Source organism: Micromys minutus (assembly GCF_963924665.1).
Source record: "Micromys minutus genome assembly, chromosome: 3".
NCBI lineage: Eukaryota > Metazoa > Chordata > Mammalia > Rodentia > Muridae > Micromys > Micromys minutus.
This window is the reverse complement of record NC_137972.1, coordinates 68268147-68412325: the sequence shown is the minus strand read 5'-3', so window position 1 is coordinate 68412325 and position 144179 is coordinate 68268147. Positions and strand designations below refer to the sequence as shown.

Below are 144179 nucleotides of genomic sequence, written 5' to 3'. Positions count from 1 at the left end.
TACCTCCCCCCCTCCAGTCGGGGAAGCCAAGAGAAGCCTCATTCCTAAGAGCACCTATGGCTAAAGACACCTGCTAGGAACATGAATTCAGAAAATATGACAAAGCTTTTGGGAGGGCTGCCTTCCTAAGGATGGGGCATGAAGACACCACTTCCATTGTACCCCAAAAGACCTAGCATCGGTCAAGTTTAAATATAACACACATATAGCATGTGAGGACATGAGACTAGAAGACAGCCTTCTGGGAGCCAAGGAGAGAGCGGACCTCTTCTTCACGACCCTCAGAGGGACATTTGCAGATTAGTTAATTAATTAGTTAGTTAACAGAAGAACTTAAGGCAGGTAGGAGATGCAAGTCAGAATCAGATAAAAAAAAAAAAGCATCAGTGTCTAACAGAGTAGAGGACCAGCAGCCTGACCAGGACAGAAGACCCCAAACTAACATAGAATGCTGAACTTTCTGGTGAATTTCCCATCAATCTTTACTCTTCATCTGACCCTTGAATAAATATTAAGTGCACTTGTAAATAAAATTAGTATCATCTTTCTAAGTCTGTCATAAAGTCCCCCAGGATGGGGGATGAGTGGGCAGGAAGAGCAGTGCTAAAGCCAGAGAACTATACTTTGTTGAAGGTAGATCTATGGGTTGAAGGTATCTCTGGGGCTCAGTCCTTCTGAGGGTCATAAAGAAAAGGTTCACTCAGGTCTCTCTCCTGAGCTCACAGAAGGCTGTCTTCTATTCCTGTGTCTTCACATGCCATGTGTGTCCAAATTGATTATTTAAATCTGCCCCACTGTGTGTGTGTGTGCACACACGTGTGCGCATGCGTGCTATGCTATGCTATAGCATTATTGTGGGCAGAGCTCTTTTTCAGGTAGCCATCTTTGCCTTACTCCTCTGAAACAAGGTCTTTGTTGGCTTCTGCATATATGAGCTGCCAGGGCTCTTCCTGCTTCTGTTTCCATGCCTCCAGGAGTCGCAGCTCTTGCACATGTGCTCCCGTGTTGGCGTTTTAGGGGTTCTTGGGTTCTGAACTCAAGTCCTCCTAGCTATGCAGCAAACACCTTCCACGGAGCCATTTTCCCAGGATGAAGATATCATTCCCATGAAACCAAGGCTTACTGTCAAGTCCTCTTTTACTTCTTTCCAGAAAGATCCTAACCACCATAAAGTAGTATATCCTGAGGTACTGGGGGCTACAGTTCCAACATGTGAATATGCAGGGTTGGGGGTAGGAGGCAGGTTGGCTGGTGACCGATATCCCCTTAAGAAGCAGGGACAGAATAGGTCACCACAGTCTATGCAGCCACCCAACCAGGACACTGTGGAGAGTCTCCCATATGACAATCACCTCAGAGTCATGCACTTGGCAGTCTGAAATCCAGAACAAAACCCAACCATGTTTAGAATTATCCTGGGCCTTTTGCTACCCCCTTTGGATAAGTCCTTAGGTGAAAGATTAACTTGGGCTACTGGTGCCTGACAGCTTTATCTTCTAAGTTGATGGAAGATGTGGGGGTTGGGGTGGGGGAGGGTAGAACATTCCACTGACACACAGCTTGGGGGAAGAAATTAATTAATGTGTTCGTGTTTCAACCAGAGCAAGACAAGACAAACAAAAACCTGTAGAGCAATCTGCCCATCTCTGCACCTGGAATCCCCCATGGAGACCCTGAGCATTGTTGCTTTTAACAGAAGGCCTTTCATCTTCAACAGGGACGCCGCAAAAATCTTCAGACAGCTTAAGAATTCCTCCACCCTTGGAGGGGCCAGCTAGTAACCCAAACTCTCTAGCTTCATTGCTTCTGCCCCAAATCCAACTAAAACTAAAGACTCTGTCTTCCCCCAGCTCCCAAAGCTGGTTCACACCCTGTGAGGTCCCCCAGTTTCTCCTTAGACTGCTAAGGTTTGGAGGGCTGGACCAGTGTCTTGCCTTTCTACCCCCTACACAGATGGGTATTACATAGTAGGTGTTAATTGCTGTTTTAAAGTCAGTTTGTAGGAGAATGAACTCCACAAATAAACAAACAAAAGAAGAGTACACATCCCAAAGCTAAGTGGAGAACAACAGAGCTTTAGCCTGTGGGTCTCTTGGATGTCTGGGGCTTCTCCCAGATGAGTCAAACACCCACAATTTTTCCACAGCAGTATTCACTGAAAGCCTGTGGGGTCTCCAGGTGCCCTTTAGAATACAAGAAAACACTCAAATAACTGGCCGACTAGCACAGAGAGGGAGAAGTCTTTTTTGGGCCCAGACCAACTCATCACAATGTGATTCATTCCTAAAGAAACCTGTTTCCAAATACAAGGACCCTGGGAGTAAAGCATCTTTCTTAGACAGCCACAAACTGTGGCCCTTCTAGCCCTATGAGAACCCTGACCCACTGAGACTCCTACCCTGCAATAGATTACCAAGAAGTTACCAATAAGGCCTGCAGAGCCAGAACAGTTCTTTCCTAACACATCTAACTCCCTAGGCAAGCAGCCTTGAAGGACCCCAGAGTTAACAAACCAGACAAGCCAGTGGAGGGCAGAAACCTCTGCCAGGCAACTCACAGTCAGTTTTCTAAAGTACCCTGCAAAACCCAACTAGAGACCAAAGCCCATCCCACCAACCTTTCCTGTGATCAGGTACTTCTTCAGCCTTTCCCCAGAGGCCCTGGATGTGCTGTAGCTACATCCAGAAAGTTCTCCCCCCACCCCTGAGAGCCAATTTTACTAACTTGTATTCACAACATCAATGCTACTTTCTCAAGAGGCCTTCACCAGGGAACAAACAGCATATTGATCTTCCTAGGAGTTCTCACCATACAGGAAGACCAATGAGCAAAGGGCCCATTGCTGGACCCAGGTTCAGAGCCTTACAAGTTGCTCACTAGTTAAAACAGAAGGAGGAGATGACACCATATTGAGATTTTATAATCCCATGTTAAACACTTCTCTGCCTTCAGACCTTCTGAATCACACCTGTGAATGTTCGCCCATGTTCTTAACCTTTTTCAGTGTCTCTTCTAAGTCTCATCTTTCAAGTGAGGATTTTGATGCCTTTATGTTTAGTATAAAATTTATCATCTTTGACTTTCTGCCACACTTTAGTTCTCCTTACATTTTCTCATGTTCACTAGATTTCATTTTACCATCTCTAATAACTGGGTGGGCAATTTTACTGTGGGCTTATCTTTATTATTTGAAGGACCATGTGTTCCTCTGTTTGTTTCCGACAGTTCGTGTCAAGGAAGGATAGAACATGAACTTTCCCTTCTGTACGAAGAGGAACCCAGAACCTTGTCTTCTCTCAAATCCCCCTGTACTTTACTTCTGCTTCTAAATATCTTATAACCCTGGGCATACTTTATAATTAAAGGACAATAGTTGGCATTTCATGCCACACCCCCTTTGTTAAGACTATGTGGTCTTTTCTCCTCACTGTGTAGTCAGGTGTCCCTCCCACGTGCTGGGATTCTGTACCTATGTCATCACTTTCCCCAGCCCTTAACTTCATAACAGCTTCATTGAGATGAGATCCACACACCATACATGTAATTCACATAGGGATTTGATTCGGCGGTTCACAGGACTGTGGAACCACCAGACTCTGAACAGCGTAACTGTCTCCTAACAAACCCCACCCATTCTTCATTGTTCCCTGTTCTCCTCCACTCTGACCCTAACAAATCATTACTAGCTATTCAGTCTGCACACTTTTCCCCTCTAATTCCTCATGTTTCACATAAGACATCATGTGTTCTTTACTCACGGGACGATTGCAAACATATCCATCTGTGTATACTTTCCTTATTTTCAATGGTCAAGTAAGGTTCCATCCACAAATATACTTACTTTACCATTTACATGTAGATAGGCATTTGAGTTGTGCCTCCCCCCCTTTTTTTCTCCTGTGAACACTCAGGATTGAAGTGTAAGTTTTTATAACACACATTTTCAAGTCTCTTGGACCTAAGTTAGAAATGGGATGGCTGGGTCATATAACAATTTAAAAACTTTTTAAGAAACTTCCTCCAAACTTTCTCTAAGATGATGACTTTATTTCATATTCCTAGTAGCAGCATATGAAGGTTTTAAGTTCTCTAAAACCCCTGTCAACACTCATTAGTGCCCTTCTTTTTTTAATTATAACCTAGCTGTTCTATTCGTGGTTGAAAAGTGGTGTCTCCAGGTGATTTTGATTTAAATTTTCCTGGTGGCCATTAAGAGCTCAGCATCTTATATATTGATTGACTGTCTGTATTAAATCTTTTTAGAGTCATTTGAGTTCTCTGTGTGTGTGCCTGTGTGTGTGTGTGTGTGTGTGTGTGTGTGTATGTGTGCGCGAGCGAACATGCACACACTTTATTACAGACAAACTTGCAACTGGGATTATAGGCTTGTGCCACAATGTTCAGCTTTTTAAAAATTAATATAGGCTCTGAGGGTGAAACTTAGGTCCTTGAGCTTGCAAAGGGAACACCATACTGACTGGGTCATCTCTCCAGCCCCTTCTTTTCTGGCTTTAAAAAACAGAATTGATTGTCTTTTATTACTGAGCAATAGGATTTCTTCAGGCACCCTATGTGCACATTCATTATCAAATACATAGAGGTCTTTGGCCATCTGTGAGGTTATAATCACTTATGATAAAGATGTATTTATGTGCTGGAAACAACCCAGATGCCCCTCAACAGAGGAATGGATACAGAAAATGTGATATACTTACACAACAGAGAACTACTCAGTCATTAAAGATAATGACTTCATGAAATTTGTAGGCAAGTGAATGGAACTAGAAAATATTATCCCGAGTGAAGTAACCCTGTCACAAAAGAACACTTTATATGCACTCACAGATAAGTGGATATTAGGTGGAAAGCTCTTAATACCCATGATACAACTTACAGATTATAAAAAAGTCAAAAGAAGTAAGACCATAGTGTGGATCTTTAGTCCTACTTAGAAGGGGGAAAATAATCACAGGAGGTAAAGAGTAAGAGGGACATGGGAGGAAGAAAGGAAGGGGAGGGAAAAGGGGGGCAGGAGCAGGCATGGGAGGAGACAGGGAAGATGTACAGAGCGTCAGGAAATTGAACAGAGGTGTGTAGCAGTGGGGGATGGGGAACTGGGGTAGCCAACAGAAAGTCCCAAACACCCGAAAAGCAAGAGGCTTCCAGGACTCAAAAGGGATGACCTTAGCTGAAATACCCAATAAAGGGGAGAGAATTATGACTGGCTAAGGGTTTATCAGTCATGTTGATTTTCTCAAAGAGCCAACTCCTGGTTTTCTTGATTCTCTGTATAGTTCTTTTTCTTTCTACTTACTTGATTTCTGCTCTGAGTTTGATTATTTCCTGCCATCTAGTCCTCTTGGGTGTATCTGCTTCTTTGTTCTAAAGCTTTCAGGTGTGCTGTGTATGCTCTCTCCAGTTTCTTTTTGGAGGCACTGAGAGTTATGAGTTTTCCTCTTAGTACTGCTTTCATTACGTCCCATAATTTTGTCTTCATTTTTGGGAACAGAGAGAGTATACACATTAACAAAATCAGAAATGAAAGAGGAGATATAACAACAAAAACTGGGAAAATTCAAGAAATCATCGGATCCTACCACAAAAGCAGATACTCAATGAAACTGGAAAATCTAGAGGAAATGGACAACTTTCTGGACAAATGCCAGGTACCAAAGTTAAATGAAGATCAGCTAAGCCATCTAAACAGTCCCATAACACCTAAAGAAATAGAAACAGTCAACCAGTCAACAAAAGCCTTCCCAAAAAAAAAAAAAAGCCAGGAACAGACGGGTGGGTTCAGTGCTGAATTTTATAGATTTTCATAGAAGACCTAATACCCTCCAAACTACAAACACTTATACCTAAACAACAAAAAGACCCTACAAAGAAAGAGAACTTCAGACCAATTTATCTTATGAACATTGATGCAAAAATACTCAATAAAATTCTTGCAAACTGAATCAAAGGGATCATTCACCATGATCAAGTAGGCTTCATCTTGGGAATGCAGGGATGGTTCAGTATAGGGAAATCCACCATTGTCATTAACTATGTAAACAAACTCAAAGGCGGAAAAAAAAAAAACCCACATGATCATCTCATTAGATGCTGAGAAAGCATTTGACAAAATTCAACACCCCTTCATGTTAAAATTCTTGAAAAGATCAGGAATTCAAGGCCCATACCTAAACATAGTAAAAGCAATATACCGCAAACCAGTAGACAACATCAAACAAAATGGTAAAAAACTTGTAGCAATCCCACTAAAATCAGGGACTAGACAAGGTTGTTCACTTTCCCCCTACCTATTTAATATAGTACTGTAACTCCTGGCCGGACCAATTAGACAGCAAAAGGAAGTCAAAGGGATACAAATCAGAAAGGAAGAACTCAAAAAGTTAGACTCTAGAGAATCAAATAATCCTATTTAAAAATGGGGCACAGAGCTAAAGAAAGAATTCTCAACTGAAGAATACAAAATGGCTGAGAAGCAACTAAAGAAATGTTCAACATTCCTAGTCATCAGGGAAATGCAAATCAAAACAACCCTGAGATTCCAACTCACACCAGTCAGAATGGCTAAAATCAAAAACTCAGGTGACAGCAAATGCTGATAAGGATGTGGAGAAAAAGGAATACTCCTCCACTGTTGGTGGGATTGCAAGTTAGTACAACCACTCTGGAAATCAGTTTGGTGGTTCCTCAGAAAATTGGACATAGTACTACCTGAAGACCCAGCTATTCCACTTCTGGGCATATACCCAAAAGATACTCCAAAATATAACAAGGACACATGCTCCACCATGTTCATAGCAGCCTTATTTATAATAGACAGATGCTGGAAAGAACCCAGATGTCATTCAACAGAGAAATGGATACAGAAATTGTGGTACATTTACACAATGGAGTACTACTCAGCTATTAAAAACAAGGACTTTATGAAATTATTAGGCAAATGGATAGAACTAGAGACTATCATCCTGAGTTAGGCAACCTAGTCACAAAAAACACACATGGTATGCACTCACTGATAAGAGGATACTATCCCAAACATCTCTGAATAACCAAGAAACAATTCACAGAATTTATGAAGCTCAAAATGAAGGAAGGCCAGAATGTGGATGCCTCAGTCCTTCTTAGAAGGGAAAACAAAACACTCAAGGAAGGAAATAAAAGGTCAAGTAGAGGAGCAAGGATTGAAGAAAAGATCATTCAGAGACTGCCTCACCTGAGGATCTACCCCATATGCAACCACCAAACCCAAGCACTATTGCTGATGCCAAGAAGTGCTTACTATTAGGAACCTGATATGGATGCCTCCTCAGAGACTCTGACAGAGTCATATAGATACAGTTGAGGATGTTTTCGGCTAACCATCAAACTGAACATGGGGACCCCAATGAAAGAGCTAGAAAAAGGACTGAAGGAGCTGAAATGGTCTGCAACTTTATGGGAAGAACACTATCAACCAACCAAACCCTCCAGAACTCCCATGGACTAAAACACCAACCACTGATACACAATGGAGAGACCCATGGCTCCAGTTGCATATGTAGCAGAGGATAGCATTGTTTGGCATCAATGGAAGAAGAGGCCCTTGGTCCAGCGAAGGCTCGTTTTTCTAGTGTAGGGGAATGCCAAGGTGCTGAGGTGGAGAGGGTGGTTGGGAGAGGGAGCACCTTCATGGAAGCAAGGGGAGGGGGAGGGAGGATGGGAATAGGGGGAAAGGGAATAACATTTGAAATGTAAATACAGAGAATATCCAATAAAATAATTTTTAAAAAAGAGAAGGAGAGAGAATCTGTAGAGACCATATCCAGAGATTAGGTACATCTCCCAGTTGAGGGCTGGGGCCATCTAGCCTTTTCAAAATTTTAACTCAGAATTGTTCCTGTCTAAAAACAAATACAGGGATAAAAACTGAAGGAAGGCCATCCAGAGACTGCCCCACCTGGGGATCCATCCATACACAGTCATGAGAACTACCTAATTCCTCCTAATGCTGGTTACCATCATATCCCACCTCTTAAGTGTTTGCCACCAACACTGACACACTAAGGTCCCCTGGGGGATAGGAACCCAGAAATAAGGCCTCCTGAACTATAACAGGGCTACCTTTGCTGCCAGAAAATGAAGTCAATATGGAGGGAAACAGGCAGAGATGGCAAGTGAGGCAGACATCTATGCCACTGTAAACCGCAGGTCCAGCCATGCTCAGAGCTAGCTCTCGAACGGAGTTTTAACTTCCTATACCTCTCCTCTCAAAACACTCCTTCATGCTTACCCAGCTACAACGGGAATTGTGGTTTTACAGATGGAACCAGCCGAATACTTGAGAGAGCAGAATCAGGAAAGGGGTGTCATGTGGGTGGCCTGGTGCCAAGTGTGTGGCTGGCATCCCCGTGTCTCCATGTGGAGCAGCATGCAGTGGGAGCATCCACAGGCACACTTGTGGAAGAAAGCTGCCCGTCAGCCAGCTGTCACCGGGCCACGCACACTTGAGATAGCCACACTGGGAAAAAAAAATCTTGTTCGTACATAAAGGTGTCCCGCTCCGAGCCCCTGACTCAGAAATCTGATTTACACAGTTATAATTCTGCATTAAAAAAAAAAATTACAAGAATCTACACTGACAAGCACACACTGAACAGCTGGTTCCGATCGTGCCAAAAAGCCCCTCCCCTCCATGGGAGGGTTCCAGATTTCTTTTAAATGGTAAGTTCATCTGCTTAATTTAAAGTTTGGTTCACTTTACAAAAATCTCACTTTATAAACAACTGTTCGGCAGCCTGTATTATGGAAAGCATCACAGCCCTGTAGAAACTGCCACCCTGATCCCCCTGCCCCTCCCCCGACAGCTCACACACATGCCACACAGGAACCTTACAGTGGAGCCTCGTCAGAAGGCTATTATAAAGCATTTTATTTTATCTGGCATCCAAAAACGATGTGTAGCCGTCTGGAGCATGGGCCAGCGGCTGCTTGCCACGGCCAGTGTGAGAAAAACAGTAGAACGACAGTTGTGAATCTCAGAAGCCCCCAGAGAGAAGCAAGTGACCGGATGCCATGGGCTGTAAGCTGGCAGAACCCTCAGGTCCCCTGAAGAAAATGTCACAGACCCTCTCGCTTTAACACCGTGACTTGAACGGTTCCTGTCTCCGGTGCTTTTCCTAACTCCACTCCCTTTTTGGGCAGTAAGTGGTGTCTAAAGACTCCAAGTAACTGTAGTTTAATATGCTCCAAGCTGGATGTTCTTCAAGAAGTCTCTACTGTCCACATGGAATGAGGGGGGAAAAAGTCATGGGAAAGGAAAACAAACCCAGGCAGGGCCTCCAACTTCCTTCAACTCTGACGGCTTCTCCGGGTTACTTTCCCAACTAGTGAACTTTGACCCAACCTCTGGAGGGGCCAGTCTTGGGGACACAAGGACATGCTCACTCACTCGGACACACCTTGGATACATGCTGTCCTGCTCCTCTAAGGTAAGGAAACTGGACTAGATATGCCTCCACCAAGTCCCTGTCCTTATGGCCTCATAAGCCACAATGTCCCCTACATCGGTGATTCTCTAGCTCTGACAGTAACCAGAGACAATCTGCATGTGGTGGAAACCTGCCTTAACACTGATGTCCCAAGAAAGGCTACGATTTCAATTCCCAGTCCCAGCTTCTACTGTGGCTGGAATGTGTATGTCCACAGAACATTCCTCCTGCCATTGTTACCCTCTGACCCTCTGCCATTGTCTGTGACATCACGCAGCTCCATCTTGAAGGCTCCACAAACTCTTTTTAAAAAGCCAGGACTTAGATTGACCCCCTAGGATCCACTAATAGCCTGGAACCAGCCCCACCTCCCACGCCTTCTCGCACCAGGTTTTCAAGCTGTGACAAGGAGCCAGGCATGTAGACAAAATATAAAAGTTGATGTGACAAAGCCACCCCTTCTCTGTATTTTCATGTATTTATTCTGTCTGAGAAACTGAAATAATACACAGGATAGATAAAGAACTCAAAAGTTCAACACCAAAAGGTCAAATGGTTCAATCAGCAAATGGACCAATGAATTGAACAGCTCCATCTCAAAAGAAGAACCACCCAAACAAACATATGGAAAAAAGTGCTCGAAATCTTTTGCTCCTAGGAAGTTACAACAGCACTGTAAATCAAAACAATGTTGCTATTCTATATGACTGTATTCAGGATGACTTATTATTATTAAGACAAACAAATGTTGCCAAGGACTCCTGGGAAGAGATGTTATTATTCACTGCTGGTGACAACAGGAGTTAGAGGAGCCACTGTAGGTAAGGAGGTCCCTCAAAGTCTAAAACTAGATCTTCCATATGCTCTACCCAGATATGCAAAGTATCCAATTGCCCTACAACAGACATCCCTGAACAACCACGTTTATTGTGGCACTATTCAACACACCCAAGATGTGGTATTGAGTATGTGACCTTGGTATGGTGCCCACCAGTGCTTGATGAGATGAAGAAAATGTGGTTCTCACATGCAACGGGGCATCACTCCGTCATAAAGAACAACGTCATGCCATTTCCAAGGAAACAGATGAGACCAGAGATTATCATTCTAAGTGAGATAAGCTGGGTCAGATGGATAAACAGTGAATATTTTTCATGTATATGAAATCCTGGGGTGATGGGGAGAACATGAAAGGGTGATTATTAGAAGTGTGTGAGGGAGAGGTTGCACAGGAGGGGAAGAAAAACTGAGGGCTGATATCAACAAAATGCATTCTACACACACATGCAATGTCATTATGAACCCTTTTTCCATAGCCAGTGAGTATGTTAATAATACCCACAGATCACTCACCTCAGTCAGAGACCTTCCTGCAGTGGGCGACAGTAACTTATCAGACTGCTGAGTGCCCAGCCCTAGGGTGGGTGTAACATAGACATGGCACTCGTGAATTAACAACTGAGCTGGCGCTCACAAAAGCAGGCCCAGCATTGAAGCATGGATGAAGGACATGCTAGTGATGCCGATGCCCTGCCTCCTGTCTGATAAGCAGTTAATGAGCTGGGGGAAGGAGAGCCATTTTCTTTTCTTCAGTGGTGTAGCCACGGCTGTGCGGCTCAAAGCTCCACACTGCGCATGTGCGAACAACCTCAATTATCACAGGGGATCCTTTTCCAAAAGGTATGAAAGGAGGAGGGGATTTGCTGGGAGGCGAAGGGAGAGGAAGAGGAAGGAGAAAAGGATGAAGAAGGGGTTCGGAGGGAATAGAAGGAAATGATCAAAACATTTCATACATACGGAATTGTCCAAAAATAAAATTTAAAAATGTACATGTGTTTGTGCCTATATGCTAGTAATATATACTAGGATATGATATTTGTATATTACTAGTATAGTGTAATAGTAATAAAGAAAGGGGTGCTATAATTGTATGTTTGTCTCACACACACACACACACACACACATACACACACACACACACACACACGTGCACAAATGACAGAGGTGTTAAGATAGGAGAAAGATGGAGGGAGATGACTCCTTAGTAAGAAATGGTATAGGCCTCAAGGACAAGCAAATACAGTGGCTAGGCTGTATACAGTCAACTCACTGCTGGAACACACATCTTTATACTGAGGAAGGCAGTTTTTCAAACTCAGAGGCAGACCAACCAGGCCCTTGACAGGAATGGATACAGAGCCGGACCTTGCTGGGCCTTGAGCGCTCAACTCAGACAGGATGATTAACTGCCTCACAGAAAAGAAACCAAAGGGCCAAACATGACTCAGAAGACACTCTGGAGGACAAGGCAGGCCCAGAGCCTGTTGACTGTCATCCCCGAACAGGAAGAGCAGGGTGAAGACTCCCCAAACACAGAATCAGAAAAGCAGCTGTCAGCCTTCACTGTGGTGAGTCAACAGTTTGCCTTTTAGGAGTAAGTTGTAGGTCTGTTAACCGGTGTGAAGAACAACCGTGAAGACCCAAAAGACACACCCTAACGGGGTGCTTACAGGACCCCATTTCATAAGCCCTATCTTTAAGTGATGGCTATTTTCTTAGAGAGGAAAATCCATCCTCTAAGTACAACCAGGGTGGGGAGGTGGCCCCAAGGCGGATACAGAAGAGACCTACAACCATTTACAGTTGGGTCTGGGATCCGGCCACACTGAGGCCAAAGCCGAGCACCAATGATGCCTGGAGTTTTCTGCCCCACCGGACAGCAATACACAGCTTTATTGGGTTTCCCCAATATGTTGCATTGTCCAACTCTGTTCAGACCCAGTGACAGGGATTTGATCTATGACTTACTAATGGATGGAGAAAGGTAGGGCTCCTTCAGCCCAGAGGCAGTTTGTGCAACCCCCGCCGGGGTTCCAGCCCGTGAATTCCCTGTCTGGTTGTGCACAAGAAATTGCCCGTTGCTTAGGAAGATGTCTATGCAAAATGAACCCACTTCATCTGCAGCTGGAAATCGTCCAACAAAACTGGGCAGCAGCTGTCCCGATGAGACGTTTTTCTTTTTGCTGGGATTTTCCATGAGAAATTAGTGTACTAAAAAAGCTAGACTTCTTTGCAGAAGGGGGAGGGATATGCAACCTAAAGCCATTTTTTTTTTAAAGTCTGTTACTCTTGCCCCTGCCTCTGGTGGACTTTCTGGCCAGAGGCCTCCTGCTGGGAGGGAAGCCCTGCTACACTCCTGTGCTTACTCACTCACACATCCTCTCTCTGCTCTTGTCTGCTCTCTCCCTGGGAGGGACCATCAACGCTGCTGATTCAAAAATCAGACACTTTGAGGAAAGCTGGTAGGAGCTTTGCCCACCCCCACTGCTGTCTGGAACACCACACTAGTACGTAGGCCATACATGTACCCAGGCCTTCTGAGGGCCCACAGCCCTCCTCCAGTCTCACGGATGACCAGCTGCCAGGAGTGTCTGAGCCACCTGGACAGCTCCGGCCAGTGCTCACTTTAAATAATAAACCATGCATTTTTGATCCGTCTGCAGCGCCAAGCAGATTTTCCTATTTAAGCTGGAGGCCTCCTCTGCTTCAAGTTAGTAAAGTGGGATGGGCGTGAGTTGCAGAAGAGCCCAGAGGAGAACCGGAGAGAGATGGCACTGGTTCTTGCCCAGTTCCTCTGCTTGGCAGAATGGTGTGTGGGAAAAAAAAAGGGTTCAGGGGCAGCCATACCAAAATGGCATGGTGCTCTGTCCCATTGTCTTGGTGTTGGAATTTCAGCCTCTCTCTCTAGACGAAGTAATAGCAATGTTGGAGACGGAAGTACTTCGCGTGTCCCTGGTGGCATTGCCCTGTTCTCGTAGGGAACGCTCTGAACAGATATGAAAGGGGAAAAAGTTACTGTGTCCTGGCCGGAAGGCAATGTGAAAGAAACAAATTCCTTTCTGAGTTTCAAGAGGCTTTCTAAAGTTGCCTGTGTCTAATGTCCAAAACTCATGGGAGTGGGGACAGGGACTCTGCAGATGTCACTTAGAAGGCTGAGACGAGTGGAAGGGCATTCCGGTGCAGAAGAGAGCCAGCCGAGGGATGCACTGTGAGAAATGTCACTGGTTTTGAAGCGGGAGGAAGCAGAGACAGACTGATAGCCAAGGGTTGGGGTAACCTCAAGAGTTGGATGAGTTGAGGAAACAGATTCTGTTCCCAGAGCACCCAGCAGGAACAAAGGCCCTGCTGACATCCAGTGCAACTGACTTCAGACTTCTGACTTCCCAGACTGGAAGAGAACTGTCTGTGTTATTTTAGGTGACCGAGTCGGTGGTAATTTAGTCTAGCAGCCATAGCAAAGTAATGCCCGAGTGGCTGAAAGGTCGGGTGCCTCGAAGCCAGCAAGCCCTGGACACAGCTGAGACAGTGAACAGCAGACAAAGAAGTCCGATGCTCAGGACACAGACACATCATCCAAGTTTCCAGAGCAGCAAAGGAAGGTCATCAGGTGAACTCGCCAGACAAGCAAGCAGCACCTCACTCAGGCCGCTAAACCCAGGGGCAGTACACAGATGGACCAAAAAGTTCTTTCCCTGGCTAAGGAGTCTGCCTTCAACAAACCAAACCCTGTGACCAGCCGTCTTCAACCTCGTTTGAATCTTACTAAGCAAGAAAGTGAAAGAGAAACTTTATGCAGGTCTGTGGGAAAGGTTGGATGACACTCTAAGGGAAATCTCGCATAGCAGGAGTGTTTCTATGGCAACACAAAGGTAAGCAGGTAGGATTATAATGGAAGGAGAAAAGCACAAAAGAATCACAAACACAAAGAGCCCTCCCTACCTTGAGATGGTTCTGGGAGGAACTGGACCAAATGAACCTTTGCAGAACCAGACGGCCTGAGTGATTTATAAACTGTCCCAGAGCACTGGAGAAAAGTTCACATTTTTATAGAACCAGTGTCACGTCAATAATCCAAACTGAGACGGATGCAGAGACAAGCACATGTGCACACAGACACACAGATACATGTTCACAGATACGTAGATCCACACAATCATAAACACACACTCTCATGGACACACACACACACACACACATCTAAATTATGGATTCAAAATGTTTAGGTGAGGCTTCAGCCAGCAAAATATACCATCAATTGAAGGAAATAATAAACCAAAACCAGTGGGATCTTTTCTTCCCAGGAATTTGAGGGTGGTATTAATATTAGGAAACCATTGACATAATGTACCACATTAATACATCGAAGAAGGAAAACCATATGCATGTCTCCATAATGCTATAAAAGCCATTGGAAACTTCAATAGCCATGTCTAATTTTAACAATTACACGCTCGCTGGCCAAGTCTGAGGTAGTTTGAGCATCACAGTAAATACATATAAATGAGGATTTGTGGAATAAAAGGAGGCAACAAGTCCACACAGATGTAAATCCCCGTGTCGTAGAGAAAAGAAAGAAGTCCTCCTTACAGGAGGAAAACAGCTGAAAGGGTGGGAGAAGTGCTGGGCCTCTGAGAGTCAGCTTTCAAAGCTTCGTGGGAACACTGGGAAGAGAGAAATGGCAAGGCTAGTGAGGGAGAGCTGGTGCGGGTCTACATGATCTCCAAATTCCTCCAAGCTCCTTGCTAACCACCCACGAAACAAACAATAAAGACCTGTGTTAACTCTGAAACACAAACTTCACCTAGCACTAAATGTAGCCAGACTGCTTGTGCCTACAGTAAGACCCACCCAGGAGAGCACAGAATCTTCTCTGTAACCCTTGCCAATACAACTGTGATGGAACACCAGACAAAAGTAGTCCTACGGACATCCTTGTGTTGGCTAGTCTTATGTCAACTTGACACAAAATAGAGTTATCTGAAAGGAGGGAACATCAGTTGAGAAAAAAATGTCTCTGAAAGACTGGGCAGCAGGCAAGCCTGTTGAGCATTTTCTTAATTAGTAGATGATATGGTTGAGCCTAGTCCATTGTGGGTGGTGTCCTCCCTAGGCTGGCAGTCCTGGATTCTATAAGAAAGCAGGCTGAGCAAGCAATAGGGAGCAAGTCAGTAAGCAGCATTCCTCCAGGGCCTCTACATCAACTTCTCCCTCAGGTTCTTTCCCTGTTTGAGGTTTTGACCTGATGACTTCCTTCATATGGCTATGGAAGCATAAACCAAATAAACTCTTTCCTTCTGACTTGCTTTGGGTAATGATGCTTCATTGAAGCAATAGTAATCCTAAGTAAGACAGTCCATATTATCATTTCTGATGAGTGTGTGTGTGTGTGTGTGTGTGTGTGTGTGTGTGTGTGTGTGGTTGGAGATCTGGAAGAACAAATAAATACTAATGAGCTGACCCAGATTGGAGGAGAATAGGGAGACAAGACACTCAAGCACACTGTGAGATTCTAAGCTGACTTGTGTGACTAGCAAGATGGTTTTATGATTAAAAGCACTTGCCACTTGGGTGTGATCCAGGATTCTACTGTGGAAGGAGAGAAACAGGAACTCACATCTAAATGTTGTCCTCGGACCTCCGTGCACACACATAACATGCCAACACTCACACATGCGCGCATTTGCAATGAATGGTACTGTGGACCAAGGGAAGCTGAAAGAGACACTAGAAGAAGTGAGACACGGGTGATCTCACAAGGTTTACTGCCGTGGTGAGGATGAGCCTCCAGAGTGTAAAGAATGTGCAGATGAAGGTAGACAGGGAGTTTGCAGGTTGCCTTAAGCAGCTCAGAGAAACTGAATGAGGAAGGGTAGTACATGAGTTTGCTTTTGTTACTAGGATAAACTGTTGACCATGACAAACTTGGAGAAACATTTGGCCTATGAGGTTGCAGTCCATCCATTGAACCCAAGGCAGAAACCTGAATGCAGGAAGCTAAGCAGAGACCATGAAGGAACGCTGATCACTGGCTTGCGTCCAGGCTTATGTTCAGCTGCCTTTCCTATAGAGCTGAGGCCAACCTGCCAAGGGGAGGCACAACCCACAGCGGGCTGACCCTCCCACATCAACTAGCAAATAAGAAAATGCCTCAGGTGTATCTGATGGAGGAAATTCTTCAATTGAGGTTGCTCTCGGGTGACACTAGGTTTGTTTCAAGTTGACAGATGAACGAATACAGGCTTTAAATAGAGAGAATGGAAGGGTGGTTGGGAGGGGTAGACACATAAGCAATTGGGGAAATAACAGTTGGTAGATTGGGGCAATGGGTGTGCTAATGCTCTTTGTAACTCTACCAAAATCGGAAGCCGACATGAAGTAAAGGGGAGAGACTAGAGAGAGGGCACAGTGGGAGACAAGGACTATGAGTCCAGTGGCTTAGAAAGTATTAGGTAAGAAACTTTGGGGTGGGGCTGGTAGGAGCAGACATGCCATGGGGAACAGGCAGCATCCGTGGTCAAAACTAAGCCGGGCAGCTGGGTGCTGACTGTATGAGTGCTACTGACCCAAGAGGCGACAGCTGGAGGCTGTTCCAGGGTGGAAAAGTGACAAGCATACCAAGGCAGCAAAAGAAAGCACAGAGGGCCTAAGGCCACAGCTCAGTAAGAAGTGTTTGTCTAGCACATACCAATCTTTCCTTTCAATTCCAGCACAAGGGAGAAAAAAGGGGTATTAGAAGTCCCAGCTTTGTGAAACTTGTGTAGACATCTTGGCTTAGTGATCCTCTAGAGACAGGGGAAGAGAGGAAGAAAATACAGCAGGGCACCCAAGACAGGGCATCATAAGCCATGGACTGAGAGAAGTAAGGAAGTTTTGCTGCTAGAAAACAGAGAACAAAACCCACAGGTTCCATCTGGTGCAAGGGCAGCAGCCAACTGCAGTTTCTATTCAATCTCAGAGTCATGGAAGAACCATTAAAGGTGCTAAGGATATGGAGAGGGATTCAGGATGGGCCAAAGGGAGGATAGGCAATGGGCAACATCCAATCAAGGCTCCGGGTACCAAACCATGGAGCAACCCACCATCAATTCACAATGAACAGAAGGCAGCCCACATCTGAATACCATTGCTTCCTGGTAGAGTCTGAGTTGTCAGACTGGGGTCTACATTCCCTCTACCCTTCCCACCTGACACTTCTGGGAGTCAGAAAGTCTTTCCAACTAAATCTACCCAAGTCTTGATTGCATCTTCTTCCCTAGCATAAAGATTCATGTAGACATGGCCTCCAAAACTAGCTTAGCTGTTTCTCACGTTCCAGGAGTCAGCCCAGAAAGCCAGGCCCTCAAGAGGAAGTCAAGGCCCACACAGGTGGATACTTGAAACTGCTCTAGAGATGGGCCCACCAACCTTTTAGGTTCACAATGGCTGGAGCAGGCTTTCAGAGAGACCTGCTGGTCACTTGTGTTGAATGACTTCATCCTTAAAACAAAGAAACTGGGGAAGAACCAATTATGAGTAGCTGACTGCAGAGAAACTTTTAAATAAACTTTCTTAACATTTTAGATGCAGGCGTCTAAGGGCTGTACATTCATGGCTCCTCCTACAACGTAGCCTCTGGCATGCCTCCTCACAGCCATTCTTTTGGTTGCTATGGTAGCATCTCAGGATGCTGGAGTCCATTCCTCAAGCACAAGCTGTTGACCTTTTGCACAGCTCTCACACCTAGAAACCTTCCCAGCTCACAGAAGAGCAACCCAAAAACCTGGAAGCTGAGTCCTTGACTATAAATCCAGATACTAGCATGAAGGCTGCCATCGTTCAAATCAAGAATTCATGCCCCAAAGGCCCATGCATTAGAGTCTGGGGGACCCAGGTGACACCATTGCTATGTCATGGGACCTATGAGAAAACAGGAGACCTAGAGGTCATTAGAAGTCTGTTTTCAAGAAGAAGGGCAAGACCCTTCTTTCTTCCTATTCTTTATGAGGTGGGGGTTTTGCTCAGCCATGATGTGTCGCCACTGGCCCACAAGCAGCAGAGTCAAACAACCAAGGGCTAGAACCCACAAAGCTGTGAGCCACAGGGAATTTGTCCTCTTGTCAGTCTGTGATTTCTGATATGCAGATCTGCTATCAGAGAGATGGAGCTGGGAGAGACTTTCTGAATGTGCTGGGCTCCTCCCGTCACTTCCTGAGACCCCTTATCCTATAGGATCTCACTAATCCCTCTACCCCATCGCTATCTTAGGTTTATCGTTAATGAATCCATTCTTGCCTTCCTTCCTCATGGGGAAAAGCAACTGTTTGTTTTCATAATACTATCTACTTGACCAAAGCTCAGCATTAAGTCTTGAAACATCCAGCAACATAATCGAATAAAAATATTTAGAAAATTATCTCCCATGGCTGGGGAGATAGCTCAGTCAGTAAGGTGTTTGCTGTAAAAACATGTAGACCTCATTTTGGTCCCCAGACTCATGTTCAAAAGCTATGCATGATGGTGCAACCTCCAAGCTCACTAGACCCAATCTCAAAATAAATTCTACATAGATGGTTTCTGAGTGAGGACATTCAGGTTGACTCCATATGTACATGCATGCACACAAACATATGAACACACAGTGATTTTCCATCTTTGATAGATAGGAAAACAAAAAAAGGAACAGAAGAAATTGCTTCTACATGCTGGAAGGTAGAGTCAGAGCCAGCCAAAGCACTTAACACTGGTCCAGCTCTGCATTCATTCCTAGCCACATAGGCAGGTAACAGGCAGCATCTACTTTATAGTGTCCACCAGACTCTAAATCCAGTCATAAAGCCTGGGGATGGGGGACAGGTAGTAACAGCCAAGAATAATCATTGTATACAGGGATAAAATTACGCTTTTACTCTTACTGAAGAGTTATTAATAAGCATCCTCTATCCACCCAAATATGACAAGGGAGAGAGAGAAAAAATTGCTTGGTCATTCAAGGTCATCCAGATTAAAGAGATTAAAGATGACACAGTGACTTGTAAGATACACGCTTCATATAAAACAAGTGGCAGGATCAAACTGCCTCGAAGCTTGTGAGAATTAGACTCAGAAGACAGCAGCCCAGGCAACGCTGATGACCATGCCCCACGCCATCTGACACCCATGTGACATTCATCCAGCAATCTCATCACCCTCAACCCCCAAACAGGGGGACACTATGGGATGTGGATAGACTGCTGCATCACACTGTTAGCTGTCTGCTAACATCAGCTCCAGGTCCCTCCAGGTAGGTGTCATTCACATCAGCAACACTCCAGGAGTGGGTGTCATGGACCACACCTCCTCCCAAACATCTGGTCATCACAGGTGGCAGAGATGCACAGGAGCCATCTCATGGTGTCCTTAAAACCTGGACAGTGTGAAATGAACTATCAATGCCTCAGAGACATCTACACAGCATGGAAAAGAAGGCTTCGTTTGTGCCTAGGGGGGACTTGAGTGAGCTCATGTGACCTTTCCTATACACCCCACACCAAGTAGCTGTAGTGAGGAGCAAACTATCCATGAATTACAGCTTGACAATAACAAAAATATGAAAGTATTTGTTAAAGTTGTTTCAAAGTTTTGGTTTTTTTTTTTAAAGACAGGGTTTCTCTTGTCTAGCCCTGGCTGCCCTAGAATTTGATTTGTAGACCAGGTTGGTCTGGAACTCAGAGAGATCCTCCTGCCTCCACTTCCTGAGTGCTGGAATCGAAGGTGTAAGCTTTTAAATTTTAATTACTTTTATGACCTCAGACAGAACCAAACTTTGGTTTATAATTGGAAACTTAGAAGGCCAAGGGTAGATTAGATATTGCCTAGACACACACCCTCACTGGCAGAAAATCCTCTTGACAGTTGGCTATTTTAAAAAAGAAGTGGGGAGGAAATGAAGTTGGGGAGCAGAGTGTGTACTGGGGAGAAGTGGGGGAGAGTTAGAAGATGGAAATGGGTGTGACTGTGTTCCTGTTTTAATGTATACATGTGTCACATTCTCAAAGAATACATTTTTGAAATTGTTTAAAAAACTGAGGTCTGTGCTGCCACCCAAGATACAAATGTTGTAATCTGAGTCCAGTAAAATCGTTTCTGCTAAGACATTCTCCAGAGGAAAAGAACCCGATGTCTCCACAATACTATGTTTACAACATCCAGAGCACAATCCAAAATTACTTTACATGCCAAGAATCAAGAGCATGTGACCTACTTTCAAGAGAAAAGACAATGGATACAAAACCAAGTGTCCCAGATGTTAGCGTAGCACATAGGAACATTAAAGCAACAATTATCACCATGCTAAAGGATTTGAAGCAAAATATGCTCACGACAGATGAAAAGATTAAAAATCTCAGCAGAGATACATGAACTATAAAAAAGAACCGAGTGAAAATATTACATGAGTATACTCTGCAATCACTATACACAGAATTATAAACCATCTTTTTTAAATGGCCAAGAATCTATATGGTTTATAATCTGAGTGGGTTATAAGAATACCCTATGGCTATTTGAGCTACTATGTATGAAAGCCATTCATTCAAACCCAGTAGACACAACCCTAAATTCTTAACCACTCTACTGTACTGCTTCTCTAAAAGATAAACAAACAAACATCCAACCCTTTCGGAAAGTGGAGAGCATTTAGACCTGCATACTAAGAACAGTACGTGTCAAACGCTGTCTGTAGCCAAAAGTGAGATTAAAAATAATCTCAAATGTGCAAATTAAAATGACTAATGAGTCAGTGGCTCACACAGCAATCCTAGCATCCAGGAAAGAGGTAGAGGCAGGAGCATCACAAGTTCAAAGCCTGCCAGAGGTGCATAGAACGAACCATGTCAGCCTAGGATATATAGCAAGACCTAGCCTAGGAGAAAAAATAAAAAGATTTTGAAAGATGAAAATTTAATTCAGTAGGTATTCTACAAAAGAAATTAGGGAGATATCAACAAAACTAAATAGAATAATTTTTCAAAAGGCAGGAAGGCAGGCAGGCAGGAAAGAAGGAAGGAAGAAAAAGAGGACTCAGTGGTGAGAACATGGGGATCAGAGTAGGGGTGCTAGCACTCAGGTGACAAATCAAACATCCTGTATACTATGATAACTCTAGTTCCGGGGCGAGGCAAAGACAGGGCCTGCTGGCTTCCAGTCTAGTTGAGAAAAAGAGGGACTCTGCTTCTAAAACAATAGGTGGAGAATGACAGAGGAAGATGCTTGGCATGCTCTGCTGGTCTCTACACACACACACACAGAGACACACACACATACACACACAATCACACACAAAGACACACACACAAATACACATATACATAAAGACACTCCCATATTCACATATACACACATATACATTCACACATGTAGACACATCACACATATACATATACACATATAGACATATACATATTCAAATACATAAGACACACATACACATGTATAGACACACAAAAGACACACACATACACACACACACATGCTTGCATAGGCATACCCACATGCACATCCATACATATGCATGAATGTATATTAACACATATGTATGTATAACACATACATGCATAAATAAATCTTTAATAATCTACATAAATCAAATAAAAATAAATAGAGCCAGACATGATGGTGTGTGTCTATGGTACCAACTGCCCTAGAAGCTGAGACAGAAGAATCATTTGAGCCCAAGAATATGAGAGTCGCTAGGGCAATACACTGAGATTCCATTGGAATATAGAATACAGTGACAACAAATAGAAAAATCAGACAATATGCATAACTTATCAACGGAATAAAGAGAAAATAAAAGGCATTAGAGAGGAGGAAGATAAATCCTTGCAAAGATTACAGGCAAGCTTCCACAGTGGCTGAGTGGACTTGACTCGCATCCATAAACATCAATAAGGCTGGAAGCCATTACTGCGGATGCTAAACGTAAGCTGCTCGATAGGAAACCATTCATGTGGACTTTAAATACGGATGCGGCTTACACTCTGTAAGAGAACAAGATATGAAGCAGCCACATCAGCATCGCCTGGCGGCTTCTTCTGGAGAACATGCCAGAGGAGGGTATGAGGCCATGAACGTTCACTTCTCTCTGAAGCAACTACAGCCGGACATTAACAAGGCTTAAGACAAAGTGCAGGGAGAGAGGCTCTCTGGCTTTGGTTCGGCGTGATGACTTTGCCTGATATTCCATTACTAAAACTAAACGTCACTCCCTCTGTTTGTTTCGTTAGTCTCCCACCCCCAACCAGGCTGTAAAGGAGCAGAGGAGAGGGAAAAGCCTGAGACCTTCAAGGGAACATTTTCATCTTGAAAAACAAAACCTTGGGTTCTGTTTGTTTTGTTTTGTTTTGTTTTGTGGATTTGCTTTTGAGAAGGATGTCAGGAACAAGTATGGCCATGGAAACCTTTGGGTCCCTGCTCAGTGCTCTGTGGGAGCCCCTCCCTGTCCTGAATCTAGAACCACGACACTGGAGCAATGGTCCAGGGCACGACTGGTGTCTCGACAATGAAGAGTTAGTGTATGGATGATCTAACCATGGTAGGCGCAGAAATAGCCAATTGTTTACTAGTGTCTAAGTGCCAGCACTCTGACTCGGCACTCCCGTGAGCTCAGGAGGACACTGTTCTGTCCTAGAAGAGGGAAAGAAAGGCCAGAGAAGCTGTTGTTCCAAACTTGTCTGAGGTCTCCAAAGGAAACATGGAGGGGGTGACAAGCCAACCGTGGTATGCGCAGTCACTGTGAGAGTGCCCTTAGCCACATCTCAGCACTGGGAGTGGTGCCAATCACCCTCACTTGCACTGAGCCAACAACTGGGGGAGGAGGGCAAGACGGCCATCATCATGTCTGTGGAGAATGGTCAATGCATGTTGTGGTAATCTCCATGTTCCAGATGCAGGGTGGAGGGGGTGGGAAACAGAGGCTGGAAGGAGCCGAATTTTTCCCTGTCTTCAAATCCCCAAGTCCCAACCCCCTACTACCTCACAGTGTAGCTGTACAAATAGAAAACGGTTTTCTGCAGGTAACTAAGAAATGAAGTCACCAAGAGGGTCCCTGAGAAGGTATGCGGAGGGAGATGGGCATTTAAAATAGAAGGAGAAAGGCCTGCAACAGAGTGCCTCTCGCAGCCTCAGAAAGACTAACCCAGCCAACCCTGACCTTGAACTTCCAGCCTCCACAGCCGAGGACAGGTTTTAACCCTCCTCCAGTGGCATGTTGTTGTGGGAGGTCCCAGCGGACCGCGGCAGAGATGGAGATCTGCTAAGTCTCCCCAGTGGGAACCAGAATTGTGTCCCTAACACAAGTGTTCCTTCTGTTCCTTGTGGCATAATAATTATTAAACATTAGAGCTGCAATTAGTGTTCATTGAAAAGCATTTTGCAAATTATATGCAAATAGGTATATAAATCCTGGGTTGGGGAAATTCAGAGTAGCAGCTTAATTCCATTCTTGGCATATGTATTGTATGGAATACATGCATATTTGCATGTATGTGGATACATGTGAAAGAGTGTACATGCATGTCTATGCATGTGAGTGTGGGGGTCAGAACTGACAGAGGGTGTCTTCCCTAATTGCTCACCACCTTATACCTCAAGCAGGATCTTTCACCCAGAGCTCATCAATACAGCTAGTCTCACAGGCTACCACACACCCAGCATCAGGACAGGTGCTGAGGATCTCCACCCCTCGTTCTTGCATGACAAAGGCTTTGCTTGCTGAGCCACCTCCCCTGTCCCCATCCATTTCTTATTGCAGACAAGAAACAGAAAAGACCACTGTTCCCATCAATGAACACTGAGCAAAATCAGAAAAAAAAATCATATACATTGTCTATTATCAATTATTATTATTATTATTATTAGTAGTAGTAGTAGTAGTAGTAGTAGTAGTAGTAGTACTATTAAAACCTCACCAATGAGTTAACATCTCAAAGTCAAGACCAGTGCTTCTCAACCTTCCTAATGCTGAGACCCTTCAACACAGTTCCTCATGTTTTGATGACCCCCCCATCCAGAAAATTACTTTTTTTTTAATTTGCTACTTTATAACTATAATTTTGCTACTGCTATGAACCATAATGTAAAAATCTAATATTTCTGATGGTCTTAGGCAACCATAGACTGAGGGCCACTGATCTAGAGGAATCGATCTCAGAGGAATTAGCCCCTCCTAAATGAGCAAGGGCTCACACTGCCGCTCTTCCCCATAGTCCAGATGGGCCGAGAGGAGCTGATCAGCTTAGATTACTCACTGTAGAAACAGAAAGGCAGTGGCCATATATCAACTGTGGGGCTAGAACACTGGCTTAGCCCAAGGAGGAGTGCCATATAAACCCACACAACCATATGTTAGCCTGGAGTAAGGTGGCCTGCGGGAAGTCAGGTCAGGGAGAGCAGGCAGAGGGCTGGCCCACAGTCACCTGGGGTATTGTCACCTGCACTCTCCCTGCAGGAAGCAGATGGGATGCTGACTCCACATATTTGAATGCAGTGGCAAACTGACAGTAACGTCATCTGAGAACTCGGAGATAACATAAAGATGACGAGGTCAAGCATAACCTGAAGTCCAGCCTCCCACTTCACCCCTCAACCCTGTAAGCTCGGGCCAAGATTTCTAGAATGTAGGCCCGTTTGATCCCCTTTGTTTCTAACTAATGAATCTTAGTTGAAATAAAGCCCAAGTCCTGGCCAGCTATGCATTAGCATGGATATGGATGCTTAGACAGACACATTTTTATACCAATTAGCAATATAAAATTTTTTGAAAAGTTGTGCTATCTTTTAGACACTCATCAAAAATGGCTTTTGTTACTCTACTTGCACCAGACAATACTAGAAAGCAGCTAACAGGTTCACAAAGAAATGATGACAGAGCTTTGTAAACACACCCCAGTTCCGTGTAACCCCCACTCTGGAGCAGATCTATATCCCAGGGGGCTCACTCTTTTGATCAACACTGTGATGGAATTCCTCTTTTTAAAATACTCCCATTGTCAGCTCCCTTTTTTGTTTTTTTCTTGACTTCTGCTGTGTTCATGTGGCATTGACAACAGTAAGGAAGTCAAAGGAGCAGAGAAGGCAAAGCTTTGACTTCTAAAACTTAAAGGACATTTCCGCATATCTGAAGTACCATTTCAGCTATCAAAAATAGCCAAAGGCCTTCCTTCATGATTATATCCCCTCCCACCCTGCCAAAAAAGTTTGTAGATTCCATATTTTCTTGCCCTATTGCAAACTAGAGTTTTATTTCGTGAATGAATCAGTGTATGGCGCTCTAAAAAGAAATCCCTAGGAGGGAAAAGACTTAGTCTCTTCCTTTACCAGGATCCCCACTGGAATTTCCCAGAAATCAAAGCCCAGTAGTGTCTCTGGAAAGGAGGTTACCCTCCTCCTGGGGACCGCTGGCTGTGCTAGTCTCTCGAGTTCCTCTCCTACCCAGACACAAGCTACTAGACAGTTAATGAAGTTCATCTCTTAGGTAGGTCCAGGTTAGACTCAGGGTAGACCTGTTGGATTCCTCCTCACCTGGAGGAGTCAGTCCAGCCAGTGTGAGGTCAAGTCTGAGGACTAAGCAGTAAAGGGTCCATATTGATTCACCACGGGGAAACCTACAGCCATTTGTTTCATTTAGATAAACCATGTTACTCTGGGAAGCTTGGGTTCAACCGATCAACCCTCATAGAAAACTTCAAGAATGTACTTTGCTAGTGTGCCGGGAAGTTAATTTACTCCAAGTTCTGAAGCGCAGGGTGAAAAAGCTAATCCAAATAAGAAAAGCCTTATTAGCTAAGTCCAACAAAAGACCAACATCTTTCTCAACACAGCAGAAGCATGGACCTAGGATGGCATGCAAAACAAAAAGCAGCTAAAGCACGGTGTACCTGTGTCCCCAGTGTCACGCCCCTACCTCCTAAGGAACCTGTGTCACATATGAGCACTCCCATGCCTCAGAGGAAGCTGGTCTAAGTCTTGGGAGAAAGGAAGAAAAGACCAATTTCGAGGCAAATTCCGAGATTGCTCTGCAGCCTGTATAGCAGCAGTTAATTTAGTCTTTATCACATCTGCCCCACCCTGGCTCCTCATTTTATCTCGCCCATTCATGGCTAAACAGTCTCAGAACATGTTCCAAAATTAGCTGCGAGCACAAAAACAAAACCAAAGAAACAAAAAAAAAAAAAAAAAAAATGCAAACACCAGCACCATCTGCTATTTGCTCAGCAATTCTAGTTGTTGCTCCCTCAGAGAGGATGGAAGCAGGTCATCAGATAAACGTCCCATTAGCTCATTGGCAGACATGCCGGGTTGCAGGTCACAGGGTGGCAGCTGATGGGTGCTCACTAGAGTGAGGCAAATCAAACCCATCTGCCCGTCACTGTGTGGCCCAACAGGACGGCTCTTGGCTGAGAAAAATTCACCCTCAGTGGCCCACAGATTCAGCTTATTCCCTGGATTAGTGTCCATCCTGCAGACCACATGCACAGAAGCATAGCTACGGATCTTCTGAACATCCTTATAGACTGGCATCATATCCCAGCATCAAAGCTGCCGGGTGGCATTTCTCACCAGGCAGATGTTAGAGCTACCTGGGGGACTGTTGCGTGGTCAGATGCCCAGGTTCTGTTCCAGACCAGCTAAAGCGGGTAGATATGAGCAGTTAGTTGGTCAAGCTCTCCAGGTGATGCCAACACACCACCAGGACTGAGAAAGAGCAGAGCAGAGTCAGCCTCTGAACCCCTGTGCTCCGGTCGGTTGCAGACAGCGCACAAACACTGGCAAACAATTAATAGCTGTTCACTATAAAGCAGATAACGAGGAGGGGGAGGGATAAATGATCCAATAAAACTGACCTATAAAGTTCATACCCATGAGTCAAAACCCCCTGAATCCCACTAAAGGGCATTTTAGTGACTATTAATGTTACACTGGGGTCTTTGTTCCCAACATTTGTTAAGGGTGTGGACAGCAATTAAGAAAAACCCTGTAATTGGGGCAGCTCTCCTTAGACTCACTCATCCTGTTTGCTGCTAACCCTCCCTGCCACAGGCAGACAGCCTAAGAAGTGAAACAAACAACAAGCCTCAGGCAATGACTGAACTGGTCTGTAAAGCAATCCTGACTTGTTTCCAAGGAAACAGCCATAGTGCAACTCCGAGCAATGAAAGCAGGACCCAGCCAGGAAGAAACACTACCTGAAGATGCAGGCTGTCCAACTTAGCGAGCGAACATTTTCAGGCACACTGTCAGTAATACAGCACCGGGAGGTATGCTTAAATACCTGGTAGCCCACGGTTGCTCAATTGGAGGTACAGAATGGACCCAGATTCCATGTCATGTTTTTAAACCCTGGCACTCAAGTCACACCTCAGAGCAATTAGCTCAGGATATGAGAGAACAACTAAGTAAGTGACACTGGGGGTGGGGGTGGGGTGTATGCTTGTGTTCCACGTGTCAGTGTATGTGTGTGTGTGTGTGGGTGGGTGGGTGGGTGGGTGCATGTGCATACAAATATGAGTATGCGTGGATGCTGGGGGTCAGCCCTCTAGATGCTGCAGGACAGATGTGAGGCCAGAGGACATATGTTTCCATGTGATGCAGATGCTGCGGGTCCAGGTTCCATGGGTTGCCCAAGCAATTCTCTTTATAGCATCCAAGACTGAGGGCTAGCATATAAAAAGGTAGGAAAGCTCATAAGGGGGTCTCATCGGAGTAGGGAAAATTGTAACCCAGCTATGCTGCCAACCTGGTACTTGGTAATAGGTGTTCTGGTATCTACTTCTTCCTGATGCTTAAAACTAAGGCCCTGAAGTCAAGCATAACGGTGCACACCTTTAATCCCAGCACTCAAGAGTAAGAGGCAGACACATTTCTGAAATCGAGGCTAGTCTGCTCTACAAACCAAGTTCCAGGCCAGCTGGGGCTACAAAAAGAAACCCTGACATGCAAAAACAAAACAGAAAACTAAGGCTCCATTCCAAGGCAAGCCTGCATTCGTTGCAGAAATAAAACTTTTTCAAAGGGCAGTTAAGCATGAAATGTTAACACTAGGACAGGCCAAAAAAAAAAAAAAAAAAAAAAAAAAAAAAAGTGGCTTCAGGGACAATAGCACAGGTTCCAAAGTATTCCCAGATGACAGTCACACGGTTTCTATTAACAACAGATGATAAATACAGTGGTGATCCTATAAGATTCTACCACCTGGTGACATTGTAGTCATCTTAATCTAAGTGCATAATATTATGCTATCCATGAAGGAAGGAAATCGACTAATAAAATCCTTCTCAGAATTGTGGCGCTACCATTGTGTGACACGTGTCTGTGTAAAGAAGGCAAGTCCTCTAATATGACTTCAGCCCGTGCGACCACATGGCGGTAAACCCCTCTGCTGTCTAGACTCACCTGTCACTACTTTGCAGCGCTGCCTGGGTCCCTCGATCTCGGAAGATGGGCTGGGGGTGGAGGACCATTTGCGTCTGACCAGATGCTCTCTCCCGCTGAATGGGCCCCCTGAGTTGTTGAGAGGCTGGATGAATACCTGCTCCTGCTCAAGCTGGATGAGACCAACCTGCCCAGAAAGGAGACAAGACATTGGTTATTCTTCTTCATTCATGTTTGTGGTCCCAGCAGTATGTGGGCTGGGCTTTGATTTGCCTCATCTGGGTTTATGCTTCCATTGGCTGCCGAGCCCCCATGATGATTGATCTCCATTGGACTTAAAAATATCCCACTGAGTAGTTACGTTGGGAGGTTTGGATGAGTGGGTGTCTTAGACAAGGTTACTACTGCTGTGACAGTACACCATGATCAAAACGAACTTGGTAGAATAGGGTTTATTTTACCTTGCAGATCACAGCATCCACAAGAGAAGTCAGAATAGGAACTGCTGGGGAGACCACACAGGAGCCTGCTTACTGGCTTGGTCAGCCGGCTTTCTCATAGAACCCAGGGCCACCAGCCGAGGGGTGGCACCACCCACAATGGGCTGGGCCCTCTCCCTATCTATCATTAATTAAGAAAATGTCCTACAGGTGCCTAAAGGGTCAATCTCATGGAACATGTTCTCAGTTGAGAGTTCTTCCCAAATGACTCTAGCTTGTGTCAACGTGACATAAAACCAGCACGGTGGGGTTGACACTGCTGTGGGATGCCCACATCACCAGTATTTATTTTCCAAGCCTGCTTTCAAAAAAGATGACACACACACACACACACACACACACAGACACACACACACACACACAAAAGTGCACTGTCGCATGTATAAGAAGGTCAGGGACAACTTTAGGAAGTCAGTTCTTTCCTTCTACCATATTAGACTTGCTGGTAAGCATCTTTACCCACTAGGCTGTCTTGATAGCCCTGTATCATTTAATCTCCCACCTTCTCCTTTCTTATACTCACACATATGCACACACACACACACACACACACACACACACACACACACACACAGATATGCTGAGGCTGAACCTAGGCCTTGCATGAACTGTGACATGCTTAGTCAAGTACCCTACAACTAAGCAATATTTGAAGCCCTAAAAAGCAACCCCTAACAAGTCCATCTGAGGTGCTGGAGAGGTGGTTTGCCTCAGCCATGGGGTAATGAGCAGTTGCTCTTGCAGAGGACCTGGGTTTGAATCCCAGCACCTACATGGTGGCTCACAACTGTGACCTCCCATTCCAGGGGGTTTAGCCCCCTTTTCTGGCCCCCATGAGTACTGTGCACATGGGGTGTGCACAGAATGCAAACAAAACAGCTACACACATTAACTAAATCTCTGTGGTCTAGCTGAGCTAGGTGTGGTGGTATACACTCATCACCCCAGCTCTTGAGAGACTGAGGCAGGAGGATCAAGAGTTTGAGCTTAGTGTGGGATACATGAGAATCTGTCTCCAAAGTGCAGTCATCATGGTGATGCACTGTGGAAGCACCTTTCAAACTGCAGGCCAGAGCACTATATCCCTAATGGGAACGTGTATTGTGTCCTTCTTTGAGGCTATTGGAAAGGAGACACCAAGACAAAGGATCCATTCCTGTGTGTAACATTAATTACTAGAGGGGGAGGATGACTTACAGATTTCCACCACAAACTTGCAGCATTTAAGAGAAACCAAGAGAATGTCTGATGGGTTTAGTAATGTACTCTAATTTTAAATGGTCATTTTAAAAACATTATCAGGGTGTGTAAAGAGACCTTAGGCCTTCCTGTATTTATAAAGTGGGGCTGTCAGGCTTAGAAGAATGGTTTATATAATCTCAAACTCTAGTGAAAGGCTTGACTTCAAATAGCCAAAAGAACTTAAAAACAAAATTGAATGTGAGATTTCTAAGACAGCACTGAATATTCAAAGTGAAAAATCACATTTGTAAATGAGCCTAAAGATAAATCATCATCCTCTTAACAGTAAGTGTAAATACTTGCTACCTAATAAGATTTATGAATCAAATGAAAAACTTTAAAACTAGTACTTTTTTAATGTCTTTTTTCCCCTCTTTTTGAGACAGAGTCTCCCTGGCTGGTGTAGAAATCTCAGAAACCTCCAGAGAGCTGGGATTAAAAATGTACACCCACACACCCAGGTTAATTTGTCTTGTTACTAGTGTAAATATCAATGGAGAGGGGTGCAGGGAACTTTTCCCTGGAAGTAATGCTGCCAGCATTGAAGCAGCTGCTCCTCCCTGCCTGCTCTGAGTGTCCTTCCTTAACATGCAGGCAACAAGACGAGACAAACCTCCCCCAGAAGGTGAAATGGCCAAAGGTGAATTGTTCCACTCTGAGAGATGATTTTTGCAGCATCCTCTCTGCTGGGCCACCCGGCTCAGGCCTGCCTTGGCCAGCACAGGTTCACACTGGGCAGACCCACCATAGGGAGCCAAACATATACACATACATCCTCACCTCCCTCCATTTCTAAAGCCATGGTAGGTAAACAGCTTGCCCCAGAAGCATGAGAGCCAGGTATGATGCAAATGTTTATAATCCCAACACTGGAGAGGAGGCAGAGACAGGAAAGTCCCTGGGATTTACTAGCCAGTCAGAATAGCCTACTTGATATGTTTCAGGCCAGAGAAGGACCAGGTCTCATAAAAAAAAAAAGCAAAGTATACAGTATCTAAGGTTAGCCAAGGCTAACCTCTGACCCCAAAGCATGTGCTCATATCTCTCACAAAGAAAACACTACATCATACTGACCCAGGGGTTCAAGCAAGCCCTATGTAGCAGAATCACCTGGAAGCCTTAGGTCAGGTTCAACAACGTGCCCTTCTAGCAAGTCCCCCAACAGTGACAGACAGCGCTGGTCTGGTTGGCAGTTTGAGAATACTATCCTCAGAACAACACTGTGGCTTATCTCAAGCCGGGCACCATCTTTAAGATGTGCTTTATTCTTCAAGCCAAATAAGTCAGTCAGGTTCCACACGGGAAGAGAAGAAGACCAGCTCAGCTCCCCAGAGCATCCTTCCCAACAGCCAGTGTGAAACCATACTTCTAGCTCTAAGCAGAGTTCAAGGTTCCCATTTTGTTAGAACCCCAGCCAAGGTCAACTCACCGACTTTACTACCTAAATGAGACTGTCTCAGAGGGGCACTGTGTAACTTGCAGGAGAACCCAGTGTCAACGCCCCCACCCCTCTCTCCACTTGGAGGCAAAAACTTGAGTTTGCTCACTGGGATTTCTCAGAGTGTGAAGGGGTGGGCAGCGCAGAGGCTTGTGTGCCAAACACACCTTCCATCATAATTGGCCCTCAATTTCACTGAAGGCTGGGTTATTCTGGAAGTACTCTGACTGTGGAAGGCCAAAGTCGGCTCCAGTCCCCAGCACTTCCAAAGCCAGTTACTCTTCCCATGGTGTGTGTAGAAATCGTAGAGAAGCCAGATCCGATGCAAGGTTTCAGAGCTAGAGATGTCTGGCAGGAAACCCTTCACACACACAATCAAAATCTCTTACTTTAGTAAAAGCCTTTTTTTTTTCAGGGCATCTTTTGGTGGGGGGAGTCCTAGATACAGCTTCCCTTCCACTGGGGCAGGAAGAGAACAGTACTGGATGGAGGGAACCTTACTTTCAATCATGACCAGGACCAGTAGAAATAGCTACATAAACTTCCCAGCCTGTGGGCCACCCATAAAAACACAACCCTCCCTCTTCCCCAAGGGGGAGGCCTCAGTTTCATGATTTAGACCAGTGGGTCTCAACCTTCCTAACACTGCAACCCTTTAATACAGGGGTAACCCCCCAAATAAAATTACTTTGTTGCTACTTTGTAACTGTAAATTTGCTACAGTTGTGAATCCTAATGTAAATATCTGACATGCCACCTCTGGAAGAGTCATTTGGTGCCTCCCCACACAAGGACACTGGTCTAAAGGCTCCCCCGAGTAATTCTAACATTTACCCTACCTTCACAGGTCCCAGAATAAGATACTCTGTTGTTCCATAAATATGTACAATTTGTGTCAAAAGAATGTATGTCATTTGTGTCCCCCACTCACAATCTTACACTTAAGTGCTCTCCAGTCCTCTTTATCTCCCCCTTCCCTCCACTCTTTCCCCCAAGCCCCACTCCCAGCTGTCTAATGTTTGCCCCCATGTTATCAGACATTTTTACAACCAAATAGTTCCACTGAAGCAGGATCAGAACTATCCTTCCTGATTTTTCCCAAGCCTGCCACATCATAGTTCCTAGAGACACTGAATGGATTGGCCTAGATCTCACTAAACTAGATACCCCATTGAGCTCTTGACTAGAAGCTGTCACCCCCAGCTCCATGATACTTAGCATTACATGAAGAGCCCTGACATCCAGGCCCTGCTCTGGGAGGGGATAGATCCCTCATCAGGAAATTCAGTGGACAGCCATAAACAAAATCTACCACGATAGCTTTTAACAGGATGTGGAGACTCATGCTACCTCAGGGCTTGACTTTGATGTCTAGAAGTGCCTGGATTTGGAACCTGGACTATCCCAAGACTGTTTGGCTATTACAAAACACACGGCCCCAAACGCTATGTAGGGATTCTCTGGCCTATGCTATCTGCGGTCATGTCAGTGTGTGCAGGGTAGGGTTGAAAATACGTCATGTTCTGTGTGTACACAGAGTTTGGTTGGTATGCTGAGAGGTGTGGAACCCGCCAGATACTGAGCCAACTAGAACATGAGGCCTTCCTGACCCTGCCCAGAATCAATACACGAGAGCCTTCCCAACCTCAACCCTCAGTCTTGCGGCCACATCTGCAAATGTGAAATTCCTGAATCCAGATGCCAGGTCTTTCCAATGCTAGCTTCCTCCTCTGAATGTGAGGCCCCTTGATGGTCTGCTCACTACAGTCAGATAGCTGCAAAGGACCACAAGCTCTCTGTGGAGACTCCCTTGTGTGGCTGTCATTCTTTCCATGGTCATCTCCCCCATCAAAGGCCTAATGACTATGTCACCCCAAAGGTCCTTTCCTGTCCTCCTCACTACGTTCTCACCAGCATGCCCCAGACAACTGTTAAAAAGTCCTCTGTCACCATTTGGCACAAGTGTAAACCTGGGCCAACAACAGCAGCAGGGGCACCCACAAACGGCCCATGGGTAGGGCTCAGCAGTCAGTGTAACCAGCCCAGCAGGGTTTCTGCTCAGTTCAGAGCTGAGAACCACTGTTCTGTGGGAAGTTCCACATGCCACAGATTGGCATCTGGTGTCCCATCACATCCTAATATGTCCATTCAGTTCCTCTCCCATCATCCCCTAAATAGCCCACCCCACCCTACCCAACTACCAACTCACTTGGGAGGACCCGAACGTAGTAGCTCTTGGCCATAACTCTTCTGACCTAGAACATGAGATCCACTCCCTTCAGCTCCAAGCCTCTTTTGACTGAAGATGGCTCCATCTTCGAAAATTTTCTCTTGATCCTCAGGCTCATCTTCCCCCAAAGGCTGCAGTGAGCCTTCCTTCTACACACGGGGGGGGCGGGGGGGGGAGACCATCTTTTCAGACAGGGCTGTGTCACATTTATCTCTGAGACTCACTAGGGGCCTCCTCCAACTATTCTGCACATGCAGGTGTGGAGAGGAGATTTATTCAGAGATTTACACAGATTTATCAACAGTGCTGACTGGTTGATCTATAACTGGAAATAGCCCATAGGGCTATAGGAGAAACCTGGTTTTAATGCCTTAATAAACCAGGCTTTCTCCTGCAGATTTCACAGATAGATCTTATCCTATCCCATCAACAGCAGGGCAAGGCTGATGGCATTTATCCTTTGGATGGCTTCAAGTGAGGAGAACTTCACGAGTTAAAGGTTTGCTCAAGGTCACAGTCTCAAATGACCAGGCAGGTTTGGTTTGGTTTTGACCATGCATTTGCATTCCTGAGCAGAAAAGTGCCCTTCCCTAACCAGAAAAAGACCAGTCAGTGATGGTGATTGTTTCAGATACAAAAGTCGAAAAGACATTTCCAATCATCCCCAGCTAAGGTTAGGTCATCAATGCCATTCGGCATTCAGGGATTATGCGTCAAGACTGCAGTCAGTGGCTGGGATGCTAACTTAATAGGGAGATAGTCTAGCAAGCATGAAGATCCAAGTTTGATTCTCAGAACTGTGTAAAGGGGGGGCATGTAATCTAAGCATAATTACATACATATTACACATACACAAACATGCATGAACTGACAGACAGGTATGCACGCTTAAGAATACAGTCAGTTTAAGAAGACTCCGGGTCATCATCCCACCTTGAGCTTTTCTTTCTAGAAAAAAAAAAAAAATGATGCCACTTGGCAGAATTCCAAAGAGAAATCTGAGTCCCCTAAGACACGTTCAGAACGGAGTCATCAGAGCCTGGCATCCTAAGGGGTTCTGGAAAATTCTGAAAAGCTGCAGGTGGGTGAAGCTCCTGAGCAGGACAATTAATTGAAAGTGCAAAGAGCACGGAGGGCAAGAGAGGTCCAAAGAAGAGGTCACACGGAGGCTGTGTGAACGCTCTCCCAAGAGGAGGCCAGAGGCCTTGGAATTTTCTGGTCAGATTCTCTTTGAGTCTTCCATCTTCAGCTTCACAGCAGTCTCTCCCCTTCTTCCCATAACCTTGCCTCTTAGCATTCACTCAGCTGTTGCCTTCCACCAAGGCCCAAGAATGTGGTCTGTATTTATGCTTTACGCGACCATTCTCAGTGACATGAATTCATTGTACCTGTGTCACTGTGGTGATAACTTGCATTATGATAATCTATCTGATCCCTTCTGAGTAGTCAACAAACTCTAAGACTTTACAGTATGCCCAGACTAAGTCCTACCCAGCTGTACTGGACAAAGAAAGTTTGCATTAGAAAATGAGGCAATTTAATAATGGACCAACCAAACAGCTAGACAATACTACCTTGTAAAGTGCAAGGCCAGCATCTCAACCCTGTCTCCTGATTCCAAGGGTCATGTGACCACCAGCCTCTTGTAACCTCAGCTGCTGCAGGAGAACTCACTGGCTAGGAAGCCTCAGCCCCCATCCTTTCCTACCTACACACACTTCCTCCCCTGAAAACCAAAGTGTGTACTCTCTAAAGGCACCAAGAGAACTGCAAGAACTCTACAGGTACCTCTCCACCCCATCTCCAGCCCATGCTGGGCCACAGAAATGGTGCTCTCTTTGCTAAGAGCAAAGGTGGTCACCAAGATAAATAATTTGCACAATGGAGACACCTTGCTGTGTGGAACACAACTGTGACTTCTGGAAGAGGCATACCTAGGGGCACTCTATTCTTCTTGGTCCTTCTGGGATAGCCTTGGAAATGTGCTTGGCTACTTAATGTTCCACTGCCAGAATGGTTTAGTGACCTCTCTGTCCCCACAGCTCCTATACAGTATACCCTTGCAGGCCATATCCTCGAACGAACAGATTCAGATCTGCAGAACTTCATCAGACCCAACAACAGCCTGGAGCCTTCCTTCCCCTGTTCCTAAAACAGTCATTTCACCTACTCACTCAGACAAGCCATGTAGAGCCTTTGGTGCAATTGACACTCTTTCTCTCCCTGAAGCTTCCCTCCCCTGTCCCCACTGCCCTGTCTATCCACGGAAGTTCAATTTGGAATTCTGCTGGGTCCTCCTCATCACCCGTGCTAGTTGCAGGAAGCTTGGGTAAATTCATCAGGAGAGATACTTTCTCCACTAACCTAAAGCTCATCGCTTTCCGAGTCCATGGTTACAGGAATCCTTCCAAAGGGATGCTACATCTAAAGACTCTGTGAAATGTAAATAAAGTGAAGCAGCAGAAACAGAAAACAATTAATCCTTGGGCCTGGGGTCTTTGAAGATCCAAAAAGTGCAGCTGGTATAACTCTTCCCGATAAGACAGAAAAGGGGAAACACCACAGGCCCACGCCTCTGCCTGCTGCCAGCACAGGGGGAAAGGGGTGAGTTATACTCTGTGCCCTATAAACAGTTTAGCTGTGCTCCATCCTGGTAATGTAGCTCCCTTTAAACAGACTCCCAACATCTCTGAGCTCAGACAGCACAAATGCCAGGAAGACAGAGCACACACTACTCCTGTCCCTGTGAAGACACAGCCATTTGCAGACCTTGGCCATGGCCAAACATACTAATGGCCAAAATACTACCCAGCCTCCAGGAGAGAGTGGGTTGAGCACAGCTGCACACACACGTTTCTACACCTCCCATAGGTGCTGCCATTCAAAAAGGGCAGCATGGAGAAGACAGCCGAGACTAGATGGCTCATACGGTGTAAAAATACTCCCTTTCTGCTCCTTTCTGGGAAAAGTCTGACAATCCCTGCTCAACATGATTCTTTCAACACAAGGAGGCTTTTGCAATGCCCCCACCCAACAGCTACCAAGAGCTATCTTCCGGGCCATGCCCCCTACTATCCTGAGACTATCCTAGTAAACACACACACACACACACACACACACACAACCTCACAATTCAGAGAGCTTCTTCCCTTGTCAAGGGTCCTAGCACAACTTTACCACCCACCTGGGTGGACAACCAAGCCAAAGATGGGGTGCAGGGCAATCTCTGGTAGCTTAAGGTCACAAACTTTCTTGCCTTTGTGTTTCAGGATCACCTTGACGCTATGAGACCAGCTCCCAGCCTTGTCTCTTCCCTCCTGTTCTCCGCCTCTGCCTACGTGTACCCGAGGAGAGTGTCCAATGTGCAGCTTGCACGAACTGGATGAATAAGGCAGACTAAACAACAGCAGTGTCTCCTCAAACTGGAATTGAAAAATCTCAAGACTTACAAGTCCACCCGCAACTGGCTGGGGTGAACTCAAGAGTCTTGGCTGGGTTCCTTTCTCTAAGGCACAGCGCCCTCACATGGTGCCAAAGGGCAGTGCAGTCTTCCTGAAAAGTTGGCTCAGATGCCATCAGAGAGGAGGAGGCTCAGCAATCACTCTGGGAGGACTTTACATCAATGTTCTCCAGATTTCCAGCCTGGGCTCCTTCACAGATAGCTCCTCGCTGGAAACTTTACACCAAGAAGTATAAACTCTGACCTCTCCAGAAACTCACGAAACCGCAGCAAATGGGATTCAGATGTTTCTATGTACGGTACGGGGATGTGACCTAGACTTGAAACACTTTGGCAAAAAACGGGAGAAATGATGTGGGCCTTTGAGTCCCTCCCAGAACATGATACAGCGCTGACCCGAGTCCTACAGTGATCTGAGCCGTTCTCACTCCACTTAAGCCTCCTCGCCCACAGCCTACACCCTTTGCCCCCGTTCCACGCTAACACCTACCAGACCCCACCACAATCTGTGCCTTTGCCTTCTTTTGCTAAGACTGCCAATGTCTCTCAGTTAAACAAAAGTAAACCATCCCCTAAAATGAGACCTTTAAAAAATTCCTGAAAATTGGGCTGCTCTCAGGAAAATATCCATAGGTCCCCCAACACTAACCCAGTACTAAGAAATCGGAAGTATCAAGTAAAACCTTGGAGTCGAGGGTTTTCACACTCTGCTCCTGGATGTGTAGGTGATGATATAGAGTGAAGAGGCAGCTTCCCTGGCCCAGGGTAGGCTGCCAAAACACAGTGTCAGAAACCACTGTCCCAGAGGTCTGCTGTGAGAAGACGGAGGGGAAGCAATGCAGACATTGCACGCTCTGAGTGATGCCATGCTCTTCACGGGTAAACCATCTGCCAGCCACGCGCTCTCCTTGGGGGCACCCGTGGAGAAGCAGCGAAGAATTTGGCTGGGCACCCACGTAGCCAAGTGCTCAAGGGTGAGCGCAAAGAGAGCTAGACCACTCCAAACTTCCTGTGCCTCTCCGAGTGCACTTGTCACGCGCGTCGCAAGCAGGGACGCAAGATCTTCGAGAAGAGAAATTGCAAGGGCAGGACTTACACCTGGGACAGGTGAGCACCCCCCAGTTCTCACTGAGGGTGCATCCAGATAAATGCCTACTGTGGGGTCAGGCAATAAAGCTGCTGCTGCAGTTCCTCTCTTGATCTTACCTCTCATCTAACAAAATTGAGATTGCCCATGGCCTGCCTGGGGTCTCCTCCTAGTACAAGAAGGCTCAAGGGACAGAAGAAAGGTATATAATAAATACCCCATTCCCAGACTGAGGAAATAAACACTTTAGTCCTTCCCCATAACGTGCAGAAAACATACACATCTGTGCTGATGCTGAGAGAGTGGAAACGACAGGTTCAATTTCTTTCCTCTGGGTGAACTATAGCTAATTTCTCAGTGCAACCCCACCCGGCCAGGTTCAGTACACATCAGAATCCAGGACAATGGCAGGGCTTCCCTTGTGTCCCCTCTGCTAAGAAGGAAGGCCAAGTGAAGGAGATGGAAAGGTAAGTTTTCTCCCGCCCAGCCCTCCACGGGACCACCCCAGGAGAAGTAACAGACTGAGCAGGGCAGACCCATAGGGGGCGCGGGCAATACCAGGCCGCCGGCGGCGCCGCAGGCGCTGAGGGAGACGAGGGAGCCCGGGTGGCCCAGGACTTGTCCGGAGTAGAAGCACAGCTCAGTGGGTTGTCCGCTGCGCCCTGAGACACCCGCCTCCTCCACCTCGAAGCCCGGGGACAGGAAACGCAGGTCGCGACGCAGTTGCAGGTATAGGTCGCGCCCAAAGGCCGGCAGGTGCAACAGCAGGGCGCGCTCTCCCGGCTCTGCTGAAGGGCCACCAGAAGATGCTCGCGGTCGCCGCCACCGCCCGAACCCCGCTGCTCCGGGCAGCAGCTGCAGGTGCACGTCGTCCGGGCGCAGCCGCCTCGGGAGCACCACCTCCACGTCGGCCGCCGCGTCGCCGACAGCTGCGGGGAGAGAGGACACGCGTCAGCACCGGCCTGACCACCAGGGCTGCCCGCGGCTCCGGCGCTGGCTCCCAGGGCTCCGTGGGTATCAAGCAGCCGTGACCCCGCACTCCCTTCCCTCCCAGAGCCGGGCCTCTCCAAGTCGGCGAAGCCACTCGATCGCACCCGGGGACAGCTTGCCATCAGCGTGCCGAGAGGGGACCGGAGACCAGTTCTCCGGTCGCGGCCTTCGTTCTCCTCCTCCGGGGATGCTGTCAGCGGTCCACCCATGCACCTGGGCGCCAGGATGCTTTGGGAAGGCACCGGGAAAGTGTCCGCGATAGTTAGTAACACTACCTGTGCCCGGGTCCAGCCCCCACACCAGCAGCAGCAAGGACAGGACGAGAGGGGGCAGCAGGGTGCCGTCACACATGGTACTCGGGACCAGCAGCCCCCAAGACCTTAGCGGCAGAGCAGGGGCGCGCGAGGCAGCGACGCCAGCCAGAGTGAAGCCCTGCAGCCTTTGGAAAAAGTAATTAGCGCTGCGGACAAACCCAACATGGTAAATACTAAGCCCCACCTTCTCCTCGGAAAGTGGGTGGTGATTGGGCTTTTGCTTTCCTCTGCTCCGCCTTCCCTGTCCGTATTGGTTAGGGCCGGTCGAAACCAAAGTGCGTAGTTAGGTTGTAAGCACTTTCTTACACGTGGTTTCTAGGCAGTAGGTAGAATGTGACACCAGGTGGCAGGCGCGAGCCGACTTGCTTGAGGGATCCTGGAGCAGCCAGGAGGGCACCAACCTGGTCTTCAGTTTGTCCTCAGTTGGGAGATCACCTCTGAGGCTGCTATAGCTTCCCAGGAAGATAGGCCAGACCAACTAGTTCAGTACAAGGAGGAAAAATATGTATTGAAGTGACTCCTATTTTTGATTGGCTTGGGGTGAAAGACCCAGACCAGTGTTTCTAGCACACCTGAATTCATACCTGACTTCTGTATCTACAGTGTTTCTCCATATCCCGCAGGCTTCTTGCAGTCTTTACATTTGCAAAGACCAGGAAGGCATGATCACACTCCCCTGGAGACTGGGGAACCGGGAGAAAGAAAACGTAAGGAAACTTTACTTAAATTGCACAGCTAGTTTCTGTCAGAGCCATGCCTTGAATTTGTGATCCTGACTTTAGGTCAGGTGTGTTGAGGTATATTAGCTGAGCTTTGCATAGTAGGACATTGAAGAACTGATTGGCAGAACCCGAACTTGAACCCCGTCTTTCAGGAACAGAATGAGTGTTCATTTATTTTCCCAACAGAATCTAACCAAATCATATCCCTAACTGATCCCTACAGGTAATTCCATCGGCCTCTTACAGAAGGCAGGACTGACTGACTGGTCACAGAGGCTACCTGTCTCACCCCCTTTTTGTTTGTCTTGCTCGCTTATTTTCCAAAAGCAAATATGTGACAGCCTCTTACCCACTCCTCCATCACAGGATCTAGACTCCATCACAGGGTTATAGTACCAGAAAGCATCCAGGAGACCAGGTAGACGCTGGTTGAGTTTTGATGCCTCTGCTCTGGTAAGGTGTCTTGCAGAATGTGCTGCCGCCCTGGTCTCTCTGATCCAGGGACTGTCACTCACCGGTTGGCACCTGCATGTGACTAGGTGGGATGGGTCAGATTCTGTCGGAGGCTATGAGCAGGAGTTTTTCTCACTGAACTTTGAGAACTTGACCATGACCTCAACCACTATGGGAAAAACAAGAAGAACGTGGAGAAGCTTGGCCCCTTCTGTGTGTGTCACAAGCAGCTAGTTGTAGGGACAGTCTGGGGATGTTTTTCTCCTGAGAGCTGTTCAGTTTCTTCTCTGTAAATCAAGGAGCTAAGCTATGCTGCCTCCCCTTGGAAGGTGAACTTCTAATCATTTGGACCATCCTTGAGAAGAAGAGCCACGGGATACCTGACATACCATAAGCACTTTGTTAGATTTACTGAATTTCTGAATAAAAGGAGAAAAGTAATTGATCAAATAGGATGCTTCAAAGACTCTTCCTGTAACAAGGCCCCAGACAATAGCACAACTAACTCCTTGGTAGAAATACCATGCAGGCTGTAAATCTCAGCGTGTAGACAGCATCACCTTCCAATACTAAACCAAAGGCCTGTAACAACCTTGGTTTCTGTAGTTCTACTTGTGGCTGGCTGTTCTTGTTAACAGCATGTCAATCCGGGACATGGTTTTGTGCTTAAAAGCTCATGCTGAGGAAGGCTCAGGACTACACTGAGTTCCTGAACACCCTATGTAATCGCTGGCTTCCTTATAGTCTTTCTATTGCCTTAAAGCCATGTATGAGCATCTGCTGACTACCCGACATCACTCCAGCTGTCAAATGTGCAAAGCAAGCATCGAACCCATGCCCCTCTCAGTTCATTGTTTGTCATTCCTTCTTTCAGTTTGGCAAATTCATCTAGGTTGGATTATGAACAGCAACAATGACTAGGGGCCAGATGTTAAATAGTTCTGTTAGTGAGAAAGCAAGGGGACATGGAAGGCCCCCATTGTTTAATTAGCCCCACCTTGCTAATGTGTAAGTCTGCAACTAGCACCTCAGGCATTACTGATGCATAGGAAAACTAATAAACATTTGCCACATGATTAGCAGCTCTTTAGCACCCCCCTCTCCTCTCTCTTATGCATGCCGTTCTTAGTGCTCTTCCACTATGAAGGATACTTTGAAAGACACAACTGAGCTGAGAAACCATGACCAGCTCCCTGTAGCTAGACTGGGTTTATGGAATACCCTTGGTTGCTAATATCAGAGCTCTACTGAGCTCAAGTAAGCAGTGAGAGGCTGTTTATTGCATGCTGTTTGTTTTACATCCTAAAGCCAACCATGGCAAGAAACAATAATACCATCAGCGAGGAAATGAAGAGATTGGAATCTGTCCATTCGTAGTGGGAATATAACACTCTGCAATCTCTTTGGAGGTGTCGAGAAATGTCTCAAAAAATTAAATGTAAAATTACCATATGGTTCAATATATAGGGTAGGGATTGCCAGAAGCTGTGGGGGGGAGGTGTTACTTAAAAGGCAAAAAGCGTTAATGTAGGATGATTATGTTTGGAAATGATAATGGCTCTGGCTGTACAAAATCACTAATGCATTTGATGATATGAGTCGTACACTTAAGATGCTAAAATGGTGACTTGTTGGTTACAAAATTTTCATCACATTAACATACACTATGCAAGAAAATACAACCCTGTTCTTTAAAGGTGAGCAAGACTCAAATAGACATCCTACCAAAGAAGACAACTGAATAGAAAATAAGACTTAGAAAGACAGTCAAAGTTGTTTGTCTTTGGTCATATGCCAGTGAGCCACAATGAAATGACTATTGTATACCTGTTAGGGTTAAAAACAAACAACATGGGAGCTAGAGAGACTGCTCGGGTGGTTGAGAGCACTGAGTCCTGAGTTCAATTCCCAGATGCCCTCTTCTGATGTGTCTGAAGTCAGCTACAGTGTGTGTGTGTGTGTGTGTGTGTGTGTGTGTGTGTGTGTGTGTGTGGTGGGAGCCAAATCCACAGGCACAACTAGTAAAACTGTGAACTAACACATCTGCCTTAGAAGGCATTTTGACTATTTTTACTTTCTTATTCTTTTTTGAGACGGGGTCTTATTTATATTAGTCTGGTCTCAACACTTTGCCTGCTGTGTGGCTGAAGATGACCTTGAACTTCTGACACTCCTGCCTTCACTTCCTTGCGTGCTGGCTTGACAGGCAAGCTCATGGTTTTCGATGTGTCCTGGACCAAACCCAAGACTTATAGCATGATAGGCAAATGTCCTACCAACTAAACTATAGCCACAGCCCTGGACAGTTTCTTTAAAAATTAAATGAACACCTACACTGTTATTTCCCACTTCTATACAAACCTGTATACCCACTCAAAGAATTTGTGAAGGGTGGATGACATTCATGTTATTGTAAGAGTCCCAAATTGGAGACATCCCAGGTGTCAATCAACATGTGAACAGATGAACAAAGTGTAGGGAGACCATAGCCAAGGAGATGAACTGTTAATGCCTGCCGCGATATAAATTAATCTCAAAATGACGATTAAGTGGAGAAAGCCACACTTAAAAAAAAAAAAAAAAAAAGGCACATTGCGTGCCCATGACAAGTTGTGAACTGGAAATATGCAGTTTTATATTCCTATAAAGGAGTTTTGAGACCAGCATTGAACTTGAAAATCCAAACAATGAGATATTGAGATATAAATTGATAAGTGGATCCAATACTTTTATGCCATTAAAGTTCAAAGCAACAGTATGAAGGTGGCTGGTTGATGAAGCGGTAGATGCTAAGTGTGTAGCGGATTAGCTTCCTCTCTTACGGAGCCGGGCAGAGCGGAAGGCAAGAGATTAAGAGAAAAGGGAAAGAACAAAGGAAAGCTTTGGTATGGGTCAGTGGCTGGAACTGGTACAGTGGGATGAAACCAGATCTGTCCAGCTAAGATCCTGGGGGACAGGGTGCCAGAGGTGGAAGCATAGACGTGGGTAAGCAAGGGGGGGGCACAAGAAGAGAAGACAAATGGATTTTGAAGATATGGCTGGCAGTCTCCCTCCCAGAGGGCTTGGCTGTGAGCCCGACTTCTCTGGGGCTATCTGAGGGTGAAGTTACATGGCTATCAAATTCTCCTTCTCTGAAGCCTCCAGAAGGAAGCTTGCCAATAACAAATGTGGGGAAGCCCATCCCTTGGACTCTTTGTTTCTTTGGGTTTGATTCCATGGTCCCCTTCTCCTCTGTGTTTCTCCCAGGGACCCCCGAAGACAGAAGACCTGGGTGAGAATTGGGCCAAATGTGGGCCCAGGACAAGCCCCAGGTGCTGTATGGGGCTTTTACCAGACTACAGATACATCCCAAAGTAGGGCCGGAAGCTAGGCTCCGCCTTCGAAGCCACTCCCGTTGAGACCTGGACCAGGTGTGCAGAATCTCAGATGTACAGTGTCCGTGTTCCTTATGTCCTTCCCTGCGGCTGACTTATGCAGTACGTGCCCCAAACATTCTGCGGGGGTCCATCCACAGGGACCAACTGAGGTGGCTGAGACCCTTCTATAAAAGCATCCACACAGCCCACAGCACAAGTGCTCCCATCTAAGCCTCACCACAAGGCTTTTCCTTTATGGGGCTTGTAGCGGGACTACTGGGGTCTCCTAATGGAAGTGAGGAGTTGCGAGGAGGCTGAACAGGACTTGAACGTGGCTCGTTCTGGGGTCATTCATGAGGCATCTAAAAGTCTCACCCCTTTACGTATGGAAATAATGATTGGCGAAAACAGTTCCCAAAGCGAGGCTCCGAGCACGTGGGCAAACAGGCACTTCCCAGAGGTTTTCGTGTGGACGAAGCCACAGGCATATTGCAGTTGTGGAAGAGAAAAGGCTATTACAATAAAGGACACAGACGGTACTGAGGAGCTAGGACGTGTTAGGTTGTGGTGTAGGGCTCCTAAGGAGCTGTCACTTCTCCTGTGCTCACTGACTGAACTCCTTCTTCCTCTTGTCCACGCCCTCTTGAATTCGATATTCTGTGCACACACACACACACACACACACACACACACACACACACACACACACACACACTTTGGTCCCAGGCCTGGACTGTTCTGCACACAACAAGTGGTGAGTTGCCCATTATAGAATAGAAATAGTGCCTGCAGTGGCTGCCTCTCCCTCTGAGGGGGATCCCAGGGCCAGACATTTTCCTGTGTCCTCTAAGCAGAGTGACCCCCATTTAATTGCTCTGTTTGGGGGTGCCCCAATGTTTGACTTAGCTCACTGGATTGCTCTAGAAGATTTACTTTTTAGCGACTAACCAAATGAGATGCACATCATGGCTCAGTAGAAGCAGGGGCTCACCAGGACTGTCCTCCAGCCACGGCCACACGCCTCTTTCATCCTGAACTGTACACGGAGCTCACCTTTCCTGCCACTGCTTCCCATTCGCCAGAGCCCCAGAGCCCAAGCAGATTCTGTCTAGCCATGCTATTTGTGGGACCTTTACTAATGCCTGATTTGTCAGGCCAAAGAAGAGTTCCCGTGTGAAGCTGCTCAGGCCCCAGATACTAGGCTCCCTCAGGCTTGTCTACTTTAACCTTTACAATTCGAAAGAGCACATAAAGCATTAAGAGCACAAAAAGGACATAAGTACTTAAAAACAATAAAATTAGAAGGTATGATTGACATAGAGTAAGTTTATGTATCATGGAAAAAATAGAAAAGTGAGAGGTTGGGGTGAGGATTTAGTCTGAAAAGTGCTCAACAAGGGAGGTGGAGGCAGAGGCAGGAGCAGGGGCGGGGCAGAGCGGAGGGGAGGGAGGGAGGAAGGGTGGGCAGAGGAAGGGGCAGAGCGGAGGCAGGGGGGGCTGGAGGGAGGCGGGGGAGCAATGAGGAGGCAGGGGCAGGGGCAGGGGCAGGGGCAGGGGGCAGGGGCAGGGGCAGGGGCAGGGGGCAGGGGCAGGGGCAGGGGCAGGGGGCAGGGGCAGGGGCAGAGGCAGGGGCAGGGGCAGGGGCAGGGGCAGGGGGCAGGGGCAGGGGCAGGGGCAGGGGGCAGGGGCAGGGGCGGGGGCAGGGGGCAGGGGCGGGGGCAGGGGCAGGGGCAGGGGGCAGGGGCAGGGGCAGGGGCAGGGGCAGGGGGCAGGGGCAGGGGCAGGGGGCAGGGGCAGGGGCAGGGGCAGGGGCAGGGGCAGGGGCTCCCTGGCCTTGCCTGCCCACCAGTCCACCTGAGACAGTGGGACTGTGATGGATCTTGTTTTTAAAAATAAAGCGAGGAACGACTGGGGAAGAAGATACCTCCACACACATGTGTACATTCAAAATCACATGTATATTAGTATTTTTTGTCAGTACTAATATAGTGTTATGCCAAAATGCCTTTAAAAATCTGTATATGTATTTCTCTTTTTTAAAATAAAGTTGTAAGAGAGAAAAGAAAAACACCCAGGAACCTTTCTAGGCTAAGTTATGACACAGGGCCTGCTCTGTTAGACGCAGCACTCCATACTCCCTCGAGTCTACCTACCTGGACTTGGTCAGCAATGTGCCCGTATTTTCCTTCTTCTTGTTTATTCTCGTCAATATATTGTTGAATTCTAAAAGGGTTTTTGAACTTTTTTCTTGCATTTCAGTAGATTTTATTTCCTAAGCAGTTCAAATTAGAACAAAACTGAGAAAAAAAAAGATTCTCAAGTATCTTTTCACACACACACACACACACACACACACACACACACATCCCCCCACCATCAACATCCTACAAAACTACACAAAAGCAAGTATGTTTGTTACAGCACGCAAGCACACACTGGCAAGCCATTGTCATTTGCATCCTTTGAGTAGGACATTCTCCTTACCTATAGTTGGGGCAGATACACAGCCATGCGTGTCACCACTGTTACAGTGTCAGGGTGGAGTCTCGCTCCCCTCAAGACTTTTGTTCCTGCCGTACAGCCTTCACTTCTCACATCCTGGCAGCCACTGACCTTCTCACTCCCTCTACAGCTTTCTCTTTCCAGAATGTTCTATGGTAACACAGAATCACATAGCATATAACCTTTGGAGATTGGCTTCTTACACTTACCAACACATGTTTAAAGTCCCTCTAGGCCACCGGGCCTGAGAGTTTTCCTTCATGGTGCAGAAAGATACCTATTATTGCGGAGTGCCACTGTTTATGTATTCATCCACATATTGAGGGATGTCTGGGTTGCTTCCAAGGTTTGGCAGTTAGGAAGAAGGCTGCTACAAACAGCCACGTGCTCCCTTTTATGTGGATATGCGCTTCGACTTCTGTGAATGCACTGAGGAGTTCGATTGCTGCACTATATGATAAGAACATGTTTTATTTCACGAGAAGCTGCCAAACTGTCTTCCAAAGTAGCCATAATATTTTGTGGTCCCACCAGCAGTGCACAAGTTCAAGCATATTTCCTATGTTTTATTGGAGCTTTACTATGTTGGCCTTTACATGTTGGTCTATAATCCGTTTCTAATTAATTTTTGTCTGGCATAAGTCATAGTTGAGGGCTTTCTGCCCATAGAGTTCCAGTTTATGAAACCTTAAAAAAATAAGAAAGACCAAGACAAAAGAAAGAAAAAAAAGGAGAGAAACAGAGAGAGAGAGAGAGAGAGATGGAGAGAGAGAGATATGGAGAGAGAGAGATATATGGAGAGAGCAAAAGAAAAAAGAGAAAGAGAGAGGCAAGGGGATGGAAAAACTTTCCCTCTCCATTAGATTGACTTGTAATCTTCAAATTTGTTACTTATATTTCCTGGATCTGTCTTTTGATTCCCTGTTCTGACATACATCTTTCTGTTGCTGAGAGCTCCCAAATTTTAAGCTTGGTTCTCCCCTTTTATAGTTGTAGGAGTTGAACTTGGGTCTTCAGGCTTTCACATAAAGTACTTTTGCATGGTGAAGTATCTTCCCAGCCCATCTAATGAGCTTTTAAAGCCACCGTTTTCTAGCTTAGCTTACCTGCTAAGCAGGGTGGAGCTGATGGTCTTGGAGACACTTCACAACTTAACCAGAAGTCAAGGCCTATGGGTTCTCTTTCCTTCCTGCTGCTCTCTGTTTTCTGCTTGCATGTATTCTTGCATGTGTGTGTGCACAAGTGCCTGTGTGTGATTTCATGTACATGAACGCAGACAGCAGAGACTCTCTTACTCTTTGCTTCTACCTTGTCTGAGACAGGATCTCTGTTCTTTTTCTGCTGTGTTCTCCAGGCTGGCTGGCCCTTGAGCTTCCAGATTCACTTGATTCCCAGTCTTCAGGCCCCGTCTCCTCATAAGAGCACCACGATTACGGCCTCTTAGACTGTGCAGCTTTCACATGAGTTCTAGGGATTCGAACTCTGGTCTTGATGCTTGCATGGTAACTGCTTTTACCCACTAAGCCATCCCCCCTAGTTGCCTACTGTATGCATTGCTCTAGGCTCTAGGCTGTGTTGCCCATTGGTTCCCAGAGAGGTCTCCTGTTGAGCCAGGGTTACAGATGTGTGCCATTGTGACCAGCCTTTCTGATTGAGAATCATTAGGATCTAATTGAGATCATTAGGCTTTGTACAGCAATCGCTCTAACCTGCTGAGGCAGCTTGAAAGCACTGATATTGAAATTCTTACATCAGGCATTTTTTTTTTTTTTTAATTGCCTTTTTGAGGCATGGCTCCTACTTTAGCCCAGGTTTGGTCTACAACTCCAAGGTGCTGGGAAAAGAGTCATGAACCACCAGGCCTAGTACACATTTTAAAACTGTTCTATCCAGTTTTCAATCTCCGTCTTCTTGGTCTACTTTTCAAAAACATTCCTTATCTTTGTCTTACAATCTTTGAAGTTTTCCATTCAACATCAGATTTTTGCCTTGCTCAGCCCTGTTTTCATCCTCTAAATATTTCTTTTTCCTGTTATCCTGTGCTTGTTTAACAACTGTGCTAACATATTTTGGGGTTTTGGTTGGCTTGTCTGTTTTTGGCTGTAGGCTGCGTGTATGCAGGACTATATGATAAGAACATATATGTGTGTGCGTGCATACATGTGGAGGTCAGAGAAGAGCACTGGATGTCTTACTCTTATCATTCTCCACCTGATTTTTTGAGACAGGGTTTCTCTGTGTGGCCCTGGCCATCCTGGAGTTCACTGTGTAGACCAGGCTGGCCTCGAACTCAGAGATCCATGTGCCAAGTGCTGGGACTAAAGGCATGTGCCACTAACACCTGCCTCCACCTTACTTTTTGAGACAGGGTCTCTCACTGAGCATGAAGGTTACTATGTATACATTGCTGGCAAGCCAGCCACCTCCCAGGATCCACCTGTCTCTTCCTAGAAGTGCTGGGCCACAGCGGCATGCTGATGATGTACCTGGCTGTTGTGTGAGATGCACCTGGCTGCTGTGTGAGACACACCTGGCTGCTGTGTGAGACACACCTGGCTGTTGTGTGAGATGCACCTCCCTGTTGTGTGAGATGCACCTCCCTGTTGTGTGAGATGTACCTGGCTGTTGTGTGAGATGCACTTGGCTGCTGTGTGAGACACACCTGGCTGCTGTGTGAGACACACCTGGCTGTTGTGTGAGATGCACCTGGCTGTTGTGTGAGATGCACCTGGCTGCTGTGTGAGATGCACCTGGCTGTTGTGTGAGATGCACCTGGCTGCTGTGTGAGATGCACCTGGCTGCTGTGTGAGATGCACCTGGCTGTTGTGTGAGACACACCTGGCTGCTGTGTGAGATGTACCTGGCTGTTGTGTGAGCACTCAAGATTTGCAACAGTGACTGTTGGAGCAAATGTTCTTCTCTACTGAGCACCTCCCTGCTCTCTTCTCTAGTGTCCCCAAGATTAACCCTATACTTCCTGAAGCTTTCTTGTCACTGATGGCTCTTTTTCTGACGAAACTAAGACTCTCCTGACGTAGTAAGCCACAATAACTGGAATTCCACAATAGAATATCTCTTTGAGTTGCAAATGAGGGTAATAGCCACTCAGTCATATACAGTAAATACATACAGCATTTTGTGTGTTAATCATACCTTGATAAAGAGGGGTTTGGCAAATGTTGTGGATACTGGCCAAGTTCCTGCTCTAAGATGGAATTTGGCTGTTTGCCAGCTCCCAGATAGACTTGTTGCAGTGCCTTCTTTCTAAAAAAATTTTTCCCAAGTCTTTTTGGGTGGTGAGAAAAGTCCAGGGCCTCCAGACAAGAGTGGATTTTCTGTTGTATCTGGCCCTAAGATGCACAGACAGGAAGGGAAGCTGTGTGGTACAGACAGTGCAGGTGACAGTCCCCTCCCAGGAGCCGATCAACTGTCTTAAAAATGTGGCTTTCAATGAGGACATCATTCCAGCCGGAAATACAGAGGCCAGAGGGCAGGGACACTTTCTTACTGTGGCTGCCCTCTCGCCATATTCCCATCAAATTCCCAGGGGGAGGAAGGAGCAATCAGCTGTCTACCAGAAGAATGAGAATGAGGGTAGGACCACTCCACGGTATGGTTGAGGAGGGGGTTTTATTGTAGATACGAGGGAGAGAACAGGCAGAGGCATCGTTGGAGTCCAGACTGAACATGGCCAGCAGACTAGCCCAGCCCGTGGGGGTGGTGTGGGAGACAAAAAGGAAGAGAGAGGGGAAGAGAGGGGACTAGGAACCAAGAGCTTTGTTCAAGAGGGCAAAGAAGACCAAAGGAGGAACCAGGGGAGCTCATGGATGGAATGGCTGGGCTTTTATAGGAATCAGAAGCTGGGAAGGGAAACTCAGGGGAGGGGGAGGGGCAGTGCTGGGGGGAGCCAGGACTCTAACAGGTACTTCAGAGGTTAAGAAAGCCCAGCTTTTGTGATGAAGGCTGTACTGTCTACTTTTCTTGGTTCATGTCTGAGAGAGACTTCCAATTCCTGGCTCCTAGTTTGAGGGCCCATTGCAGAGCCTACTTGGGCGCTAATGCCATAGGGCCTATTACCCAAATCGCTTATGTTTCTGAGTACTGGGGATCGAAACCAGTGCCCCATGCGTGCTAGGCAAGCATTCTACCACCGAGCTACAGCCCAGCTCTCCTGTTGCTTAGATTCTGTAAAACGTGTAAACGTCTGCTTCGTGTAGTTCACACACTTGGGTAAATTATACTAGTTTTCTTCTTAGTCTTCTGACCCTCTCATGAGCAATCCCCTGCATTAAACCTCCCGCATCTGAAATATCCAGCGACATTTCCATCTCCCTGGCTCACTCTAACAAACTGACAAGTCAGGTATATTTCTAATGGCCGTCATCAACTGCATGGAAGGTGTGTGCCCTGTTTTCTATTTAATCCCATGGGCTGATACACAGTGAACCTACCTCGGTTAATTATTTTTAACCCATCAATGCAAAGAGCATGTGTTTGAAGATCATCCCTCAGTGTGGTCCTCAATCTAAGCTTTGCCATTTTCAAGTTAAGTGACATAACCTTTGACCTACATTTTTTTGGAAGTGAAGGCAGTATTTTCTGGTCACATTTTTTTATTTTGGTGGTGTTGGGGGGTGTGCCGAGGTTGAAACAGGGTCTCTCTTCCTTTAGCTCAGTGTATAACCTCTACTGTGTAGCTTAGGCTAGCCTCAAACTCATAACCTTTGTCCCCCAGTGTCATGGTGCAGGGATTATGTGTGTATGCTTCCATGCCCACCTTTCTGAACCCTTTTATGTCGTAGGTGCCTCAAATCATGTCAGCTTATGCACCCTGGCAACCTATGCCGAAAGGAACCAGTGTTACAAATAGAGAACGGGCTCAAAGAGATGAGCTGGTTGATCCAGGTCCTGTATCCAGTTTGTAGCCCAACTCCAGAAACTCCATTCTGGGTGTTTCCTGTAGAGCCCATCTCCTCAGTCACACAATGACAGCCATGATTTATCATTTGGGTGAAATCCGATGGATCGTATTATATGTATAGTTGTGAATGTATTTAAGAAGTAAATGCACTGTGGCTTTTGCACATTAACTGATGAAACTAGTTCCCAGCACCGCACACGTACACGGGGCTGGCGTTGCGGTTTGCCTTACTGGCCACCTTCCTCAGCACGCCTGCTTGCTCTTCCAGGCTGGCCAGTCTGTGCTGTGCCCTGACCTGACTCTAGCTGTCGACCTCCTTCTGTTTCTGGAGGTTGGCTCAGCTGGATTCAGGCTAAAGACACTGCTCGTGAACACATAGCTCACAACCCCCAGTGGTGCTTGGCCCTTATCAGTATCAGCATCCTTGGGTGAGGAACACCAAGCAGGGGCTTCTGTGATCCGGTTTATCTCCCAGGACAGTGCTGTGAACCCTTTAGATGCTTTCCCTTGTCCCTGCAACAGCAGACGTAGAGAAAGCTTAAACACAGACAACGATGCATGCCTGTTCCATGTCAGTACCACACAGCCCTGGCTCCGTAGCTCTTGGCTTCATGTCTGTTCCAGTCTGAAGGTGCTGATGCAGAACCTGCCCAGGGAGTCACATCTATCACAAGATCTTCTTAGTAAAGTGTCACCTTTTTATAGCGACAAAGTCCTTGGAGAGACCAGAAGCCCGTACCTACCAAGGATCCCAAGTGAACAGGGAAGATAAGGAAGACCCGTTGCAGTGGGAATAGGACTTAAGAGCCCAGCCTGAAGCTATGTTGGTGCATGACCTCATGGCCTTTGTCTCAAGCCCTCAGCAGTCTCTGTGCAGTGAAGGCAGGAACCAAGAAACAAGTGAATCCCTGAGCAGCCCCAGCGGAGGCTGTCAGTGCATCTCTTGATCTGTCCATCCGGTAGCTTCACGTTCTTTTGTCAAAATCAATGGGATTTTATCCTGTGCCCACCCCTCCCTTCCTCTCTCTTCCTTAACAGGAGTTCAAGAGAGGAAGGTTGTATTGGCAAGAAGAACATGGTTTGAGCAACTTGGCTGAAGGCTTTTAGCAACAGCTTCTTTCTGATTGGATCCGAACGAATCCATCCCTGGCATTCGAAAACCCGTTAAAACCACCAATGGTGGGTGTGGCCATGGAGCCCAGTGCTTAACTTACTACTATTACTTAGTTAAACCTGTGACGTGCTGGCAAACTGACCTGCAAACATTTATGTTTATGCTCAAGGGCAGAGACCATTCAGTTTACTCAGACCACTCAGTTAATGCAGAGACTCATGGCTGCTCAGCGTGCTGAGAACAAGGGACAGCTGAGTGTTCTACTCTAACCAGGACACTCTACAGCTCACTCTAAGGCTCAGGGAATGTGGAGGAAGAGGTGTCACAAAGGAAAGAGCTTGAAGACAAGGGGGGTAGCTATAGAAGACCATGCCCTGGTCTTGACTCAGAAACAAAGGGAAGTTGTTGTCTTGAGTTGTATAGCTACTGGTGAGCCCCCACAGGCTCCACTGGGCAGTTTGGAACCCATAGGCATAAGACATTCCCAGGGAAAACTCAGTGAGCCATAAAAACAAAACAAAGAGTCTCGAATAACGGAAAGGGAGGAGTGGAATCGGGATGTGGGTGGAGCTTCAGTGGGGCTAGCAAGAGATGAGGGTGGGTTGGGGTGAGGGTAATTAGGATGCTTTATATACATGCCTGAAAATGCCAAAGAACAAATTTAGTCAATAAAAAAACTGTACAAGATAAAAGCGACAGGTTGTAGGGCACAGCTGAGACAGTCTACACTGCCTCATCAGGACTCAGGATGTGTTCAGTAGTAACTCTGAGAGACAGGCTGGATTACCTGTCTCAAACTTCAGTCCCTTAGCATAGACCATCAGTTCTGGAGTCTGGCTAAGGCGGTGAGGGACTTTGGTTACATTGTTTTGTCACAGCAATATTAACCCCAGGACAGGCATATCTGCAGAAACAATATTTTAGTGAAGTCCAGCAAACCCCCCCCCCCAAAAAAAAAAAAAACAAAAAACGTTTATAGTCATGCTGAACATAGTGGCAGCATACCTTGTCATCTGGATCATCCGGGAAGCTGCGATAAGGAAGATGAATTCAAGGCTAGCCTGGGCTACATTAATGAAACACTTTGTCCAAAAGTCAAAGGCTGGGCTGCAGCTTAGTGAGAGAGCACTTGCCTAAGGATGGGGAACAGCCCAATCTCTAGTACCGGAAAAAGTTTAAGGTCCTGAATTTTACCAGACCATTATCAGCTAAGCAACAGAGTAGCTCTGTATTTTAAATCTAAGCCTGTCCAATTTAAATTGCATTTTTTATGGCATGCTCTTTGAGTCAGGGCTCATTTCTTTATGCTGCTGCCCTGCCGCATACCGTTGAAATTATTCATGGGCCACTGGATTATTTTTGCACTTTGTAAAAACTCAGTTGGGCAAACAGATGTGCAAAACAGTCAGGCATACTTGTGTGGATGTTTTGGGGAGTTCGCTCTCTCTCCCTCAGCTAGGGGATGGATCCTGGAGCTTCAAACAGGCTAAGCAAGCCTTCTTCCACTAAGCTTTACCTCCCAGTTGAGATTTCTGTGTTCTGGTCCACTGACCAATATGTCTCCCAACCTGTAAGACCAGAGTCTGAACTAAGCCTGAAGTTTGGATGCGAGGATTTCTTCAAGTTGAATGTTTTCAAATTTGCTTTAGCTTTGCCGAGGGCCATACGTTTCCAAACTAGTTTTAGAGCAAGCTTGTCGATACCTACAAACAAAAGTGCATCTCTGTTCTAGTCATTCTTCAGATATGTTACTTAGGTTAATTATATGTGGAGATTTTGCAGTTTGTCCTTTGGTTATAGGTTTCATGTTTAATTTCACAGTGATCACTGACTATAGTCCATGACTTTAGACATTGAAAGATGTGGAGGCTTTGTTTATGGCCCACCACATGGCCAGTTTTTGTAAAACGTTCAAGGTGCACTTGGAAATAATTCTGCAATTGTGGAGTGGGATATTTTATATGTGGCAGGTACATTTTGTTAATTTCATTGTCCAAAACTTTCACTCTTACTAATTTTTGTCTTGTTTATTGAATTGAATACTAAGAGAGGTGCTTAGGAGTCAACTGTGCTTATGACTTTCTTACTCCTTTCAATTCTGTGAAATGTTCTTTGCACCTTTTAGGCTCTACTGGCACATGGGTTTTAAGTAGGATCCCATCTTCTTTAAAGTGCACTCTCCCTTTCTACTGTTTCCCCTGGTATAATACTCTCTGGTATTAGGGTAGCTGCAGCTGCTTTTAGGGCAGTTGTTTTCACTCTGCCTTTCAATCCTCCTCCCCATCTCCCCCCCCCCTCTCTCTCTGTGTGTGTGAGAGACTCACAGAACCTAGGGATTTGTGCATGTAAATGCCTAACACACTGAGCTGTGTTCCCAGCCTCATTTTCCTTTCAGACAGGATCCTCCCACTTTGGCCAGGCTGGCCCTGCACTCAGTCTGTCCCAGTGCAGCCTTGAGCCTGCACTTCTCCTGTCTTGGCACCCAAGGACCTGAGACTCCAGGCCTGCGTAAGCCTTAAGGAAGACTGGCATTAAACACTTCTCCCCCACCCCCGTATTTACACTGCATGTCTGCTCAGCAATATGATGTTTTCGAAAACCTCTAATCTGGACCTTCCTTTTTGCACTTGGTTGCTTGCTGGTAAACTGCTGTTAAAATCCACCATCACAGCTGCTGCTGCTGCAGGATGAGCTGTTGGCATCATATGTTGGCTTCCTTTTTTCCCTTCCCTCTCAGAGGAGCCAGGGTTATGCTGACGTATAGATTTGTTTCTCATCACAGGAGTGTCAAGAAAAATGCCGCAGGTGATGCTGCAAAGAGCCATGTTTTTTTTTTTTTTTTTTTTTTTTTTTTTTTTTTTTTTTTTTAAAGCTCAATGGATAATTGAACAGCAACTTGTCTTCCTGCAGCTTTTGATGGCAGAGATGAAAAACATTACCATAAAAATTCCCAGTTTTCTTTCTTCTTTACTTCATGTGTGTATATGTGTTATGTGCATGTGTAAGTATGAAAGGCACCAGGAGTACTGTTTGACCCAGCTTCACCCTATTCTCTTGAGACAGAGTCCCTTACTAAACCTGAAGCTACACAGGTGTCCAGCAATCTCCATCAATCCTGTTGCTTCTGTTCCCATCCCCGCACTGGAGGTACAGGCATACAGCCATGCCCAGGTACAGCCATGCCCAGACTTTCTTTACATGCTTTCTAGGGATTTGAACTTTGATCCTGATGCTTCTAGAGCAAATGTTCTCGCCTGCTGAGCTATCTCCCTGCCTAGGCCTCTTAACACCTGTGCTGTCTCTGCACAGGGCTCAGGTTTTGTCTTCAGCCAGGAAGCTCAATCTTACAATCACAATGGTGAATATGCCTCTTCATGTGTCTGAGATGCTTATACTCGGACATGCGAAAGCCCCAGAAGCCTCCCATCCACAGTCAGGGCAGGGTTTACCAGCTGGGACTCTAAGATCTTCAGTATTAATCTTTGCACCGGCTCCCTTCTCTGCAGCCTTCCTCCTATTTCCAGCAAGATCTTTCTAGAAGACGTGTGTTTCTGTTTGCATGATGCATATAGATCTGTAATTCTCCCTTTGGGGGCCATAGGATTTGTGCCAAAATGACTCAGTCACTGTACACTGTAGGATTCCTTTTTGTTTTATTGTAAGTCAAAGTGGCTTAGAATTTTACAATGTCATCTCACATTGTACTGAACCCTCGTTTGCTAGAGGAAAGGGGGTCACCTTCCCGAGCCACAACAGCCCCCAACACTGCTGAAAAGCAAAGCTCTTCCTCTTCTGCAGCATGGTGCTTTGGCTGTTTGAGGGCTTGAATTTTGAGAGCATATCAGTTTTACCTTCCACCGTCAAAGGCAGAAAAAGAAGTTGGAGGCTGTAGCAATAAACAATGTTTCACTGTAAGCAAGAACCGGTTCTGTAGTCAAAGAAAACCAAAATAAATCAAGGGGAAATGCTTCATTAACTGGACACATAAAAGTATTTTAGTGAGACCTTTCACCAAAGTAAGAACGATAAACCAACAACTAGGCCCTAAAGTGAGTAGAGGCGTTTTAAATACGAGGTCACGTTACAGATATAATGTATATGGCTCTGTGCTCTTAAAAACAAATATTAATTTAAGACTTGCTTTTTTTTGCCTGTTTTTCCTACAATTCTTTAACAAGTTATTTTGTTGAGACCAGAATTCTGAAGAGTTTTCTGTTTGCTTGCTTGTATTTGCTTAGCCTGAAGGATTTAAAAACACACTATTTTAAAAATTAAAAACTGAAACCCTCAGACTATGTAGTGTGCACAGGACCTTTGCTACTTAGGGCGCCTGGTGGCCTGCTGGGTTCTTTGCGGTTCAGTGTCAGAATGAGTTGGACCTTGAGACCACAGTGTGGCTTCTCTTCCCATTTCCAAGAGTTCCTTCAGCATATGAAGCCCTCGTGCATGCCACCTTGGGGCTGGCTTCCTGGGTAATATGGCTCAGTGAGCAACCTCTCTTGGATCCCATTCTCCTCAGAGGCACCCAAGAGACCCCCACAGCCCATGGCATCACTGTAAGCCTGAGGCGAGGGCTCAGAGATAATAGCACAGGGCAGCTTGACACCAAAACCCCCTTCCTTCTATCCCAGGACCCTGTCAAGAAGGCTCTGGAGTCATCTGAGAATTATCCCTGGAAATAACATAGTTAAAAATAGAAACAGACTTCTGGGTCTTTGTACCTCCAGGTACCTTACACATTTAGAGCCATTTTTAAGATGGGGTTTTCTCACACCAAGTTCTGCCAGGATTGTCTGTTTTGTCGAAGCTGGAATTCAGTGCAGTGAGGGTCACTGACACCTGCAGGAGACACAGGCATTCCCCGTCATCTCGCCTGGTCCTTACTCTAACTCTGTGAGGTAGTAGAGCAGATGCCCTCAGAGGCACCGTGCAGGGAAACACCTCGGCTGCCCAGGGTGGCTCAGGAGCCCTGGCAGCCTGGCCTCTCTTTTGGCTCTGACTGCTCTTTTGCCACTGCAAGCACACTTTTGGAAGATGAGGTGCTATTGTGGCCAAACACCCGGAGAAAGCAGGTCTCCTGGACATTTTGTCAAACCACATGGAACATGTACAAGGTGGTTAAGTTAAAAAAAAAGTTCAGAGAAAACGAGTTCCTGAGAAAGTCAAGTGCTTCAAATTCTGGAAGGGGGAAAACACAAGCAGTGACCCTGCCTGGAGAGATCTCTGAACCCCCCGAGCAGCCTGAGCTTAACTGCTGAATGGTTCACTGCTATTCCACTAACGTTTATCACAGGCAGGGTGACTGAGGTGGGAGCCACCTGAGCAACATAGGAGACTCCACCTCAATAAAATAAAATAAAATAAAATAAAAAGCAAAATGGGGTCTCTGTGGGTGCACAGCAGTGGATAGGGAAGCAATTCAGGCCTCCCGATGCCCCGGCAGCACACTTGCTTCAGGCTAACGGCCATGCTGACCATTGGGAATGGAATGCCTGTTGGTCCCAAGGCCATTCTTCAGATACACTGTCTCTTTGCCTTTGGTGCTCTCCTCCTCTTCCTCTTCCTCTTCCTCCTCCTCATCTTCCTCCTCTTCCTCTTCTTCCTCTTCGTTGTCACTCCTCACATCCTTCGTGCTCTAGGCAAAGGACAGAATGGGCCATGAGAGACAGCATTTGAGGGGGACCTCATGGGTGAGCACACAAGGGGCCAGGCCAGAGAACTGGCTCCTATTAACCCCAGTGCCCACATACCAGCCGTCCCAGGGGTATACCACTGTACAAGTCAGAATCAGACTTTAAAGATGGGAAAATTGAGAGCTGGAGTATGGACTCCTTAGTTTAGAATACTCGTGGCTCTTGCAGAGGACCAGGGTTCAATTCCTAGCACCCACACAGTGGCTCAGAGCCATCTTGTGATGCTAGTTCCTGTGTGTGTGTGTGTGTGTGTGTGTGTGTGTGTGTGTGTGTACATCCAAACATCTCAAAATAGTACCTCAGGTCATGTGCTTGGCCAATCCACAGTGTCTTTCCCACACTCAACTTAGACAAAGAAAAAAATGCATTCAAGGAAAGCTCTCTCCCTCCCACATTTCTAAAGATCTGCAGTCATGGACGAACAGGTAACTGTATTCTAAATTCCCCAGAAATGCAACTGTGCATGAAGTCGTAAGATTGCATTCCATTTTGTTCAGGACTTCACAATTCCTGAAGACAGGTTACTAATAACAAAATAACAGTGGCATCTGACCAGTGTCACACCCGTGTCAGCTTTGCTTCCACCTTCCCATCCATGAAAGTGTGTGCATAGGACAAGCATCTGTCAGGGCTATGCTTTTGGGGATAGTCACACACACACACACACACACACACACACACACACACACACACACACTTCACCCATAAATGTACAAAGTTGTTGGAAATTTTATTGTTTCATTGTCATGCTTTTGTAACAACTGGGGCATTGTAGTATTTTTTAAAATTATGTTTAGAGGTGCACTATATTACCTAGGACTTGAACTTCAGGCTAGCAAAGGAAGCATAGAACTGAGAATTGCTGGTTCTGATAATAAGTCAAAGCCCAGAAAGGAGTCTGTGGATTTCCTGCCAATAAAACTGTGCTAGGTTGATATGCAGGTGTTTGTCTGCTATGCAAGACCTAATAATATAGATCCAAAAGGGTGTTACTGAAACACTAATAAGATACCACTTTATGTCCAACTTTGTTTTACAAGTGACATCTTTAACGTAACTAATGGTATTGACACTGAAAGGGGCCGGTTGGACTGAGCAGTATGAACAGTAATATTTATGCCATGATCACTGAACATATGAAATATCCTCTACTTAATAAAGAGAAATCCAACAATGGTGAGCATAGAAGGTTTGAGGCAGATAAGTGACTTTGACAAAGCCACCACACAGCAAGGAGCTAGCCAGAGGGCAAACACGGAGCTCTGCCGTCCCCTGCTGGACAGAGCTGGGTGGTGTGAGCATTGGAAGAGGCTGTGGACCCCTGAGACCTGTGACCCACTTCTAAGGGAGCCACCTCTTCTTCCCTGGCTACTCGAGTGCTGGCTATCTCCCCACCCCCCTCAAACTCATCCTGACCTTGACCTTGATACCATCAGGGCTGGCCTTTAGGGATACATTTTAAAAGAATAAAAATCATCTCTGATAAATAATTGTATTAGGTTAGGCAAACGCTGACATGCTCATTATATTTCAATTAAAATGTGTGTTCATCTGGATGTGGTGGAGCAGGTCTTTAATTCTATCACTCAGGAGGCAGAGGCAGAGGCAGGTGGACCTCTATGAATTCAAGGCCAGCTTAATCTATAGAGCAAGTTCTAGGTCAGCTAAGGCTATGTAACACGACCCTGTCTCAAAACCCAAACAACAAACACCAAAAAGAAAAAAAAAAAGATGTTCAAGGGCAGAGGAGATGGCTCAATGGTTAAAGCTGCACTAACCTCTCATCTGAGTTGGGATCCTCAGGACCTCCTCAAAGCCAGGGACAGACTAGTCTGTTATCTTTATGCTTCTAAGGCAAGATGGGAGATGGAGACAGGAGAGGCCCCAGAAGTCCAGCCAGACTGGCTTAGGCAGTGGGGGGTAATTATGAAGAGACCTTGTCTCAAACAAAATAGAACGTGAGTATGGGCACCTGAAATTGTTCTCCAACCTTCACATATATGCTGTGGTTCTCTCTCTCTCTCTCTCTCTCTCTCTCTCTCTCTCTCTCTCTCTCTCTCACACACACACACACACACACACACACAGATACACTTAAATAAGGAACACAATACACACTGGGACACACACACACAAATGTTCAAGATTTAGGAGTAGATTTGTCAACTTATTAATAATTTACAATGTACTGTTTGAACAGACACTAGCTAAGGGACGTTAGAAGAGAGAAATTCTCTAATGTGCTGGAGTTAGAAAAGCTTAAGCTAAGGACCACAATCTATATTCTAGGAAAGAAAGCACCACAGCAAATCTTTCCAGCAGTTAAAGTACCTAACAGAAATAAGAACCCAGATGCTTTCTGTCTAGGGGCTCTCAGAGTGTACACTCACTTTTGTGTAGCACAGCCTGCGTGCTCTGAGTGTCAGCATGTGACCATCAGCATCCCTGGAAGCAGCCAACTCTGTCAGTCTCGCCATGCTTCTCATTTTTTTGCATCCCAACCCAAATGTGTCTGGGCCAACAGAACTTGTGTCATGCAGATAGTTGGCCCCAGCCCTTCTACAAATCACTAAATGCCCAAGAAAATGCAGTGTACACAGAAGTACCTAAACCTTTGGAGAGTAGATGAATATATCTGTGGTTCAGCAGCCACAGGGCTGGTTGGACTCTGCATGGACCTTATGCTCACCAAGAGCTCCCACCCCAAGTCTTGGCAGTCCCCGCCGCAACCTTTCTATTACTACTCTGTTAGTATCCTGACCAACTGAGATCACTTGCTCCTAGAACTAGCAAAAAGGCATTCTAGCATTTAGATAACCTTTCTCTAGAGGACCTGGTTCCTCTAGCACAGTGGCTCTCAGCCTTCCCAATGCTGTGACTCTTTAATACAGTTGCTCATGTGGTGACCCCCAATCTATAAAATTATTTCTATTGCTACTTCACAACTGTAATTTTGCTATTTAGGCATCATAATGTAATATCCAGTATGTAGGATTTCTGATATGCTACCTCCCCCAAATGAATTGTGACCCAAAAGTCGAGAAATGCTGCTCTGGGGTGAACTATTACATTCATCCCACAACAAAAGATGGGAGAATATCAATTTTCCATGTCTTTTATGACGTTCCTCATCAATAAGTCCCTTTGCTCTCACAAAAGGCTCAGGAAAAGTATGTGGTAAAGAACAGATTGCTGTCTCTGTCAACTGAGCTCTTTGGTCCTCACATCACTGGAGGACCAGTCGTGACAAATGCAATAATGGGCTGGATCATGTGAGCAGAGAAAGCTTGCCTTCTGAGGACTGACTTGAATGTATAGCCACTAAAAAGGAAAACCAAGGTCAGGGTCAGAGCATCCCAGACACCATCAGAAAGAGGAAAGCCTAAATTTGACCTTCTGCTTTGGGGCCTATCAAAAGCAAAACTGTTCCTTACAGAATGTGATATAGAAGCAGGGCATAAAGATGAATTTGTTCAAAGATTCACTCATTCTGAGACGTGAGGGTCAAGTTTCACTCTTTGACAAGGGAATGTCCAGTTTCCCATGAGTTCTTGTTGAGGAGACTTCCCTTTCCCTGTTGAGTGGTCTCTGTAGCTTATAGCAGAATCATATGCCCAGCATGAGTGACTTCCGAGCTCTCTGAGGCCACTGATGTGTGTGCCCCCCCCCCCCCAATACAGGTTCATGCCTGCCTTCTTAGGTGTATATCTGTGGTAAGTCTTGCGCTTTCGAGGGTACTTAGCTGCAGCCTCTGGATGGATGTGATCTCATGAACTACCTGGTTACAGTTTTCTTATTTGCAGAAGAAAAAAACAGGCAGTTTTTGTGCTTGTCCACATACACAAAATGCTTTCACTTTGGGTTCAGTGGTAGATACAAAAGTTGTTTTGTTTTGTTTTTTTATACTGTTCCAACTCACTGATATAAAGTAGGAGACTTTTATTTTCTTAAATTATGAACAAAATCTAATGAAGTTATAATAAAAATTTCATTTAGATACAATTTAATTATTGAACTATTAAATTATAATCTGTTATTTGATTTATTTCTAATTCCTGGAGAAGTTTTTCGTTTTACTAACTTTGCCAATGAGCTTCAAAAAAAAAAAAAAGGCTAGTTTTTGGGTCAGATAGATTCTGAATGGTGTCTTCATTTTTCAATGTTGAAAAAAACTGGAGAGTTCAGACCCTTCCTGTTGTCACGGCCCAGTGACAGCCTGGCCCAGAATACACTGAGGAGCTTTTGATTTTCCTTCCTTCCTCCCTCCCTTTCTTCTTTTCTCCTTCCTTTTCTTCGTTCCTTCCTTCCTTTTTCAAAACTGGATGAACAAAAGGCTTCTGTCAAATCCATCAGATTATCTACCGTACATGAAAATACACTAGAGTCTGGTGGCCACCAGCTGCTGACAAAATGACTTCACTAAATAAATATGATTTGCTTTGGAGATTAGCGCCTAGAACCGCAGTACTCTCTAAATAGCCACACGGTGCCTCCTGTTCAGCATGTACTGAAAGTTCCTCATCCTTACCGAGTAGAGACATGCAGGAGCATTTTGAACAACAAGAGAAGAATCAAATCCTGGGACTTTGGGCAGGAGAATACCTTGGCTCAACAGGATGAAGCCCAGAACATTTGTTTTAAACCTGTGACCTGAGAATGAAGTGGGGGTGGCAGTGATGGGACAAGAAGCATTTGGGGATGAAGGAACAGCAGGCATGCTGAGACAACCAAGTCATGGCTTCACATGCACTGCAACAGTCAGTAGGAAGTCACTAAGAAGCACCGTTCAAGGTGTCAGGGATTTCTCAGTGACAGGACAGAGAAGATGCCCGTGTCTAGTACCACATGTCCCGTCGAGGATGAAAAACTCAGTCCTCACAGGAAAGCAGGCAGGCTTCAGAAGGCAGAGCACCACAGACTGATAAACCACACAAGGCACTCTTCCAGGAAGTGAAACCAACACAGCGAGATGAAACCTCACGTTGTCAAACTGGCAACCATGAAGAAGTGTGATAAAAACCAAGTTGAAGAGTGTGAAGGAAGGGGAGGCTCTCACACATCACTCTTGGAACCTCCTTTGACAGCATCCGGTAAATTTGCCTGGCAATCCCAGCTGAGTTGCTCTCAGCCATGCCTGTGAGGAAGCCCATCAATATGAACACCGACAAGACACGCAGAGGGCAGGGTCTATACATCAGATAACAACACGTGTGAACATCAATATGAACACCGACAAGACACGCAGAGGGCAGGGTCTATACATCAGATAACAACACGTGTGAAAAGTTTGAAAATACAATGGCTGTGCCTACATACAAGGGTAGGCCCAATACAAAAACAGGGGGCCAGGGGAACACACTGGCTTCAAGGGTGCACACATCTTCAGGTGGAGACAGGAGAGCAGGAACAGGACTGGAACACACTGAATGACCTGTCCCCCTTTGCCATTTCCTCCTGAATCATTCATTCCATCACACCCATAGCCAGCATTCAAACACTTGTTCAGCAAGTGGGTAAGTGAAGAAATGATTCTACATCCCAACAATTCCTAAGCACCATTCAAGTGCAGGTAGCTTATAAATTCATATTCGTAACAGGGACCTGTCCCCCTGGGCTTCAAACTTACATTTTTAAGCTAGCTAATCACTCAGCTGCCGAACAATCTCACCCAGTTCTCATGTTCTCCTCTAACCTTCCATATTTCAGCAAATGGCAGCAGCGCTCACTCAGCTGCCCACAGCAAATCCCCCCAGGTCCTCCTCTTACAGGAGACTTCATTCGTACTTAGCCAGCCACACCGATACAGGCCCTGCAGTCATCGGCTTTCTAGAAATTCTTAGCTACTTCCAACCGTATCAAATCTCTGTGGCCAGGTTCCAGCTTCAGAGCCGGCCTGAGGCCTCGGAGTGAGTGGTGCAGCCGCCAGCTGAGCTGAGGTGTAGCTGCTGGTGTTTTGGTCCCTCGACACCTACTGACCTACAGACCTTGGCACTGGACTGTGGCAGACAGACACTTGACACCGTTCCTGCTGGACAGTGCTGAATCCGCAGTTAAGAGGAGCAGGGCTGCTGATGTTGGCAAGGTTTCTGAATGAGGAAAATTCAGAAGTATCATGTCTGCTCTCCACGAAGGCCAGGCAAACTATATTCTTTGACAATCCTGCTCTGACAGTCTGCTTTCAAAGGGGGATGAGAAACACATCACTCCCTGCTGGCTTTCAGCAGAATGGTCATTGTTTGAAGCTGTTCTAAGAAATGCCCAACCCAGGGGCCATGAAAAGGGTAGCTACATGCTGAGCCATTTTGTCTCCTCATCTCTTCTCTAGTGCCTCAGAAGTAGCACTGCCCTAGAGTTGATGCAGCCAGCACTGGGGCACATAGAACTGCTGTGTTCCTTTCTGCTTCATCCCACCTTAGTTTACCCCGAGTGCTAGACACACATAGTTTTCAGGTATCAAGGGCAATGGGTGGGAGATACTGTCCTAGGCTCTGACTATGAGGCTGAGAGAAGCTGTTTCAACAAGAGGAAATCTTGGCACAGTTTCTTCTAGGAAGAAATCTCCCTCATTAATGTAATGACCAAACCAAGAGACTAGACGCCGTGTGGCTCACAGTTCTCCCTGCAGACAGCAAGAAGCATGCGTGGTGGCGCAGGTGCGAGTGGCTAGCACCAGTGTAGTTAGTTGGCTCTGAGGGAGACCCAGCAAGCTGTGACCTGAAATTGAAGTTGGGGTGGCAGTGATGGTGGGACAAGAAGCATTTGGGGACGAAGGAACAGCAGGCATGCTGAGACGACCAAGTCATGGCTTTCCATATACTGCCACATTCAGTAGAAAGTCACTAAGAAGCAAGGTATCAGGGACTTCTCAGTGACAGGACAGATAAAGTACCTGTCTCTAGTGAACAGCTCCAACAAGGGGACTGGTGTATTTAGAATACTCATGTGGCTATTCTTGGCTCTGGGTTGGCTAAACTCAGGGAGGCAGGGACAAAGGTCCTGGAAACACAGTGGCTCTGAAGTCACTGAGACCAGTGCCTTCTGGGCTTTACATTTTATTTTCAAGAGGAATAAGAAAATGCGAATAGGGAAAACTAGAATGAATATAGATGTATTAAGGAAAAATAAGAAAGAACTCCCAAGAGTGTTTTATGATAGGAATAGGGTGAAAAATGAAGTATCTCTGTTGGAAGTCAGCCATCTCAGTGGATACATTGTGGCCAAGCCAGTAAGACTGCCTGTGGATGCATGTTCCCTTAGCTCAACCAGAGTCTTTTGTCCATTCAGAGATGAGTTGAGCATGATACATGGCTAGCACATGATCTACCATGAGCCCTGCTCGCCACCTAAGGAAGCTGGTTCCTGTGGCTTGCTGCTGTGTAGAAATGGTTGGAGAGGTTCAGAGCGGCCACAGTGCAGTGGTGTTACTTGAGATGTAGGAGGGGTGTAGCATCTGAAAAACATCCTTCAAAGGCCTCTAGGACTGAAAGGGACCTTGAGGGCATCTAGCATAGTCTCACTCTGAAGTTTCTGTGATCTTTGTGACAACCTGAGCAAAAGATGTTCCCACGCCTACCTGCAGGTGTACCTGCCACCTCTCTCTCTCTCTCTCTCTCTCTCTCTCTCTCTCTCTCTCTCTCTCTCTCTCTCTCTCTCTCTCCTCTCTCCCTCCTCCCTCCCTCTCTCTCTAACACTGTGCTGAATTCTGTCTTTTTTCAGTTTTTACTAATTTTTTTTCAAGTTCTATTCCTTTGGGCTTGTGGCAGGGGGGAGTCCTCGTCTATGTGTCCTTCAAACATTGTTATTTTTTTCTAAGTAGCTAAGGATATTTAATTCCTGTTCCAGATTCCCACTCATTATGGTTTAGCTGTGCTGAATCCTCAAGAGCTCATTTGGTGGAAGCTGCTTCTTAGTAACCTGCTGGTGAGAGGTACTGGAACCTTTGCCAGGCATGGCCTATGGAAGGGGGCAGTCCTCTGAGTGAGCTCCAGAACCATAAGCTACATAAAGCTCTTGCCTTTATTAGGAGCCCAGTACTTGTTATAGCACTGCAGAACAGACACATCCTTTCCTTCCTCTGCTGATCCTAGGACACCTTACCTGACCCCGCCCTGCACAGTGCACGGGCATCACCGCATCTCTCGGTAACTCCTGGATGTCTACGCTTCTTCATCGCTACCTACTGGGTTAAATCTGAGCAGCCATACTTCTGGCTTCATTCTTGCTGAGATTTTTAGTACATTTTGGTTCAAGAATGTCTATGTTTTCATTAATAAATTGTACATGGTCTGTCTATTAGTTAAGGGCTGATTTGTATTTCTCAAAAGAAAAAAAAATGTCTGCAAGAAAAACAAAGCAAACAAACTTGCCGACAACGAGGAACAGAGAAACCCTGTACATCAGTGCTACAGATACAATGCTCACGTCTAACAGATGAGTCATCTCTGCCCGCAGGGCTTCCTCAGTCTCTGGGAATGACATCTGCAGCCACAGTTTCAATAAAACCATGGCTGCGTGTGCAAAGCACTGTAACTAAACTCGGTGCCTGGGAATCTTCGGCTTTGCAGGAATGTCAGGAGCCCAGGAGGCTGTGTGTGACTCATAGTGTCCCGCTGCTTTGTGAATGACTCCACGTCTCAAGCCCCACTTGGCAGTGAAACAAAGAAAACTATAATAAGCATTTTGTGCTATTTTAAAAGCAAACTTTTAGCTTTCACTGTATTAAAAAAATGCACATCCAGACAAAGAGTTCAATTTTCTAAGCTACTAGCAACATGCCTCCCTTTTTGTTGTAATAATTTTCATCGTCCAAGTTGATGAGGCCACAGGAAAGAGAAATTATTGCATTCTTGCTTTTCATATTTGTTCTCGCCAGCACTGCACCACATTTAACTGGGTTCTTCCAACCCTGGCCACAAATGGACATTTTCCTTTTGGCAATGTGAAATTTTTCTAGACTGATGCTTCTCACGTTCAAATGTGCATACAAATCGCCCGTGTCTGTGGAAGTTCTGTAGATGCTGAACCACAAGGGTACTGGTGAGCCCTGGGGCGCTGTGTTTCTAACCGTCCTTGGGCAGTAAGGAGGTTGGTGGTCGCAGATGCTACTTTGGTTAGCAAGGCTGTTTGCTAAGCCACAAGCCTTCTCTAGGTTGTTTTTCTCCGTGGAAAGAAAATATTGAAGCCAGAGTTACCTGGGCCCTTTTGTGTTTCTCTGATTTCAAATGATCTTTTTTTTTCTTAGTAGTGATTTATTCCCTACATTTCTTTATCTGTCTAGTCCACAGAGGCAATGTAAACTCACAACTATGCTTTGCTTTATATAATAAGAGGTTCTAAAAGAATTAATAAACTAATCATGGTGATTCCCATCTCTAATCTCAGGTCTTAGTGAGCAGAGACAGGAGGATCATCACAGTCTGGGACATATAGGGAGTTTAAGGCTATTCTTGGCTACAGAGTCAGTTCAGGGCTAGCTTGGACAACAGGGTAAGACTGTCTCAATAAGAAACAAGAACTAGCTGTCTTTTATATTGAATGACTCTTCATGTTGTCAAGAACTCGCTCTTTTACACTCTTCTTTCCTGCTGTCTACTCAGTCTGTATTCTGAAAGCCTTATTAGTGTTAACATGAAAGCACTGCTTTCCCCCCAAACTTCCAGGCTGGGGGAGCCACTGAAGTTCAGGGGCCTATGTGACAGAGGCCTGGTGTGGAAATGGCTCTGATTTTCAAGAGACCTAGCAATGGAAATTTATCCATGAGACCTCTCCACACTGGAGGAGGACTGGGACTCTCTCCATTCAGTCTGGAATATTTCACCTGGGATGTAAATCAGAGTCACTTCCTGGGAGGAGGAGACTGTCAGGCTTCCAGTGTCTGGCTCCAACCTATCTCATTTGTCTTATTGCCTGGCTATAAGCATCTTTCCTTCTTTCCTTCCTTCCTTCCTTCCTTCCTTCCTTCTTTCTTTCTTTCTTTCTTTCTGCCCCCTCTCCCTCCCTCCCTCCCTCTTTCTTTTTTTCTCCCCATCTTCCTTCCTTCCTTCCTTCCTTCCTTCCTTCCTTTCTTTCTTTCTTTCTTTCTTTCTTTCTTTCTTTCTTTCTTTCTTTCTTTCTTTCTTCCTTTCATCATCCTAATGCATTGTAGTCCACATAGCCAGTTGATCTGTGATTCTAGCATCCCCATAGTATGAGCATGGTAGAGAAAAAACCATGACTGGACTACTTCAGGGGTTTGGTGCTGCAACTCAGTGGTAGAGTACCTACCTATCTAGCATGCATAAAGCCCCGAGTTCAAATTTCATCTCTGCAAGAAAAAATGCAAGTAGGCAGGTTGATTGATCAATGGGTGAGAAGAACTGGGGAAATAGTGACTTTCTCATAAACTTCCTTGAGTTCCCAGAAAGATCCTCACAAGTGGCTGCTGGCATTTGTTAGGTATTTGTCATGAATGTTATGCCTTCCTACTTCTGAACAAAAGGCTCAAATGACAACCTGATCAAGCCAAGCAGAGTTTATGAGAAAAAAGTACATTTAACCTTCAAGTGGCCAACCCCACACAGCCAGCAAGGCAGTGTGGCTGGACTGTGAAACACAGAGGGCCTCATTCCCAGCTCCAGCCCAGGGTGCACTGATGGTACAAATCCATAGAGAAGAGGGCAGGGTTGGCAGAAACGTCATCAGAAAATTAGCCATCAGACCCTCCTGACCTTATGCCACCAACATAGTTTTTGATGCCAAATGTCTGATTGGACATAGTTTGATGATGCTGTGGTTCAGTCTGATATGAAGCACTTCATGGTGGTGAATGATGCGGGCAGGCCCAGGGTCCAAGTTGAATACAAAGGGGAGAAAAAGGTTTCTACCCAGAGGAAGTGTCCTCAGTGGTTCTGACAAAGATGAAGGAAACTGGAGAAGCGTACCTCTGAAAGACTGTTACCAATGCCGTGGTCACAGTGCCAGCTTACTTCAGTGACTCTCAGGAGCAGGCAACAAAAGATGCTGGAACTATTGCTGGCCTCAATGTACTTTGAATTATCAATGAACCAACTGCTGCTGCTACAGCTTATGGCTTAGATACGAAGCTAAAAGGAGCTGAAAATGTGCTGATTTTTGACTTGGGAGGTGGAACTTTTAAGGTGTCAATTATTGAGGATGGAATTTTTGAAATCAACAGCTGGAGACACCCACTTAGGTGAAGACTTTGACAACTAAATGGTCAACCATTTCATCGCTGAATTTAAGCAAAACCACAAGAACATCAGTGAGAACAAGAGAGTTGTCCAGCATCTCTGCCCTGCCGGTGAGCAGGCCAAGCACGCCCTCTCCTCTAGCACACCGGCCAGTATTGAGATTGAGGAGTTGAATGCTGACCTGTTCTATGGTACACTGGACCCTGTAGAGAAGGTCCTTCTAGATGCCAAACTGGACAAGTCACATGATACTGTCTTGGTGGGTGGTCCTACCAGAATCCCCAAGATTCAGAAACTTCTGCAAGACTTCTTCAATGGAAAAGAACTAAATAAGAGCATTAACCTGGATGAAGCTGTTGCCTATGGTGCAGCTGTCCAGGCAGCCATTTTATCTGAAGACAAGGCTGAGAATGTTCAGTATCTGCTGCTCTTGAATGTCACTCCTCTGCCCCTTGGTACTGAGACTGCTGGTGGAGTCATGACTGTCCTCATCAAACACTATTCCCACCAAGCAGACACAGACTTTCACCACCTACTCTGATAACCAGCCCGGTGTACTCATCCAGGTGTATGAAGGTGAAAGAGCCATGACCAAGGACAACACCTGCTTGGAAAGTTTGAGCTCACAGGCATACCTCCTGCACCCCATGGGGTGCCTCAGATTAAGGTTACTTTTGACATTGATGCCAATGGCATCCTCAGTGTTTCTGCTGTAGATAAGAACACAGGAAAGGAGAACAAGATCACCATCACCAATGACAAGGGCCGCCTGAGTAAGGAGGATATTGAGCACATGGTCCAAGAAGCTGAGAAGTACAAGGCTGAGGATGAGAAGCAGAGAGATAAGGTTTCCTCCAAGAATTCACTGGAGTCTTACGCCTTCAACATGAAAGCAAAGCAACAGTTGAAGATGAGAAACTTGAAGGCAAGATCAACGATGAGGACAAACAGAAGATTCTTGACAAGTGCAATGAAATCATCTGCTGGCTGGATAAGAACCAGACTGCAGACAAGGAAGAATTTGAGCATCAGCAGAAAGAACTGTAGAAAGTCTAAAACTCTATCATTCCCAAGCTGCACCAGAGTGCTGGTGGCATGCCTGGAGGAATGCCTGGTGACTTCCCTGGTGGAGGAGCTCCTCCATCTGGTGGCGCTTCTTCAGGCCCCACCATTGAAGAGGTGGATTAAGTCAGTCCAAGTAGAGGGTTTAGCATTGTTCCACAGGGACCCAAAACAAGTAACATGGAATAATAAAACTATTTAAATTGGCACCAAAAAAAAAAAAAAAAAAAAAAAAAGAAGAAGAAGAAGAAAAGAAAAAAAAAAAAAAAAGAAAGAAACAGCTCCAACACAGAGATGGATTGAATTGAGGACATCTGAAACAACGGTGAGACCCTTATTTCAACTATCTCCCCCACTCTCCCAAAACAACTGCAGAATCACCATAGCCATTGTTATAACCAGAAAACGTGGCTAAGAAGAGGAAAATTACTTCACCAATCCCCCAACACTGTATCCACGGTACTTGGTTCTGGAAGAAAGCTAGAACAGCCTGGACACCAGCGGAACAGAAGAACAGGTCAGGGGAAGCAAAAAGAGAGTCCCCTATGAGAAAGGGAGGCTGTGAGTACCAAGCTATGGCTGTCTTTCCCTATGCTATACCTCAAACAAGATGTGCAGCCATAGATGCATGGAGCTTAAGGGGAATTGGGTACACCTTAGATCTTATCAGAATTAAACTTGCCTTACTATTTTCTTACATTTTAAAAGTTTTTGCATGTACATATGGATGTAGTGTGCATGTCCATACGCATATGTGTATTCATGTGAGTATAGACACATATATGTATGCCAGGCACAAATATGCATTGTGTATGAGAATGTGGAGACCTTTAAACTGTGCCCAGAGCTTGTGGGTTGTCTAGCAAGGCTTGCCAGCTTATCATGGAAGTCCTGCTTCTGCCTCCCGAGAGCTGGGATTACAAGAAGTCTCCATGGCTGCTTTGCTTCTATATGGGTTCCAGGAATCCAAAATACAGTCTTCACTTACTAGACAAAGGCTTTATGTACCCAACTACTTCCTCCTTCATAGTACTTTTAAGGATCATTAAAATGAAATATACTTGTAGCTTATAATCTGTTTACCGGACAGCTTTGCCCTTAGAGGGAAAAGTCAGAAACAAAGAGGAGCCACCCTGCCATTACACCTCACTGGAAACAGCAGAGGCAGTACGCAGCCATTGTGACTTGGGAAGGCACAGCAATGTGGCTTCTGCTTCTGGCCGTAGCAGGACAGTGGAGAACTGCCTCACCAGTTTAAACACTAGAAAAGCTACACAAACAGCATCAAACAATTGGTTTAGGCTTGGTCTAGAAAGCAGCTCAGGCTGAGTCTTGAGAAAAGGAAAATAAAGGAGATAGAGTCCACAGCTTCTTGTAGGTCCAGATTCTAAGGAGAAGTACAACAAAGAGCCCACAGCCAACGGTGTGCCGACGAGACTGTCTCTCACACAGAGGTGTGCCGATGAGACTGTCTCTCACATTCAAAGAGACTGGAGCTTGTGCTGGACCTCGAAGCTGAGTTACTACTACATCTTGAGAGCACGTAAGACTTAAGACTGTCATCCCACTGGGTCTACAGTGTATTTGCTTAAACTTCTTTTAAACGAACAATGTGAAAAACCAACCTTATGTGCCTTGGATTTCCCAAGGACAACTTTCACAACCTAAGCTGATATTCAGGTGTATATTAAGTACTCTTCCAAGTCCCTGGTTCGATGCATATGAGTGTTTTGCCTGTGCACCATGTCCATGTTCCTGGTGGTCAGAGGACATCAGATTCTCTGGGACTGGAGTTCTGTACAGTTGTGGACTGCCACATGGGTGACAAGAATTGTAAGCGCATGCACATCTGTACGTGCGCTATGATAAACATTTGCTGGAAGGGCAGGTAGACTGAAAGCAGCCTTATAAAATGAGCATCTGCCCTGAATGCCAGAAGCAGCATTTGAATATTGATCGATAGTGTCTGTCTGTTACCTGGACCAGTTGGAGTTAGTAACTTAATCCCTAGTAACAGTCTGTTCAATTTTTCTGTAAAGTGGCAAGGCATAGTGGCACGTGCCTTTAATCCCAGCACACAGGAGGCAAAGGCATATCTCTTTGAGTTCAAGGCCAGCCTTGTCTACAGAGTCAATTCAAGGACAGCTAGGGCTCTGTTACACAGAGAAACCCTGCCTCAAAAACATAAACAAACAAACACTGTAAGGCAGCCTTCATTTCTTCCTGATGTGATGCTGTTCAAAGAAGAGGAAGCACACTTTGTTAGGGACAAACACACAGATACACACAGACACAGACACACACACACACACACACACACACACCACATGGGCATAGTAGTCACAGATTCAGACTCATACAACAGAAGACACAGGAAAAGCAAACCAGAGAATCTGAATCAGGCCACTCTTAGTTAAATGCCACTCCCCCAAGGGTTCTAATACAACACTGACACATTCTTGGTGACTGTGTTTATTATGAATGTACCCAAACCCAGCACACAGACGGCCACTGAACTGAGGTTCCCCGAAGGCCAGGAGGTAGGACTTTGTAAAGAGAATAATGGAGAGGGAAAAGAAGCAAGCAGGGAGTGGGGAGCGTGCTGTCCAGAGAGTGCAGGTGCTGAGGAAAACTACCCATGGCCAGGCACAGCCTGGGCAGATAGGACTGTGCAGAACAGGCCCTGCCTGGAGCTGTGACGGGCCAGCGATTTGTTGTCTTCTTAGGAGCTACATGGAGAGCTCCTGGTACAAGCACATCTAGAGGACATTAAGGACTCTATTAACAGGCACAGACTGAAGGCTGCTCTGGACTCACCTTAGCAGCAGTAAAATCTTGAAAAGCCCACAGCTATCATTACAATCAAAAACAAAATTCAACTCCATTTAAAAGAATACCAAAAAAAAAAAAAAAACAAAAAAACAAAAAAACAAAACCCTAGCATTCAACCATTTTAAATGGCTTGTTTTGAGTTAAAAAAAAATCAAAAAACTTGCTAACTTGGAAATATGGCACATACTCAGGGAGAAATTCACTTAACAAAAACAGGTCTAGAAGTAAAGCGTTTGAATGAAGTGGAGTCAAACAATTACTTGTAAGAGCTGGAGAGATGGCTCAGCAGTTAACAGTAGTTGTTAACTACTAGTTCTTCTTGCAGAGGACACCTGTGACAACTCACAACTGCATAGGGATCTAACTCAACTCAAGGGATCTAACGCCCTCTGACCTCCTCCTGCACCAGGCACATGAACATGATGCACAGACATATATGTAGGAAATATTCAAACACATAAAATAAACAAATCTGAAGTATATATATTCAAGGATGCAGAGGAAAACCATACCATGAAAAGAAATATAGAAGATATTTTAAAAACCCAAATGAAATTTATAGGGATAAAAATTAATATCTGAAATCAAACATTATGTGAAAGGGACCAATGTGCTGAAAAGCACCACAAAAATTATTGACAATAAAACACAGAGAGAAAAACTCAAAAATGAACCAAGCACCAATAACCTGTGGCCAAAGTAAACTGTACATGAAGTTACAGGAGGAGTGGGAGGAGGAAAAGATGATAGAAAAACGTGAGGGGGACGGATGCATCTTGCTTGTGAAGCATCTGCCCAGAATCACAGAGCTCCAGGCTGGTCCTCAACACTGCAGGGAAAATACATTTGAAACTGGAATTTGATTAAAAAAACTATAACCCACAGATATAAGAAGCTTTTTTTTTTTTTTTTTTTTTTTTTTTTTTTTTGTAAATCCCAAAGCTTCAAGGAAAGCATACATCATTTAAAATAGCTGTGATAAGAAGCCAGAGGATTTCTAACAGACAACATACTAGCTGGAATACTGTGGAGAACCATGGGCCAGAGCCAGGCCAGAGTGCAGGCGGAGGTCAGCAGTGGAGAGGAGGAACTGGACTCACACCATGTACGGCTCCCCAGCCCACAACCCAGAAGTAATAAAGAGTCCGCTGACTTTCTCAAAAACCAAATTAAGGACTAAGGTGGACGGCACCTGGAGAATAACACTAGAGGTTGACTGCTGGCTTCCACATGGTTTCCTGCCTCCCCCACACAAGAGCACCTCTGCATGGATGACGTGTGAGCACACACGGGACACAGGCACAAGCTAAGAGAAATGGGGGCACAGGAGAATAACTGGCAAGCTGGGCTGCATGGCCCCATGCCTACACCACCACCATGTGCTCCAGGCCACGGAGTCTGCAACAGACAGTTCATACGGAGCACTTTGTCCTCACCTAAACTGTCAGGAAAGGACAGTGATTCACAACAAGATTTTAAAAGGTAAAGATTTCACCTAGCCTCACATCAGAGGTAGTGCTTGGGAATGCAAGCCCTCTGATTCTTCAGGCACCTGGCATAGAGAATTTGAGATTGGTATCAGGTTTCAGCAGGGAAGACCGAGATCATATAGTGATGCTGCCTGGAAGGCCTTTGGGAGCAAGGTTCCATTGTATCTCCATGGTGGGAGGCACATGGCTGTGTTTTCATGGGCGACAAAAAGCCATCTTGTTCAAAGTCATACCCGGCTGCAGAAGGCAGCACATGCCCAGTGACATTCTAATGCTGGGTTGGCCTCAAAGGAGACATCTTTGAGGGGCTAGAGCTATGGCACTTTCTGTAGGTTTGGCTGAGGTTTTTGTTGCAACTTCTTCCCTGCCCAGCCCAGTACCCTCACTGTGTCACAGATGTGGGAGAACAGAGGATCCCAAATGCTCACATATGTGTGTGTGCCCATGCGCGTACACTCGCGCGCGCGCGTGCGCGCGCACACACACACACAACTAATATAAGGAAGAAAACTGCCTCAGACCTCCTGAACAGTTTAAATTTATCCCTTTCTTATCCTTCTCTTCCCCTGAACAGGCAGGTCCTGGGGCCTTTTTGAAAGCCTGGTGCTTCTTCACATCCTTCATCATACCTCATACTCAAAAAAGTGGGCAAGTCGTATTTGTGTTTTCCAGGTGTATTGGAGGTGAGCATGCAAGCATCATCTAGGTAGTTACATGATAGCATCAGTTTTGACAATAGTCAATGGCTCTAATGAAGCTGGACCCCAGTGACAGAAGAGCCAGACACAGCTAAATGGACCGGGGATAGCCAGTCCCATGTCCCTGAACAGCAGAACCATGTTCCCATGCTCACATCAGAGTTATTTGAAACAATTGTGAGTCTGTGGAGTCTGTGGGCTGTGGAGTCACGGGAAGAGTATGTACCCAGAGCTGCCCTCCTTAGCATCTCCTGATCTATTGCGTAGTAGAAAACACCACTGTAAGAACACAGCTCCTTAGAGAGCACAGAGTGCTGTGGATGGCATACTCGCTGCTCGCAAAACAGAAGGCGGGATCAAGCCTCTGCCTCATAAATCACTCGGGCACTAGGGCCCACACAATAAAGCAAAGCATTCTTTTAGCTTCTCTAAGTTCCCATGAATGTTTTCTTTGTGTTATTTGAGGCTCTCTCTGAGATTTACTCAGTGGGGCTGAGAAGGTGCCACAGGATGTAGCCACAGAAAATAGTTGGAGATTAACAAGGACAGTGCTGACCAGCATGGAGTCTCCCTCACACCTGCACTTACCAATCTCTTTGGCCCAAGAGCCCTTTAATAAAACATTCACATCCTGGAGTGGGTGTGTAGATTTATTAACAAGCCATGAATTTACATCTGGCCCTTTGTCTAAAGTCAGATTCTATAGAAGACATCTGTGTGGAGCCTCTCTCTCTCTCTCTCTCTCTCTCTCTCTGTGTGTGTGTGTGTGTCTCTCTCTCTCTCTCTGTCTGTGTGTGTCTGTGTGTCTGTGTGTGTGTGTATGTGTGTGTGTGTGTGTGTGTGTGTGTGTGTTCCAATATTTTAAAATGGTGACAATCTGCACTTTTCAGAATTACAGGGAAGCTCACTGAGTTTTGTCAAATGATTTTTAAATCATGGGTACAACAATGGCACAAATCCCCTGAGTGCTTGTGCCTGGGGCCTCCCCAGCCTTCTTGTCCTTTCCAGCTGAAGCAAGGTATGGTCTATAATCTAGGGCCATAAAAGACCCTATTTGGGAGACAAGAGTAGAAGTCTGGATGTGAACAAGTATGTTTTCTTTGATAGCTTTTCTTTCTGGACACTGCCTAGTTGGCTTCTTATTGAGTAGACGATTTCACTGGTCTAGTGCCTCTGAAGAACAGAGAACACTAGACTGATCAGATGGCTCAGCAGATAAAGCACCTGCTGCCAAACCCAAGGACCATGAACCATGTGGTGGCTAGAACAGACTTCTGGAATTTGTCCTCTGAGCTCCTCAAGTGCAAATCCACACATGAAATAAAGAGATGTAATATTTTTTTCTTAAAAAGTGAACTCACAACACTGGATGTTCTGAAACCATCATCACAAATCACAATAGGCAGGAGTATGCAAAAGAAGCAAAAACACAATAAAGCAGTCAAAACAAGTCATCCACATGATTTGTTAATCTGCAGGCAACTTGGGGGATGGGGGACTTGTAGATCCTACATGGACACCCAGAAGCTAGCTGAAGGCTCCTTGGAGAGCCAGCTGTGGCCTCCAGCTGCTTTTTGTAATGCCTTCCCAGGAATCAGAATGGGCTGAGGAGGCGAAGGGTTGTTCTTGTACCCCTGTCCCCAAGGTCCCTGGTTAAAAAAATAATAATGTGAATATAATCTTTTCTCCACCAGAGGTTGGTTGCCTGGAATTAAGAGCTGTGGGGACACATGGTGTTGTCAGCCACAGAAACATGCTGCTGTACCTGCATGTGGACTTCACACGGTTGTGGATTCTGCTTAACACTTGCATTATGTTATCTGGGTTCCCAGAATTGCACAAGAATCTGTATGTAAGACAGTGAGGGTTCCTGCCCCCAGTTGGTTCTGTTGCCAGTTGCCAATGGCTGGGCAAAGAGACAGAGGTAGGACCGGAGATTTTGCAGGCAAAGGGACTGAGGAAGAAGGCTTAAGAATTGCCATAAGATCCAGGCCTGAGAGCTATAAGAACAGGGGAAATGCAGCCCCAGCACACCCCAACACTGGGTCTAGGGTAGCAAAGATGGAATATAGATTTTGGTAAGTAATAACTCAAGAATACTGGAGGGGAGACATTAGCAATGTGCAAGTTTGAGAGTGGCCCAACCGTTGAGCTGTTTAAGGCATATTAAAATAGAAGACTCTGTGTGTGTGTGTGTGTGTATGTGTGTGTGTATGTGTGTGTATGTGTGTGTGTGTGTGTGTTTGTGTGTATGTGTGTATGTGTGTGTTTGATTTGGGAACTCAGAACAGTGGGGCAGGTATCGAGGAACACACATGTGCTACCTCCCTGCTACTGCCACTGGGGAGATTAGGGCAGAAAGTAAAATCTTAGAAACAAGCAAAGGGGGCATTTCCAGACAGCTAATTTCCATACTACGTTGCAGGAGTATATGAGAAAGTCAGAGCAATAGAGTACTGAGGGAGTGTTGTCTGAGTAGACAAAAGGTACCCAGCAAGTCACTGTGTTCATTAGCTCTAGTCCTCATGTGCATGACCATAGTTCCTCTGTTCCTTTGTTAGGAGGTAAGCCCTTCCCATTAGTTCTGCTTCCATCTCAAATAGGGATGTGTGGTGGGCTCTTTCCCTGAAACTTACCTTAGTATGTGTGGTTCTACTATAGACCAAGGGGATTCTATTTTGCTGTAGAAATATATAATTTAGAAGTATATCTAAATTTAAAATTCTTTAAGCCAAGCAATTTATCGCAGCAGCTAATTATGAATTCATTGTTGTTTCTTGAGTAGACGGTTGGAACAGCTGACCTGTACCTATATTCAGGAAGGTGGACATATACATTGAGAGTGTTTCTGACTATTTTACTTCAATCATTAGTCTTTGTGCTATTTTTATGAAGTTGTGTTCAATAAAGGGCATTTTAATATCTGTTAGTACCTACTAAAACCTTGGTGAATTGGAGGCAGGCCTCTTGGATGAACATATTTTATATTTCTTCTGTAACATGGTGACATTGCAAGGTTATGTCAGCAGGGACCATGGAATGGGAGCTGTGCCAGTCACCTGGCAGAAGACAGCTTAGGAAGTTGTCACTGGAGCCTTGGTTGGAGGCCAAGGGTCCTGACATCCAACAGCAGCTGCTGCACAGACTGTAGGAGGCAAAGGAGCAGACTGACTGGGGTCTACTGCCTGGCGGCTGGCCTTGCAGTCATTGGTGAACCTGCAGGAAGGACATCACTGAAGAAGCTGTGCCAGTGTTGAAGGCAACAAGGCCACCCATGCCTTGGTGTGTCCCACATGGTGTCACCGGTTCCAATGTACAAATAAGAAAACCTAGGCAGTGGATATGGGTCACAGACCCATAACTACTCAGCTATGGAAGAGCTGGAGACAAATTCTCCGGAACCTGTGTTCTTAGCTACTTGATTGCTGTAAACAGAAGTGACTTGGAATAAAGGCAATGAAGAAAGCATTCCTTAGGCCTTTAATAAGTTCAAAAGTAAATTAAAAGATATGTTCGGAGTTATATTCTACTTTTATTATTTTGTGTTAGAGGGGCTGTATATCTGTGCATCTTCAGAGAGGGGTGTGTGTGGGTAGGGGTGTCAGGAGGTAAGGCTGTGTTGGTGTGTATATGTGAATGTGCTCGAATGTGTGCATGTGAATGCATGTGCTTTCCAGAAAACAGTCTTCAATATTGTTTCACAGGAATCATCTGCCTGTTTTCAGAGCCAGGGTCGAATTCAGTGGCCAGTGAGTCCCAAGGGTCTCCCCATGCACACTTCCTTTAGTCCTGGGCTAATGGGTGTGTGGTGACATCTGCTATGGACTTGGGGGTTTGAACTCTGATCCTCACTCTTGCACAGAAAGAACTTTGTCAACTAAGTCACCTCCTCAGCCCTGTGTTGCCTTTTAATCTCGTATTTTGAGTACTTAGTTATGTTGACATATTTGCTATTTTTGACTTTAGACAAGCATTTTTACTTACTTTCCTGGTTATTCATTTTCTACACTTAATTCAAATGAAGCCTAAAACAAAGGGTGACATTTTACACAGTGGGGGACCTCAGTTCCAACACTGATTTTGTCATGAGATCTCTGTGTAAATTCTGGCTAGACTGGAATCAGTTTCCTCATGGTTTCTAACCATTCCATTCTTCATCAACTCAGTGTAGGGCCTGCAAAGTGTCACAGTGAGCATATTAGACACTGATTGCTAGTTTCAGGTGGCCGGGCCAGGTTGCCAAGATTGCCATAGGCTGGTCTCCAACTGGGCTACGGTGATGGCTGTGTTCTCTGGCTGTGTTGTTTTGGCTGTTCACCAGTACAAGATGTCACAGAGACATGCTTGCGTTGGCCAGGACCCACGGTCACACTCAGAGAAGAAATGAGAGCTTAAGAATGATCAAATTCTCTTACATTCATGTTAATAAGTGTGCTATCTTGCTTCCAGTTTCTGCTAAAAGCCCTTCTCATGTTTGCATGGAGTATGTCAGCTTGTCATGTCTCCTCATGTGAGGTGTGTGGGTCGGTAGCTCATCAGAAAACTGCCCATTTTATAAGGATCAAGCTTCAGTGTCAAGTCTATTTCCAAGCCACAGGATGTCTGCTAAGCATGACCTATGTGTGTAACTTTTATTTGTAGCTATATTCTTTTTTCTTCATACATGTGTAAATATTCATGGGTATATGGGTACACATGTATGGAGGTGTGTGAGTGCCTGTGTTTATGTGTGGATGTAGGTAGCAATCTTGGGCATCATCCTTAGGAATACCATCTACCTTTGGGTCCATGTTTCTGACTGGCTTAAAGCTCATCAATTAGGATGGACTAGCTGGTCGCAGACCTAACGGACTCTTCTTTCTGTCTCTGCCTCTCAAGTACTGAGATCATAAGACATGTCATCATGCCTGACCTCTCATGAGATCTAGGATTAAATCCAGGCCCTCCTGTTGGTAAGGCAAGCACTTTACAGACTGATTCTATGTCCCCAGCCGTCCTATAGTGGCATTCTTACTTTAAGTTAATAAAGAACAAAAACAAGTAGTGGACATCTCTCATTTGGTATATACATGCAAGGACTCTGATTTGAAAGAAAAAAGTGACTATTACACACTCATTTTAGCCTTCCTTTCAGCCTGCTGAAACCTACAAAGACATGTGGCTGAAACATTATTAAATCATTATTTTGTAACTTTCTCGTTGCTGTGTATTATTTTCCTCTGGGATTTAAACATTTCATCCTTCAGGGAAGCCCCTTAAATAGGAAGGTAAACAACTCAAAGTACCTTCAGGAAGTCCTTGAGATGGCCCAGATTCACTAGACTCCTCCCTGTCACAGTAAGCAGTAAAAGCTTAAAGTCCTTTTCAGACCCAGCTGAGCCAAACTGCAAATACGAATGTGAGACCAGAGCAGCCTGTATGCCTAGAAGCCTGGATGGGATTTAGGCCAACTGAGGCACCTGAAAAGGACACTCATCAAACTGCTGAGCTACCTGCAGGCTATGCAGTGTGCTCCAAGTTTATCTTTGGTGAGCTGCCACCCAGCTGGTGTGGGATTTGGGGACACAGGTGTCTGTGAACCATTTCTTCTCCCTTCACCCATGTTCCTGTTAAGTAACCCCAATAAAACTCATTGGCTCATCAAACTGGACTTTAGTGGTATCCATACTTTGTCTGCTGTGGGTTCCCTGTTTAGGGTAAGTACACATGTGTGTTGTATCTCCACAGGAAAAGTTTTGTCACACAACAGCACCTTAAAAAGCATGGCTTGTTTCCCAAAAATTACCTCTACATATTCTCATATTTTCTGTGAGCCTGCTGCATGTAAAGGAATTGAAGAGACAAGTTCTTAATCTCCACTGTAAGACTTAAAAGACATTTTTAGAGGTCTATAAACCTCTGTAATTCCATTTTCGAAAGTATCCAGGAATTAGTCAGCTTCATAGCAGCTTAAGTTGCGTGAAATGCTAAAAGCCTTCGAAGCCCAGTTGGCAGTGGGTTCTCATGGTTCTCTAAGACTTTCAGCTCCCTTCTTTCCCTTTGCAAGGCAGCTCTGCCATCAAAGGCCATTCTTTAGAGGGGGCTTAACGGCTTTGGAGCAGTTGGCTGCATTCACAGCCAGCTTTGCCACTGCAGCAGAAAGGAGACCACATGTGCAAGCCAGCTGAAGTCATGCACAAGGCAAGAACTAGGGCTGCGGGGCCGTGAGCCTGTCAGATTGCAATTGAAAACAGCTTTTCTCAAGGATTCTTACTCAGTGTCTGCCAGACTGCTGCATTTCTAATCGGGCCTGGCATGATCTGTTAGATCTCAGAAACGTGAAAGTCACAGAGAAACCACACAAGGGTGTCCATTGGCCTCCAAGTGTGGTCAGTGGCTTCCCACCAGACCAGAATTATGTCACTCACCAGTTAATATGAGTACAGTTTTGGTACAAGGCCAGGAGGTTCAGGAGGACCTGACCAGAAGGGGCCATGGGTTTATCTGAAGGCCGAGTCTTTCTGCTAACTACTGCAAGCATCAGCCGTTTAACTGTCCATCTTGGAACCTCATCTCTGTTTCTTCAACTTTTTCATGCAGAGGTAATGTATTTTTTAGGAAAATATTTAGAATTCCCATGAGGTATAATGTTGATCTAGAACATTTAGTGGAAGTTAATTTCTTGGTACTCCCAAATTTAAGGAAAAGTCAATTTTCAAAAAAAAAAAACAAACAAAACCAGGCAGCCTGGGTGGGTGGTTCATGCCTTTAATCCCAGTGCTGGGGAGGGCGAGGCAGGAGAATCTCTGTAAGTCAGTGTAGTCTACAAAGTAAGTTTTAGGCCATATAAGGCCCGGTCTCCAGAGAGAAAAAAGATCCCAAACAAAACCCATGTCAGAAATTTAAGGGAAACAAAAGTATCTCAGGGTTTGGTTTTAAAAAAATATTAATCCAGATAAGATAAAGATTAATCCCTATGCTCAGATCTCTAGATCTAGAGGCTCAGAGATGGCTGGAAGCCCAGAGGCTAGTGACAGCAATGCCCATTTCATTTTTCCCCTGCAACAGTCTTTCAGATAAACTTACTGCAGCAGAGAATGATTTGATAAAGCAGCTACTTGTTCTGCTCAGCTCCTTACTGATGAGGCAAGGCTGTTACGGGTGGTGGCGTCCCAGACTGGACCGGCTCTAACTGCCATCCCAGAAGATGCTTTACAAAGTTCATTAGGCACACAAGACTAATCTGACTTCCTTTATTTGCTTCCAGGTCAAATCCCATCAGCAAGAGACTCCATGCTGGTCCTCAGAGCCAACGACTTCTGCCTCCCTAACAAGGTCCTGGGACCCTGTTCAACATACTCCACTTGATACACTGTGTGCTAGTGAGTAAATCACTTCCCTAAGGCAGTGGCTGCATCTTGTGCATTTCTCATGTCCTTCCTTTACTATTTCTGAAATTAAAAGTCCAGAGCAACTACAGAGTGAGCAAACATAATCTGTCAAAAAGGTATTAGGAATCTGCATTAGAGTCACGTCTTACATAACCATCTTCTGGTCTTGAAATCGCATGTGTACCGCCAGTCCTGTAAGAGCACAGTGACGGTGACAAGAGCCCATTGTCCAGAGGGACAGCAGCCGTCCTGACACTGAAGCATATGTTGTTTGCATAAGTGCGGTGATGATGTAAGCAAACCTGCTGTACTGCTGGGTGCACAAAATTACAGCAGGGCTAATAATGCATAATATATAGAACCTGATGATTAATGATTATTACTTGCTTATGCATTTACTATATAGCCCTCATAATTATCATACAGTAAAACCTGTTACATATTTATATAGGCATGTTGTAAAGATGTTGCTGTGTTGCTCTAGCCCAGTTTTATACATCTCAATATTTAGAGTCTCTCATCATTTTATCTTGTGTTTCAATTATCCTCATGATGTTATGTTCACCTTGACCCCAGGAGCAGTATCCTATACCATATAGCCTAAGTATGGAGTAGTCAGTACCAACTAGGTCTGTGTGAGTTCACATAATGACTTAATCTTTCAGCAATGCATCTGTGAACGTGACCTGTAGTTAAACAATGTGTGGCTGTATTTAGCAAAGTTTTTTTTTTTTCTTTTTTAGAAACAAACTACAGCCAAATGATGGGCAATATTCCAAAAGCAGAAGCAAGCTCATGGGAAAAGTGTTGCATACAAACTGGAAGTTCAGGAAAGAAACAAAAAGCCCTGAAATATCATTCACCCATCATCTAAAAGCTTATCTGGGGCTGGAAGGCTGGCTCAGCAGTAAAGTACTTGACTGAGAACTGGAGGTCAGATCCCTAGCACCCACATGAAAGTGCACACAGCAGTGGAACATTTCTGCAACCTCAGCATCAAAAAGACAGAGCCCAGAGCTTGTTGGCCACATAGAATAGCCAGACCAGTAAGGTCAGGGTCAGAGAGAGACTCTGTCTCAAAGAACGAAAGGTGGAGAAGGATTGCAGAAGACACCTGACATCAACCTCTGACTTCTACACATGCATGTGCAGCTGCATATGCACACACACACACACACACACACACACACACGTAATACACATACACACAAATTCTCAAAGCTCAAATAAATTCTAACTTAAGGGATTATCAAAGTAGTAGTCATGTTTTGAGATTAAAATATTCCCCAACTGCCATGCCCTCTACTACAGTTCTGTTTTCTTCCTCTTCAGTGCTACAGATGCCTGAAACCCACTCTACCATGAGCTATTCCTTGAGCCTCTGAGACAAAGAGCCACTCATGAGAAACCTATACTGCAGAAAATGTCTTTATCATAGAAATCAGACAACAGTTCACTGGTGGAACACTATCCTAGTATGTGAAAGGCCCTGAGTTTGATCCCCAGCACCTCAAACAAAACCAATCAAACCAAGAAAATTAATGATGCTTGTTTAAACTATTCAGTTTTATACTCACTGGCCTTCATCTCTAATACGCCAATAGCCTAGGTATAGACCATAGCAAGCAAGGGCCTAGTTTCTGTTCCCTATCAGTTAATAAAGCAAAAGGGGGGGGGGCTTGTAAGAAAATGCAAGTGATACATTGCTCTGCTGTCTGGACCTCACTTTTATTCAGACAATTGAGACTACAACGCAGAAACACCTCCGACTTGCGGACCCTTACCTGCATGAATATGCATCTGTTGAGCATCTTCAGGATTAAGTAACCCCAGTAAATGTGAAGGCCCTGGAGGATCATGAGCTGGAGGTTGAGGAAGATGTAGGAGAAGAAGGGTTCCAGATAGTACAAAGGCATGATCAGGGTGCAGTACAGAATCCTGTGGGAAACAGGTGGGGAAAAAAAAAAAAAAACTCTGGTCAAAGCACTGGTGAATTACAACGAGAAAACACATTTTTCCCTCCCCAAAGTAACTTGTGCTTAATATCAAAAAATGTCCAGAAAATTCTATATAGGAAAGAAAAGGTGATATTAGCATTTATAATGTATTTTGCAGACAATCAAGTAGTATAGCCTGTTTCCTGAGACAAAACAAGACAAAAAAACACCAACAACAAATGATAGTCCATGCCATTGCTTGCTTGGCAGCCGCTGCTCCCAGGCGTTCTCTTTGCAAAGAGAACGCTTCCATGATCCTGATTCCTCGTTAGCTTCTGGGAAGAGACAAGCCATAGAAGCAAGTGAGAGAACACATGTTTGTGTGTGGTTTCACTTACTCAGCCATGGCTTGAGAGGACTGGAATGTAGTTCCCTGACAGCAGGTACTAAGCATACACAAGGCCAGGATTCAGCATCCTCAGCATCCCTCCCCAAACACACATTTCAAGATTGCTTCCACTGCCTAAAGTGAACTGCCCTCCTTGTTCGCTGCATGCAGACTCCTCAACACAATTTTACCTGCCTCCTGTGTGTCAAGATACACAGCATCTTTAGCTCTTACTCCAGGATAAATGGCTAAGTGTCCACTCAGAAAACCTCATAGGACTGTGATGTTAGAGTACCTAGAAAGGTTGGCTTATAAGCATCTATTTACTTGTAAAAAATAATTTGTTCATTTAAATTGAGAAAACAAGGAAAAAAATTGTGCACAGTATCAGCCTCTTAAATGACACTGTACTTTTAGTGCTTCATCTTCCTTTCTCAGTGCATTATTTAATTTAATTATTAAACGAACAGACAGCCAAATTTGCTGGGGCTTGGCACAGAGTTCGTTGAGCTGTAGGGTACAGAACAGACCACTGTGCTAGGAACGCCATCCTCACTCCACCCTCAGCCGTAAAACCACTTCTCTGCTCCCTACCTCTCACTGTTATCTTTTCCCAGAGTGTTCTTGAGACCCTTTGTCTTTTACTTTCCCACTGCTTTTATGAGTCGACCAAGGACCCGTGAATCGGTAGCATTTCCTTGTCACTCAGTGGTGTCCAGCTACATGGACTGGTCAAGCTTTATCTGTTCACCTACTGAGGAACACTGGAGTTGCTTTCTGTGTTTGACCACTATGAATAGAATAACTACATATGGTCACACACATGCTTGTGTGTGAACAGAAGTTGTCACTATGGAAGGAGAGGTAGGCAAGTAGAACTGTGTGGCTTATGGTAAGTTCAGGTTAAGTTTGCATAAGAGTAAAGTAAGTTCTCCGGTGTGGCTGCTATGGATCTACCCTCCTCCCATGTCTGTTGTTCACATCCTCCTCAACATTGCCTATTGTCTTGCAGAGATAGCTCTCTCCATGTTAAATACAGTTCTTGGCAGGTTCTATGTTTGTGTTGGTTGGAATAGAAATGGACCCCATAGGCTCATATGTTTGAATGCTTAATCAAGTGGGAGTGGCACTATTTGAGAAGGATTAAAAGGTGTGGCCTGCTGGAGTAAGTATGGCTTTGTTGGAGAAAGTGTATCACAGGGGTAGACTTTGACTTTTTTGAAGAGCCCATGGCAGGCCCAGTGTTTCTCTCTTTGCCTATAGATTAGGATATAAAACTCTCAGCTTTCCTAGCACCATGTCTACCTGTGTGCCACTGTGCTCCCCACCATGATGATAAATGACTAACTTCTGGAACTGTAAGCAAGTCCCAATTTAATGGGTTTTTTTTTGTTTGTTTTTTGTTTTTTGTTTTTTGTTTTTTTTTTTTTTTTATAAGAGTTGCCTTGGTCATGGTGTCTCTTCTCAGCAATACAACAGTGACCAAGACAACAGTCAAATCCATTTATGCCAAAATCATTTTATACTGTTCAAAACCAGTCCTATGTCAAGGATAACACTATACATATGACTTGGGACCCTGATTTTTCCTATCCCTCATCATACATTTCATCTCAATTAATGTAGCTATATCAGAGAAGCAAGTAAACTTCTGTTCTACTCAGGCCTAGTGATATCACACATCCCAAAAAAGATCCTGCGGCCATCACCTCACTAAACCAGTATCATCCCTAACTACAGTCTAAAATTTGACTTTATACCCACACATAAGACTATCAACATTTATCAAAAAAAAAAAAAAAAAACTGCATTCGGCAACAGATGGGAACCCTTATAGACATACACAACCAATCAAAATGCAGAGTCATGGAGCACGGTCTCAGTGGGCACATTTACAGTTATTCATCAAGGGTTACTGAGAAGAGAGTGGAAAAATTACAACAACCAGAGGATGAAGGAATTTGCTGTGAGACTGTGTCTTCTAGTACTGTCTGAAGCCACTCCCACAAAGTCTCCCCAGCATGACTCCCTAACGTGGGCTAGACAAAGACAACAACAACAAACACGCTCACATAGACGGAGAAAGACCACAGACCTCTATGAACTACAGACCACTGAAGAATGCTGCCTCACAGTCTTCCCCCGAGAGGAGCACAGAGATTCAGTATCCACTGCTGAGCAAGCAGTGCAGGAGACACGCATACATACAGCATTCTACTGACTGAGCAGCTTGTATTTATATATTGAGTCCTTGGAATGTATATAACAATAATTAATGAAAAAAAGAGAGCATGAACTTGAAAGAAGCCATGGGAGAGTTTTGAGGAAAAGGAAGGGGAAATGATGTGATTATTTTATAATCTCAAAAAATAAGAGAAGTAATAAAAATTTTAAAAAAGAAAAGATAATAAATACTCCAGGCCACTGGTCATCTGGTCCCTATTGCAACTACTTAGCCCTGCCATTGTGAGAAAAGAACAGCTATATGGCACCCTGCATGTACATTGAGTGTCTGGGTGACTGCCAATAAAGCTTTAGTAATAAACCAGAGTGTGAGCTAGAGTTGAATCTTAGCCATAGTGTGCCATTGTAACAGCTGCACAACATCCATTCCATGTACACACTGCAACTGGACTTTTCCCTGATAAGACAGCTAAGTTCTTTCTCAAAGTTTCGTTATATTGTAAAGGACATAGCGGGAATTACTTGGGATACATATTAAGACTGTTCAGTTCTCCCCTTAGAGAAGCTGAACTCCTCCTGGACCCGAGTCAGACACTACATTCATCTCGAGCGACAATATACTGCTCAGCTGCTTTCCTGCCAGACAGGCAACTTACACTACAGTCCTGTGCCCCGAGTGATAGCATCACTTTCTCGGATCCAGAGCAATGTCATGGGCTGTTGGTCCCCATGGAAAAGAGCACTGACATTTTACTTTTTATGAAGCCACTGTGTTTGCAGGTTACTCTTTCATTTGCTCTTTTGTGGGCTCTTTGTATATGATATCTGACTAGTTTCCATTAAGAAATGTATTAGCCTATATTCATTGTACAGAATGACTATCACTACAGAGATGCCCGCTCCCCATGGGTGTGATGTTACTGACTGACTGTGGGTAACTGACATGTTGCTGCTAGCTCTTTTGTCCTTTTTAAGTCTATGGTAGTGAGGATTGAACCCAGGGTCCTGTGTGTGCTAGGCAAGACTCTGTACAGAGGAATGCCCAGCCCACACCGTGACATTTGTGTTTCTGTGCTTGCCCACCTCCCCAGAATAAAGGTCCCTGGCTATTCTGACTACCCTTGAATTTATAACCTGGCTCCCTGGGTTTAACATCTGGGCTGACTCTAGCCTGCTCTGCAGTGGCAGTTGTCCCATGGGTGGGCCTCACCAGCAGGCAGTCTCCCAAAGTCATAGCCACATCCTGTGGTCATCTTAATTCTTCTCAAGTCCTTGCCCCTTACCCAGTCCCCTACCCAAAACTGTCAGTGACAAACCGAAAAAAATACTTAAGAAACATTCTCTTCACGGTTTACCAGATAATGTGAACTATCAAACATATAGATCGCTCACTTTAATTCACATAAGTGGGGTGTAGGGCATGGGAGAGGATTCTCACTGAAATGACAATGGCTGTGGAAAGAGAAGGCAGAAGACGGGACTCTGGCGGAGCAGGAATCTTTCCTTGCATTACAGAAGCCCCAGGGAGGCACGTGGGGCATTTGAAGGAATCTCTGTGGCACTTTCCTCCATGATGAGAGCTCTGCAGCTTTGTTTAGGGGAGAAAGGTGGCAGGAAGGGTGGCCTGAGAGGAGGTGCCGGAGGTGCATGGAGATATTCATAAAGACTTTCACAGGGGTGTGGCCTTCCATATAAGAGCAACAGGGAAAGCCGATTTTCAGAAAGGAATTGAAACCTCAGCACAGCTCTTCCCTGTTGGATCTGGCAACATGCCATTTGCCCTGGTTCCTTAATCATGGGGTGGAACTCACCACACCCCTGTGACCAGGAATTTCAGGGGAGACCCACAGCCAACCTGGCAAACCTGCCAGGCTCCTGGAAAGGCAGAAGCATCCATTAAAATGCAAATGGCTCTGGGGGAGCAGAGCCTTGAAGAGAGGTTGGGGCCAAAGGCAGGACTCTGGAGTATAGGAGGTGTAGCTCAGAGGTCACAGATTTCAAGGCCTACCTTCAGACCTCTGGGCCCCAGTTCAGCAGTGAAATGAGACCTCCCTGCCTACCTCATCTGGAAGTTACAGGCACTGATCTTGGTGCCTCAGGAAGGGCTCAGCACATAGTAGGCTCCCAGAACAAGTTAAGCTATCACCCTCACTCCCAGACTGGTTCCAACTGCTTTCTGTACCCTCCCTCCTCTCCTAAACTGGAGACATAACAACAACTCAGGGAGAACAGCCCCACCCCTAGTTGCAGGACTGGCTAGACTCTGCTCCACCAGAAGAAGTAGCTTTGGACTGGATGGATGCACCTTTTAAACATTCTCTGCCAGGACAAGGTGTGAAGGGGAGGGACCACTGTGGCACCGGCCAGGGTCTATTCTTTTTCAGGCCCTCACAAAAGTATGGCCCAATATCATTCTATGCTGCTTCTCTTTTGGTCAAAGAATAATAAGAAACCCCATCATGGCTGGTCTTCTTGACGGTCTCCCGGCATGAACTCAGACATGTGTGATTACCCATTCTCCACTCTACCACCTTATAGTGCCTGGATGGGACTTTCCTTTAAACGGGGGATACCAAAAGATGGCCAGGTTCCTAAGTTCCAAGAACCACGGAACTTTTTCTTTCCAAACTGAAAACCTGCTGCTGTGCATCAGCCTTTGCTCTGGATTTGCTTCTGTTTTCTTTCCTCATCTTTTTAACCAATAGCCCTTTCATAGTTTGACTAAGTCATAATTTTGGCATAAGTGGTAGGTAGCTGATTTTGCCAACAGCCACCCCAGAGCTCTATGTTCCACTTGAAAATTTCAGATTGTTGGTATTGGGTGTTTTTGTTGTGTTTTTCTTGCTAATTGCAGGTGAGAACTTTTGTGGTCTTTTGACAACAGTAGCTGGTGATAAGATGAAGCCATGCTTGACATGTCTTGGCTTCCCAGGTGATGGTGGAGCTGCAGACAACACAACAGACATTCAGTGAAGACAAACATTTTGGTAAATGCAATGGGAAGGTTTGCACTGGGCCTTGTGTTCCAGCTCAGTGGGAGAGAGCCTGCCTAGCACCCAGCCAGCTCCACATTCAACCACCAGCTCTGCCTGGAAAGAGCAAACATGCCCACTTGTATACAAAGGCCCAACATTCACTGTTTATGGATGTGCTTCTTTCCTTTCAAATGTGTATGTGTGTACATATATGGTGCACATACACATGTGTGTGCAAGTTTGCATGTGTGTGGAGCCCAGAGGCTGATGTTGAATGTGCTTCTGAGTCATTCTTCTCTTTCTTTATGGCCCAGGATCTCACTCAATCTAAGTGGTTTGCTTGTTTATTAGCTAGCAGGAAAGGTCTGAGGTAAATCTTCTCTCCTGAATCTTACTAGACCTTCTTCTTGGAAGTCCCTGAACTGAGGGCTTCCATGGGGTATGCCCTTAACATACCTGCCCAGCCTTTAGACCCAGTCTTACCCAGAAGCAGTATAATTTCCTTTCTTTGACTATTGCTCTGACCATGGGGGTGTCTCTCCAATGTACATCACATGGCAGAAAGTCACATGACATGACTTCTGAGGCTGGATACAGAAGGAAATAATGTATGCCTAGCTCTCTCTCAGCATGTTGACTCTTAGCATGAGGAGGCCAGAGCCAGGTGAGGAGCCATCTGTAGGTGTTCTGGACAGGAGCCCAGCTCACGACTTGGCCAATCAAATGATGGTCACCATCTAGTGTCACCAAGTACTTAGTCCTACATAGCTTTCTTCAAGGATGTGGCTGAAGAAGGCCTCTAGAAAATTTTAACCATGGTCACTGTCAAGTGCCTGGCCCCCTTCTGATCGTAACTGCACGAGAGACTCTAAGGAGAAACTACCTGGCTAAGGCCAATCACACCTGAGAACCAGCAGAGGTAACAATGATTAACAAACGATATAAAGGAGACATGGCAAACTGACCCGTCCATAAAATCTGGTCCAAGGCATGGATTTTGTTAGTTACCTTGTTTGTTTTACATCCCTATGATCCAAGCTTGATATATTTTTTTAAAGAGTTTTAAAACAAAACAAAGAAAAAGATGCAACAAAGGCCTTACTGTTCTCTCAAAGACTAAATAAAATACATGTTCTCTCCCCATTACCAGACTCAGATTGCCTAGCACTGACTTGAACCATTCAGTGCACTGTCTCCTGCGCAGAAACGGCCAAGTGTAGCCAGAGGGACCTCTGGGACATGAGAAGCACCAAGGGAAGACTACGGATCTTACTGCACTGTGGAAGTCACTTTGAAAAGCTATGTCAACAGTTAGCTGCAAGTCCCAATTTATCCTCCCAATAATGCTGCTCTGGGGCTGGAGTGGCTCAGTGGTACAGCTAGCTAATCCTAGTTTGCCTGAGGGAGGCCCTGAATATGGGAATCATAAAAACAATAGAGAAGCCAAAAGCTGACTTTTACAAACACACACACTAATACATTTACTAACAGGAAGCATTTATATCTGGGTCTGAGCTACCTGACTCAGTATCGTTTCCTGTGCCATCCATGTTGCTAATCATTTCAAAACTTCATTTTTCTTCATAGCTACATAAAATTCAATTATGTATGCCAAAAGCTACACAGAGACAAAGTAACTGAAGCATGACACAGTCAAAGGTATGAAATAAAAGTATAAAGTCCTTAGAAGCAGCTGGATTGTGGGGAAACCATATCACATAAGGCTAGTAGGGCTGTGTAATTACTATTTTTGATCAAAACAACTGGGACCAGATCTATGGGTAATTGACATCTGCTGGGATAGATAGATAGACAAATAGACAGACAGACAGATAAGTAGAGTTAGGTGTGGCCTCTGGGAAGTCAAACACACTGCAGTTGATGGCCACATACACAAGGGTGTATAGTCAGCATGAACTAAGTTAAAAAAATAATGAGAACATAAGGTTACGTTGAATGATATGGGCATGAAATGTATGAAAATCTCAATAATTAATGAAAATATGAATTAAAAATAAAAGTTTCAATTATGCATGTGCCCTACATTTTCATTATCCATTGGTCAGTTGATGGACATCTGGGATGATTCCATTTGCTAGCTATTGTGAACAGAGCTGCAGTGAACAAGGGTGGACCAAGTGTTTCTGCAGTGGGATAGAACAGGGTGTGCTCTGAGTAGATGTTAGGTCATATAGTAGACCAAGTCTAGTTTTATTGAGGCACCGTCAAACGTGTCTCCAAAGTGGCTTCAATGTGAGTTTTAGACCAAGTTAACTACACTGCTTCAATGTGAGTTTTAGACCAAGTTAACATTAGCTGTAAATTCCCTCTTGGAGAACAAGCTCCAAATGGAATTACAGAGTGGTTGGTTATCCACATAGAGTCATGCTACCATTACACCTTACATTACCATTACATCTTACCTAGAAGATTGGTTTTATAGTTCATGGAGTTCAGAGCTGGGCTAGACAATCAATGCCTTTACTCTGGAGCAACTTCCACAGTAACTCCATGAGATCCATCCAGCAGGGAGGAAACCTTCAGCACAGTCCCAGCTTCACATCTCTACATCTAGCGGCTAAGATGTGTGGTTACATAGAAGTAAGGTCTTTACTAATTAATTCTGATAAGTGACAAAGAGCAATGACTAGAACTGGTAATGTTTTGGGGGCTCTGACAGAGTCTGTGATCAGAGGGAAGATATCAACTGTGTACCTACTGGTGAGTCCACCAAGATCTGGTAGCTGGTTCTAAACCTGGGTCCATAGAGACAGCCTGATCAAATGCTGTGATCTAAATAAGATCTAAACTAATGAAGAGGCAAAGAGGGACAGGGGCTGCCAGATGTGAAAGCTTAGCAACAGGGATGGAGGGAGAACACTGTACACTGAGATGCATAGCATAAAAGTGTGAACAATCAAAATTTACTAACAACAAAAACATAAACAAAATTTACCATATAAGGAATGTATGAGGCATTTATCTTGGATTTGATTCTAGATTAGACTCTCAATTTTGAAATTCCTGTTAATAATGTTAATGAAATTAAACCATTCAGCACTATTTTACTGAGCCTCTACTAAGTGGCAGACCTTTTACTAAAACTCTCTTATATGTACTATCAGAGATAAGCCTCATGTAAATTCCTATTTCTGTCTTATAAGATGAGAAACTGAAGGCACAGAGAGATGACCTAAGCTGCCCCAAACCATGCAGGCAGTTGAGTGTGGCACAAGGTTTGATTCTAGTCTGGTTTCCATCTTTGAAACAAACCACTGTGCTGTATCTCTCCTTTCCAGAAAATATTAAGTTCAGACCATAGTCTCACAGAATGTGGCTGGCTCTTTTGGCAAAGACAGCTCCCACTGATCCCTCTGGCCAGACCCCCCCCCCCCCCCGCATGTCAGTCAGGATGCTGTCCATCTACCGAAGAGAGGCGTGGAACAAGAATCTCCATTTGCTTCTGCATTCTTCTATTGAGAGGAGCTGAGGTTCCCAGGCTAGACCTAAACTGAGGTTATTTCTAGGCCTTTCCTTCCAGGCTATTTGATACTTCTCCATGTTTGTACTGGTTTCTGTCAGTTAACATGTAGGGAATTACGATTGCTGAGGATGGACTGCCACGGGCAATATCATACAGGTAACCTCCCCCATAGTCTCCTATGGCTAAATAAAATCAACAGATAGACCAAGAGCCAAGCGATATCATAGGATCCCTAGACTTTGGGCCCCATGGCCATTAAGAGGGTCCTCATCTGTGAAGCAGAGTGACAACAGTAACTTCTGTGAGCTGCAGTGTAGGTGTGGACAGGATTGGGCCAGTGTCTGGCACCAAAGATGCATCTGTGAGTACTACAACACAGAACATGGTTTTCTTGTAGAGGCCCAGGCGCCAGTCATTGGCTTTTCACTACGTGACCAGAAAAGCTGCTGATTTCAAGGAAAGAGCCACATTCAGGTGGCCGGATAGAGAGTAATAGTTACTGCCACCCACCTCAGCTCCCTCTGTGGTGTTTCCATGTTGAGAGTTAGTTTCATTACTTATTAAAAATATAAAGCTACAATGTTTTGTCTTTTAGTAAAGTTGTAAAAAATGGCTCCAAGGATGAAGAGATGGGGTTGTGACTGTCACAAGTCAGGATATAATGCCTTGTCTACTCACCAGAACGGAAAAATAATGAATCGGCTAATGAAGAACACGATGGCGAAGACGAAGAACAGGGCATTACAGGTTTGCTTCCATCCAGCATAGGAAAACATTTTAGCAGACTGAAAGCAAAGAGAAAAACTACATTTGGTTAAAATGCTTGTGGCAAAAATTGCAAATACAGCTGGATGAGGTCTTTCATGAAAGTCACTTGGGGAAGGTCCGAGCCATAGATGGGAACATAGATGAGATGAGATTGGCCATAATAGCAATGGCAGAGCAAAGGTAAAGCAAAGCTCTGTGACTCAATACATGTTTGAAACTTACCATGTTATATAATGATACGTTAAAGAGCAGTAACAAGTCCCCTTTGTTTCTAAAACACTAGAAGTGAGCATGATGAATCCTAGCATGCTTTTTTAAAATGAACATCTATTTCCTATCTCCCTTTCTTTGAGAGGGGAGCTGGACCATGCGGACAAAGCCTGGAACAGGGGTGAGATGTGGGTGTGCCTGGAACACTACAGTCAACACTTGCATTAAGGATGCTCCATTGCACTGTCCCAGAGCCCAAAGTTGAAGCTGACGTGGAAGGTGAGGCATAAGTAGGAGTGCCTGAATACAAACCACCCCTCTAGGAAATGCAGTAGTTTGAATGGGAGAAGTCCCCCATTGGCTATGTATTTGAATGCTTGGTCATCCACTGCTGACATTACTTGAGGTGGTTACAGAGCTTTTTAGGCGATCCATCCTTACTGGAGGAAGGACAGCACTGCATATTGGCTTTGAGGGTTAATAGCCTTGATCCATTTAAGCTCCTTCTCTGTTTCCTGTGCACACTTGAGATACGGAATCTCAGCTTCCTAGTCCTGCTGAGTGTCTTCTCTACTATTGTGGATATTTTACCTGAACTGTACACCAAAATAAACTCCTTTTTAAATTGCTTTTGGTCATGGTATTTTGTTATACCAACAGAGAAGTCATTAATACAAGGGAGCATGGCTTAGACTTGAAAAGGTTCAGAAATTACATCTTGGAGTTTCAAGATCTTCCTTGAGCAAGAAAGGCAACCTTAAGAAGTGTCTGAACTGAATTTACCATGCTTTCCAAAACTTACCAAGGATGGTGACATCCTGTGAGGGTAGCAGAAGCTGCAAATGGGAACAGCTTCAGCAGTTAATATAGAAAGCCAATAAACCCAGTAATGAGGGCTGGGTAAGAGGCAAGTACCAGAGTCTCAGAATGACTAGAATGGAGTGCATAGCTACCTTCAAGGTCAGAAGCTGTGCCAAGGTAGGAAGCTGGATCTATGCCCGGGTATCAGAATCTCTGGGTGCCCAATCATGAGGTTAAAATGCCACGGTTGGGCGAAATACCTTCAATACTTTCTCGACTGGGTAATGATAAAATACCAAATGGGAGACCTTAATAAAAGCTAAGTATCTATCAGGGTACATAAAAATGTTGGGTACTGGATCCAAATTGGGACATGGAGAGTATTAGAGAAGATCATAAAGAGGCCCAGAAAACATGATAAATAAAGCATGTATAAGAAAGAGCTGTAGGTGTTGAGGGAGGTTCTGTTGTTGCAAAGAAAGAGCTAAGGGACACAGTACCTGTCTTGAGACTTACAAAGATTAGGGGCTCCAACTCAGGGAGAGTCTACAAGAGCAAAGGCAGTGCCAGGTCTGGGTTTAATTAGAACTTGATTGAGAAACACTTGACAACTATTCAAAGAAACCATGGGTCATACGTCCTTGAGAGAACACCGAAAGGCAGCCCCACCTCCCAGCACCACACAGTGCTGTCTCTACCCCCAGCTGTTGATGGAAGGCACTAGCCCTGGGTATAAACCTTGAGTTAGATCATGACTGTGGACCAAGAATGACTCATTATTTAGTAACAACATGAAGCTATGCTTATATTTTAACCAGGAAGGGACCTTGAAGTCTGACATGCCATTTCCCTCTGTTTTTTACCCAAAAACTTGGAAAATTTTCAAACAGTAATGAGCTAAACATTATAATATACCATAAGGGATTGATATGACTTCTCATGTTACAGCTGGGGCTAGAAAACAAAACAATAAGTAATTTGCCCAAGTCTCTTAGGGAGTTATGTCTATGACAAGGTAGCAGGAAAGCTGAGAAAACAAGCATTCAGACCTCGAGCTTTCACATCTCCCTTTCCCTTAAAAATACAATGAAAGTATTTTAATGCTGCACACACCAAAGCTGAGCAAATGAGGATTCAGAAGCAAGACATGGGTATGCAATCCTTCACTCGGGCCCAAGGTAGCCTTGCTTTTAAGACAAGGTCACTAAGATGGGACCAGGGAAAGGGGTGGCTTGTAGCAGAGGTGGCTATGTTCAGAACCCAACAGGACACAACCCTGGCACAGCCCTGCTCCGTTGAGCTTGCTGCCCTGAAGCATGTATGCTAGCCTTACCCAACATTCTATGAAGAGAATGGTTTACATAGAGGCCAGTTGTGTCAATGGTCAATGTGATTTCAAATGACATAGAAGAATATACAATGGAAGTCCCATGAAGCCCACAAAACTAGATTTGCTCCCAATACATTATCAAAAAGCTCAAATCCCAAGGAATGAATGAAATTCTATTAAATTTAATTTCATCCATGTCGACCTATGTTCAATTATTAGCACTCCAAGGAGAAAACTCAAGTATGAAGTAGTCCAGTGTTGCTTTCCCTGGGTAAGAAGGTAGTGCTTTCCCTGCGTTTGTTATGAGTCTATACACTAACTGGTTTTGGGAAATGCTGTTGTAACTACAGCAGGAGACTGGACAGAGAGGACCACTCAATCACGGCCCACACCAGCAGGAACTGAAGCTAACAGAGAGGCCAAGGATAGCCCTAGAGTAGAAATAGGAAGGCATTAGTCTTAACAGTCTCTGCTTCAGGACACACTCTAAGCCCTCTTTCTCCCTTAGAAAATGAATGCCCTTTGACAAACACCAGTGGGCATTCCCTCCAGCAGGAGATGGAGTTGGAGGAAGTATAGGCTGAGTATTCACAGCCAGTCTCTGGCCTAAGCTGGTAGCTGAGGATGCTGTCCATCCTTGAGAATCCAGTTCCACCCTTTGCCTCTAAAAAACTTGCATTTGCTTTTTATTCAGTTGTCTCATATCACCTCCTGAATGGGCAGCAGCATGTAGCTCCCGTGAGTATAGTCACACACTGTAGAGATTGAGGAGTGTAGAGACTGTAAAAACACACCCCGAGAGGCTTCATCTCTAAGGGTCTGGGAGACTGCACCTTCTTAGATACTGGGTGTTTTCAGGACAGAGGAACTTAACAAATCCCTCAGAGATAATCCTCTCTATGAGCACTTAGAGAAAACCAGGACACAGCACTGTCATTATCTTTAAATGGCAAACATTTACCTCTAGCCAAATGTCAGATATATCATGAACAAACATCACGAGGGTCCCACTGCGAAGGTAATTAGCACACCAGGAGAAGCTCATCAGACTAATAGCAGCCAGGTGGTGGATGACATTAGCGAGGAAATCCTACATAATGAGAGAGAAATGGAAGCCATTAAACAAAAGCAGTTATTTCCCAGTGACTGGAAGAGAGAATATTAATGATACCAGTAACTTACATCTGCATGTTTTGACATTAAGAATTTAATGTATATTATAATATATATTTAAATACATATGTCTATATACATTTTTGTATGTGTGTTTTTCTTAACAGGGTCCTTGTGAGAGAGCCAGGGCAAGTGTCACCCTTAATGATGAAATAACTGAACTTTGAGACAGCTCTTAACACTTCTCATCTAACTGTAACTTCTGCTTCTCTTCCCATGACTCCAGACACTGTAGTCTCAGATTCTGTGAATTTTCATGAAAGACACCCGTGGACTGCAGTGTACCTACTAGTGATGGGTGTACCAACCTTCGACTCAAAGAATATTTAATTCAGCCAGCACTCTTTAGTCTAATATTTAGCTGGTTTTAACTGTATTTATTAAACAGACATTTCTGTGTGCTAGAATTCTACACTGAAGGCACCAACACTGCTTCTCATTTGATTTAACTTGCTGAGGAAAATCTGGTGGCTGCACTTAGGGTCTAAAGTGACAGAGTAAATCAGACAGCCCTGAAATGTATCCTGCTGTCACCTTGGGGGCACACTACTAACATCTGAGACTCAGTTTTTCTGTAAATAAAGCAAAGCCACAGAAGTGTCAGACAAGATGTCTCAGAGGGGTAACTATGGAGTTAAGGGGTGGGAGGTGGTAGCCACGCCGAAGTCCCTGGAAACATTAGAAAGGATTGTATAAAGTAGTCCGCCATCAATAAAAGTGGTGTCATAGAGTTAAAGTCATTACACTAACAACCTTTTCCCCCAAAGCCAGAGGAAACAGAAAGGAGATCAGTATTTGCAGATCAGGAAAAGAGCTTCCAACATAACATTTTTGGTTTTCTACAGAAATTTATCAAACCATCAAAACATGAGAATAACTTGAATTCATCTGTGTATTATCATAAGCAAAAGTAGCCAATGAGATAGAGCTGAATCTGTATATCATATAACCAGCAGGTCCAACTGAGGGTAAAGGAAAACATGGGCGGAATGGATAAAGGTTTAGTGAATACAGAACATACCTTCCTCTTGACATCAGAGCTCAGGCTAAACACCAGTGACCAATAAAAACTCATCTCCGAAATGTAATACCAGTACTGGGATGGCAGCAACGGCTGAGGAAGAGGAGAGTGCTCATAACTCCAAATGCAACCTCACATGCAATGTATTTTAATTCACTGAAACACATTTGTATTCCATATAATTGCAAGAAAATGCAGTGACTTAAATCCCCCCAAAGGAATCACAGATGAACTGTCAAGGTTTTACTTTTTGAAACAGTAGAGAAGTAAAAGTATTCTAAACCAAAAGAAATGTTTTGACTAAGACACTTAATAAATGCTAGAGATGTGAGTGCCTAATTTTAGCATAAGGTAAGTTTTGTTAGATATGCAATTAGTTAAGGTCTCTAAAATTATCTTTTAAATAAAAGTGATTCAATTTTAACTGCTAGAATATTTCTTAGTACTGTTCTACTAGGGAATTGCTTGAGACATCAAGGCAAATTGAAACATGCTCTTTAGTGTATGGACTTACTGAAACACACCCTTTTAATATCTACGGCCTTATTTGGTTTCCTCCTGCAATGCCTATGGATTTAATCTTGGTATTTAGCCAAAAAGAATAATAGTCAATGTACTTGAAGCATAGACTTCATCAGCACTGTTTAAAGCTGAGCTATCATGCCAAAGAGACCACAACATAAATAAACAACTACTAATTAAGTAATTAATTAAGGGGAAAGCCTACTAAGTGCCAGCTGATGAATAGGAATAAGGGCAGCAACTGACATGAGAGGCATGAATGATCTCACATAACCCACATCAGAAGACCCCGATGGTCAGCATTTTATGGCAGTAGGCTTGAGGATTGTTTGTTATGCACCAAGAGACAATGGGTGCTCTTGAGAAGAGTAGTATTAACAGGACTAGGTTATGACCTGTGTAGAGAGTAGGACTTTTGTTTTAATGCTTTCTTGTTCCTTTGTCCTCTTGTCTATTTTTTTTCATTATTGCTATTTATTTTATCTGTATGGATGTTTTGCCGGTGCATATCTGTGAACCACATGTCCACCTGGTTACTGCAGAGGGTAGAAGAGGACACTAGGCCACTGGAACTGGAGCTAAGGTTAGCCATGTGTCAGTATGTGGGTAACAAAACCCCTGTCTTCCTGGAAGAGCAGCCAGTGCTCTGGACCACCGAGCACATCCCAGCAGCTTCCTGATGTTGTTGTTGTTATTGTTGTTGTTTATGCTGCGGCTCACAGGACACAAATATTTATTTTAGCCTGCTGCTTTGGTTGGAAATAAGGGTCAAAGTGTTGCTAGGCCAGGGCTAGCCTAGGTATGTTCTGAGTTTAAGGCCAGCCTAAGCTACTCTAATACGAGTGGGTCATAAAAATAAAACAAAACAACCAACCCCCAAAGAAACAAAACGAAACAGAAAACCCACTAAGATCTGGGAAGTTCAGTTAGGGAGAGGCTCCTTCAGGGAGGACTTACCTGTCTGGGATAGTCATACCAAACTTCCCAGAGGTCATATGCCCATGGTTTCTGAAAAACAGAAGAAGGTGAGAAAAGGTACAACTCTATCAGTCAAAAACTGGTTTCAGTAGGAAGTACAGCTATTTGTGATATTCACAGTCACACTGACCCACGTGTGTGTTCACTGTCCCACTGACCCACAGGATTGTTCACTGTCCCACTGACCCATATGTGCATTCACTTGTGTCTCTCCTACTGTACTGGTTCTCCTGCGCAGATCCTGTTTCTTCTGTTCAAAGCATTTCTCCCTTTGTGGGCACTGACTCACATTCCAATATCATACTGTAGAATTCACTACTTATAATGAATCTAGCGTCAACTCTAGGAATGACTTGTTGAACAAACTGCTTGAATAAATAAATATGCTAATAATTTCTGGATCAGTTATTTTCTCTGTTCCTTGGACTGAATTGGTAGCAAATACCTATAACCTCAGCACTTGGGATGCAGAGAGGGGAAGGTTACAAGTTTTAGGCTGGCATGGGCTGTATAGTGAGTTCCAGCCCAGCCTCAGATACATATGTCAAGAGACAGAGAGTGAGAAAGGGGGGCACATAAATAAATAAATGAAAAGGCAAAAATACTTTAAGACAATTACAGCAATAAAATGTCAGGAAGCTTATTTTGGGCCCTACTAATGCTAGATAAGAGCTCTTTAGCTGGTTAGCTTATGGAGTGGTAGGTCCTGAAAGATCTGCGAAAGAAGCTTTGTGGGAAGCAGGCAATGATGTGTGTAGCTGACTGACTAGATTGTGGAAAGCTTAGAATCTTGTGGGTCAGAGTCTAATTTCCATTTATCTTGAGGAGTAATGAGCTACTTCTAATGGCCACTTGTTAGCCACCTCTGGACATGACCCAGCATCTTGATGGCTATTAGGGAAGTCCTTTGGAATATACAAACAGACCCCTAGCTTCGGTCAACCAAAGGTTAAAAATGTTGCCATACGGCACCTAGGTTTGCAGTTGAAAATCCCCCTGCTTTGCTGTGACCTGCCTGTCTGGCATTTCCACTGATACATTTGAAAAGTATCCATTTATGATTTGCTTTGTTCTGTTACTATGAAACTTCAGAAAAGCATCACCACATGGAAACATGGAATTTGAAGTGACCTCTATCTGAGCTCTTGAGTCATAGTCAGTTTATTTGGTTCCAGAATATACAGACTCTTATCCTCTTGAGGATTTGCATTGATTGAATTCGTAGGTAAAAATATTTAAAATTCAAGATAAATTCTAAAGATGTGAAAAATGGCAACTTACATCATAAAGAAATATAGCTCCAGCCACAGTGATCATAAAGTAAAATGTAAATCGCCAGCTGCCAAAAGAAAGGAAAAGCATTAGTCCTCTGGAACAGTAATTGCCATGTGATGGAAAAGGGAATCTGGCACAACAGACTTTGAAGAACAGGTATCCTAGAGTCAAACAAGTAATAAGCTCATCTTAGCCTAAAATCCACATGGGAGTGCAAAAACCCAAACAGTGGAAAGAGCAATGCTGGACACACCTTAATACCTGATCTCAAATACTACTCCAGAGCCACAAAAGCAAGCACACTGTGGTACTTGCTCAAGAAGCAGACATATAACAGATGGAATATGATAGTGTCACAGATACAGCCAACAAAGATACCAAAAATACATTGAAAAAATATAGCCCCATCATAAATGGTACTGGGGAATCAGGAAATCCACATTTGGGGCTTATATATTTCTCACACCATATAAAAATCAACTAAAAAAGTATCAAAAATATTAATGTGAGACCCAAGAAGACATTGAGAGGAAAAATTATGTAAAGAAGTTCAAGACATAAACATAGGCAAGGGCTTTCTCAAGTGGACTGTCTAGCTCAAGCCATTAGTGAAAGTGAGAACCAATAGGAGGATGATTCAAAATTAAAGGGTTTCTGCACAGCAAAACCCCTGCAGTTAGCATAGAGAAGAGACAGCTCAGTGCCAAGTGCACACCAGATACAGGGAGACTATTCAGAAGACTTAAAGAACTATAAAAATAAGACAAAATGCCCATCAAGTAATGAGCTATAAGCAAACAGAGAGTTCCTTAAAGATAGATAGATAGAGAGAGAGAGAGAGAGAGAGAGAGAGAGAGAGAGAAGAGAAGAGAAGAGAAGAGAAGAGAAGAGAAGAGAAGAGAAGAGAGAAAGAAAGTAAGAAGAAGAGAAAGCGCTCCCTCACAAATCAGGCCTCAGGTGGCTTGTGGGAGAAGAATTCACTCCTGGTCCTATAAATCTAATCAAACTCCTCTGGTGGAGGGGCATAGGCCCTGGGGAGAAATCTTCTGTTGGTTTGCTCTATGAACATGCTATGAAATGCCTTCCAAATATTTATGGTCAGACGATAGTCTAATGCTGCTCTCAAGATTGAAAGAAAAACTTTCCTTGTATATCAGCCAGCAGTTAATACTTGTAAGTGATTACTGGGTGTTCTGAGTCCTAAATGGGGCACCTGTATCCATCCCTGCCACAAAGCCCAGTGACTATGGTGGGAGAGGGCCAGTGGACAATGGGAGCGCTGGAAATACTGTCCTCTTCTATGGCACAGCCACAGTTACTCATTAACTCACAGCCCAGCATAAGGCCTGTGCAAAATCAAGCTGGTCCACATTCCAGTTCAGGTGGGGGAGGGGCCCATGAGGCCCCACTGTAGCATAAGAATTATTTGCAGATGACAGCTTCTGGAGAGGAGCCACTTGTCTTCAGAGGTATGGCCACTGGTATGGTGCCTAAGCTCCAGGGCCTCCAAGCACATGCAGGCAGAGTTTGCTGTGCACAGTGGCTCCTTCAATAAAGAAGAGGGCAGAGATGACAATCTGATGAATGTACACTAGGTGCATTCTCACATCTTCTGCTCTAACAACCACGACAGAAGACATGGGACAAAGTCTTGAGACTTCCTAAGCTCAGCCCTAGAAAGGAGAAGCAGCAGATAAGATGTGCTTAAGGTTTGTCTGGGTTCAGGCTGAGCACAGAAAGTCTGCATAGGCACTGGGTTCACCTTAGAGCCTCGTGTCTTCTAGAAGAGGAGAAGGAAGCAAGGAAAGTTAAGAGTAACATCTTTTCCTCATTAAAAAAAACCTTTCTGAATTATAAACATTTTCCTTACGTTGTTTAGCAATGTACACTGTTTACACCCGAATTCAAACCTTGGGTCTCTCAGTAGCTGCTAATTGGACATTTTGCACTAAGTCCCTTGTTGAGCTGCTGTAAGATTGTGCTCTGTGCTTTCGCTTGTTACCTTTGCAGGTGTATTTAATGAAACCATTCCAATAAACCAAACTTGCCTTTGGTGAGGTAGGGGACAGATCCTATGAAAAATGGAGAATGCATTTGGAGCCTTCTCCTCCAGTGTCAGGGTGTGCTCTGCATGGCCACACTGTTGGCTAAAACTACAGTGCTACCTAAGCCTCCTATCCTTCTTACCAAGATTCCTGGAATTTCTGCAACCTGCAAGGCTTGTTTTGCTTCTGCCGAATTCTAAACCATCTTTCAACCTGGCGCTCGGTCAGATTACACTTCTTTGCCAATCCATAGACATCAGTCTGAAAAAGAGAAGAAATAAATGAGAAAACAGCAGCCAACATGGCATCTCAGCAGGTAAAAGCAGGACATGGGGAAGAAGGAGTGTCTCCACAGGCCACACCATGGTCTCCACACACACATGCACAAGCACATACACACTCTGCATATCTGTAAAAGCTAAGGTAAAGAACAGAGTCAAATGTCACACAGTTAGGGGATGGTGAGATGAACATGCACAAGACTGTGAGCCAGGGAATTCACTTTTTATTGTTAGTGAGATCACGTTCGCACACATAGACCCCAAGCCAAAGCCAAACTAGCTTGTGGATTACTGAGAAGAAACGACTATCTATATACTAGCAACCCTCACGTTGCTGTTGAGTGTGCCAACTCACAAAGATTTATTTAGGGCCTGCTAGGTGCTAGATAGAGTAGTAGAGTTTCCAGTGCCAATCAAACATGATTTCCTCACATTTCCTAGGGAGACACAAAAGTTTGCCTGAGAATTGCTAGGGCTTATGGGAAATGTGGAAATGGTCGCAGGTTGACAAGACGTGGGCTTTCTGTTACTTCATGCACTCTTTCTGATAGCCACAGATGATAATCTAAGGAAACCCCCAGCAGATGCTGCTTAGCCACCTTCACAATCAAACAGGTACACAGTCTATTTCAAAAGAATCCAAACTATTTCTGACCATTAAAATAATGATTATAAAGTATAATAATGATGATGGTTTCTCCTCTGGGAAGCAGATGGTTCACAGGCTATGATTAAAAGTAGGAAACAACACGGATGATGGATCACTGCCCAAAGATTACAAAATGCAAAGCCCACTAGAGCCAGAAAAGAAACACTACAGAACGAGAGGACCAGACGGTTTCACAGTGGTGTTCACAGGTGTGTTCTGTACAGTAGACCTGTGGTCACCAATGCTTTCTCCTTCCACAAGGAACATGTTCTTTATCTGATTTTTTTTTAAGTTGCATTGATCTCTTGGTCTTTCATCTTTTAATATAAGAAAATGCCCTCCTAATTCTGTTATAAAAACAAAACCAAAACCAAATTGCCTAAAGCTAATTCTCAGCTTCCTGCTCAAGACACAAGCTGTGGCACAGTGGGTCCCATCCCCAAGGCCCAGCTGAGACCAAGCCCTAACATTTCCAGAGAGAAAAAATACAGTCCTGGGTCTTTAATGTGAAGCCACCTCTAAAATCAGAGCTTCACAGTAAATGTGGGCCAACTGCAAATGAGCACTCTGGGTGAGGAGAGGGGTGGTAAATTTGACAAAGTTGGCTGCTGGTCATCTAGCAGGTTATAATCAGGAACCAGGACAACAGCAGTCACCAGAAGCTACACACTGAGCACAGGCAGAAGAGTGACTGTGGTTCTGTGTCTTTACTGAGTGGCTGATCTGTATTTCACTAACCTGATGAGAAGGCAAGAAACAACAGAGACCAGAACATGTTGAAATCATCATCTCACTACAAAGCAACTCATTCAATGCTCTATTTCTAGGTCAGGGATTCTGGAACCATCACTGGTTGTTGATGTTGTTTCTTTGAGAAGACTGAACAGGTCGCTGCTTACTAGTGTGTTCTTCCAGCATGTACAACAAGCTCAAGATCTAGATTGGCCAGTCTTATGTGGCTGTCCTAAAATCCAGCAAGGAATTATGACAAAGAGGCCTGGTGAGATGTGGAAAGACAGGATAAGTCTGGCCATGCCTCATGCATGCAGCTTTTGCAAGTCACACTGTAGCTGAGCCCTGAAGCGTGCTGGAGAAGATGGGGAGGTCCCCCATTATGGTTGTCTAGAGGTGACAGTGGAATAGTGGGGAAGGCTTAAGGATCAGAAAGTATCCCCGAGGAAAGACACAGCTACGGAGAACATGTCAGGCTGGGTCACTCCAGGGAGGATCTGGTCTGGAATGCACATGGTGGGTTACAGTCTGCTTGAGTTTTAAGACCTTACTCTTGTAAAGGTTACAGTGAGGCCAGAGACTAGAGGTAGAGATCATGTCCACATTGCCATGTTGCCTTTCTGAGCTAGGCTTCTGTTTTTCACAGCAAAAGCCTCTCCCCAGGTCAAACAAGACAGCAGGATGACACTCCAACACAAAGGTGGTGGGCAGGATAGGAAGTTGAAAACCAAAGGCTCAACCCTGCTGCCAATTAGTCAGGGAGCCTTGAGCACTGAACTCCCTGAAGAGAGTGGTATAAAAGCACCTGCTACTTGCCTTACAGGGGTGGGTGAGGGCCACAAGGTGAACGTGTGCTATACACAGAATCCAATGTTGCCAATGCTCGGAAGCTTATCTTCACAACAGAAAAAATGACTGTGGGCTGAAAATCATGTACTAAATAGAAACCTATATACATCTTTACTTCTAAAATAACCAGCCTATTGATTCCCTAAAACAAGATGTAATTCAAATTCTGATTGTAGTGCCTCTGTCACCGGCCTAATCTGAGTAGCTGGTGCACTGTATTCTGTGTCCTTACAGTGAAAACACCTTAGAGCACAGATTACCATCTAAATATCTTATTCACCCAGTACTGGGAGATAGGCAAAGAGTCTCTCCTTATTAGCAGACCGGGTGCAATGCTAGGTGTTAGAGATTCAGCAGTGAGCAAAGCAAACAAGGCCTTGCATTCTTTCTGGAATTTTCCCAGATCTTAGACCAATCCAGTTTTGTTACTATTGTATCATTTCTACAAGCACCTGATTAGTACATTCATCCAGAACATAGTAAACGTATATTGTAGGTGTTTTCTTTCTTGTTTTGGGATATAGGTACCTAGCCCAAAGCCCATCTGGGCAATACTGGCACCATAAACATATTTTTTTTTCAAGAGAGAGGAGCCTTACACATAAAACCATCAAGACCCATTCTCTTAGCACACAAAACAAGCACTTGCTGGACACCTAAAACATGCAGAAAAGAGTTCAAGTTGCTATGGGAATTGGAACAAAGACAATTAAGAAGCAAGTGTTACTCTCTGGGATAGTCTACATTAAAAAGTCATCTTTTTCAACAGACACAAAATTCATGGTATCGACCTCAAATATTAGTCATTGGCATTTACTTTTTTGTGCCAAGGATGCTAAAAGAAGGGCAAATCAAGGAGCCCAGGGTTGATACAGTATACACTGCACATAATCCAACTTGTTTTGTTTGGCTCTGGGTTGCATATGAATCAAGAGAGCTATATGTGTGGCCATAAATATTTATAGATGACAATGTCATATTACAGCCAGACACTTCTGGTCACTCTAAAATGTCTAGGAGCCAACTGTTTGAATGACTGTAGGTGTCACCTACAGGTTTAACTATTCTATACAATTCTAGGTTAGCATATGACTGTAGTGGTTACACTCAGGACTTGATTTCATAGGAAACAGTTTTAGTCTACTGAGTAACTTGCTTTAAACTTAAGCTATAAGTGGAGAACATGTTTTAGCATGGTGCTGACCAATGCTCTTGAAGGTCTTGTGAGATTAGTTTGTTTCTGCATCTGAGTCCTGACTGGTGCCACGACTATGCCTTCCTGAGTTATAGTCTATCTTCCTACATTCTCGAACCTTTCAGAATATGTGCTTTTCTGGCTGTCTGGATCTGCTACCCAAATGTGTATCCTTTTGTGATCCAGGAACGCTGGGAATCACAGTCTTTCCCATCACCTTCTTGGTTTGGTAGAGAAAGCCAATACTATGGGTGAGTTACGATGTCTTTTCTCTCACTTGATTGACATGTCTGAGTTATACCTATGTCAAGTTGGACTTCACTGTTTGTGGAGTTGAAACCAGAACAACCCCAACTTTGTGAGTGTTTGCTTTTAAAATAAGTTTTCCCATGCTGTGGATAAATAACCAAGTCCTTGGGGTGGAGTTTAAGGAGCCCTGCAGGATCGTGGGCTGGTATGGGCTGAGCTCCTGCTCCTGGTCCAGCTGTATATTGTGTGGCAGCTGGCTTCCCCTTCTTCAGCTCAGTTACAAATATCACCTAGTCTAATTCTTTCCCGGTTTTGTTTTGACTGTCACTTGGCCATTTTCTTTCCTCAGGAAGCAAGTTTTCTCAATCATTACAAATATCTTAGTCTTCAGAGGTGTTGAGATGACTCCGTGGGTAAATGTGCTTATCAGGTTCAGTCTGATGGCCTGAATTCAACCTCTGCAGCCTAGGGTGAGAAGGAGAGAACTGACTCCCAAAGGTTGTCCTCTGATCTTCTCATGCACACCAAAGAATGTGTGTACCTACACACACACACACACACACACACACACACACACACACACACACACACACACGCACACGTGCGCACGCGCACACGCACACATACACACATATACCCACATGCACACACACATACACACACATACACATTCGGGTGACCATGATCACTTAAAGTACCTGGAAACAGAAAACAGGTGATGTCAGACTGTCCTTGTTTAATAAAGTCAGAAGCCAAGAGCAGAAGGAGCTATCGACAGCTCTTCAGCCACGAGCTACACTACACTGTAACCCTCATGTTGTGTTAAACCTCAGCATACCTTGCTGTGCAATGACAATCCCCCAGCCTATAAGCACAGCCCAATTCAACAAATGCAGTTTAAATGGCCCAAAACTTTGCCCCTAAAATGTTGGTAGTACACAGTCTTGATTATTAAGAAAAGGCACGTGGCAGCTTCCTCTATTCAGGCTGGAGGAGAGCCACGTTGGGAGAAGGTATATTTTACCTATTTTAACTGTGCAAAATAATAAGGCAGAGGGGCCTGGACACACCTCACAACTATGGGGTAAAGAGTTTGTGATAGAAACCACCAGTGCACGGCACCACCCAGGGATACTTAGTATTGTGAAAGAATTGGGACGCTCTTGAAAATTCAATTTTGGGGGAGAAATCAGGGCTTCTACATGTTTCTGTGTATGTTGAGGCTTTGGATAAAACAAGGGCAAGTGTGAACAATGACTTCCTGGGACACCCTGATGTATTTGCATAGGAGAACAATGGCTTCCTGGGACACCCTGATGTATTTGCATAGGGGAACAATGGCTTCCTGGGACACCCTGATGTATTTGCATAGGGGAACAATGGCTTCCTGGGACACATGATGTATTTGCATAGGGGCACAATCATCAAATTATCAGGTGACACCTTCCTCACAAGTTTAAAAACTTAAAGATGAATTTATGATATTATTTATTTGCATTTTAAGTCCGGGCCTAGTATGTATCTCAAGGTTTTCCCCAGAGTCACCACATAGTCCAAGCCAGGGGCAAATTCATGGTAATCCTTCTGCCTCAGGCATAAGCCACAACACCAATAGAATTGTTAATGCATGATACTACAGCTGTAAGTAGCTTTAATTCTTAATGCCAGTGACTTTCTGACACATATCTATAGTTTGTCACATTTGTGATGCTTCAGCAAATGGCAACAGAGCAAAGCAATGTCAATGTATTCAATGAATGAAACCCTTTGGTGATCAAGTGGAGACTTCTTTGTACAGCCAAAGTCCGGATATCTAAACCATTAAGAAAGGGGGTCTTCCAAGTAAAGAATTGAATTGTTACTTACATGTGATGGTTGACTTGTGGAATACTTGAAAAAATTCTCTAAGATGGCATTGGGTTTAATTTTATGCCGTGCCTTTTGAATGCCAAGTGCATTTGCTAGAGGTGTGGCAACAAACCTACAAAATATGAGAAGAAGGTTTGAGAAGTAAGAAGTCCGTGCCCATACCAGAAAACCCAGGCTGTACCAGGGAAAACTCAGGCATTTGCTTGTATTGTTCTAGTCAGGATGCTGAGTGTGTCCAATGGGACACATTGAAAAGCTTAGTCCATAGGGTCTGTGATGTTGGAGCTGTGGAAAACCATCAAGAGGTAGTCCAAGTGGGAAGTCCTGAAGTTACTGCAAGATTGTCTTTCTTCCAAGGGGATCTTAGGACCTCGGAGTCTTTGCTCCTTTTCCTTTCTGTACTGCCACAAGCTCCTGCTACACTGTGACCTCTCACCAGAGCTAAAGCACTCAGCCTTGAACTGGAACCTATGTCTGCTTTATTAAATTAAAATCTTTGGGGCATTTTGTTACAACAATGGAAATCTGACTAATACACGTTGTCAACAGAGCTACCTGCAGCCATTCTCTGCCCACCAAAAGTTCTGAGGAGACAGCTGGATGTAGAGGCTAACAACTAGCCTAACACTTGGGAGTGTGAAGGAGAAAGAGTGCAGTGAATTTGGAGCCAGCCTGGGAAGCACAGTGAGTTCCAGTGTGGCTTCAGTATCTCAAAAGACAGACAAACAAAATAATAATAACACCCCAAATCTAAGTCTAAGGAGAGAAAAATTTTAGACCTACAAACAAGCAATAATTTAAGAATACAGAGCTCACTAAGTAATTTAGAATTTATGTCACCATGAGTCTAAATACATTTATGTGCAAGATTTGGGAATTAGGATGAAATATTATATTTAGAATTTAACTTTAAGACGACCAGGGTTAAATTAATTGTTCACTGCTTTATAAGAAAGGGGAAAAATTGCTTTCCAAAATAGCTGAACCAGTCTGCATTCCTGTCAGTATATGTGTCAGGTTCCTGGTTACTCCAGATCCCACAGGGGTGTGGCTTTGCTGGCAGCAGAAATCACACTAGCTGTGTAGTCGTTTCTACCCATTTCCTACCAGAACTGTTAGTATCTCTAACTTCCGTTCTCCCTTATTTTTCTAGTTTCTTAAGGTGGAAATGTATTACTATCTGATCTTTCTTACTAAAGCAAGAAAGAAGCGACCTGGCTTTATTTACACTGTCTACCCCTGCTTTGGGCCTTGGGCCTACACTTTTCTTTCCATGAAACTGTCCAGTTCTCAAGTGTTGAACTTTGAGTCGATCTTTTTCAAACCATATTTCAAAGACATTAAAGAATTTATAGAAGGTAAACTAATGAGAAACTACTAGTTTTAACCTAAATGAATGAATGAATGAATGAATGAATGAATGGTCTGCCAGTATCAAATGGATAAGGTATATGAAGGCAACCCAGAAGGTTGACATTTACAGTAAACCTTCTAATCTAGTCCTTGATTCCCAGGAGATATTGGCTTACTCTCATCCACTATCAGAAACATTGTACTGTGAGATTGTAAAAGTCTATATAACCAGAACAAACAAACAAACAGCTAGACAGACAGACATCAGACAAACAGACCCTCACTCAAATCAACATTCTTGAACCTGTTGTCATGACGTTTGTTTGAGCACCATCGAGCATTCAGGATTAACCTCCTGTTTTCTCACCTGCAGATTACTTATTGGTTTTGCACCATCTAAACTGTGCTCACAAATATTTTGTAAGAAATAGAAAATACGTTATTTAGGGTCTAAGTGGTTTAATTTATACCAAATAATGTAGAATCCCAAGGAAAGTACAAAGTTTCTTAATTTGTGAGGTGTGATCTCTCTGTCGTGTCGAATATTCTTTCTGTCTCACTGAAAGAAACATGCTTCTGTAGCATCACAGAATAGAAAGAACTGAGCTGGAGAGATGGCTCAGTGTGTAAGAGCACTGGCTGTTCTTGCAGAGGACCCAGGTTCAAATCCCAGCACCTACATGGTGGCCCTCAACCATCTGTAACTTCAATATCAGGGGATCCAACACCCTCTTCTGACTTTTTCAGGCACTGCATACATATGGCGCACAAATATATCTGCAGGCAAAACACTCAGACACATAAAAATAAACTGAAGGAGAGAACAGAATGAACTCAGGATGTCTTGTTGGGAATTAACTTGATAAGAAGTCAGAAGATAATGGCTACACATAATACCTTGAAGAAGCAAGAATGACCCTAAGATTAAAGATGGGATTGCTTCCTCCACTATTGTTAGCCAGTGAGACACAGACATAGAGACTTGGTCCCCCACAGCTGTGATGCTCTGGCAACCAAAAGGACGCTTTGTCTCACTGTCTCACAGAGACTGGAAACATCTGCCCACTGAAAAAACAGGACATCTGTAGTGGAGATAAATAAAGGCCCCAGTTGACAATTTCAATGGTAATTAGTAAAGTTCAAAAATAGAGACTAGTTCAACCAGTAAAATGTCATTTGTGAATTTGAATGTGCAGGGGTAAATTTTATTTTCTTTGTATATTATTTAGAAAATCAAACTCCATATGTAAATAGTATAGCTGTTTAGGAAGAACAGGAGCTAGATAGATGGCTCAGTGGTCAAGAGTGCTGTGGCTCTGCCATGGAACCTCAATCCATTTCCCACATTTCTCCAGCTGCAGAGGGTCCAATGCCTTCTTCTAGCTTCTACAGACACCAAGGTACATGTTTCAGACACATAAAGAAAAAGAAATACTTCTAAGGGAAGAGAAAATGTATCAATAATAGGTACACGTGAATAAAAATAAATGGTTTTAGAGAGAAGGACTTTTCAAGTACATTGAGCCACAATTTAAGGGTAGACTAGGGTTCTCTTCTTCCTGAGAGCAACAGTAGTCCACTTTTGACCCCAGGGAAGCTGCTGTTTGTACAAAACCTTTTGGTGAGTCCATGGACTAGAACTGGTCAAACAGACTCTTCAGGCGAGGTTATAAACACATGGTCTGAGCTGCATTTGATCTTGGACTACTTGATCTTTATCAGGCCTGTTGTTAGTCTCTTCAGTTCTTGCCACTCAAATATGCCTTTTCTGCTTCAAACGAGCTCATGTGTGCGCTCAGAGCAGAGGCCACTACGGAAGCTGCACATGAGCATCTGCTTTGTTTTGTCAAAACACTAATACAGTGTTAATATGTGGTTGAATAAAAATACAGTATATAGAAATATCTATACAAATTAAATAAAAAAAAAGTTTAGTATCTTTGAGAAAGCAATTTAACATTGTTTTCTGATTTCCTTATGCTTGGGAAGAAAGGACAACTATATAACTTAAAAATGAGCTATCCTAAACAGGGGTAGTTGGTTTGCTCCTTAATGAGACATTTCTGGTGTTTTCCAGACATCTTCAGTAAATATTTTTCTAGTACTGTCACAATTTACTATTATTAGTGTTAATCATACAAATCAATGCAATTCACTGTGATATTTCCACATATGCCCACATCACACATTCATCATGGCTGTCTCCCGTCATTAACCCTGTCTGGATCTTGTTTGATTTTTACTCTAAGGGTAAGGAATGCATGCAATGATATCCACACCTCTAATTCTTCCTCTCCAGCCTGCAGACAATGTTTCATGTGCACTCTGAACAAGAGACTCATCAAGGACAAGGTCTTGCACTTTACTTGACCATGGTAGAGTCAGCAAAGTTGGGTGGGGTGGGAAGAAGTACCACTTACTTTTCAAAGAAGTATCTGACGACCATTAAGAGAAGGGCATATGGAATTGTGATATACAAGTGGGAAGCTTTCACGAAAATGAGCCCCTCATGATCTTCCAGGTCTGACCACTTGATTGTCGGAGGAAGCCAGAGTCTCTCTGACCAGAACCATCTTTTAAACTTCTGAAACATTCTAGACAAACAAAGACAAGGTTACATTAGACTCATAAACTGAGCACTTGGAATTGTGATATTGTCGAATACTGTCCTTACAAATGCCTAAAGCAGGATCTGAAAATAAGGAGGGTAAGGACACTGGCTCTCACTGTCTTCCACTGCGTTTAGCAAGAAAGCAGTATCTAGTGCCCGCAGGGTGCTTAGACTATGGGATGGAGAATCAAAGCTTCACATGCTCCTCTTCATATTTTGGGTATCAGACTCTACAACTTCCAAGTTTCAAAAATCAAGACCCTGAAAGTTTCAATATGCAGATGAAACTTCACAAGCACAAGACATTTCCTGGGAGATAAACAACAAGGTTTATTATGCATGCCATCATATCAGGAATCTTTCTATTTTTATTATTTTGTGGTAGTAGGGATTGAACTTAGAACTTCACTCCCATTAGTCAAGGACTCACCAGTGACATACATGCCTGATCCCCTTTTATTTTGAAGTCAGTTGTTACTAAATTGCATAGACTAACCTTGCACCCATTTTACAGCCCAGGCAGACTTCTAACCTGTGATCCTCCTGCTTTGGCTTCCTAGTAGCTAGGATTACAAATCTCTGCCATTGGGCATGGCTCCTGTTAATAATTATATTTATGGAGACTCTCTTGTCTGTTAAGCACTGTGCTAGGTGTGGGGTACACAGTAGTTAATAAATGAGGCTCCAATCTTGAGAACCAAATAGACTTGTAGGTGAGGCAAGCCTGTTTAAAATGAGTAATTTTAATACATATTTTTTAGGCTCCATAGAAATTGTGAAAATCTAGTGGGTTAGTTTTGTTTACTATTATCATTAGTATTACTATGTTATTATCCCTTAGAAGTTTGTTGTTCTCTAATGAGAGACAGAAACGGGGTGGATCAGGGTGGGAGGGGAGACGGGAAGGAACTGGGCGTAGAGGGAGTAGAAACCAGAAGCAGAATATGTGTGTGGGAAAAGATCTCTTTTCAATAAAAGGGGGAAAAGAGAATCCTAACTAGGAAAGAGAAATAAAATAGAGACTAGGACTGCATGGTGCTGTGAGGTAAGGCTGGGCATTGTCCCAGCAAGGATATGCTCACTAAAGATGGCCAGCTGCAAGTGGAGGTGGACCGGGGAAGAGAGAAGGGCAGGAGCGGAAGCTGATCGGCAGCAAGCAGGGCTGAAGTGTGACTTGGCTCCTTTGTGTCCCTTTGCTGCCCCAACAACCAACCCAGAAGCATCTGTGAGCAAAGAGTGCAAGAATTCCTCTCCATCACCAAGCAGCCCTGGGCACCTGCTGGCCGACCTCTTGTCCAACTCAAGTCTGAAATTGCTGTAGGCTCAACCCCAAATCCTCCCAGATCAGACAGCAACCTCAAGCTTCAAGCTATTTAACTTGTGCTTTTGACAACTGGCTACATGTCTGGGTGCTCAAAAAGCCTCCTTTGAGTATGATTACTTTATTAGAGTGGCTTGCCAGACTCAGGAAACATGGGCTTACACTGGTTTATTACCAATGATACAGGACAAGAGACATAGGAGGGGCATTGATTGTCTGTGTTTTTTTCAGGTACAGGTGCACACATTAAACTACCTGAAGCTCTTACAAAGCTGCCCTGTTCCTACTGAAACTTCATTGTATAGGCATGATTAAGCCACTGGCCACTGGCAAAGAACTGAACTCTTAGCAGCCCCAGAAGCCTCTCCCCAGAAGCTGAGGAGTATGGTTGGTGGCAGAAAGCCTGGAGTCCTGCCTTGGTCCTTCCTGGGCCCAGCCTAGTGCACCATCGACCAGTCAGCTCATTATCATACAGGAGCACACTGGCCCGTCAGAGATTTCAACAGTTCCAGAGGTTGTTTACCAGGAGGTGTGCACTCCGTCACATCACCAGCGTGTTTTATCCTCACCACGGAGGCTATGGACATTTCTGTCCCAGCATTTTGAGACTGAGACTGATATGTCTCTGTAACTATTTAGCCAGAAACATGGGTCAAACTGTCCTTCGAGTCACAACCTTGTGCCTAGTGCTGAGAGCAGTACCAATTCAGAAGGAGCCATATCTGCACAGCTGTGCCCTTGGAGACAGGTGAGCTCATGCGTGGATTATCATTTCATTGTACTCCCTAAGCTGAGCTGCCAAGTCATGCACATATGGTCAAATAAAGATGCCCACCAATACACATGAATCTTCTCTTGGCCTTTCAGCCTGCAGAGAAGAAAGGGAGGGAGGTTCCAGCTAGGCCAGAGATGCTGTGGTCGGAGCCAGAGAAGGCCAGGGACAATAGATAAATTGGGGCGGGATGGAGACATGGGATTAACAAACGCCAGCAATTTATTTGCTGAAGTAACTGAGGAGCTCAGTGTGGTCTCCGGCATTTGACATTAGTTTCCTACAGAGGAAACTAAGAGACATGGTGTGGGCTGAGGACGTAGCTCAGTGGTAGAGCATTTATCTCGCACACACAAGGCTCTGGCCTGAGTCTGACCTTAGCATACCTCCTTTCCACCCAAGACTAACCTGTGCAGCTTTTCACACCCGGTACAGCTCAGAGCAAGGATAAGCATAGGCCTTTGAGTCGTTCTCTAATTCTTACAGATTTTAGAAATCAGTGCAAGATAAATCCTCTTACCCAGCCTGGGCTCATCCATATCAGAAATACATATGAATGTAAAGACAAACATATCTCTCCAGGAGTTTGCCTCTACAGATTTGTGGCATTATTGGCTCTGATTATAATTAAAATACCAGGGCTAGGAGCAAATAGCAATGCAATGAGTTAGGGATTTCCCCCCCTAGTATTGTTTAATAGTTACAACACAAAATAAGTTGCTCACTCCTAAAACACAACTCACAGTAACATGGATTTTTTCTGCCTTGGGAGAAATACAATTTTTTTCAAGCAGCTTATAAGTTATGCAGGAGTTAAGTCCTTAACAGTGGATGCAAGCAGGGCTTCAAGTCTGCTGGAAACAATAGTCAATTTAATGCCCAGCCACACCAAGTAAAGGCAGCCAGCCAAAGAAACAGCTTAATAGAAGACAGAGAGGGCAGAAAAAAAAGACAGCCTCCAGAAATATAGCTCACACTTAAAAACAAAACGCAGACAATGCGTACGCCCCAGCCTTTCCTTGGGTGTTGCTATCAAACGCCCAGGACTGAGGGTTCAGGGCTCTTAGGACCCTTTGTTCATACCAAAGACAAGAAGAACTCAAAATGAAGCACAGATCTAAATGTAGGAGCCAACGTTATACAACTCCCACAGTATGATAGTGGAGTGAATCTTGGTGATCTTGTCTCACACCAGGTCTTCTGAGATGACAGACAGAGCAGAAGTGGATCAAGAGAGATCAGAGGGAAAGATTCCTGGGCATCAGTGGACATAAGCCAGGGACAGCACCAGGGACATGAGCCAAGAACCCACAGAACAGGGAAAAGGGCCTGAAAGTGTGTCTCATAGGAAAATGGTTCAAATATGCAAAAATCCTTATGATCCACTAATAGCAAGACAAATAGTCAGCCTAGAAAGTATCTGAGTAAACATTTCACCTGAGACACACACATGGTCAGTAAGTTCAGGAAGGGATGCTCAGCATTATCGACCATGAAAGAAACATGTCCCAGCATGGAGCGTGAGAACAGAGCCTAACAAACACTGAAGGCCCAGAGAAGTCAGAGCCCCAGGCACAGTAACTCTTATAAAGGAAAACATTTAATTGGGGCTGGATTACAATTCAGTGGATCAGTTCATTATCATCATGGCAGGAAGCATGGCAGCATGTAGGCAGGCATGGTGCTGGAGAAGAAGCTGAGAGTTCTACATCTTGATCAACAGGCAGCAGGAAACTGAGTACCACACTGGACACAGCTTGAGTATATATGAGACCTCAAAGCCTCCACAGCTATCCTCATCCTCCAACAAGGCCACACCTCTTCAGGTGCCACTCCCTATGGACCAAGCATCCAAACACAGGAGACTATGAGGGCCAAACCTATTCAAACCATCAATGTACCTTGGAGCTGTAGTGGTGGAGGGGACATTACTGGCTTGAGAGAAAGGGAGGTGACTTCTGAAGGAAGAGCGTGGCATTTCTCTGTGAGTAATAATGTATTCAAAATCTGTGTTACTACACAACAGACAATATACTGAAAAACATCTAAGTGTGCACTTTAAATGAACAATGTAATATGTAAATTATATGTTAAGAAAAAAAAAAGAGTACGATACTTCAGAGAGGAAGATTTCAAGTTCAAGGCCAATCTAAACTGTATAGTTGGAACCTGCCACAAAACAAAAAAACAAAAAACAAAACCTTCTCTGAAGAAGTGTCTCAATCAGATGACAGCCCCTCAAGTATAAAGCTATCCACTAGATCTCCACACGTGAACCTGTGGCTTCATGAACAGGCTTTAATAATCCAGTTTCTTTTTAGCTAGCCTTCCCACCTTCCTTTGTATTCTCTCAAGATACATATAGTATGTGAGTGCATGCATTTGTGTATCATGTAAGAGGGAGGAGGGCCGGGGGAGAGAAATAAGAGACATAGGAGTCGTCTTCTGGCTTTTAGCCAGTCACAATTCCCACTCAACTGGCCCCTTGGTAAGGCCCATAAGGTTACACCCTGCATTATCTGTTAACACAATTCTGGCAGCTTTCCTAGTAACAACACCTTTCTCTGACCCTAGTGTACTGCACAGGTCATTTGGGAGGTCAGTCAGTACTCAGTCCCCACAGAAAACATGAAAAGTCACATCCACATGTGGCAATAATATTATCAGACTGGGAGCTGGTGGGGACACCTCTATTCATTAGCATCTCAGAAGGCCCAGTCAGAGACAAGGTCACTGAGATTCACTTCACAATCATATTCTATGTGCAGGTGTTCTTTGTCCGATGCTTTCCTTGGGACATCCAAGGCTGCAGCAGCCAGTGCTATCCTGAAGGGTCGGACAGCCTCCTGCACAAGTGGCTGCAGTGCAGAAAACATGGTTATTTCTCAGTTCCATGGCCTGCCTTCTAGTCCCAAGGTCATCCAAATCTGACTCACCAGCCTTCCCTCAGGAAAGACTAATAATCTCCAGTAATGTTTTTGTTTGTTTATTTGTTATTTGTTTTTTTTGTTTTGTTTTTTGTTTAAGACACCAAGAAATGGGAAGAGAGGGAAGGAGAAGGAGATCCTACAAAATTCACAATAGTGATTCTGTCACTAGGTGCGTGGGACTGTGATCCATTAACTTTTTAGTTAATTTAGTTTAGTGGTTCTGAGACCCTCGCTGTCTCCAATGCTATGATCTTATACTCCTTCAGCTGAACTCTAGACTTAGTGTAAGTCTGAAAAAAACAAAAAACAAAAAACAAACAAACAAACCAAAAAAACCTGTTAAAGCAGGTCCTGTTTATTCCCAGATTGTCAGACTCTGAGGCAAGACTATGATTTGAGCTCATGAGTTCAAGGTCGGCTTGTGAAACACAGACAGAACTTGTCTCAGTATGCAAAGACAAATGAAGAAACCCAAAGGACCACTCCTTAACACGTCTGCCTGGAATTCTCCTGGCAGCAGGTACATAGTTTTACTACTTGGTCATGCTGAGTTCCTCTTTGCCTGGGCAGCCAGCGAGGTTACAGCTGGAGAGGGTCTCTAGGAAGAGAACACCAGCTGACCAGCCAGGACATGTCTACAGTCCACGCAGAACTGCCCTCGTGGCAGACCCTCAGGAATATAATACAGCCAAAGGATGTTTAAGTTAATTATTTCCAAGCAACTTCAGTTTTACTAGTTTAAGACAACCCTCAGAATTTGGGTCTAGGGTCAGGTAAACATGTTCGTCTACATTACTGATGTGTGTTTTCTTTGGAGCTAACTCTGCACACCCAGCCCCAAGAAACTGCTTATGCCTTTAAGACAAAGCACAAAGGAAATCACTAGCAGCTCTTTGTTTCCTGTGAGCAGTCTTAAGACTAAGCCACTGTGGATTCTCTCAAAGGTAACCAAGCAAGACCATGTATCTGACACAAACACCTAACCCTAAAAAAATTCACTGTGATTATGAATATTAATGAGCATGTGTGGACACACACACACGCTCACAGACACACATACATATACATACCATATACACACACTCACATACATACACACAAATACACACACAGACACACATCACACATAGAAACACACACACCACACACATATCACATATACACCATACAAACAATACACATACATTATATATACACATACAACACTCACACACTACACACACACACCATGCACATACACATACCACCCTTCACATACTCACACTACACCCACCCCACTCACAGCCAACAAAAAAACCACACTGCAGCTGCTTGAGCTGCTATTGGAAAACTAAGGAGGAAATATAAACCAGGAAGAGGGAACCTCCTATACTCCCTATTGAGAAGCAAGTGACTTGCATAAGGAGAAGAAAAAACAAAAAAGCAATTTAAAGCAAATTTCTCAGAACACGTTTGCAATTCTACTCATTTAAAGCCTCAAGGAATTTCAGTATCCTCAGAGATTTTAAATCTAAAATAACATACTATATATGATAAAAATGTACCACCTAATGATGTCCTTGATGGGTATCAGAATGACCCCAAGAACTTTTTTGTTTCACCTTTTATCCCAGAACTCTCATTCCTAGCCCATGTTGCCTGGGCTGAGTGCTACCCTGTAGGTGGGGTGTCACTTCCTAGCCTCCCTTGTGCTTGGAGCAGCTGTGCACAGCTAATGACACAGGGATGGGACTAATTTGTGTTGTCTCCCATGGATGGGGCTTCATGTCCTTCTTTTAGTGGAAGATGGACAGTACTGGGCCAGAGGGACACTTCAGGTCACCTGACTTCCATCCTACTCCAACCATAGCTAGGCTGTCCTACACAACAAACGGGAACACCTATCTTACCCAAGGCATGGAGCTGAGGCTTTGCGTTACATTCTCAGCTAAAACTCTAGTTATTATGTGGAGAAGACTATGGAGGAGTCATAAGCCTGAGCTATTCTTTGTGTTGCTTCTAAGTAGATTATAAAAGTGGAGAGACCTACTCATCAAAACTTTGAGAGAATGAAATGCAAGCCACACACTGAGATAAAATATTTAAAATATTTTCTATACAAGAATGTATATCTAAAATGTATAGCTCAATAAAAATGAGCTGGAGGGCTTCCTTCCTAACAAGTCAATTGGGGACCTAGGTCTCCATTGCCCTTCTGCCTGGGGAGGGATGTCTAAGGACCTGATCTGCTTGTGGGGCTTCTTGTATGAAGCTTTTGCCAGTTCTGATTTTAACACCTCTCCACTTCCAACATCATCTTGGCTGCTTTGGAAACGTAAATCTCATCCCAAGATAGAGTTCTCCACTGCCAATGGCCCCCAGGCAGTGGAGAAAGATCAAGAGAGAAAGGGGTTTTGCTTCTAAGTTCTAGAGAGCTCACAGTGAAGTTGTCAGGTTCTCTAGCAGACAGTATTCCAGTCCCTCCCCCAGCATGGAGCCTCCAGTGAGCTAGGTCTCTCCAAGGAGCAGCTCTACCATGTGGCCTAGTGGCTGTGCCATGGTAAGTTGGTTCCTCAGAGTTTTCAGCACATTCTTCTGGACTCTCAGGAATCACCTCTGCATCCAGTGCTCTAAACCCTCAGTGGGTCTTATTATCCTAGGGTAGCAACTGTTTCTTCAACCTGCCATTCCCATGCATTACACTGTAGAGTTCTCCCCACAGGCCAGGCCCTCATGAGCACAACAGCCCTCACTGGGCCCAGCCTACCCTGATGGGGGAAGGTATCCATCTTTCTACCCTTACTCTTATAGTAGAAAACTGAACACTATGGTTCTCCTAGACAAGTCAAAATACTGGCGTTTTCTTCACTATGTTTGGAGATCAGATGATTATATGAAGTTATCCCCATATATCCCAAAACTTAATGTCCCATGACATTCAGCCATGAGCCAGCTATCACTTTCTGCAAGGGACATTTTATGAGTCACTACAAATCATATGATAATTTTCTAGCAACGCTCATATCCCACTGGCATGCCCATTAGATCCTGGAATCCATATGCGATCTTTTTCTTTTCCAGGAGAGAGTGAGGCTCTAGTGTTTTTCTCTGTTGTGTCAACTGACCTCATGAAATGCCTGACAATTACACAGACCTCTTAGAAAGGCTCAGTCAGAATTCACATATGCTGTCATGTGCAGGAAAACTACCTGGACATAGCCTGGACAAATCTCCATGAGAGTGCTCCACAATGGCTCTCTCCTATCTGGAGCCCCACTTCTCCCTGCAGAGTCTGCTAGACCCAAGATGCTTGTAGGGTTTCCCTGGATGCTGAGAGCGTTGCTTAATTCTGCAGTGACCTCGTGCCTACCCTGACCTCATTCTGTGACCCTGTGACAGTAAGTCGTCTGCTTTTCTTGCCTTCCTATATTCCAAGACCCACAAGAGCAAAGATTGCTTTCTAGTGACCCACAGTAGCACCTAGGATTTTGCAGAGTAAGCAAATGGCCAACATTTATCAGAGGAGGTAGAATAATAGAGTGGCCACTCTTGGGGACGTAAGAGCCAGTAGGACCACAGCCTGGCCACAATAGTGACCACAGTATGCTAGCCATGGGTTAGCATTTTGTCTAAGCCCTGCCCCACAGTTACCTGGCAACAGCCAGCTATACCTGACTCACTCTAAAAGGTACTGCTTGAGCCCCTCTGCTCTCTCTTGAGCTTGCACTTGCTCTTGCCTTCTTGCTCCCACTCTCTTCCCATTCTCTTCTCTCTCTCCATGTACTCCTTGTTGGCCTCTATTTCTCTTCTCTTTTCCTTTCTTCTTTTTCTTCTCCTCTCTATCTCTCTCTGTCTCTCTCTGTCTGTCTTTCTCTGCCTCTATTACCCTCTTAATTCCCCTCCCCATGCCTTGAATAAACTCTATTTTATACTATACCATCATGTGGCTGGTCCCTCAGGGGAAAGGGATACCTCAGCATGGGCCTCCTGAGGCAGCCCCTTCTCCCATACCTCACTACACATCCATAAAACACATTTCCCCCTTTCTCTTTTCATAAATATATCAATGAGCATCAGGATGACTAGCTGATCTGTCTCCTCACCTATGAAATGGTTCTGGCTGATTTAAATGTTTAGATTTTATTACTGTTGACCTAACATTATGATTATTTAGAATTGGTTTATTTAAGTGTTCTTTTATTCCTTCATCTGAGAAAACTCTGGCAGCTAGTATTTTCCTACACATCCAGTTCCCTACTTAACTAATGGGGGCTACTAAGAGGGTCCACATTAAATTAATATTTTCATAAAGACACTAACCTTTAAAACCTTTATTCATGTACAAAAACTAATGGTTGACTTGAATAAGCCATGCCAATTACCTACGTAAAAGTTCATTGTACCTCTTTACACACAAAGAATTAATAACCATCGCAGTCTTGTGTCCTAACAATTTTAGAGAAAATCTAAAGTATGTTTCCTCACCAACCTAGATGACACTTTCTGGGATGGACCTACAAACCAACAATTCAAGTCAGAACAAGACAGGAGCTGAAGTTCCTGGGGGCACTTTCCCCAAACATTCCTCCTGAGAGCTCTCCTCCTGCCTGCTGGGATACTCTGGCTCATCCCTGCCCCATCATTAACTGACAAGACACTGCCTCAGCCTGCTCAGGTCCAAGAGAGATAGATGAGCCTTAGATTGGTAGCAGGAATAGACATCTGCAGAAAACCAGCCCTGATGCTACCAGATGTGCACAAAACCAAGGTCCAGAGAGCAGTCTTGGGATGTAAATATTACAGCTCAAAGAAAAGACAGGCAGGGCAATCCTGAGAAAGTTTCACAGGGCTGGCCACTCTACCTTTGAAGGCAGAACTTCACTAACCGCCTTTTCTTGTCTTTTCTCTTGTTAATTCCTATAAACTAAGATGTAAATTAGTACTTGACAACTAGACAATGGTGTCAGGATATTAAGACATCTCAGTCTGAATAGTGTCAACATGTCAGCATTTTCTTTCCCACACTTTGTCCCTCTCCAGCAGGTCCTTCTTTTCTTGCAGGTCTTCCCTTGCAAGCTCTCCTCCCTCACCTAGTGAGTCACACCCACTCCACAGATCCCTGTGTTATTAGTCTGCAGTACAGGAGAGTGGGCCCGAACCGGATAAAGGCCAGTAGGCAAGGAACCTGCTGCTGTGACTCATAAAGGAGCAAAGGTGACTCACCTTCAGTTTTCTAACCTGAACTATTTCCAATCTACTTAGGGTTTTGTCCTCAAAAATCCCTGTGTGTGCCACTCAAGAATATTTCCCTTCTCCACTGGGGACAAGGGACCCAGGCAGTAAGGCCATAGAAGAGGCAAGTTGGTAGTTGTTGCCAAGAAGAATGACACATCACCTCAAAGAATTCAGTATTTCTTTCATGGAACCTACAAATGAAAGAGATTTACATTTTAAGTGTGGACTCTCCCTGTTCCAGGAGAAATGCAGATTGATGGCCAGGCCTGTCTCGAAATAGCTGAGTCAACTTGGTTAACCCCATCTCTCTGAACTCCCATCTGCTCACCTGCTAATGGGCTAATCCTTTTGCAAAGACCTTTTGTGGCACTGAGGGTGATTACCTATACAGACCGACCTGGACTCACTGAGGTGCTGGATAAATGTCCTCACAATGTTAACTGACTGTGCTAACCTACTGGATATGGGGAAGAACCAGCTGTACGTTTAGGTAAACATGAGGATTAAACACTATTCTCTCAGACTGGGAATGGATAACTGACTTATAACTGACTACAGAATGGATACCAACTAGGTTAAACCAAAAGTCTGGGATCAAGTCCTGGAGAGACTACATGTCACAATGTAATCCATTTTCAAACACTCCTGTCAGTAGACTTATGGGGAGGCTGCACAGACTTCTCTGCCCCAGCACACTGGAGTAGACTATGAGGTCAGGGCACGGTACAGGAATGAAGGCTGTGGAAACTTGACTGCTATCTTTATTTCATCCTAGCTATGCAACCCAGCATAAGTGACATGCCCTAAGTTTTAGTTGGTGCATCTGTAAGATGTATGCAGTAGTATCTATTTTGTAAGATGTGGGTTGGGATAAATAAGGCCACCTGTCTACATCACTTAGGGTGATGTCTGCCTCGTACGCATCCTTGAGGAGCTAGCTCAGTAGTAGCATCTGATTGCATGTCATAAGTGCCCAATAAATTGTAGGTAGCAATACTGTGGTCTCTCTCACCTCTCCTCGACAGTGGCACCATGCCCTTCCAATAAACAAGGGCCAGCCCTCATCTGTGGTCTTCAGAGTAACTGAACCTGTGTATAGGTCAACCATAGCAGGTGCCACTACGTGACAACTTTTTGAATGACTTGACAGCCACATGCTGTCAGTGCAAGAAGATTTTTATATCAAGGAATTTGTCTTGGGAAATCTCACCAAATGCATCCTTTTCTAGACCAGAAAGAGATCCAGGGTGAGAATATGGAGACACACCTTGATCAGGCAGGAAGTGGAAACATCTGCTGTCAGACCCACATACACCGGAAGTTGAGTGAGTCATGTTCAGGGCCTGGATTACTAAGACTAGATTGCTCTGATGAAGTAAGTCTCCAGTTTGGATAAAATATGGGCTTATGCAATTCAGGGTTTCCTGCTGTGCAGCCTGTTGTCCCTGCAGAGTGGAAAGGACCAAGATGGCAGATGCTAATTATCTCTGGTGATGTGTTGGGTGTGAACTCCAGGGGGAGGGCAAGAAAAAAAGAGTGGTGCAAATCCACAGCCTCAACCGAAGCCTCTTAGTCGCTAAATGATCAGAAAAGTTCAAGGATGAAAAGCTCTGTTTCTTCTCTGACCTTGATCTCCAGCACTGGGCTCAGCTTCCTCTGGGACGCTAAGCTGACATTTGCCTGCTTGTCTCCTCTGGTCAGCCGGATACTGCCTCAGTCAGTGGCCCCAGCCATTGGGCATTCTTTGTCAAGTGGAAATAAGGAGACATTGTTGGAAAGAGCTCCTCTTCCTGGTCTAGTTTTAATTCAAAAATCTACTTATGGAAGAGAGAAGTATAATGCTCTGATTTCCAGAAGGTCTGGGCAGGAGGGACAGAATAGAAATGTTACATTGATCTAAAAAGCCTGGAATCTGGATAGATTATGTGTTCCCCTGCTCAGTATACTTGGGCAAGGTCAAATCTATTGCTTTAAATTTAGAGAGACTTTGCTTACAAAGGTGCATGGGGTCAGGGGAACAAAAACCTGGTATTCTGTTTAAGAACAATCTATTACTTAGAAATAAACATTTCTCCAGGTTGCTAGAATTTCCACATATCCATGTATTTTAAAGAGAGAATTCTTTAACTTTATCAACATGCACTGATATAATTACTGTCTTATCTTTCTGGGGCCTGCCTTACTAATGAAAGTCAGCTGGTAAAAGTGAGAGCCAATGCTGAGCTGACAAAGAGGATTCCCAGCTCAGCACGTCTTGCACTTTACCCAGGCCCCTTTCCCAGTGGGATGCTCTCATTACCACAGCCCCCAATACTGTCTAGATGGCCCTATATTTTCTTGTCACCAGTTAGTTTTTTGGACTAAGGATACATAGCTCATAGAGAACACATATGTTTAGACTTTGGTTTTATCCCCAGCATTCAAAAGAATTAAACTAACAGTGCTTCTTTAAACAATCTCTTGAGGCTGGAGATGTGGCTAGTGTTTGAAAATACTCACTCTCATAGAGAAACTCAATTCTATTCCCAGCACCCACACCAGATAGCACAACTAGCAATAGATCCAATCCCCTTTTCTGGCCTTGATGGATGGACACACACACACACACACACACACACACACACACACACACACACAAGTGTGAGCACAAATAAAAATAAATAAACTGAGTATTCTTAAATTATTTTTTTCTGCCAGATTATAATGCTGTTAGAAGCAAAGCTACACATTACTGGTGAAAGCTACAGAGAAGGGGCCTGTGTGAGATCTTTCTAGGTCTGGCCTCCCTCCCCCAAATGACACCATCTCATGCTCTCAGGGAAGGGAAGTAGACCGAGTACACACATACTGGGTACCAAGCAGGAAGCAGAAGTTGAGAAGCATAGGGATGGGCTGAACGCTTTAAACTGCATCAGCACTCTGGCCTTGGGCTGTCTGTAATATCTGTGATGGGCCTGCTTAAGTGTCGGCAACACCAGAAGTCTCAGAAACCCTGGACATCAAAGATTTATCTGTTCAGGCTGTGCTCCAAATCCTCAGACTGTCTGATAATCCAGCTAAACCACTTCCCAGAGAAAGCTCTTTGTAGGTCATCAGGAAGTCCATACCCACTGTGTGGCTCACCTGTGTGTGCCTCCTAGACTGTCCACCATTTACCTCCTGACCATCTACCCTCTATTCCACCAGAAAGCAGGCAGTGGGGCTAGGTGCAAGCCCCTTCTGTCTGCATTCTTTACCGCCCTCTCAGGGGTTGGTTATCCGTGGACTCTAGGAAGTGGATCAAGCCCGTGCTCTGGGGATAGAAGGCAGAGGAGAAAGTACGCAGTATGACTCAGCTGTCTACTGCCATCCAAACCAGTTTTACAGCTGAGAATCTGGAACAAGTAACAAACTGTCTCCTACAGACCAGAGAAGACCATTCAATGGTAACGTGTATGACATGTGTCAGGTACCAGTTCTCCCAGCGCCCATGCACTGCAGCCTCCAGTAACCATGATGCCTACCACGAAGGAGAAACCGAAGCTCAGAGAGCAGAAGGGACTTGTATAGATCCTTAGAATTCAGAGTCAAAAGTCAATGGCAGGCACTAAGCGTCAAGCTAGGACCTCATTTTAATTTTCATTAAACTGATCTGCATTGCTTTACACTGAACGAAGAAGTTTTTCTTTTGTTTGTTTTTTCTTTGTTTTGTTTTTTTGTTTTATTTTGCTTCTGTGAGAGTGTCTCACTATATAACCCACACTGGCCAGAAACTCACAATCCTCCTGCTTGAAGCACACACGTGTGCTGGGATTACAGGCATGCATCACCATAGCCAGTGCAAAAGATCGATTTTTATTATCACTTTTTATGATTTTTTTGAAGTAAGTGGTTTTGAACAATCTTGATGGGTTAAAAACTGAAAGTCAGAAAAAGCCTTCTAAACACACAAAGCCCTTCCTGTCCTGAGTCCATGAAGTTATAATGGAATACTGACATTAGTTGTTGGGTGGGGCTCAAAGCAGTCAAACATCCATTAACATTGTCGCTTTGGACAAGACCTACAGAACCTCACAAACCATGTAGCTGCCTGACCCAAATACACCCCCCCCCCCGCAGGCTGTGAAAAGCAATGCTAATATAATCAACTTTTGAGCCACAGAGTTAACTTCCCAAGATTACATCAAATAGATGCAATTTTTGCATCCAAAAATGCAAATGACTATAATTACCTTGAGGGTATGTAATAATGTTCTATCAGGGTACTTGTGTGTGTGTGTGTGTGTGTGTGTGTGTGTGTGTATGTGATACATATGCATGTGTGCATATTTTAGTGCATATTTAGATGCCCTATTTAAGTTCACACCCCATAGAAGCAGGAAAGGAGAAATGTAATATGTTATGTTATACAAAGATAAACATAAGTTACCTTCCAGCGTTAAAGTTTTAAGTCAGAGTTCCAAACTGATTTGATGCGAGCCAACATTTACAACTTGAGAATTTTCACAGGAACCCAGAATTGTAAGTTTATTTGAAAAGTTAGATCTGGCAATAGTCATCTGGAGTGACAGGCCTTAAATAGGGCACACTTTCCTAAGCCAGTGTGCTGCTGATTTGAAACCTGCACACTTTTCCAAGGCATTTAAGACTGGGGAGCCTTACACTGTAAGGATAGGGTCCTGCACACCCAGGTACAACAGTGAGTGTTGGTCATAGGCTTTCAAGGACTGGTTCTCAGCCTGGGATTTACATGTCAATCACAGGCAGACATTTTAGAATGACACTTTTCTCTAATCTAGGCCTATTAGACCAGGTTTTCTGGCTTCCTAGTCCCAGGATCAGCTGGGTAAGCTCTGTGAAGCACTCAGAGATTAAGTGTTGTCAACATCTTATGTTCTCTTTGTGCCTCTGTCCCACTCCACCGTTGTCCTCATCTGTCCCCTCCCAACTCCCAGTCTCACAGCTTAATGCTGCCTGTTCTCAACTGATTAGCAGTAGAACCACCCGAATCTATATCTTGGCATTTGGATTCTTCACTTGACTGTGAGGACTGAGCTGTCCCCAAGGTCATCAGGTGCAACAGTTGGCCCATTTTCACTGGTGTTCCTTACTTCATTGTGTGACTTTATTGAAAACTGTCTTCCCACACTATCATCAGTACAAATTTGGGCTGTTCTGAGTTGGATGTTTCTTTAAATAATAAAGATTAATTCTTGGATATTTCTTTAGCTATGTATATGCAGACATGTCCATAGGACATATATATTTTGTAGCAGCAATGCTAGGGCACAAATTGTTTGCATATTGAGGTCCAATAGATTTGTAAAACAAAAAAGGTATCCAAAGGTGTCAACTTCTGCCCCTGGAGCATCTCAGAGCTCTGGCCACATTCCATGGGACATTTAGATGAAAGACTTTCTGCTGGGTGTACAGGACTATGGTGTTGTGGTTTTCATTCTCAGTACCCAAGAGCTGACAATACTGGGAGCATCCCAAGTTCTCGGCCATGTGGCTGTCCTTCTGTCCTTTGTTTCTCTGTCCTTCTAAGGACCTGGTTAGATCTCTTGCTCATTTTTCTGTTGTGTTGGGCCTTCAGCACTGATTTGTTTAAGGGGGAGGTCAGCATGAGTGAACCTGTCGCAATGCAGTCTAGTAGTCTGTATGCTGACTGAAAATGACCTAAGGTATTCTTACGTGTTTGCGTGTCTTGGACATGGGTCTGCTAGCTGTACAGAAGGTACATGGCCTCCTTTCCCTCTGCACCTTGGCTTCTCCTCTTGGTGGTATTCTTCACGAGCCTCAGCTTCTTCATTCTAATAGACCCCACTCTATACATCTTTTTATTATGTAATTTTGTATTTCATTTAAAAACAACTTGCCAAGGTCATAAACATATTCTACTTTTGTCATAGAGAACAATGCTATCCAGTAAAAGATAAAAATTGAAGTCACATGTGGTTTTACCTATCTTTAAGAAGTAAAATAAACTGAAATTTATTTGAACATTTGATATAACCCAATACATCAAAAACAAAAATATTATCATTTCATGTGCAACCAATATAAAATTATTAATAGGTGCTTTATATATCATCCATTCATTGTTATTTGTCTTTACTGGTAGTAAGAGTATGTACTGTGTGTGTGTGATTGATGTGGCATGTTTGTGGATGTCAGCGGAAACACTCAGGAACTGGATTTCTCCTTGTGCTGTTGATGGCAGGTGACAACCTTAGGTCAACAGGCCTGTTCAGAAAGTGTTTCAATCACTCAGCCATCTTGCCAGCTCCATGTTTTCTCTACAGCGAGTTTATAAAATTGGCTTTCTGTTTTTTTTTTTTTTTTTTTTTTTTTTTTAACATTTAAGAGACATCTTTATTGGGCCAGCCTCTTTGTTAGACTGATGTAGGTCTAGAAGTTATTGACATATCTGAATACATCTTAAGGCAATGATCTCTTTTTCCACACGGATAGTCAATCAGCTCCCAGTTTGCTGTGGTACTGAGATCATAGATCACAGGTTCCAGTATCTGCAGATTTCCCTGTAATCTCCATGTGACACCCTTCCTTTAAAGGTCCCTAGTTGATTGCTTGTTCACATCCAATATTAAAACCTATTTCCATGGTGAACAACTTTATAAAGTAGAAAGTAAATGACAGTTAAAACAAGTATATCAAAAGTGTCTTTTCGATATTAATTCAGAAACTGTGTGTGTGTGTGTGTGTGTGTGTGTGTGTGTGTGTGTGTCAGTAAAGGTTAAAATCATTTGGAAATGAATTTGATTGTGTATCCCATGAAATAAACATCTGCCTGCTAGTTTTCAGTCCTCATTTGGGGAGCTACAATGTTTTGTTCTCAAACAGCCCAGAGACCAGAATTCCTCGGAAAGCAGACTGTTCCTGGAAAGCATCCAGGTAAAGCCAGTTGTAGCTAATGGAGCAGGAGGAGCTCATTAGGAGAGTCTATAACTGTGACCCGAAGTAGAACATGGCAGAGACCCTGTAACATGCACAACATTACAGATGAGTATAATTTGTGTTTTCATTGCATCAGCATATTTTATGTTTTTATAGCTTTAGTCCCAGGTCAAACAAGAAAACAAACTTTGAAGAGAAGAAATTGAAGCCAACTTAGATATCAAGCTTGAATAATCTTCATTATTGAAATAATAATAAAAAAACTGTTCTAGAATTTTTTTTGCTTGAATCTTGAAATGATTAGTTTACTGCTAGCCTGTGTCAGGCTCAATCTAATCAACAAGCTTTTATTGACTGTCCAATAAAATAAGCTTGACAAGGGCATCAAAGTAAAACAAGCGAGCTTTGCTCCTGAAGAGAAATGCATGTTTTATCATAGTAGTGCTCCTCATAAAGCGCTCCATTTTAGAAGTGCGCATATAGTAAGTCATTATCTCACTCCCGAGCACAATAGTTCATCTCTTCATATAACCTACGTGGCCTGGCTTGTGAATTTTATACTGTTCCCATCAATGAGGAAAAGAACATGTCTTTAGGAGTCATTTTTTAACTGTACACATTCACACAACTTATGTTTGTACATACTGGTATCATGCACAGAAATTTGAGGATTTGGATTTTAAAATCTTGACTGGTGGCAGAGATGTGTTTGTCTGTTTATTTCAATTTCTACATGTCAGCAGGCCGAGGCAGCATTTACGATAAATACCAGGCCTGAACTACAGAGTAAGGTCAAGGTCAACCTTAGAGACATGGTGAGTCCATCTCAGAAAGTATGTGTGTGTGTGTGTGTGTGTGTGTGTCTGTGTGTGTATCTCTGTGTGTATCTGTGTGTGTGTGTGTCTGTGTGTGTCTGTGTGTATCTGTGTGTCTGTCTGTGTGTATAATTCAGAAGTATAGGTGCATAACTCAGAGGCAAAGCATGTGCACCAACCAGGCCTTGAGTTTGAGCTTCATCGTTGAAAAAAAATGGGGGAAAGGAAAAAAAAAGAGCAAATGAAGTTAGGGAACAGTAACAGGAAAGCCTCCCATTAAGTCGGAACTATTACTCATGCAGCAGCAGAGTCCTCCCCATAGATCCTCCCACAGTAACGCTGGTGAGAAGATGAAAAGGAAGGGCTGTCAGAGCAAACCCAAACCCTCGGCTTCATACCTGACAGCATACAGGCCCAGACAAAACCATTTTAATTCTCATGCTTAGGAAAGGAAAAGTTTGACGGTCACCCAAGCCACATTCTCATCTTCCCACAGCGGTATCATAGTCAGCACTGAACTTTCTCTGGCTTCCAGATGTGATAAAAAACCCTGGCCAGTGAGTCTGCCATCAGCAGAAAGCACCATGGGGGAACTTAGGCTGTTACAGTTCTGTATGATGTCAGGGAGTCATAAGTCGTAATTTCTCCATTCTCTTGCTAGTTGAGAGTTTTCTTTATAAGCATCCTTTACTTGATCTAATTAGGTTTTTTGCTTCACTTAAGATGACACAGTTTAAAATGTCAGCCATGAGAGCAAGTCTTACAGTGACATGTATAGTAGGGCAGGAAAATGGTAACTGATGTTTGTGCTGGGTTTAGAGAAAGAAGCCCCATCTTATGCAAGCCTTGGCTCACATGGTCTATCGGCTATTCAGTGAGAGCTGCATGACGTCCAGGCTTATCTAGATTCGTGAAATGAATAAACCACACACTTGGGTTGTGCTACACTCTGTGTGGAGGTTTGTCCAGGAGAAGGGAGAATAGCAAAGTGTCAGGCTGCAAGGACATTTCCCCCTGATCCTCCCTGCCTTTTTGACATGATACCTGATGCAACTCCTCAGGATTCAGAGTTAGGAACAGACTGACAAAAGTCCCATTCTTTAAAACATATTACATTTAGTCACTTGTGTGTGTGTGTGTGTGTGTGTGTGTGTGTGTGTGTGTGTGTGTTTTACACTCTCTCACACACACCCCTGTACATCTGTGGGGGATCACAGGACAAATTGCATGACTCTCCTCTCTCCTCCCATGTGGGTCTCTAGGGCAAACGCAGACGGTCACATATGGCAGCAGGTCCCTTTACTGGACATCTTGCTGGACCCAAATTCCTGTTCTTTATGTGTAATGATCCACCCAAATACATTTAAATCCAGCCTTCTTGCTTGTGGATGTCTCAATCACTCTTGCCACAGTCCATCTTTTCTCATATGTGTATATGTATGTGTAAGTATGTATGTATATATTATATGGGTTGATCTTTTCACATTGCCTTTCTCGGCTACATTGGGGAATTTTGAGGGAGTCTAAGGCTGGTGTGTGGGGAGCTGCAGGCACCCTCTTGCCATGAGTCTGCCTGTTTCTAATTGTACCTCTGCAATGGCTTCAGGAAAACTTGCATCAGAAGTCTGTATGTGTGTTAGGTGTGTGTATAACAACATATTGTCCCGGTCTGTCACTTTGCAATGATGAACGCTTAGAAAAGAAAGACCTATTTCTGCTTCTCTGAGTTTTACTGTGCGCTGGGGAAATAAGTATGATTTATCAAAGCCACCACTGCCGTGCCGTGTGGCAGGCACTTACTGTCCCGCCTCTCTATTCAACACCCAGTGTAACATGACAGGAATTGGAATAGTATGCTTACAGATGAGGAAATCACAGCCTGGAGAATTTCTTTGGCCTATCTAGGCCACAGTGAGCAAGAAACAGTGACTCACATTCAAATCTTTCTTTTCTATGTTCTGTCCAGCACACCACATCTTCACCTTGATCTGTAACAAACTATAGCTTGATGTTTGAGCTGGATTTTTTTTAATAAGGCACCAAGTTGAAATGTTTGGCTCTAAGACCCCAGTATCCCCAATAATTGAAAAATAAAATTACACAAAATCGGAAGGGTTTTTTTTACAGTAAAGAAAACCACTGACCTAATGAGCAGGCATTTTAAAGGAACAGAGCAAATCTTTGCAAGTTACATTTATGACGTTGCTAATGTCTAGAATATATAAAGAACTACAAAAATTAAATAGCACAAAAATTGGCCAACTGATAATTGCATTATGAAGTTGAACATATAGTTCTTAAGAGAAGAAATACAAATGGCCAATAAATATTTCTTGAAAGTAATCTTAATCCTAATCCATCAAGGTAGTGAAAATTAAAACCACTTTGAGATTCCATCTTACCAAGGCCAGCATAGTTACCTCTGGGAAGACAATGACAACACATATAGAACACTGGGAAAAAGAAACACTTATGGTTGCTACAGCTGTGACCTGGCCCAGCAGTATGGAAACCAGAGTGGAGCTTTCTCAAAAAGCTAAAATGTGAACTGCCATATGAGCAAGCTAACCCACAACAGCCAGGAAGTGCAAGCAGCTGAGATCCCACATGGGAAGGAATAACATGTGGATATATGTAAATATGATACATATAGACAATGGATTTAGCTGTAAATAAAGAATGAAGGTCAGAAATTCTCAGAGGGTTAGAAAGATGGCCCCATGGTTAAGAGCACATCCTGCTCTTACACAGGACCCATGTTCAGTTCCTTTTCAGCACCTCTGTCAGGTGGATCACAGACACCTATAACTTCACCTTGAGGCAGTTTGACACCCTCTTCTGGACTCCCTGGGTACCTACAGCTGCATGCATATACCTCCACATAGACAGGCACACACACACACAATTAGAAAACAAACACATATTTTTTTAAAAAATGAATGTATAGACAATGGATTAAAAACAGATATTACATTAAGTGAGGCGACCTAGACTCGGAAAGACAAATGCTGCATGTTCCCTCAGATGTCCAGTCCGGGTTCAGTTATCGTTCACAGGGAGTATTTATAGGGGTGCGGACAGGAGAGGAAAAGGCTAAAGGTAGAGGAAAGACAATAGGACATACATGACATAAAAGGGGACAGCAGAATTCCTGAGGGCAGGAAAGGACAGTGGGGAGGGTGGGACAGGAAGAGACAGTGGGGAGGGCAAGACAGGAAAGAACAGTGAAGAGGGTGGGACAGGAAGAGACAGTGGGGAGGGTGGGGAAAGGAAGGGACAGTGGGGAGAGTGGGGACAGAAAGGGACAGTGGGGAGGGTGGGACAGGAAGGGACAGTGGGGAGGGTGGGACAGGAAGGGACAGTGGGGAGTGTGGGTCAGGAAGGGACAGTGGGGAGTGTGGGTCAGGAAGGGACAGTGGGGAGGGTGGGACAGGAAGGGACAGTGGGGAGGGTGGGACAGGAAGGGACAGTGGGGACGGTAAGACAGGAAAGAACAGTGAAGAGGGTGGGACAGGAAGAGACAGTGGGGAGGGGGGACAGGAAGGGACAGTGGGGAGGGTGGGACAGGAAGGGACAGTGGGGACGGTAAGACAGGAAAGAACAGTGAAGAGGGTGGGACAGGAAGAGACAGTGGGGAGGGGGGACAGGAAGGGACAGTGGGGAGAGTAGGGACAGGAAGGGACAATGGGTAGAGAGGGAGGCAGGAAAAAGGGCAGAGAGGATCCAACCCAAATGAAGTAAACATAAAAATACTATAAGGAAAACCTTCACTTTTATGCTTTTTTTTTTAAAAACAATTCCAAGTTAGGGTGCTTGAATGTCACCATGGGCTTTGGAGACCCTCCCTATGCTAAGGACCCTGGAAGACTAATATAATAGGGAGTGGATGAGGTCAGACCCTGCAGCTTGGTGTAGAAAGGGGCAAGAAAGCATTCTCCCTCTCACTGACTTATACCAGTCTAGATCTCTCACTGGAGCTAAGCTTTTAAAAAAGATTTATGTTTGTTGGTTTGTCTATTTTATGTACATTGGTGTTTTGCCTGCGTGTGTGTCTGTGTAAGGGTGTTAGATCCCCTAGACCTGGAGTTACAGATGGCTGTGAGCTGCCATGTGGGTGCTGGGAATTGAACATAAAAGCAGCCAGTGCTCTTAACCATTGAGCCATCCAGCTCTCCAGCCCCCAAACTAAACTCTCTCGTGTAGGAGGCGTATACTATTATTAGTCCCACCTCACTGAGTTCAATGAGAAAATAGTCATATACAGCAAGGACTGAACAATGAATAGAAATTGTAGCCAACACAACTAACCAATGTTTAAAACTATTAACTATCAATGATACTTTTAGACATTACTAAGAATTCTCTCCAAAGCTATGTTAATCGATTTGACTGGTAGTTCCCAAATCTTCTATACAGTGATTACCCGTAGATGTGTCCACTGTCTCCTTAAAGTACCTGTCTTTTGGCCAGCAAGCCTATGGGTAAAATTAGAACTAAAGTTTCCCCTTGAGGTAATAAACAGAACAGGCTTCTAGGAGGGTTAGAAGGAGAGAGTTAGAAGTTCAGACTCTCAGCCCTGACAGAGAGAGCACATGAAGAACAGTGAATGGAGCTCATCGGAAGACCATTTGCTTGGCTTCCAGAAGGGCCTGGGTTCCTTCCCCAGCAAGAGAGATAGACAGAAAGAGACACAGAGAGGCAGAGGAGGAGACAGAGACAGAGAAGGACACTGCACATCGGTGGTTAAATTAATATTCATCACCTAGAGAGTCCCAAAAGTTCCCTTCCCTAGAGCTATGTGATTTTCCAAAAATTGATTTTTTAAAAATATTTTTTATAAGAACTTCTTTTCTAAGACTTTCTTCATTTTTGGAAAAATAAGGCTCTGTTTTGTTGCATGAGGTTAGTTGCTTTAATCAATCAGCTACTTTCTCTGGGGCATGACAGGAGTATTACATCCCTAATGTCAGTACTAACTTAGTGAAGTTTGTCGCTGAGATGAGCAAGTCCTGCCTGCTCTAAGCTGAAGGGTCTGGGACACGGTTTGAAATGGATTTGACAGGCCACACAGCCAGCACAGGAACCACACTGCTCATGCCGTCTTGAGTCAGGTTTTCCTAATAACCAAAACCCAGCTGTGTGAGTTCAGTGCCTAAACCACTCCCGCCATCCCTTCAATGGATCAGCGGCAACCAGCGAGGTGAGCAAGGCAGGGGCAGACGTCCAGACTCGACATTTCCTCTCTACTACTAGGCACTGCTCAAGTCAAACCCTCAGGCAGGAGGCTCCAAACCCCCTTGCTGGATCTTCCCCCACAGCATCAACACACACACACACACACACACACACACACACACACACACACACACACAGGGAGGGGGAAGCGTTGTCTGGAGTTCCCTAATATCACAGAGCTGACTGACACCTACCTTCTTCCCAAAGCGCCAGTCTGCACAAGATACTCCTCGCCTGTGAGGAGCAACTGCGGAGGCTTCCCGTTCCAGCAAGCTTTGTTCTCAGCAGAGAGCAACACACCTCATCTATACGTAAGCCCTGAAATTCTTGCAGAGACCCACCCTCGAAAGTTGCAAGTCAAGATTTCTGACTGAGGGCAGGTAGTCACGTGAGGCAAAGCTACTGGATGGCACCTTCAGGTTCTTCCAGATGGGATGTAGCTTCCTGTTTCACCACTGGGAGAAGTAAAAACTAGAGTCTGGTAAGACACTGACTTACCTCACCAGCACCGCCTAGGGTACACAGGCATTAGTCAGCCTCAGAATGAGATGGCTCTGCTGTTTACACTAAAGGAAAGGGAGTTAGATGGCCGGCAATAGAGCAACATGAAGCACTGTGGACAGGTAATCTGCTGCGAGCTGCCTTGGCAACTACAGAATATCTAGTAACTGCAAATCCTGGCAGGGCATTCGGCTAACTAAACCACCGCCACTGCTACCACCACAGCGTAAGACTCATTCACGGAGCCTCAGAGGCGGTTTCTCTGTTTACCAGTGACGGGGGCAAAATCTATTGAAAGAAAAAATGTAACAACCTAAATAAATGAATAAATTAGTCTGGCATTTTTTTTTTTTTAAAGAACAGTCAGATGTAAATCACCTTGTTCTTGTTTCAGTCTCAGAGCAAACACCACAAAAGAGAGACGAGCCTATTTAAAGGCATCGGGACTGGGACACTCTCTGCTTGAACTGTTTCATTTCTAAAGGGACTGTGTGCTCAAGATTGGGTTTGTCTGAGGTGGTGTACTCTGTGTGTGTGTGTGTGTGTGTGTGTGTGTGTGTGTGTGTGTGTGTATGTGTGTGTGTGTGTGCATGTGTAGGGCAGCCCCACTTTCTCTCGTGGAAGATAAACCTGCTCTGGGCTTGGCTTATTTAAAGGCGCTTTGATTGGATGAAAGCTCCAACAAGTTGATTCACGTACGCTGGTAAACCAAACGGCATCCTTGGCGTTTCTGTTACACATCCTCCTCCACCCTGGAGCCGGATCCCAGGAGCCACAACTGCCTCCAACTGATGAAAGCCTTTCATTTTTTTTCTCTGTCATCTGATAAGTGACAGGAAAACTTAAAAAGACCAGAAGTAGAGAAAGGGAGATAGCAGTTTCAAACCAACAGCAACTCTTGAGCTTCCTGGGTTTTCCTACGGGATTTAGTTCACAGAAAGTTCAGCCTTCATTCAACACTTGCTCACTTAGTCTTCCTAGATTTTTCTTTTTGTAGATTATTTTTTATTAACAAGTTAATAGACTTAGCGCATTATTAGGAATGGGTGTGGTTTATGCTGGTAACCCTAGCATATAAAGAGCAAGGAGATCAACAAAGTTTTAGGCTAAACTGAGCTATATTCCAGGCCAGCCTGGGCTACAGAGTGAGATTGTCTCACAAAACCAATGCAAACACACATCCTTAGGAAGGCTGAATGCCAGCAGGTCACTGGAAGGGGAGATGGCCGCTCAGGTCTTCCTTGTTTGCTCTATGGATGCGCCTGGCTCTCTGGCCAGATCTGGTCTTCCAGATCTAGTCTAACCACAGCTCCTTTGTTCACTTTTCCAACATTTTGTTTCCATTCTCATTCCTGTCTCTTGCTGATAAGTCTTGACCTCCCCCCATAGGATCAAGAGCAGCCTGCTCCAGGACGGCCTCTGTCATCTGCTCTCAGGGAACAGAAGTGACAGGGAGGTTGGCTGCTGCTCTTCCTGAATGCGCTTCGCTCTTGCTGCTCTCTCAGGCGCCACTAACCAGCAGTCCTGTTAGGCTTAGGCCTGTGATGCCGCACCAGCTGCTCAGCTTAACTGCTTCTGTTTTGGCAGAGGGTTCCTTCAGACACCAGCTGAGTAGCCAACCATCTCACACTCATTTCCATCTAGAGGTATCTGGGGCACACGGTTCTCCTAAGTACTATTCTGGATCCCTTTCCCTCAGTTAGATAATCCAGAAGACTATTACAGAATCCCAATTTTGTCCCTTTGTATACTAAAATTCACATTATCTCCTGATGAAATATAATGTTCACATCAAGGAAGAATTAGTTCACATACCTCAACACATCCTCTATAACAAAAGGAGTTTTATTAGTAACTAGTGTCTTTTTGGGTGTTGCATGGGATTGAACCCAGGGACTAGTATATGCCAAGGATGTAGTCTACCACTGAGTGCCAGCCCCAGCACCATCTCTTGGGGACACTGTCAAGGAGCAGTCCCAGTCTTCGTCAGGGACACACTGCACAATCTACACTGGAGGGAGGGGGGACAAGAAGCCTGGGAGTGCTTGTCAGTTGTGACTTCTCTGGAGCTGAGCTCTGCACTGTGTCTTCTGTTGTGTGGTGTCTCTGGGAAGATGACCCCAGGGGTCATGGGGGTGGGTAACACATGGACAGGAGTACAGGGCAGGAGAAGGCTGGCTAGGAGGACTGTGATGCTGTGGGCGATGCTTTAAACCCAGAAAGCAATATGCAAGGTAGAAGAGACCAATGTTTCCCTGCAAGAAGCTGGGCGGGGGGCAGCTTTTGTCATGTTCTTAATCTAACTGGGTATGTGTTCTGGGCCAGCACTGTCAACAAACTTGGTTTCTATATCATGTTTAATTTCATTATCTTTTCACACTTTTTAAATGTTAAGGTTTATACCTAGACAAGATTTTTAAACCAAAGGACAGGAGCCTCTGCATCCTGCAGTGCACATGTATGTGTGGCTCCTGCAAGATCCAATGAGATGAACATTCTTACCCTGCTTCAGCTACATTCTGATTTTAAAAATACTTTTACATGTATTTGTATGTACTTGTGAGTATTCCAGCATAAATACTTCTGTAACACTTGATCAGAAGGCATGTATACGTGTATATGTGTGTGTGTGTGTACACATACACACACATACATATGCATATATGCATGAAACATATGCACGAGTGTGCATGCATGCCTGTGTGTATGTATGTATGTATGTGTTTGTACCATAGTGTATGTGTGGAAGTCAAAAGACAACTACACAAGTCAGCTCTTTCTCTTATGTAGGCACTAGGGATAAAATTCAGGTCATCAAATTTGCTGGCAAGCCCCTTTACTCATTGAATCACCCCGCCTGGCTATGAGATTTACACACCTGGATCAACATCTACACTAAAAGAATCTAAAGGCTACACCATATGGACATCAACCTCAGGTCTCCAACATGACTCACACAAATCCTCAAGTGAATTACAGGATTAGGAGATCTGAATTTCATCTTCCTCCACCCACTCTGCCCAGTTTCCACACTTACCCTGATCTGGTGGTAGAAGGCTCCCTAGCATATAACCCAAGAGGCCGCCCTTGAAGGAAGAGATTAGCTACAGTCAGTGAGCCCCAGGAGAAGATTTCTACATACTCATCCTCCCTGGGATCGCCTTCTCTCCCTTGGCACAAAGCCCACCCACTATCCTGCAGTGTTTCCTCCCTCAATTACCCGTCCCCTTCTAACTTACTCTCTTCCCAGTGTATTCGTACTTCCCACATGAGCTCTAGGAGGTCTGGGATTTCTGGCTGGCCTTCCCACTGCTGAATCCCTTGAGAATTCATTGGATAGTTGGGGTGCAATGTCAACAGAACAGTTTGTCTGCATTCACCCCATTGCACCCCATCTTCTCTACCACAATAGGTGTTTGCTCTTTCAAAGTGGCTACCATTGGACTCTTTCAAAATAGGAAAAGATCATTGTATATTGCAAAGACGACCAGTTCTGCTGGGGGTTTGCCAAGTCTTTTGTGTACCCCCAAAATCTGTCATGTACTAAGGACTTGACAGAAATCATTCTTACCAATATTGTGTTTGTGATGTTATATGCAACACCGACCACATCCTTGTGTATACATCCTGTTAAAACAACTGTCTCTTAAAGGCTGGTACTTGGCCCAGATGTTCATAGTCACTTGTGCATCTAGCCCTTGGCCATATGTGGCCATCATGACTAAAGAAGACATTTGTTACTTGGCTCCCCTAGAACATTGTGACTTCTAAGGCCTACTCAGTACTCATGAAAACGGGTCTTCTTTTTATTAATTGTGTGACTAAAGAGAAATCACCTGGCCCATCACAGCTTCACATCTATCAGCTGGAAAATAGTATCAATAGCAATACATTAGTGCTGTAAGCCATTAGCCAGCCAATATAAAATAAGCTCCTAAAGGGTACTGTATGAATAGAAGCTGTAATTATAGCTAGCGTGATGACTGGTCCATTTAATTTGTAGGCTTTTGATCGTACATTATTTTGCAACAGGTTTTAGTTTGGGCATCTAGACTTAGTTCATCCAATTAAATCTTGAGAGCAACAACTGCAGAAAGTCTCCATGTTGCAACCACTTCTGGCCTCTGAATACCATATTCACTAGGCAATTCTCTTGTCTAATAGCGATTAGGTTCATACTATGTACCAGACATGTTATCTGTTTGGAAGGAGCTGCAGATCTCAAGAAGAAAAAGAAAACATCTACATGTATTTGTGAGGTTCATATGGTCTCACGCTCCAACACAGCTCAGAAGATGGACTTTCTAACATTTACCACTGCAGATCCCACAAGAAAAGCATAAGTGTATGAACCACGAATTTTAAGTAAAGAACCAAGACTATCTAATATGGAATCCAGAAACAGATGGAAGAGGGCAGATGAAGTTTCCCCACCTCAAATACGCAGCTCCACGCCTGTCTCGGGTCGTGGATAGAACTGGTAAGAGTTAGCCTCTGCCAGTGTCTCTCTGGCTTGTGCTGGGGCATCCTCGTACTTTGGGCTGATGAAAGGGAATTGTGTAAGCACTAGCCAGCTGGAGAAAATGGTGATAAGGAGGGTTGGAATGTGAATAAATATTTTCAGGTTCTCAGTGTCATGTCGTGTGTGAACAATAGGAGGAAACAAAACACATTGTCTTTACTAATGCCTTTTAATCCAACACAGTGGACAAGCAGCTTGGGGTATAGAGATTGTACACAATGTTCCTGAGCTTGAGGAGATACAATCTACCTCTGCCCTCTTCTCACTCTACTTCCTATCTCATGTCCTATCATGCCACCTACATGCATGCACTCTCGTGCACACACACACACACACATATACATACGCTTGCACACACACAAACACACACAAACACACACATATACACAAACATGTACACACACATACACACACATATACATACACATGCACACACACAAACACACACACACACACATACACAAACATGTACACACACACACACACACGTACACACACAAATGTTTGAGAAAACAGAGATCCCTAAGAACAGACACCTCTGTCCAGCCTATGGATTCTCAGATGAAGATTTTTTTTTCAAAAACAAAAACAAAACAAAAAGACAAAAAGAGAGAGTCCAACAAAAGCCACAAATTAGATCAAGGGTCATGAATCATCCAGGACCTGTTCCTGAGAACATGGCGCCTACATCTCTTGACTTCTTACTGACAAAGGCTGAGTTTATATCAAAGGTCCCTAGAGAGCTTGAGGACTGTGGTTATTAGTGGGACCTGCCACTCTTGGATAATCTCCAGACTCTCAGGGACAAATCCATCTCAAACGTTTGCCCTAATTAGATGCATTGGAGCTTTTAAAGAATCCATGGTGACCAACATCCCACGGTGAGTGGAAGTGGTATTGAGCTGGAGTCAAACATACAAAGGCTTGCCCTATAAAGCTGCCCAATCCCAAAAGCAAATAAAAAACATCTCCTAGTCAACAGCTTCCTAGATGTAGAAGTTGAGTTTGTCTGTCTGTCTGTTTGTCTGTCTATCTATCTATCTATCTATCTATCTATCTATCTATCTATCTATCTATCTAGTGTTGGGGCTAGAACACAGGGCCTATTTTGGCAAGTGCTCTATTGACTAAACTATACCCTAGCCCCAATGTTACTGATCCTCTGTGCCAGTTGCATTACCTGTAAACTTCTACCACTGCTTAACGTCTGGGCACTTGGTGTGATCCCCACATTATTCCCTATGAGATGCCATCACTACTCTCCCCATTGGTCAATTCAGGGTCAGCACTCACTCTGACCTGGAGTCAATTGCTGGTGGATGACTCCTTCTCCAAGCCCTGATCATTTATTCTAAGATATTCTCTCTTGAATCACCTTCCTCTTCCGTGTCTATGTGTCACCACACCAGTAGCCACATTTTTGGATGTGACATCATTCTTGAGTACTATAGCATGAACTACTGCTGTAACACAATTTTATCAGAGGATATGTGTTTGTGTGTAACATACATACATATATACCTACATATATGTGCATATAGGCAGGTGCCCTGTCTCTACTAGGATTTATCAAGAGTCCACTCAGGATTTATCAAACTTTTACCTATGACAATGCCATCTGTTGTTTCTCTCATGGTAATCTATGCTTCCCTCCTGTTCTAAGCTTTGAATTTTTCCTTGTTTTTGTTTACCTATTTCCAGTAAGCTTTCTTCCTTTGAGA

At 44.5% G+C, this 144179-nt stretch overlaps 2 protein-coding genes and 1 pseudogene across 3 annotated transcripts in view; 1 reads left to right on the top strand and 2 right to left on the bottom strand.

Annotated features, from left to right (window-relative positions):
- The window catches only part of ADAMTS17 (ADAM metallopeptidase with thrombospondin type 1 motif 17), a gene marked incomplete at both ends in the record, with an annotated part of 292773 nt that extends 252766 nt beyond the window's left edge, over positions 1-40007 (bottom strand). Inside the window, 3 exons of the mRNA XM_080913724.1 lie at positions 28731-28896; positions 39225-39595; positions 39932-40007. Coding sequence (XP_080769850.1) covers positions 28731-28896; positions 39225-39595; positions 39932-40007 — 613 coding nt within the window. The remainder of the gene's footprint in view (positions 1-28730; positions 28897-39224; positions 39596-39931) is intronic.
- An 18489-nt stretch (positions 40008-58496) lies between these two features.
- On the bottom strand, positions 58497-137712 carry CERS3 (ceramide synthase 3; the record flags this gene model as incomplete). Its single annotated transcript, XM_080914256.1, has 11 exons — positions 137630-137712; positions 114061-114234; positions 110285-110399; positions 104606-104724; positions 102425-102482; positions 101123-101173; positions 99644-99736; positions 98411-98539; positions 95019-95125; positions 85157-85310; positions 58497-58673 (listed from the first exon to the last, which is right to left on the bottom strand). The coding sequence occupies exons 2-11, from the start codon at positions 114231-114233 to the stop codon at positions 58497-58499; spliced, it is 1176 nt and encodes a 391-aa protein (XP_080770382.1). The 5' UTR covers position 114234; positions 137630-137712.
- LOC308418326 (heat shock cognate 71 kDa protein-like) lies at positions 63701-71108 on the top strand (annotated as a pseudogene). The gene is made up of 2 exons: positions 63701-63821; positions 69456-71108. The product of its transcript is annotated as a heat shock cognate 71 kDa protein-like (transcript).
- Positions 137713-144179: the final 6467 nt, after the last annotated feature.